Source organism: Bos indicus x Bos taurus, chromosome 19, assembly GCF_003369695.1.
Source record: "Bos indicus x Bos taurus breed Angus x Brahman F1 hybrid chromosome 19, Bos_hybrid_MaternalHap_v2.0, whole genome shotgun sequence".
In the NCBI taxonomy this organism is placed as follows: Eukaryota; Metazoa; Chordata; class Mammalia; order Artiodactyla; family Bovidae; genus Bos; species Bos indicus x Bos taurus.
In genome coordinates, this window is record NC_040094.1 from 58,206,928 (window position 1) to 58,346,827 (window position 139,900).

Here is a 139,900-nt window from a genome sequence, read left to right on the forward strand (position 1 = left end):
AGCTGAGTCTTGATAAGAACAGTAAGTTTTGTTGCATTTTGGCTTGCCCCAGTTAAGATGCTATAATCTCCGGTTCTATGATAGCCTTGAAAAATAACTCTCTGCCTTCCTGTTAAAAACCCAATATCTTGGCAGCCACAGGATGGAGCAGAATGGAGCTGGAGCTCTTTCAAAGTCTCCTACTCAAAGAGTTGTTGCTGTTTGACCTGTCTAGGGGTTCCCTGGAAGACCCCCTCCCCGTTTGCAAAGTTGTCTGTATTCAGCTTGACTCAGAGCTTGCCCAGGGAAAAGGGTCTTTTTAACAAGTCTGTCTTGAAAATAGTTAAAATTGCAGGCAACTGATTAACTCTGCAGCGTCCGGAAGTGGTGGATAACAGGTGGGGCAAACAGTAGGCTAACCGAAAAGCTTCAAAGGCAAAGCCGGAGAGTGAGCGGTTCATAGGGGTTTTGAAAAGCTCTGATGTGCTCCCGGGAAACTAGAAGCTCCCGGGGCTGTGCGCACACCTTTGCTGCTGTTCAGTCACGTCTGACTCTGTGACCCCGTGAACTGCAGCACCCAGGCTTTGTTATTTCCCTCACTATTCACTCCCTTCACTGTTTCCCAGAGGTTGCTTAAACTCATGTCTGTTGAGTCTGGCACTGGCATCACCATGCCATTCAACCATCTCACCCTCTGTCGCCCCCTTCTCCTCCTGCCCTCAATCTTTCCCAGCATCACTGTCTTTTCCAGTGAGTCAGATGCTCACATCAGGTGGCCCAAGTACTGGAAGAACTGGGAGGCCCTCAGCTCTCACCTCTGGCTGACCTGCAGGCTCGGTGGGGCGGCTAAGGCAAAACTGACAACTGCCCGGCTATGTGCTGAAAGTGTGCTCGAACGCGCACAGAGGCTTCCAGGAAAGTCTGCAAAAGTTTTTGGCTGTAGATGGCAACAGGCAGGAAACATTCGTCTCAAGTGCACGTGGAATATTCTCCAGGACAGATCCCATAAAACAAGTCTCAACAGATTTTTAAAGACTGAAATCACAAAAGGTATCTTTTCTTACCATAATAGAATAAAACTAGGAACACCAGTAACTGAAGGAAAAGTGGAAAGTTTACAAATATATAGAAAGCAAACAACATATTTCTAAATAACCCGTGGGTCAAAGGAGAAATCAAAGGGAAATTAGAAAATACAAAATGCACGAATATGGAAACACAACATACGAAAACTTAGTGTAGCTAAAACAGTGCTTAGAGGGAAATTATAACTTTAAACATCTGTATGTTTAAAAATCTCAAATCGATAATCTAACCTTCTACTTTAAGAAATTTAGAAAAAGAAGAACAAGTTAAACCCAAAGTAAGCAGAAGGAAGGAAATAATAACGATTAGGGTGGAAATAAATGAAATGGAGAATAAAAACCAACTTAGAAACATCAATAAAACAAAACATAAAGTTGGTTCTTTGAAAAGAAAACAAACTTTACCAACCCCTATCTAGACTGACCAAGTGAAAAAGACAGAACACTCAAATTACTAAGATCAGGAAAGAAACAGGAAACGTTACTGCCAACCACACAGAAATGAAATGACTATAAGAGAATGAACGATTACATCCCAACAAATGAGATTACCTGGACGAAACACAAAAATTCTAGAAAAACACAAGCTATCAAAACTGATCCAAGAAGAAACAGAAAACACAAGAAGACCTGTAACACATAAAGAGGTTGAATTTTCTCTTTTAAAACCACCAATAAGGAAAATCCTCGGACCAGACGGCTTCACTGGTGAACTCTACCAAATATTTAAGGAAGAATGAATATCAACTCTTCACAAACACTTTCAAAAAAAAAAGAAGAAGAAGAAGAGGAAGAACCACTTCTCCAGTCACTCTGTACGGCTGGTATTACTCACACTCATCACCATATATAAGGGCTTCCCAGGTGGCGCTGGTGGTAAAGAACCCACCTGACAATGCAGGAGACACAAGAGACGCAGGATCTAACCCTGGGTTGGGAAGATCCCCTGGAGAAGGAAATGGCAACCCGCTACAGTATTCTTGCCTGGAGAATCCCATGGACAGAGGAGCCTAAACAGCTGCAGTCCATGAGGTCGGAGGGACAGGACCGAGCAACTTAGCACACGTTACCCACCGTGTCAGGTAGGCTCTCCTGACCGCCTCTCCCGAGATGGAGCTCCCCAGTGATCTCACCAGCCTTTGCCTCTAGTTGCCTTAGCCTGGCTCAGGGAATGCTGTGTGCTTAGTCGCTCAGTCGTGTCTGACTCTTTGTGACCCCATGGACCATAGCCCGCCAGGCTCCTCTGTCCGTGGGCTTCTTCAGGCAAGAACACTGGAGTGGGTGGCCATGCCCTCCTCCAGGGGATCTTCCCCACCCAGGGATCGAACCCACATCTCTCCCATTGCAGGTGGATTCTTTACCTTCCGAGCCACCAGGGAAGCCCTGGTCCAGGGTAGGTGCAGTAAATGTTCCTTGACTTTACTCGACCTGTATATTTTCTTAACCTTTAATTTTGAATGAACTTCAGACTCACTTGAACTTTTACAAATGAAGACACTGATGCTGCTGCTGCTAAGTCGCTTCAGTTGTGTCCAACTCTGTACGACCCCATAGACAGCAGCCCACCAGGCTCCCCCGCCCCTGGGATTCTCCAGGCAAGAACACTGGAGTGGGTTGCCATTTCCTACTCCAATGCATGAAAGTGAAAAGTGAAAGTGTAGTTGCTCAGTTGTTTCCAACTCTTAGTGACCCCATGGACTGCAGCCCACCAGGCTCCTCCATCCATGGGATTTTCCAGGCAAGAGTACTGGAGTGGGGTGCCATCGCCTTCTCCGGAAGACACTGATGAGGCAGCAGCAAAACTTGTCTCACCTTGACGCCTGAAAGCTTCAGGAAGTACCCTCCCACCCCGACTTTGTCCTCCACAGCAAGCCTGGTCTGGCAGGTGGACCCTGGCTGGACCGCAGCGGAGCCTGCCTGCCTCAGAGCCCGGGGGAGATTGGGCTGGAACCTGGTTAAGCACCCGGGTGGCGGTGGGGGAAGTCCTTCCTTACCGATCTGCCCGTTGTAGCAGCCTGCCAGGAGCACGTGGGAATCTTTGGGGTTATACTCCAAGGTGACAAGAGGAGACGACGGCTTTAGGGTGATTTCTGGCCTGTTGGGGTTTTCTGTAAGACAGAACAAAAAATATATATACTACCAGACCTGGAAAGAAAAGGACAGAGTCAAACAATTCAACCCCTTGTCCAGGTCGGGGGCGGTGGGGCAAAGCTAGGAAGCCCCTCTCCAGGCTGCAACCTCTGGTCCTCAGTGACCAGCCTCTAGCCCTAGAGGCTCTTCTACAGATGTTATTTTTTGGGAATCAAGTGTGTGTGTGTGTGTGTGTGTGACTGTCATTCTAATCCATCTCCCAGGTCGGTATAAAATGAGCTTTTGACCCTAAGGCTTTTACAAAACGCTAACTCTCCCATGATTTCTGTGAACCAGTTGCCCTGTCTGTACAGCAGAGAGAATGATGGAGGGACAATAATGTCAGCCCACGGCGGGCAGAAAGAGTTCGCTGAGCGGCTCAAAAGTGGAAAGTGCTCAGCTCCGTGCTCGGCACGCACACCGCTACTAAGAGCTAATGTTCATTTTCACGATGACAGCGACGAGCGACGTCTGAGAGCGTGGAGCCCCCGTCACCTGGCCCCTGCCAGGCTCCGCTGGTGCAGTGAGCCCCTTCGTCCACTGTGGGCCCTGCTCCCGGGTGGACACACTGCCCTACTGGCCAGGAATTAGGGACAAGTGCCCGGACAGGCAGGACAGGGGGGTCCCCTTCCCTCCTCCTGGGTCCCTTCTCAGACTGCTGGGGACTCTCTGATATGCTCTTCAGGGGCCCAGAATTGGGACTCCAGGTCTGGTCTTGAAAGCCCTGATTCAGGATCTGGAAATGAAGGGAGTTCCTGCTTCTGCTGTGGCTTCTCTTGACTGCATCTGAACCCAGGCAGGGAAAGGACAAGACCTTGGCTTCCTCCAGGCTCCTGGGATCCCGGCGCGGGACCAGCCCCCCGACAGGCCCGCTTCTTCCACCTCCCCCCGAGCGTTCGCTGGCCTCTGCCCGGCTCCCTCTCCTTCCCGGGTCCCCAGGCCCCTCTGCGCCTCACCCAGGTCCCAGATGTACGATTCGTTGCTCATGCCCTCGGGTGCCCGTTGAAAGTTCAAGCAAGAATACGCCACTGCCAACTTCCTGTTGCCATCGGGATGCCAGGAGACGTGTGTGGCTGGCCGCTTAATTTCCTGGGGGTCCCTTTAGAGGAGGGTGAGAGGGCAGAAGGCCAGAGTGTCTGGCTCCCCAGACTTCCTATTCATATTTGCTCATTTTTTTTCTTAAAAGAATTCAAACGTCTTTAAATATTCACTAGGAGAAATTTACTTTAAAAACAAAGCCTCCAGGACTCCCTTAATTGGAAAACTGATCTCACAACCACAAAGAAAAACTAATAAAAAAAAGAGAGAATGAAAATAAAATTTTAAATTTCGGTCTGATGTCTTCATTTGCTGAAAGTTCTGAGCCTGAGGCTTGAGCTCTCATTAATATTAAACTATGAGGGAAGATGAAGAATCTGGCTCTTTGGTATTTGCCCAATTGAATCAAAAACTTCTGTTCACACAAAAGGCTGCATGCAGAGGTTTATAGCAGTAGTATTTGCAACTGCCAAAATCTGGAACCAACTAAGATGCCCTTCAGTAGGTAAGTGGATAAATTGTGGTACATTCAACATTGTTATTACTCAGCATTAAAAAGAAATGAAAAGAAATGAGCTATCAAGCCATGAAAAGACATGGTGGAAACTTAACGCACACTGCTGAGAGAAAGAAACCCATCTGAAAAGGCTATATGCTGTGTGGTTCCAACTATACGACATTCTGGAAAAGGCACAACCATGGAGTCATACAAAGCTCAGTTGTTGCCAAGGGTTTAGGGGCAGGGAGGGAGAAATAGGTAAAATACAGGGGATTTTAAAAATATATTTTTGTTACTTGGCTGCACTGGGTCTAAGTTGTGATACAAGGGATCTAGTTCCCTGACCGGGGATTGAACCTGGGCCCCATGCGTTGGGAGTTTGGAGTCCTAGCCACTGGGACCACAGAGGATTTTTTTTTTTTTTTTTAATTGAAATATGTTGATTTACAGTGTTAGTTTCAGATGTGCAGCAAAGGAAATATATATACACATATTTTTTTCAGATTCATTACCATTTAGGTTATTACAAGATATTCAGGGGCTTCCCAGGTGGCTCAGTGATAAAGGATCCAACTGCTAATGCAGGAGACGAAGAAGACACGGGTTCAATCCTGGGTCAGGAAAATTCCCTGGAGTAGGAAATGGCAACTCACTCCAGTATTCTTGCCTGGGAAATCCCATGGGCAGAGGAGCCTGGTGGGCTACAGTCATGGGGTTGCAAAGAGTTGGACACGACTGAGCGCACAAGATAGTGAATATAATTCCCTGTGCTGTATAGCAGGTCCTTGTTATTTATTTATTTACATATAGTTGTGTGTATCTATTAATCCCAGACTTCTGATTTATCCTCCCCCTTTTCCCTTTTGGTAACCATTTTTTTTTCCTATGTCAACACAGGGGACTTTCAGGGCAACGAAACTATTCCGTGTATTGGCATCTATGACACCAAGAGGGAACCCTAATGTGAACTACAGACTCGGGGTGTGCTGGAGGCTGAGCACATCCCCTCAAACCTCCTGTGTTGAAGCCTAATCTCCAGTGTGCTGGTATCCGGAAGTGGGGCCTTTGGGAGGTGATTAGGCTGTGAGGGTGGAGCCCCTCTGAATGGGATCAGTGCCCTTACAAAAGAGGGTCGAGGGAGACCCTCACCCTTTCTGCCTTGTGAGTTCTCAGCAAGAAGGCAGCTGTCTGTGAATTATTAATAAAAATCGGGCAGTGAGAATTTTGAAACACCCAGAGGTCAGGACTTGGTGCTCTCTCTGCTGCAGGCTTGGATTCAATCCCTGATCAGGGAACTAAGATCCCACAAGTTTCGAGAAGCAGTTAAAAAAAAAAAAAAAAGAAAGAAAGTCCTCACGAGACACAGACTCTGACCCTGCTGGCACCCCGCGCTCAGACTTGCATCCCCCAGAGTGATGAGGGATGAGTTTCAGTTGTTCGTAGGCCACCCAAGTGATGGTATTTTGAGACGGCAGCCTGAGTGGACTAAGGACAGGGCGTAACGATGTCAGTGTTGCGCTCTGATGTGACAAACGTCCCACCTACGGGGTGGGGGAGGCAGGAGACGCTGCTGGGGGGAGAGGCCCTGTGGGTGGGGGAGGATGGGCGTGTGGGAATTCTCTGTACTCCCTGACCCGTTTTGCTGGGGACTAAAACTGCTTGAGAGACTGCTTTGGGAAAGATCCAAGGTGTTCTCCTTGCTTGTTCCAAGTAATAATTCTTTCTTTCTTCGGGGAAAAGAAACAACTGCTCAAAAAAAATTAGCTCAATTTGGTGGCTCAGACGGTAAAGCGTCTGCCTACAATGAGGGAGACCTGGGTTCGATCCCTGGGTTGGGAAGATCTCCTGGAGAGGGGAATGGCAACCCACTCCAGTGCTCTTGCCTAGAAAATTCCACGGACAGAGGAGCCTGGTGGGCTACAGTCCACGGGGTCGCAAAGAGTCAGACACAACTGAGCGACTTCACTTTCACTTTCAAAAAATGAAAGGGGAGAGACGATGTGTAAGAGTGAAAAAGGATTAAAGACCTAATGGCCTCACATGCGGACTCAGAGGGGGAAGGTGGGGGGAACTGAGAGAAGAGCATTGACACATACACACCGAGACTAGCATGCGTAAAGGAGCTGGCAAGTGGGAGCCTGCTGCACAGCACGGGGAGCTCGGTGATGGCCTAGAGGGGTGGGACTGGCGGGGGCAGAGAGCTCCAAGAAGCAGGGGATCTGTGCATACCTATGGCTGACTCACTGCACTGTGCAGCAGAAACTAAAGAAAAAGACGTAATGATCCCAAGCTGACACTTTGTCATGGGAGTCATTGGAAGAAATGAACAAAAGAGGGAAATGAAATAAGTTTCTGGTCGTGTGACTCATCCACTTCACTCCTCCGTGGGGGCGCGGCTAGACCAGCAGCAGCACAGGTTGAGTCCCGTCCTTGGCTGGGTCACCCACCCACTGAGAGCCCTGAGCACGTCTCCTCCCTGGGGCCAGGTTCCTCGTCTGTCAAACGTGGAGGTTGGATGTGATGATTTCTAATGCATCAGCCCTCTCGGGTATCCATACGTAAGGTCAGATCCCAGCAGGGCTGGGGCATCAGAGAAGACGGCCTCTGCCCTGCCCTGGTCCCTCTCTTGCATGCCCACTGCTAGAAGTCTGCAGCGCCCACCATGACTCAGACCTGGATCATAAGAGTCCTTGCTGGTCGTGCTCGGACTGGGTCAGACACTTTCCAGGTGGCAAAATGAGTCCTCTAGAGTTGGCATTTGATGCTGGTTAGTGGCTTCCAAAGTCACAGGTTTTCTCTGCATATTCGAGAACACACACCTGCACGTATATACGTACATATACATATATGCACATAGACATGCACATATACATAGGTATATTTGATTTTCTTTTTTGGCGCATAATTGCTTTTCAGCATTGTGTTAGTTTCTGCTGTATGATGAATTGATCGGCTACATGTATACAGACATCCCCTCCCTTTTGGACTTCCCTCCCACCCCTCGAGGCCATCACAGAGCACCGAGCCGAGCTTCCTGTGCTTTATGCGTGATCATGGACACACGTCAATCCCAGTCTCCCGCTTCACCGCCCTCCCCTCCCTGCACCGTGTTCACAAGTCCGCTCTGACATCTGCATCGCTACTTTCCTGCCCTGCAAAGAGGTTCATCTCTACCGTTTTTCTAGATTCCACATACGTGTGTTAATATACGATATTTGTTTCTCTCTTTCTGATTTACTTCACTCTGTATGACAGACTCTAGGACCACCCGCGTCTCTACAGAATGACCCTATTTCCCTCTTTTTAGTGGTTGAGTAATATCCAAGACTCTTGAGAGTCCCTTGGACTGCAAGGAGATCCAACCAGTCCATTCTGAAGGAGATCAGCCCTGGGATTTCTTTGGAAGGAATGATGCTGAAGCTGAAACTCCAATACTTTGGCCACCTCATGTGAAGAGTTGACTCATTGGAAAAGACTCTGATGCTGGGAGGGATTTGGGGCAGGAGGAGAAGGGGACGACAGAGGATGAGATGGCTGGATGGCATCACTGACTCGATGGACGTGAGTCTGAGTGAACTCCGGGAGTTGGTGATGGACAGGGAGGCCTGAGGTGCTGCGATTCATGGGGTCACAGAGAGTCGGACTGAGCGACTGAACTGAACTGAACTGATATATGTACCACATCTTCTTTATCCATTCATCTGTCATTGGACATTTAGTTTGCTTTACCTAGGTGTATTTTAAACAAAAAGTAATGCTTTCTACACACGGTTCTGCATCTTGATTTGGTTTGGTTTCACACAGCAATCTCAGAAACTCTCGCCTAAGGAGCTGCCTCATTCGTTCAGTCAGCGTGTGGACAAAGCAGAATTGCCGGAACCAGACCCTACTGATGGGTTTAGTGTGCTCCCAATCTCTGGCTAGTGCACACTCTGCTGCAGTGAATATCCAGTGATCTCACACACGTCTCTGGGCTAAGCTTCTGTCACACTGCTGTCCTTGGAGGTTATTCCAGGCAGACTCCCAAGTGCTTGGGACAAGGGGCTTTTTTGCTCACAGTGCATTCAGATCACGGATGTCTGGTGCTTTGGCCCTTCCCCACACAGTGTGAATCGACCACACGTGTACTCAGCTTTGCAAATTTGCTTTAGTCTTTCCTGAGACGGACTCTCTCCTCCCTTTCCACCCACCAGGCCTGCCTCCAAGGTAAGGACCACTTATCTACTGGGCATTTGATTGCTCTGTCCCTTATTTAGCTCAGAGCACAGAGGGCATTATCCCCACGGCATGGAGTGATGGGTAAGGGGTCCCCTTGGAAGCACCCATCCACAGGGGTGACAGAGGTTGGCCAGGCACCTGCCTGGCTACAGAGGTACCTGAAAACATTGATGGTTTTAGCTGAAGGGGCCTCGTCCGTCACCTCCACCGCATCCTCGTCGTCAAAATACTCCTGGTAGATGTCGATGGCGTTATTCTGCTTGATACAGTGCTCCATGATCTGCGGGGGACACAGCGGGAGTCCTTAGTGGTAAAGGAGGTCCTTTCAGCCTGACCAGGGCTGAGATGGAGTCTGGGAGGGATGAGAGACATCCCGCAGTCTTTTCCCTTCCTTCCAGGCCACGAATGTTCAATGGGGGCAACATCTACCCCACAAAAGGGTAGAAATTGGTTCATATTGTTTTCAAATTGCTTCTTGGAGGTAAAATAATATCACCTTTTTTTTTTTTTTTTTGTACAAAGCACAGACATACATTTTTTGGTTGTTGCTCAGTTGCTAAGTCGTGTCTGACTCTTTGCAACCCCGTGGACTGCAACACGCCAGGCCTCCCAGACACACATATAGTACACCTTTGGTATTACATTTTCACTGGGGTGGGGGAATGTCTAAAAAGGCTTATTGAGAGACAGCAATGAAAAAAAGGTGAAGAAACACAGTTCCAGCCAAACAGAATTAGTAGCCACTCTGTATATGGCATCCATCTCTTGTTTCCTCCATCCAGAAGGCCCTCCCCCATTATTCCAAATGTCCAACAGGGAAAAACCCAAGCTCAAGGGCCTCCTCCTCCAGGAAGGCTCCCCTGATACCTTCAGCAGGAAACCAACTCTCTCTCCTCATGGGGCAAATAGCAAAGCATTTCTTCTCTTACAGCCTTCCTTTCAGTGTGAGATTGTGTGGTATGTGTGTGCTCAGTGGTGCCCCACTCTTTGAGACCCCACGGACTGTGGCCCACCAGGCTCCCGTGCCCATGGGATTTTTTCAGGCAAGAATACTGAAAGGTGTTGCCATTTCCTACTTCAGGGGAATCTTCCCAACTCAGGGATTAAACCTGTATCTCTTGTGTCTCCTGCACTGGAGGTGGATTCTTTACCTGCTAACCTGCCTGGGGCTGCTGTTGCTACTAAGTCCCTTCAGTCGTGTCTGACTCTGTGCGACCCCATAGACGGCAGCCCACCAGGCTCCGCTGTCCTTGGGGTTCTCCAGGCAAGAACACTGGAGTGGGTTGCCATTTCTTTCTCCAAGGCATGAAAGTGAAAAGTGAAAGTGAAGTCGCTCAGTAAGTGTCCGACACTTTGTGACCCCATAGATTGCAGCCTACCAGGCTCCTCCGTCCATGGGATTTTCCAGGCAAGAGTACTGGAGTGGGGTGCCATTGCCTTCGAGCTGCCTGGGGAGCCCCTGTTAATACTGTGATATCTCTGTTTTTGTCTTTGGCCTCCAGTGGCTCACAAACTCTTTAGGGTGGGATATATGTGAATTTCATTTTTGCAATCTTTACTGCACCTGGCAAAGGCTAGAAGCTCCATCCAAATGTGCTGACTGAATGAATGAATGAATGACCCCTATTGGCAGGTAGCTGCTGGCTAGGGCTCCTTTGCCCGGAGGGTTTCCCACTTTCCCGATTCCTCCTAAAACCTGTTCAGTCCTTGGACTTCCTTGCCTTACCCTTGGGTCTGCTGTGTGGACCTGTCTACCTGCTCCCAGACCGAAGGTTCCACATGGTACCTGGTGCCCTGCCTCAAGGAGCTAGCTGCTGAGCCTGACGTGCAGCTGGGGAAGCAGTTGTGGCTGAGACCCTGACCGAACCGAAGGAAGCCTTACCGAGCCCAGCTGCATGATGGCATTGATGTAGTTCTCATCCTTCTCCACCTTCTTCCGGAAGCGGATCGTCTGCTCCAGCTCCAGGGGGTTCACATCCTTGGGCCAGCCTCCCTCGATGTGGTTAACCCCCCGGGTCTCCATCTCAAAGCGCTCTGTGTTGGCCTAAACAGAGAGTCACAGGTGAGAAGAGCCTGGCCCTGGTGGAAGCGTGTTTCTACAAACCAGAGTCCCGGGCTCCCGGGTCCCTGGGCTCTGCGTGTTCAGGGAGGGCCTCGTGAGGTACCCTTGACCAGAGCCACAACGTCTTCAGGTACCAGCAAGGAACTTTCTGGTCCTCAGGTGGTCACAGGCGGCCATGAACGTGCCAGCCTGTGGAGTTAGTAACAGCCACTTTGCAGTTGATGCCGGTGGCCGGGAGAAATCCAGTTCTGACCTAACCTCAACCCTAAAAACCCAGAGAAGCCCACCCACCCATCTGCTCTGTGAGACCCCAAAGAACAAAATGACTAATCTACCATTTACAGTGAGACGGGAATCAAAGCATAGTACACTTGAGAGATTGGATTTGCTTTGCTCCTTCTCCGTTGTAGCGAGGCATAGATGTAGTTTTGCCCTTTAAACTTACCTCCTGCCTCCTTTGCAGTCCCCTCACCCTGCATCTTTTCAACTGTGATAAAACACACATGTGCTTCCCTGGTGGCTCAGACGGTAAAGAATCTGCCTGCCAATGCAGGAGATGCAGGAGACCCAGGTTCGATCCCTGGATCAGGAAGATCCCCTGGAGAAGGGAATGGCTACCCCACTCCAGTGTTCTTGCCTTGAGAATCCCATGGATGGAGGAGCCTGGAGGGCTACAGTTCCTGGGGTCACAGAGTCAGACACGACTGAGCAACTAACACTTTCACACAATACACATAACATCACATCTACCGTTTTGGGACTTGCCTGGTGGCCCAGTGGCTAAGACTCCGCAGTCCCAACGCAGGCAGGGGGCCTGGGTTCAACCCCGGGTCAGCGAACTAGATCCTGCGTGCCACAACTAAGAGCCGGTGCAGTCAAATTAATACACAAAGATTTTTAAAAATAAAATCTACCATGAAGTGAGGTGAGGTGAAGTCGCTCAGGCATGTCCGACTCTTTGCGACCCCATGGACTGTAGCCTACCAGGCTCCTCTGTCCATGGGATTTTCCAGGCAAGAGTACTGGAGTGGGTTGCCATTTCCTTCTCCAGAAGTTCTTCCCCACCCAAGGGTCGAACCCGGGTCTCCTGCAGTGTAGGCAGACACGTTACCGTCTGAGCCACCAGGGAAAATCTACCATTCTGACCATTAAAAAAATGCTCAAGTTAGTGGCATTAAGAACATTCACAATGTTGTGCAATCCTGAGCACTATCCAGTTCTGGAAATTTCTCAATACCCCAAATGGAGATCCACACTCACTGAGCTCTCACTCTCACTTCCTTTTCCTTTATAAGCCATTTCTCACGAAACCTAGATGTCTCAACAGGGCGGAGTCACTGGCCTTGGAGACCCCAGCGTGGCATGGAATTTATGGCTGTTGTCTTGTTTAGGAAGTTCCTGTGAACAAGACTGCTCTGGCCCCAGTGACAGCAGCTCACCCTGGGAAAGCAGGACAGTCAATGTGTTTGAACTGGAAGTTATTGGAAACACTCATCATGTGTTTTGGCCAAATCAGTGTGATTTTCATGCCACTGATTTAGGAATATGACAACAGGGTCATCCCCTCAGTCTAATCTTCTCTGGGCAGTTGTTGACATAATCAGGAGCTGATCACCTACTTTGGACAGACCAGGAGAAATCTTGGGTTTTGAACAGCAACACGACACTCAGTTCTCTTATCTTAGAGGCACCTGTGACCAGAACGTTCTATGGGACCATTTCTTTTTCACGAGCTGGGCGGGTCCTGTAGGTATGAATCCCTAGCCCCCTCAGATGCCTCTCCCAGCTGTTGTTGTTGTTCAGTCGCTCAGTCGTGTCTGACTCTCTGCGACCCCATGGACTGCAGCATGCCAGGCCTCCCTGTCCCTCACCATCTCCCGGAGTTTTTCCAAGTTCACATTCACTGCATCCGTGATGCTGTCCAGCCATGTCATCCTCTGACGCCCTGTTCTCCTGCCCTCAGTCTTTCCCAGCGTCAGGGACTTTTCCAGTGAGTCGTCTGTTCATATCAGATGACCAAAATACTGGAGCTTCAGCTTCAGCATCAGTCCTTCCAGTGAATATTCAGGGTTGATCTCCCTTAAGATTGACTGGTTTGATCTCCTTGCTGTCCAAGGGATTTTCAGGAGTCTTCTCCAGCACCACAGTTCAAAAGCTGCACCAAATGCCTAAAACAACTCTAGCAAGAGTCTTAGAGGGGAGGCCAGAGAGAGGAGATCTTGATTTGCATTCGCCTGGCCCAGGGAGTGGTTGGTACTGGGGCTTGTCCTGACCCTGGGCACCAAGCTGGGACTGGGGGTGATTCTGCCCTCACACATCCCGCATCCGCACTGGTCCACTGGCTTCCATGGGAATGGAGTCACGCAGTCCCACTTACCAGCCCTGACCCACAACCCTGCCAGACCACACCTCCACTGGCCTGACCCTTGGCTCAGGGACCCACCTCATGTTCCGACATGCTGGTGGAGCACTGGATGCCCGTGTCCACCGGGTTCCGCTCCACAAACTGCTCGGCCAGCTCGGGGTTGGGCGGGATGTCGATGTTCAGCTCTGCCTGGCGGTCGGAGAAGTTGCATTGCTTCCCAAACTCACTGCGTTTCTTCACATATACGTACACAATCTCCATGGTAGCGGCTGCTGCAGGGACGGGGAAGGGTGTGTGCTGAGGGCCTCCAGCTGGCTACCCCAGTCTCCAGGAGCCCCACCACTGCGGGCGGCTCCGTGTTTCCTCTCTGGTTGTAGGGGGAAGGCTCCTAAGCGATTTGTCCAGATGCTGAGCTGCATTTGAAGAGAATAATCTATGGAGTGATGACTACAGGCTAAGCGTTATCTTGCTTGGTTCTTACAGTTGCCCTCTAAAGTGGACAGTGAGATCACCAGTCCACTTTGGAGGAATCTGATATTCACAGGTACCCAGAATGCCTTGCCCAAGACCACAGAGCCAACAAGTGTTGCTGCTGGTCAACCCGACTCCAGAGCTCTAACTCACAAATGATACAGTTTTGCTGAGCTCATATGATTATCCAGAGGCAAGGAAGAAATATCGATGGTGATTATGTTGAATTAAATTCCCTGCAGCACACTGGACCTGACAATGACTTCACTTACTCTGTCAGAAAACATTTGTTAAAACCATGAATAGGGACTTCCTCGGTGGACCAGGGGTTAAGACCTTGCCTTCCAGTGCAGGGGGTGTGGGTTTGATACCTGGTCGGGGAGCTAAGATCCCACAGGCCAAAACCCAAAACATAAGACAAGCAATAGTGTAACACATTCAATAAAGACTTTAAGAATGGTCCACATTAAAAAAAAAAAAAAAAAAAAAACCTGAATAGTCAAGACAGAGTGATATGCTGCCATAAGGACAGACACTTTGATCAATGGAATGGAATTGAGAGCTCAGAAATAAACCTTTATATCTATGGTCAATTGATTTTCAATGAAGGTGCTAAGAACACAATGCGGAGAGGATGATCTTTTAAAAAGATGATGCTGGGGATGCTGTACATTCACAGGCAAAAGCATGACCCCAGGTTCTACCTCGAGCCATACAAAAAGATGACTCAAAATGGATCGCAGCAGGGTGGGCAGGATTCAGTCCCTGATCTGAGATCCCACAGCCAAAACAAACAAACGAAAATACAGTAGTGCTTCTCAACCTTGGCTACACACTTAGAAACACCTGGAGGGCTCTGGAAAAAACCATGATGCTCAGGCTGAACTGCAGACTAATTAAATCATAATCTCTCAGCATGCAGCCAAGGATGAGAACCACCAACTTAAAGTGAGGGCTCTTAATCTCACAACCAACATTTCTCAAATCTGGAATGTCCCTTCAAAACATAGAGATTCCCAGCCCCCTTCCTGTAAACACTGGTCTACATGTCTGAGATGAGGCTTAGACATTAGTACGGTCACTCCAGATGACTATTAGGACCAGATATGCATCTGTCCTTCCTCCCCCAACTCCAGGGCTTTAAGGAACCAGACAGGTGGGTCCAGGCTGCTGTCCCCCGAGATTTAGGGCCAAGAGCTCTGTGGCAGCCTAGAAGCATGTGCCTGGGTGGCCTCAGGCCCTGGAGCAGCTGGGACGGGGGTGAGGGCGATGAGGTTAAGGTTAACTACGAGGCCACTTTGCATCCGCAGGTGTTGTTTGTTGGAGACGGTACCACCGTCCCAACTGCCTACTTCTCAGCCCCAGTACAGCTCATTCTCCATCAGACTTGCAGGGAGCAGTATTTTTCACTCTTTCCTGTGGTTTGGCAACTTTTCTACACCCAGGAAGGGTAGGAGCAATGGCTTGGAGAACAGAGGATGGGGACAGAAGCACGGATGACAGCAGGTTGCCCTAAGGGTTTATTTTTCATGGACAAGAGTGAGCCTCGTGGAAAAGCGTGCACACCCAGTGAGCATCACCCTGGCCGCCAGCACATCGCTGAACTACACAGCAGGGCTGCGCCTGCGTCCCCGCCCCTCCACCTCCCAGCGCTCGCCCCCAAGGACTGCAGACTCTGGTAACTACAGGCTGCTTATCCCTCCCTCTGTTAAGAGACAACTGCCACGAGACGGCCAGCTCCTAGGGGACACAAGGGGTCTTAAGAGCACGAGGTAAGCCTAGGAAGACAAAAATAGCCTCTTTAGCCCAGATCATATTGTTAACAGCTTTGCTTTCCTTCTTGGTGCTTCCCAAGGCCAAGCCAGGAGCGAGAACAGAGGCATTGTTTTCTCTCTGGAGGCAGACAGAGGAGACATTTAAAGGCTGGCTGGGTGATGGGAAGACAGCTCATTCAAGGACCCAGAGCAGGCTCTTTCTCACAAGCTGGTGGAGCATGAAGATGAATGGTGAGGTCAGAGCTGGGGGGTGGTCTCAGAAGGTCTCTCCCCACCCTGGTGAGACAAGTCTCACAGGCTGGGCTGCGCCAAGCAGCGCCTGAGTAAGGCTGTCTGCAAAGGGGGCTTCCAGGGGAGGCAGGAGCCGCCTCGCTGCCCTCTGGGACTTTGGGGGAGGAGATGCCACCCGTGGGAACCTCAGCCCCACAAGCATCTCAAACACAAGACCATGTGGAATTAGAGACATGCTGATCTGAATGCCAAATATGCAACCGCCTCCGACATCCTGGGGCAGTCATATCAGAACCTTCACCAAACATAAAAACAAGACTTGGCTTGTGCAATGATAATGAGGGAAGTGATTCCTGGAAAGAACCTCCTTTGGCTTCAGAGAAAGGGAGAGATGAGGGACTGGTGGGGGTGGCTGAGAAGTTCAGTGTAGGAGCTTCACGGGCAGGCAAGTGGAGGTGGCCACCTTCCGCACCACTGGACTCCCTGGTGTCACAATGGTGACAAGGCCTCTCCTTCTTCTTGTCCCTGGGCAGTCTCCAGTCTTTGTGCTGTGTCTGGCTGGACACAGGACTGTAGGGGGAGGGACTTCCTGCCCTCTTTCTTCTGTCTATGCACCTTCTGGAACTTTGGTCATAAAGGACTCACTCGCCTTCAAAAGTGGCTGATCTCCCTGGGAATTCCTTCCTCTGCTCCACACTGGGGTCAACCTGGGATGAGCTCCAAGAGGTGGAGGATGAAGACAGCCAGACGTGGGAGGAGGTCCCCAGACCCGGAGGGTGATGTGGGCCTGTGTTTCCCTGCTCTGCCAACTATAGCACTGTCCCCTTGAGCCAAGACTATGGTCTTTTTTTTTTTTTGATGTAGTGCTAATAGTCATCGGGCTTCCCTAGAGACTCAGTGGTAAAGAATCCACCTGCCAATGCAAGGGACGTGGGTTTGATCCCTGGGTGAGGACGATCCCCTGGAGAAGGAAAAGGCAACTCCAGTATTCTTGCCTGGAAAATCTCACGGACAGAGGAGTATGGTGGGCTACAGTCCATGGGGTCACAAAAGAGTCAGACACAATTTAGTGACTAAACAACAACAACAGCAGCAATGAATATTCATTAATAATGACAGTCCACGAGAGTAATGGTTCCTAATTAGAAGACTGTGGTCCTCTGTTCACTCCCATCCCCAGTGCCTGGCACAGAGGGGGGCCCCCTCCTCCCTTCGTCACACGCTGAACGTGCGATGTGACCCCAATCCGCCAGGACGCTCGCCTAGAGGTCTCTCCCCTACTCCTCCTCTTCTGATGTGAAAAAGTCCAGCAAGCTAACGATGTAAGACGGAAACACTGGGTCTGAAAGCTGGGAGAAGAATGCACTTGTGTGGTTGAAGAGACATAAACTGTGAACTTGTTGCAGGAAGAAGGAACTAACCCTGCGTGTGACCTTCAGCACGATACCCTCCGGGCATCCGGATGGAGACCCACTCCGGGGCTGAGGAATAGGTGAAATGCTGCAGAGGACCACCCCTGCAGAGGGGCTCAGTAACTCTAACGCCCTTCCCTCCATTCTTACCAGAAAGCTCTCCTCTTCACCGGGCCGGCCGCCCACCACCCCAGCCCCAGGCTGTATTTTCGATACGGGGCGGGGGGGGGGGGGTGGGCGGCGCTGTCAACCCTTAGGTCTCCCATCCCCCCACCAGGAGACTGATCGCATCAGGACCGGACTGGCCGCAAGAGGTGCAGGAGGCAGGGTGTTTGGAACTTGCTGGGTCCTGGGACTCCGGGAACATCGGGGGCAGCGAGGACCGATTGGCGGGGGACCCTAGGAGCACTGGTCCATCATCCGGCAGAGCTGGCCCGGAAGGACGCCCCACGAGGAGCTTCTTGCACTAGAGGTGTTTCTCACCCTCTGGGGCTATCTTTCACTCTCCAGTCTTCTCTTCAGCCGCGGACATCCTCCCCGCGTCCGCCCCTCAACCTCGGTCGGTTCCTGCTGCCGCTAGGGAAGCCCCCGAGTCGAGGATCTGGCTCCAGCGCTTCTCAAACGGCTCCGGAGTTTACTCGTTGCCTAGCAACCCTGGCCGGGCCCAGGACGCGGGGCTGCGCAGCGCGGAAGGAAACCTGGAGCACGTGACCCTCCCATCCCGTTAAGCCACGTCTCCGGTCCCTCCTAAATTAGTCAAGCACCGGTAACGATAAACGTATGTAGGATCTTTGCCAAGGCGCTTATCCAAGTCCACAAATATGCATTTGGCAAGATTCTTAGAAAATGCAAAATGTACTATTCAGCGCTCCTAGGAGTCCTGAGCCCTGGGTGAGGCTCTGTTATTGATTTGCTCATGATCCAGAAGGTCAATTCCACCCCTTTGTTCAGTTTCCTTGTCTGCTAAATGGGAATTAGAACCCCCAGCTTCCTCTCTGTTACCATAGCCCCTGCATATTGAATAGTAAGCTTAAGTCTGAACCACTGGACCAGGAAGGAAACTCCTATAAGGTAGGAGCTGGGTGTTTCCACAGCTTAGCTCTTGGTTGCGGATGAATGAACGAATAAAATGAAATTTCTCCTTAGTTAAGACAATGAGGTGAAATAATGTAAACCAAAAGAACCCGATGTGGGGTTGGAAAACATGGGTTTGAATCCCAGCCAGGTGCTTCAGATGGTAAAGAATCTTCCTACAATGCAGGAGACTTGGGTTCCATCCCTGTGACAGGAAGATCCCCTGGAGAAGGGAATGGCAAACCGCTCCCGTATTCTTGCCTGGAAAATTCCATGGACAGAGGAGTCTGGTGGGCTACGATCCATGGTGTCGCAAAGAGTCGGACACGACTGAGCGACGTTCGCTCACTCATTTGACTGTTTACTAACCGAGTGATGTTGGGCAAGTTGCTTTCCTTCTCTGACTCATGCTTAGTCGCCTGTGTGTGTGTGTTGGTCGCTTGGTCGTGTCCAACTCTTCGTGACCCCACGGACTGTAGCCCGCCAGTCTCCTCTGTCCGTGGAATTCTCCAGGCAAGAATATTGGGGTGGGCTGCCATGCCCTCCTCCGGGGGATCTTCCTGACCCAGGGATGGAACCCAGGGCTTCTGCATTGCAGGCGGATTCTTTACCCTGTGTCACCAGAGAAGCCCCGCTTAGCTGCTTAGTCGTCTCCGACTCTGCGACTCCATGTACTGTAGCCCGCCAGGCTCCTCTGTCCAGGGTTTCTCCAGACTCCATGTACTGTCCAGCTCCTCCCACCAGGCTCCTCTGTCCTTGGGATTCTCCAGGGAAGAATAGTGGAGTGGGTAGCCATTCCCTTCTCCAGGGGATCTTCCCGACCCAGGGATCTTCCTGGCCCAGGGTCTCCTGCACTGCACGTGGATTCTTTACCGTCTGAGCCAACAGACTCAACAATCCCCATTGGCCAAGGGAGGGGGCAGCTGCAGTACTCAGGATAACTGGGAGGCTCAGCTGAGCTGACGTGGCAGTGTGCCCAGGCTGGAGCTGACCACAGAACCTGCACCGGAGGCCAGCTCTGTGCCTCCCACGTCCGGGGATCTAACTTGAGTTCAGAGATGGCTGTTGGAGATCTGGACCTGGGCGGACCATGTGTCATACAAGAAGTGGGATTTGGGGTTGGAATGGAGCCTTGACAAATGGTTATGAGCTGCAGGGGGGAAGGAGAGGGGAGATGATTCCAGATTGAAGGAGAGGCGGTTGTCACGGAAGAAAGGCATTTTGGGGGGGTCCCTGCTGGGGGCCAGTGAGAGACGAGTTTACAGAAGTCAGCTGGGGCTAGTTTGTGGGGATCTGAGAGGCACGGTAGGCTCCTGGCCAGCTTCTGGGGATTCTGTGAAAGGACAGGAGGAAAGCAAACGTCCCTTCCTCGGGGCCCCAGCTTCTCCGTAAATGTTCCACTACGGCCTGGCCCCTCGAGATGGCGTTTTGCCCAACGGCACTGACCAAAGGCAAGCCCATGGTGGCCGCTGCCATCAGCTGCCCCTGGGCTCCCGCCACCGGTTTCTCTGAGCCGAGGAGTCCCTCCGAGTGATGGGAGCTGGGCGCAGGAGCGTCTGAAAGCCCCGCTGAACCGGCTTTGTGTGGTCAGAGGCGACTCAGACACAAAGCATCCAGAATCGGATCGGCTCCACCCTGGAGCACTGGCTGGTTGGGGCTGTGATCACAGATTCACTCCTCACCCCTCCCCCCGCTCTGGGCCGCTGAGGCTCCTTGCACACACAGAGGTGAGGGGGAGTGGGCGGAGAGGAGAAATAGAAAAGTCGAGAGGAAAACTGCAGCCTCCCTTCCCGTATCATTTCGATGACTTATTACAGGCTTCTCACCCACTATCACTCAGAAAGCCTGCTTGCTGCCAGCTGCCAGCGGGCAGCTCCGCTCACTGGAAACACAGGCAGCACCCATGGGTGGGCCCGTCTCGGTCACCCTGGGAAGCCAGCAAGAGCGTATAATTAGAAGTAAGCACAAGGGTCCAGGCTTTAAAAACTGCAGCGTCTTCCAGATCTCCAGTCAATCACAGAACATCTGGCGGCTTTTATTTTCGTTGTTAAATGACCCAGTGACTTTAATCACCATCCAGATTCTTATTTGGGTGTGTTGCGTCCTTATTGTGGCTGGTGGGACCTTCAGTTGCATCGTGTGGGATCTAGTTCCCCGACCAGGGATCGAACACGGGCCCCCTGCATTGGGGGCTTGGACTCTTAGCCACTGGACCACCAGTGAAGTCCTGGCAACTGAAGTTCTCTGCCGAGAGCAGCCCCTGGCCCTGGCCATCCCCAAGGCCAGTCCACAGTGCACTGCAGTGTTGTCCCGCCAACCTCTTTATCCAGTGTTGTATCATGATAAAGTACACATAAAATCTACCACTTTAACTATTTTTAACTGCTCAGTTCAGTGCTGCTAAGAACCTTCATACTGTTATACAACCATCACCACCATCTATCCCAGAGCTCTTTTAATTTTGCAAATCAAAACTCTATTTCCGTTAAACAATAAGGCCCTACTCCCCCCTCCCCAAATTCCTGGCCAGCACAATCCTACTTTCTGTCTCTATGATTGACTACTCCAAGTACCTTGTTGATGAAAGTGAAAGTGGAGAGTGAAAAAGTTGGCTTAAAGCTCAACATTCAGAAAACGAAGGTCATCTGGTCCCATCACTTCATGGGAAATAGATGGGGAAACAGTGGAAACAGTGTCAGACTTTATTTTGGGGGGCTCCAAAATCACTGCAGATGGTGACTGCAGCCATGAAATTAAGACGCTTACTCCTTGGAAGGAAAGTTATGACCAACCTAGATAGCATATTCAAAAGCAGAGACATTACTTTGCCAACAAAGGTTCATCTAGTCAAGGCTATGATTTTTCAAAAAAAAAAAAAAAGGCTATGATTTTTCCAGTAGTCATGTATGGATGTGAGAGTTGGACTGTGAAGAAGGCTGAGCGCTGAAGAATTGATGCTTTTGAACTGTGGTGTTGGAGAAGACTCTTGAGAGTCCCTTGGACTGCAAGGAGATCCAACCAGTCCATCCTAAAGGAGATCAGTCCTGGGTGTTCTTTGGAAAGACTGATGCTGAAGCTGAAACTCCAATACTTTGGCCACTTCATGTGAAGAGTTGACTCACTGGAAAAGACTCTGATGCTGGGAGGAACTGGGGCAGGAGAAGGGGATGACAGAGGGTGAGATGGCTGGATGGCATCACTGACTCAATGGACATGAGTTTGGGTAAACTCCGGGAGTTGGTGATGGACAGGGAGGCCTGGCGTGCTGTGATTCATGGGGTCACAAAGAGTCAGACATGACTGAGCGACTGAACTGAACTGAATACTGTTATCCGAAGCAGCCGTACCATCCCTCATTCCCACAACAGTGCACAACTCCGTCAGTTGCTCCAGAGGAATCAGCGTAAACGACAGCCTCAGGAGGGGTGCCCTCCCAGGCTGGCTCAGGTGTTCGCCAGACACACGAGACACTGCACGGCAGGACTGAAGGGCTTGTGTGTCTCGGGAGCCCGGGCGCAGGCAGGTGACCCATGCGGGTGGAGAGTTTTGGAAGAGGATGCAGCAAGGACCTGCCGCCAAGCTGGGAGAGGCGGTCCGCCCTGTGACCCCGCCACAAGCCTGTGTCACTCACTGCCCAGAGGTGCCCACCTGGGCTGTGAGTTACACACTCCTGGCTCTGACACGTGCACCAACTAAGTCCTTTCTCTGTACACCTCTGGCTTTCTTTTTTAATTTTATTTTTAAACTTTACAATATTGTATTGGTTTTGCCAAATATCGAAATGAATCCGCCACAGGTATACATGTGTTCCCCATCCTGAACCCTCCTCCCTCCTCCCTCCCCATACCATCCTTCTGGGTCGTCCCAGTGCACCAGCCCCAAGCATCCAGTATCATGCATCGAACCTGGACTGGCGACTCGTTCCATATATGATATTATACGTATTTCAATGCCATTCTCCCAAATCATCCCACCCTCTCCCTCTCCCACAGAGTCCAAAAGACTGTTCTATACATAAGTGTTTCTTTTGCCGTCTCGTATACAGGGTTATTGTTACCATCTTTCTAAATTCCATATATATGCGTTAGTATACAAAATGACTTGGGGCAGTTCCTGGCACTTTGGAGGTTACTCAATAAATGCCACTTGTTATCAGTAACCCTAAAAGCAATCACCTCGAAGGGGAGCTTTGGAGACTCAGGCAGAAAGGAGGCCTGACTTTGATCCCGAAGAGCAGCAAGGTGAGGCCCTGTCTCTATTTCGTTTTCTTTTTTGTTTTCTTCCAACAGCCCTGTCTTTAAATCCTCAACACTGAAACCCGCTCTGATCCCCTCCCTGAGTGTAACCCAGCCAGTAGGTGCTATCGGTTCCGGTCATCATCCCCGAAGCCCAGGAAGTCAGACACGGGATGCACTTTAGTACCAGTGGTTTATTTCTTCCCCAGGTGAGGGCGCACCTGTATTAAGCAGAGGTGTGCCTACTCGGCTCCTCCAGGAACCACCCAAGGGATTCTAGTTTAGTTTACATGCATTAAAAACAACTCTAGTGGCCAACGAGGAATGTTAAGAAGCACCACCTTGACGTTGCAGAGTTCCTGTCTGCACGCGACACGGCCTCACGAAGGTGGGGTCATGGTACACGTATGTACAGGGGAATGAGGGAGACAGAGAGTCCCGGGGGCCCGGTGGCCCTGCGGTCGGGGAGGCTTGGCTGGGGCCTGAGAACCACTCTGCTGTTCAGCCTTTTGACCAGAAGCGGTGCCCGGTCCACAGCCACGCTACCCCACGCTCCTGCTTCGGCGTGAGACACTGTGGGCCTCCCGGACCATGCACTCTTTGTCGGCAGGAGGTTGGAAGCACCAAAGTCGCTAACGCTGGATTCTCAGCAGAGAGGTGGTGAGTCATTACTTCCTCCTGGTCCCCAGGCTCCTCCCTCACCCAGCAGGTACCGGTCGGGGGTGGGGACAGGGTGGAGGGAGAGGTAGGGAAGATGCCCGTCTGTACATCAGGACACCGTTTTGCTAAAACCTTTAGGACCTACTTGGAGATAGAAGCAGGGAGAGCTGATGTGGCCAAGCAGCCGGTCTCCGGGACCAGACTGTTCACGTTCAGACTTCCCTCCCAGAGACTTTATTCTCTCAAGATGCGTCCGTCCAGGTGGGATGAACACATATCCCCACCAACCAGCATCTGGGGACAGGGTGTCTCACTGACCTCTGTTTTGGTCGACAAATCAGGTGGGAGGGATCAGCCCCACATCTGCTGTAAAAACTGGCTTGTGGGATGAGTTGTAATTCTTTGGATAATCAAGAATCTTTAGAACACTGGTAAGAAAGAGAGTCGCTTTTTCAAAGTGTCTGTGAATACCTGAGACCGCCCTTCCCGCCATGAGCAATCTCACAGCGGAGATTCTGGAATGGAGGGGAGGCGACAGAGGTTGCAGAGAAGACAGGCCCACCACCGCTACCTGGAAGCCCAGCAGGCTGCAAGGCCCTGGAGCTCCTGGCCTCACAGGCAGAACCTGCCAAGGCCTTCCCTCTGTGGCCGGGAAGAGTCCACTGGGCCCCGGGAGACTGAGTTGGACAGTGTCTGGTCTCATCAGGGATGTCACCTTAAAAAGCATCTCCTGATCAGCCCACCTGCCTTTACCTGTGGGCAAATGGTACCCATCTGAGCAGCCAGGAGGAGAGAGGTGACCCCGAGAATGGTCACCTGGGCTCCCGGCTGTGTCTGCAGGAGGCAGAGTCCCGGCAAGGGGGCCCTAGAGCCTCACCCAGCCCCTCATCACTGCCCTTCCCCACCTGGTGAGCGGGGAGTCAGGGGCGAGCTGAGCCAGGCTCCTAGCTTAGGGACAGCCAAGCACTTGGGGGCGTTTCCGGTGTCGAAAGGGAGTCAGCGGAGGGAGAGGGCTGGTCCAGCTCACGGGGCTTGTCTGCCCAGGAATGTCAGCCAACCCCAGGCTGACTCTCCCTGAATCTCCAGTCACTCCCTGGCGCCAGCTGGAGCCTTCCAATCCTGCAGTTTCTATACATGCCTTTGGTTTCTGTTAAAGAAACACACTTGCATTTGCCTTAGTTAAAAACCAAAACGGAGCCAGGAGGCAGGAACTCCGGAAAGCGTGTTAGCCTGGAAACTCATTCCCGTAGTGCCGCAGGTGCTCATCCGCCACGGACAGGTAGGTGGCCCGCATGCTGGGCGAGTACTGTGGGAGAGAGGGGAGGGGGCAGTCAGGACAAGGTCACGCGTCGCCCATCACACCGGACACCATGCTAGCAGAAGCGCCGGCTCTTCTGGGGTGCTGGGCTGGCCACAGCAGCTGGGCACCGAGTTTCAACGTCAGGGCCTCGTGGGGGTTACTTGAGGACAGTGGGCGTGGCCTGGGCAGGCTTCATGTCTGCTGATGCTTCCAACCCTGGGGCCATCAGGACATCTGCCTCCCTAACGCACCCGTGCGCTAAGGAGCCTGCTGAGCGAGCAGGCTGATGGCACAGGCCCACTGACTCCAAGAGCCAGGTTCAAACCCCAGCCGCGCACCTTACTCATCCTATGACCTTGGAGGAGGTTCTCCAATTGCTCCAGCCTCAGTCTCCCCATCTGCACAATGGACCTAAGAGGACTCATCTCTTACATCAAAAGGATGGATTAATATAAAGCCAGAAGATCCCTAACCCAGGGCTTCTCAAACCTGGCTGTGCATTAGAGACGCTGCAGGGGTGGGGCTTGGGAGGGTTCTAAAAACATCCGGATACCCAGGCCGTAGCCAGCAGTATTTTTTTAAAGAGATAAAATATACATAAAATAAAGCCTTTTGGGACTTCCTTGCGGGTCCAGTGGTTAAGAATCCACCAGCCAATGTAGGGAACAGGGGTTTGATCCCCGGTCTGGGAAGATCCCATATGCCATGGAGCAACTAAGCCTGTGCGCCCTAGGGACGGTGCTCCACAGTAAGAGAAGCCACCGCCATGAGAGGCCCACACACGGCAACGAAGAGTAGGGCCCCTCTCGCTGCAACTAGAGGAATGTCTGCACCCAGCAGTGCAGGCCCAGCGTGGCCATAAGTGAATGAATAAGTAAGTTAAGCTTTTTGAAAGTGCCGCCTCTAATATTTTTATAATAAGTTCTTTCCAGTGCAGCCAAGTCAGAGAAACACAAAGTTTGAGTGTTTGCAGGAGATGTTAGCCAGCTACTGCTCGGAAGTTAAGGATGCGGCTTCTTACGTTATCGCATCTCCCATCAAACGTACAACCTGAGAGTCTGCACGTCTAACAAGCTCCAGGTGCTGCTGGCCTGTGGACTCTGAGGAGCAATGATCCACAGGACCCTGACTGTCCTCTGGCCCCAGGGGTTCAGGTCTGAACCACTCACACCAGAGCCGGACAAAGGCTTCCAGCTGGGCGGGTGGTGGGGGCCCGAGACTCCTTAACCCCTTAAAATTGATTGGGTCTCAACTCTGCCCTCCCAGGGACACCTAGAGAGGCACTTGGAGTTCTTCTTCAGTTGGTAAGTCGTGTCCCACTCTTTTTGACCCCATAGACTGCAGCACGCCAGGATCCCCAGACTTCGCCATCTCCTGAACTTTGCTCAAATTCATCTCCACTGAGTTGGTGATGCTATCTAACCATCTCATCCTCTGCCTCTTCTTCTGTTGCCTTCAGACTTTCCTGGGGGAAGGTTTATTCTGCCCTTGAGCCTGGCAAATAAGGTCAGTTTTCTGATTATCTCTGCTGAAGGCAGAGAGAGTGGCCTGGATCTTTCAAAACAGAAGGCAATCTGAAATTCATCTACAGTTGGCATTCCATGGCCTTGAGTAATTCATGTGTCACAGCATCGGATTTCTCCTAAATATGTTGTACTGAGATTAACATGAAAATCAATCTGAATTCCTGGGGCCACAGCAGCCGGCGGGAAGAAGCAGGAGCCGAGAGGCTTCTTCTGGTTTACAGAGAAGCCAGCTTGGGATTTCAAAGGGGCCAACTGTGGAAGTAGGCCTGGAAGGGCCGTTGTCCCTGCTCGGGGCCCCCAGGAGGCAGAGCAAGGCCCGGGTCGAGCATGGTCTGTAAAGGACAGCGGGGAGGCGCTCTGGGCAGGACAGCAGCAAGGCGGGGCCGGGCAAGGAGAGCCGGAGGGTCGGCTTGAGCAGGGCACTGAGGACACTTGGGGCCGATGGTCCTGCGTGCGGGGGGCTGGCCTGTGCCCAGCAGCGCCCTGGCCTCCACCCGCTAAAGGCGGGGAGCAGCCAACACCCCCCACCAGGTGTGACAACCAAAGATGCCTTTAAGTGTAAAGTAAAGTGTCAGTCGCTCAGTCGTGTCTGAATCTGTGGGACCCCATAGACTGTAACCCGCAAGGCTTCTCTGTCCATGGGATTCTCCAGGCAAGAATACTGGAGTGGGTAGCCATTTCCTTCTCCAGGGGATCTTCCCGACCCAGGGATTGAACAGGGATCGAACCTGTGTCTCTGATGTCTCCTGCCTTGCCAGGCGGGATATTTGCCACCTGAGCCATGGAGGAAGCCCAAAGATGCCTTGAGACATGGCCAAGCGTCCTCTAGGGAAACAAACTCGAGCGCCCTGGGGGAGACCCAGTGCTCCACGGTAAGGCGGAAAGGTCACCTCCTCAGGCCCCGAAGAACAGCTCCTCCCTCTAGGGCCCATCGCACCATACGGCACTTATTACAGCAGCTTTCTGAGTCTCCCCGCTGCGGATTATCCACTTCCTGAAGAGGGCTGGGTCCCCCGCTCTCTTTCCTGGGTCCAGAGCTGTGCTTTTCACTAAGAGCACTCACTGGACACCCTGAGCTGCTTCTCAAAGCCAAGCCTACGTCATGGGTCTCATGTCCTAGGGGCGCCAGGGCTCCAGGTTCACCACCTGAATGGCTTCTTCCAAACTACCAGGATGGGGCGGGTGAAACGCCTCGCCCAGCCCAGTGAAGGGGACGGCTCCTTCCCCGACAGACACCTGGCTCAAGAGCGCAGACATCCAACCTTGCCTCAGACCCCTTTCTTTCTTATCAGTGCCAGGCTGATTTTTGTTTGCTTTTTTTTTTCTTTTGGCTGCACCACGCGACATCAGGATCTCAGCGCAACCTCTGCAGTGGGAGCTCGGAGTCTTAACCCCTGGACCTACAGGGACGTCCCGGCAGTCTGCTTTAATGCTTATCCAATAACAAAACCGTTTTGTTCTTTTCTACCTCTGTGGGAGGGATTCACTGGGTCCCCAGGAGGTTTTCTCTTTAACGGCGCCCTCTTCCCCAGCAGGGTTTGTGCGTTTGCTGGGGAGCCCAGCTTACCGTGGGTGGAGGGGAGCCTCTTCCGATGAGCGGCACGTTCTCGTAGCGTGGGTTCCCGCCGAACAGCGCGGCTTGGTTCCTGTGGGGCCGAGAGGGGCGAGGAGCACTCAGGGCGGGGACACAGGTGTGTGCCCGGACTTCTGCAGGAGGGTCCCGGGGGTTTGGGTTTGCGTAAGGGAGATAGAATTGGACCACAGACAGAGGGGAGGGAGAAGCAGCAGGGAGCGGGTGATGGGGCCAGGGGAGACGCGGCTTCTCAGGCCTTCGAGCTGCCCTGCAGGCTTGAGGCAAAACACTGACACCTGCAGCGGCTCTTCCTCGAGCAGATGCTCTCGGGGTGGGTGGGGGGGGCCCCACTCAGGCGTCCCAGCTGCGGCCAGGGGCTCAGCTGGCTTCAGATGCCTTCCTCCCCCTCCCTGGCCCCCTGGACCCAAACATGCCCCCGCCTGCAGATCCAGCTCCCCCAAGGCCAGGAAAAGCGCCACAGCCCCAGCCCGGCATGTTGCGGGGAGGCCCCGGGAGCCCCGCCGTACATGTACTCCGAGACGGGGGCATTGGAGATGGTCTGGGCTGGGTGCAGGCTGCCCTGGCTGCCCAGGCCGCTGCTGTAGCTACAGAAGCTGCGAAGCTGCCCCCGAGGTGGGTTGTGGGTGGCGATGCGCCGGGCCTGGGGGTTGAAGGGGTCGTCGTCATCAATGTCGTCATAGTCCCTGTCCCTAGGATGACACGCAGGACACGGCCGTGAGGGGCAGGGGAGGGGCGCCAGGCAGTGGGGTCCCGGCCCACTTCCCAATCTTTCCTCCCAGGACTCCCCCTCTGGCTGCAGGTGTCTCCTTGAGGTTCTCTGAAAGTATGGTCTTCAGCTCCGCCTTATACATATTACTCTGCTCCGTTCCCAGCTGCACACCCACCTCCTCCAGGCAGCCTACCCTGCTGACCACCTGCACGCTGATCCTCCCTACCCTGCCTCCTTTTCTGATTACTCTCGAGACACTGAAATGCTATCTTGTCTGTCTCCTCCATGAGACTATAGATGCCCTGGTATCAGTGCTACAATCTGTTCCTTCCGGCATTCTGGGGGCACCCCTCCCAGCAGCAGCATCACCCTGCAAAGTCCTGCAGAGGAACAGGGGACAAGCTAAGGAGGCCAGCCTGTGGCACGATGCCCTCATCATCCTTGGCCCTGCTCTGGCCCCCTCCAACCTCCTTCTGGGGTCCTGCCTGGACTTTCAGGGACGCTGCCTCAGAAATCCAGCCAGCCTGTTGGGGCTGAATGCCCGGTCCCCTTGCTGCCCCTCCCCACCCCAGGTTATCAGTTCTCAGCTCAGCCAGAGAGCAGAGCCTCCCGCCCCCTTCCCCAGGAAGCCCACCTGGTGGCACAGTGCTTCCAAGCCCCTGGCCCCAGGCAGATCATGATGGAAAAGGCCAGGGCGGCCAGGAGGGAGAAGAGGCCGAGGTACAGCAGGCCCTCGAGGCCGTCGTAGCAGATGCCGGCGAGGGCGTCCAGATAGTCCTGGAGGAGGAAGAGGGGCACGTAGCTGCAGGGGGAGAGCGGCACTGCCGGGGGTCCCAGCTGGTCTCTGGAAGCCCCTCTCTCCCAGCCTGGACCTGGGATCACCTCCCCTCCCCCATCCCAGGCACAGTGTACACCCACGAAGGGTCCATGTTCAGGACCCCGACACGACAGGGCGCTTCTTGGTTCTCTCTCGACGCGTTTGCTGACAAACTGTGTGCTGGGCTTGGAACAGGACAGATGATGAGCTTGCGGGTGGGGGAGCCGGAGGGCAGAGGACATTTAATCTGAGGCCAGGACAGCAGGGAAGCAGAGCGAGCCTGTAGCCTCTGAGGCAAAGGGGCCAGGCTCGGCGTGTTCAGGGAGGAGGCAGAGGTCAGCTGAGGACATGCGAGATGGCACCAGCTCTTGCTGGACCTCGCATGGCAGGCGAGGAGGAGCTTGAATGTAACGCAAGGTGATGGGAAGGCACGGGCGGGTTTGGGGACGGAAGGCTGTGATCCAATTCGGTTTTTAAAAGGCTGCTCTGGCTGCCGTATATTAAAGGTAAGGGGGTGGGAGAAAGTGGGGACCGGTTAGGAGGCCACGGCTGTCACCCAGGGGAGCAGGGCGGTGCTTGGACCAAGGCGGGGGCTGCAGGGGGGACAGAAGTGGATGGAGCAGGGTAGATCCGAGGGTACAGTGGTGAGCACTTGCTGAGGGATGGGGTGTGGAGGTAGGGGAGGAAGGGTACTGGGGCCACCCCCTGTTCTCAGCTCTCAAGTCAGGCTGCCAGGGTTGGAAACCCACGGCCTTGACTCGACAGCTCTGGAATCTTCCGTAAGCTATTTTATAAAGATATATACATCTGTCCATCTATATGTCTACCTATCCATCCATCTATATTCACACACAAATTGCTATCTATAACATTTCTCATGAAATATCAGGTATTTCTTAGTTTAACAGTGAGGACTAAATGATACATCAGATATACGGTGTATAGAACAAGGTGGAAGACAGGGACTCAGTAAATTGCAGCCGTGATCATTATCATGACTGTTCGCCCAAAATCCATGTGGGATGTGAGAGCTTGTCAACATACACTGGCTTCCTGCTTTGGAGGAGAGGAGGGGCTCACATGCATCCCTGCATGGATGCCTGATATTGCAGATTCCTAGAGATGACCCTGGCAATGAGAATGGGGTGTCCACTTGCAACGCAGGAACTGGATGGGTTGACCAGATGGCTGGGGGTCTGTGCACTAGGGAACAGCCTTCCTCATGTAGCTCAGGGTGCCCCGAAACAGATCCAACTCTCCGTACCCCCACCCCCTGGTACCTTTCTCTGCGTCTCCCTGTCTCAGCTACTGGAGAGAATCTAGAAGCCAGGCACTCTTCCACCCCATTCCCTGAGTCAGGCAATTACTCTCCCAGCCTCTGCTGGCTTCTCCCTGGGACGATGTGGCCTGCTGGGGTGCCCCCCCACCACCGCCCTCCGCCTGCCCCCCAGGGCCACCCCGCACCTTGTGCAGCCCCCGGCAGTCCAACAAGGCGGTCAGCTGGTGGAGGCCGGACTCGGATGAGTTCAGCAGGAGCTGGATTCCAAGCAGATCTTTCTGAAGCAGGAAGAGGTGGACATGCAGACAGACCGAGAGGCAGAGAGTGAACGTGGGCAGCAGGGAGGGTTGGGGATAAACCCGCAGACGGCAGCTTCGGCAGAGAGGCCTTTAAAGCCACAGCAAGGGGCTAGATGCACAGGGAGGGGACACGCTTTCTTTCCCCGGCCCGGGTCCCCAGGGGAGGGCCGGCTGCCTCACCTCTGCAGTGGGGAAGCGGGGCACGGCGAACTGCAGCAGTCCTGCTACCTGGATCTGCATGGCGGTCAGCGAGCGCTGGAAGACGGTCAGGGCCTGCGCCGGGAGAGACCACAGCCCAGCGTGAGGTTTACTCCCAGGAGCCCCCCGCTGCCTCTTCCCCTGCAGCCCCCCGATCGTCTGCAGCAGCAGTCACATCCCTGATCGGGGACGGCCTTCCTGCTGGCAGGTCTTCCCCTCAGCCCTCAGCCTTCCCTAGAGCCGCCCCATCCACCTGCTTCCTGCTACTCCAAGTGTCCTGCTGGGACAGCCTGGTCGGGGAGCTTGTGAGAAATGTAGAATCTGGGGCCCTCCCCAGACTTAAGCACAACCTCTGCATGGAAACCAGCACCCAGGGTGATGGAGCTGGCCCAGAGGCCCCTGCAGAGGACCCCAGAGAAGCAAAGAACAGCCAGGCACCTCCACCTTACAGGTCAGTGCTACGGCTGACCACGTGGGGGCGCTGGGGGCAGGGTGAGGGCTGGACTGGGGGAGCCGTACCTGCTGGAAGGGGCTGCTTGCGCTCTGACTGCAGTACAGGTAGTATTGGGTCACCTCTGCAAGGAAAAGACACTGGAGTCAGGTAGGAGCTCACACGTGACCCGCGCTCATCCATCCTCCGTGGCCAGGCCCGTCCCCGAGTTCCCGAAGGAGACAGCTTCTAAGACCTGGCCCATTGGTTCGGCTGGTCCTGAAGGACCGTGATGGGGCAGCTCTGGGTGACTACAGGGCTGAAAGGGAAAGAAGGGCACCGCCTGGGGCCTCCCTGGCTCAGACGGCAACGAATCTCTCTGCAACGTGCAAAGTCTCTCCTGCAACGTGGGAGACACCTTGGTCGGGAAGACGCCCCGGAGGAGGGAATGGCTACCCACACCAATATTCCTGCCTGGAGAATCCCATGGACAGAGGAGTCTGGAGGGCTACAGGGTCCCAAAGAATCGGACACGACTGAGCAACTAACGCTTTCACTTTTTTTCAGGGGCACAGTCTGGCTGACTGCGGGCCTGGACTGAGCACCCCAGGCGGCTCTGACAACAGCAGCTGAGATCCTTACCGGGGCGGACCTGGCCCTCTGTGATGTTTAGGATGAAGGTGTCTGGAGCCGCACAGAAGTCGCTGGTGCCCTGAGCCAGGGAGAAACAGAGAGGGTGGAGGAAAGTCACACACTCCAAGGAGTTCAGGCACGGGGACCCCGCGGCTCAGACTCAGCTGGGCAAGAACCATCAATGGCCAGCTTCCCTGGGCTTCCCTGGGTCCTGGCTTTGCCCCTGCCTGGCTCTCTTAACTTTAGAGACAAGGGCTTAGCCTGGGTCTCAGCGTCTTCATCAATCGCACAGGAGAGAGATGCTCTTCACCTAATAAATCAATCCACGCAGCGTACTCAGAAAAGTGACGGCAGACAGACAGCATGCACTCTGCTGTTACCTCTGATTTCTGAATGCCTCTCCTGGGAGGGACCTGGGTGAGGCACGGGGGTGCTACAGGACACATTTTGGAGAGTTATTTGCACCACGGCCTGGTTTGCCTATCTCTATTTTATTCTTTGTCTTGCTGTTACCAAGTCCGCCCCGACTCTGGGGGGTGTCCATCTATGAAGCCTGCCCCAGGATGTCTTCCTAAAGAGTTACAGAGGTGCTAAATCCCTCTCTGAGCTTTTGGGTCCAGGTCTTGTCATGATAAGATGGGAGGTCAAGAAGAGCACAGGGCTGAGAGGGACACGGGCTGCAGGCTCTGCTGTGGCCACACCGGGAGACCCAGACCCTGCCGCCTGGCCCGGCCTGGCTGGGGGACCACCGAGGGCCCCGGGGGCCGAGCCGCGGCAGGTCCGGGCCCTCGAAGAGGCGGCTGCAAGGACGCCACCCTCTGAGCCAGGCCCTCCACAGGTCTGGCCTGGGGGGTGCAGCGGGCACTGGGTAGAGGGGCGCTCCCCCCTTTCAGGTCACCCCGTGACCCTCCCAGAAAGGGAATAAATGTGTAGGAAACCAATGGACTGGTGGGAAAGGTTGAAGGCAAAAGGAGAAGAGGGCGGCAGAGGGTGGGACAGTTGGATAGCATCACCGACTCAATGGACGTGAACTTGGGCAAACTCTGGTAGTTGGTGAGGGACAGGGAGGCCTGGTGTGCTGCAGTCCATGGGGTTGCAGAGTCAGACACGACTGAGCGACTGAACAATAACTGATGGACACTGACCACATGCCTCCCAGGGGTCCACCAACCCATCTCGCCCTCATCAACAAGCCTTCGCAGAAAGTGCCGCTCTTCTGCCCATCCTACAGGAGGAAACGAGGCCTGGGGAACTTCAGGAATGCTCCTGGGGTTCCCTGCCGGGGAAAGGGAATGCTCAGTGGCCAGAGCACCTGGGTGACCCTCCCCTCCAGCCTCTCCCAGAGGCCACTTCTCCCCGCTCCTTCTCCTTGGTGCTGTCTCTCCTCTCTGCCCCTCACTCCTGCCTAACACTCCGGACTGTACAGTGGGGTGGTCGAGCAGGCGGGGCTCAGTTCCCTGGCTCCCATCTGCCTCCTCATCACGTTCTTTTTAAAAAATATTCATTTGACTGTGTGGGGTGTCTCAGTTGTGGCTTGCGGGATCTTTAGTTGGGGCTCGGTAACTCGAAGTTGCGGTGTGTGGGTTCTAGTTCCCTGACCAGGGACGGAACCCAGGTCCCCTGCACCGGGAGCTCAGAGTCTCAGCCACTGGACCACCAGGGAAGCCCCCTGGCACGTTCTTGGGGGGCAGTGCTCCTTCCTGGAGACCCTTTCTGGGGGGACAGGGGAGGGAGAGGGTGAGGCCCCAGTGTTGGCGCTCTGCCCCACAGCTCTCAAAAACAAAAACAAGAGCAGCCCCAGAAAAACAGGCTGCGCGGGCAGGGGCAGTGGCCGCACAAAAGCTCCCCACAACAGCCTCGGAGGGCCTGGCTCCTTCTGCCCCACTTCCTATTAACATGCAGCAGGAGCCGCAGCCCCGTCAAAGGCCCATTCACTGCCTCACCCTTGGCCTCTCTCACACAAGGGCCTGATTAATCGAATTAGGGAGATGGCCTTTCTCTGCAGCTCCCTGGCTGCCCGGGGGGCCCTCGGCTGGGAGCTGCAGTCGCCTCTGGTCGCTGTGAACACAGAAGCCTGGTTAGAGGGAGGAGACCCTGCTGGGAAGGAGCTGGCTCCCGAAGGGGTGCCCATGGTGGCCAGCTGGAGGCGCCCGGGGGAGGGCCCGCTGTGTGCAAGCTTCCCTGTGCCCACTCTTGTCCCCGGAGAAGCGGCTCTCTGCCAGGCAGCTGTGCGTGTGGCCTCGGCCAGCAGCCACCCTCCCTGGACCCTGTTCAGCCCGCCAAGCTCCAGATGACGTCAGGATGCGTTTGACTGTGACCTGGGCCCTCCTGGTGGCTCAGATGGTAAAGAATCCGCCTGCAATGAGGGAGACCTGGATTCAATCCCTGGGTTGGGAAGAGCCCCTGGAGAAGGGAATGGCTACCCACTCCAGTATTCTGGCCTGGAGAATCCCATGGACAGAGGAACCTGGCGGGCTACACAGTTCATGGGGTTGCAAAGAGTCGGACACGACTGAGAGACTTTCACTTGGGCCCTCCTACTCTGCTCTTCCCTGTACCTGGAGGGACCCCAGCCCTGGGGACATAGGCTCCTGCTGCCCAGAGCTCCCTCCGCGGTCCCAAGTGGACACTGTGTGATGTGGGGAGGGGGGACAAAGCAGGAGAGGCCCACCTCCTCCCCCTTCCGGACAAGCTCTGCCCAGAGCTACTCAGACAAGCAGCACCAGGGTCCATGCACTCTGGGGGCATCGTGGAGGCCCACCGGCCAAGGCCAGGGTCACCAGCCGGCCCCCGTCACTGCGCCAAGCATGCGTTTGGGTAGAGGGGTTCCTGTGTGAGCCCTCCCCTCTTTTTTTTTCTCCTGGATCGAAAGGGCAGAATGGATGCAGGTCACAAGTTTGCTCTGTGGCTCTTAAGTGAGCTAAGGGGTTCTCTGAAATCCCCATAAATCTGCCCCTCTGTCACACACACACACACACACACAGACACGCAGCCTGTACCACCCCTGTGTTGATCCACATGGGGCTGTGATGATCTGCCTATGAGCTGAAACTTAAGAGGAAACGTCCCGTTCTTCTGGTTCCTGCATCTCCAGACACGCACGCCCCTGAGAGCCACGTAGCCGAACGTTGAATGAATGAATGAACGAACGCTGTGCACACAGCTCCTCTGGAGTGTTCGGTCCACCAGAGACCAAGCGTACCTGCCTAGCTGGCTTCCCGCCCACACTCCTGACACCTTGCGTGTGTGTCTGTTTTTTGTTGGTTTTTTTTTTCACATTTCAAGGTACCACAAATGGAAACACACCACTGTGAATCGGACGGTCTGTGTGAGTCCAAGCGCAGTGGATGGGAGGCCACCTTCTGCTTTCTGGACGCTGGGGAGGAGGGCCCGGGAGTGTGCGCTGAAGCCCGAGGGTGCTTCCAGAATGGGGTTCAAGCCCTGCCCAGCCCCACCAGCTGGGCTCAGCTCTTCACATCCAGAAGAGGCACCTGGTCCCCCGTGCCCGGCCGCACAGGCTGTGGCAGGTGGGTAAAGGATCAGGCTTCAGGCCTCTTATCTTGCTCTGCCCTCAAACGGCTCATGACCCCGGGGCAAGCCTCTTCCTTTCCCAGGGCCTGTGTCCCCATCAAAAGGGATGGGCCAAGCCCCTTTAGTTCCCAGACTCTCGGATTCTTGGTTAGGGACTGAGACCAGAAGCTGGCCCTGCCCTGGGGACGCTGGGCGGCACACATCGACACACCACCAGACTGAAGACCACCCGGGCGGACCACCGGCACCCTCAAGGCCCCCAACTCACCACGGCCGTGGCAGCGTCAGCAGCCAGCGATGTCCAGCTGAAGAGCAGGGCCAGCACCCCGCAGCAGAGCATCCTAGAGGAGAAGCAGCCGCCAGTGGGGTCCCGGCAGAGGCCGGCAGGTGGGGGTCCCTTGGTGGCTGCCCACCCCCCAGCCTTCGGGGCCCTTCCTCTCGGCTACGACCTTGTTCCCCTGGCCCTCCAGACTCCCTTGGCGGCCCCAAGGGCAGCCCCAGCCTGAGCCCTAACTGCTGGCAGAGGGATATGGACCGATGCCCAGGGCACAGGTCCCCAAGGGAAGAGACAGCAGCAAGGGCGCGAGCTGAGCGGCTCTAACGGCTCAGCTGCGGGACAGTCAGGCCCCGGAGGCAAGCAAGGGCTGGGAGCGGGGAAAGCCCACCCCTGGCTTGGTGTCCAGACGGCAGGATGGTGGCTGCCGCCCCCACCCGGCCCCGGGCCGGGTGCTGAGAAGGGGGGAGGGAGGCGGCATCAGGCTGCCCCTGCTGCCCACACGCCCCCGGCCCCCCAGGCCCTCATCCCTCTGGACGGCGGCACCGTCACTCCCCACGCTTGGCCAGCTCTTCCCCCAGACCCAGAGGCAGGCTACTCACGAGGCCAGGAGGCACCTGGAGCGCTTGGCCAGACCCAGGCAGGCCAGGAGGCAGAGGGCCAGGTCCAAGACGAACAGCAGGAGGTAGGAGAGCCACCTGGGCGGGGCGGGAGGGGCAGTCAGGGAAGAGCTGCCCACCGGGGCCCCTGGCCCGTTGGACTGTTCACAGGACAAACTGCCCGGAGCCGGCGGCTAAGCTGATGAGCCCGGGGGCCAGCCCTGCCCCGGACAGCACGAAGCCAGTGTGCGTGGTGGACAGCCCTTGGGGCTCCGGAGGCTGCATCCCGGCCTGTGCTTGGACAAAGGAGTCACCCTCCCTCCCCCGGCTGAGTGTCTGAACCAGCACTGTCTCCTAGAACTTTCTGCAGTGATGGACACGGACCACCTACATACTGACCACTCTCTGTGGCTGCCTGTGTGTGGCTGAGAACGTGGCCGATACAACCGAGGAAACGAATTTCTCCTTTCATTTACTTTTTCTTCTTTTTTTCAGAATTGAAGTATAGTTGCTATACAATATTACGTAAGTTACAGGTATACTATGTATTTATTTTTTTGAAAGTCGCTCAGTCGCGTCTGACTCTTTGCGATCCCATGGACTATTCAGTCCATGGAGTTCTCCAGGCCAGAATACTGGAGTGGGTAGCTGTTCCCTTCTCCAGGGGATCTTCCCAACCCAGGGATTGAACCCAGGTCTCCCACATTGCAGATGGATTCTTTACCAGCTGAGCCACAAGGGAAGCCCTAAAATACTGGAGTGGGTAGCCTATTCCTTCTCCAGGGTACAACATATGACTCACAATTTTTAAAGCTTATACTCCATCTATAGTTACTATAAAAATATTGGCTATACTCCTCATGTTGTACAATATATATCTTTTATCTTATTTTTTTAATTTAACTTGTACTTTATATGGGAGTGTAGCTGATTTACAATGATGTGACAGTTTCTGGTGTACAGTAAAGTAATTCATATATACACATACATGTACCTAACCTCTCGTTTCCTTTTTTTTGGCTGTGGGCCATGCGGGATCTTCCTCAACCAGGGATTGAACCCGCACTCCCTGCAGCAAACGTGGAGTCCGAACCACTGGACGCCAGGGAAGCTCCTCATAGCCTTTGTTCCAACAGCCACTCGTAACCAGTGGCCACGCCATGGACAGAGCAGGTCTAAACCATCTCTGGGAGGCATGTATTTGGACCCTGGTTCCTGTTGCTTCTAGAAGGCACACACAGAGTCAGCCCAGGCGAGGTCTGACGGATCTATGCCACGGATTGTAGCTATGATGGATCATAGCCACAGATCTAAGAGAGCTAAGAGGCCCGCATCTTTAACGATGGCGCCCCGCAATGAAGAGTAGCTCCCATTCTTCACAAAGAGAGGAAAGTCCAAGCCCAGCAAGGAAGACCCAGTGCAGGCAAAAATTAAATAGATAAAAAGAACCTTGGGGCCATCGAGCGCTGGAATCCCATTCTACAGATTGGAAAACCAAGGTCAGGGGGAAAAGAGGCTGGCCCAGGGATTCCAGACTCTCCGAGTCTTCCCACAAGAGATAGGGCCAGCCACTTGGAGCCCCTCAAAATCCTGGCTTCCCATCTCACAGCTGAAGTTTTCTTGTTGCCCTTCTCTCTCCTACTCGGCACACTGACAGGAAATCGAGGTAGGACCGAGTCAAAGCTCCACGATCATGAAGCTCTAAGATTATGTTTCAGCCTGCTCGGCATCCCCGCCTCCTCGCGTTATAAAAGTTTCCTGGAAACAGCTCTGCAAGGCGGATGCGCTTCCCTAGAGGAGCTGGCTGCTGACATGGGGATGAGTTTCTAAGCAAGAACTCGGCTCTCCCAGGAGCCACACGGGCCCCTGCGGCCACGGCTCCTCCCACATCCGCCGTGGATGCGCTGGCTCTGTTACACCCTTTGGAAACCTCTGGAGAGCAGTCTCTGGGCTTTTAATTGCCTCTAACACGTAGCCGGGACTTGTATAAAAGTATTAAGAAGAATTTGCTCAGCTGAGTGGCTGGGCTCCAGCACCATCCGGAAAGCAAAGGTGGGGAGGCTGGTCCCAAGGAGACCCGGGCCCTGGGGCTGGTGAGCTCATGAAGAATAAAACGAGGCTTTTGTGCCAGGGCGGCTCATTCGAGAGGAGGAAACAAATGGCAGATGAGGGGAAGGGACAGAACGTCAGCAGCGCTCCGGAGCCACAGGTGCCCACCGTGAAGCAGCCCTGAGCGAGGGGAAGAATTTGGGGACGGGGTTCCAGGAGGCCCTCTCTATCACCCTCACTGAGACAGACACTGTACAGCTGTCACCACCTTATCCCAAGGTTTACAAAATCATCTGAAAAAGTAAGCCCTTTTGATGCTTATGTTCTGGCTTATTTTACCAAGGTCATTCTCAAAATGCCCAAATTAAGCCCTTCAGTATACAAGGCTTCCAAGGTATACTTCTTCTCAGTGATAAAGAATCCACCTGCCAATGCAGGAGAGGCAAGAGCCTGTGTGAGTCCCTTCTGGATGACTTTTTTTGGTCTTAATTGTACTTTCTGGTATGAGAGTTTGGTCCAGACTCATCAGGTACAGTCCCTACCCAAACCTGGAGTCAGACATTTTTCCAAGGGAGCCTGGTTCCTTTCAGGGCTGCCCCGGTGATACAGTGGTAAAGAATCTGCCTGCCAAGCAGGGGACCCGGGTTCGATCTCTAGGTCGGGAAGATTCCCTGGAGAAGGAAATGGCACCCCACTCCAGGATTCTTGCCTGGGAAACTCCATGGAGAGAGAAGCCTGGCGGGCTATAGGCCATGGGGTGGCAAAGAGTCGGACACGACGGAGCACACACGCAGTGCAGTGCTCACACGGACCAGGCTAGGTCCATTCAGGGAGAGCGGCAGGGTCGAAACGGACACCACTTTCCACAATAAAAAGGTTTTGGAGGCTCAGGCAGTGACTGTCCCTCGTGTCATGGGACTAATCAGATGCCACTGTTTGGAGTCAGAGGTCACAGCTAGTCCTTAGAGTCAGCAGTTTCCTTTTGGTTACTTGGGACACACGAGCCAAAAAAAACACAAGAGAATAAAAATCTGGGTGACGTCTGGGAGGGCGGGGGCTGGATGGGCAGGCAGGGGAGGGACGCAGAGCACTGTCCAGAGCCAGGGGCCTCCTGAGCTCCCTCTGGTCAAGGCCTGGCCATCTCTTACCCCAGGGAACGGAGAGCCCTGGATGGGGAGGTCCAGAGGCCACCAGGGGCATGTTCTCTGGGTCAGTGTTAGCTCAGCCTGGAATGGGGCTTTCTCAGAAAGCGGAAGTGAATTCAGAGTAAATTGTGCAGCGTTGTGGTGGAGACTGTGACCCCTGCCGGTGGCTTGAAGCAGAGGCAAGAAACTGGGGAGGGCGAGGGCCTCCAAAGGACAGATGTTTGCTCCCAGGGCTCCTGCATCCCCCACGCCCCTGAGCCAGGCGCTCTGCCCTGATGCACAAGGATGTGTACGCCGTGCGTGCACGTCACCCCTCCGCTGGGAGCCCCCTAAATCTGGACTCCGCCGCCTTTCTTGGTTGTTCCCAGAGTGACCTTCCCCAGACCCTCCGTGCGGACGGAGGGCAGCCGATCCCCGCTCAGCTGGCCTGTGTCCACCGCCTTCACCTGGGATGGGGTTCGGGTGATGGGGAGGCAGGGGAGATGTAAACGAAACCCCAAAGGTCTGAGGACGCAGGAGTGAGTCTGCACACCTGATATGGCAAAGGTGGGGTGGGTCCCTGCAGCCCCTGTCACTCCGCTTTTGGGCATCTCTGAGGCTGGGGGCATCTCTGAGCTTGCTAAGCAGTTGCCATCGGGCAAGGCTCTGCACTGCCAAAGGCACTGCCATCTCCCCGACCCCTCGCTCCTCGGGGGCTGGGTCTGCATGTGCAAGGAGCCCTGGCCCCTCAATCCTAGAAGGCGAGGAACCCGTGAACCAGCTGCACTTCACTCAGCCCTGAGGATGCTGGTCCTGGAAGAGCTCCTGCTATGCGCTGGGTGGGTGGCCAGGTGGAGCCTGAGATCTTGGCTCGTCACCGTCCCTCCGGGGGGCTCAGTGCCTGCGTGTACAGGTTGGCTGCACTCCCTGCCTCCACAAGCTCTCGTGTCCTCTGATTTCAGACAGTGGCTTAGTGAGCCCTTCCGGTGGCACTTCCCTGCTGGAGCCCAAGACGCCGACTCTGCTGAAGGGAGCTGGGGTGGCCCTCCCGGGGGCCTTACCTGTAGTACTCCACAGAGCTGGTCTGGTTGGCCAGTTCGGTCAGTTCCTCGGTGACCTCCGTCCACACGGGCACCCCTGCTATCTGGGCGATGATGCTGCCCGCCGTCTGCTGTAAGAACTTCAGCGTCTGGAGGTAATCGCCCCGGGTGGCGAAGATCTCACCCAGGCGGGCGAGGTGCTGCTCCAGGTCCACCTTCATCTTCTGGGTGGTTCCCGACACCTGTGGAGGGGCGGACCTTGAGAGTCTGACCTTGGCGGGGAGGAAGCTGGAGCGGGTACACGGCCTGATTCAAACTGGAGGGGAAGAACTTGGCCTTCAATGAGTGCTCCACAGGCACCGCCAGTCCTGAAGTCATGAGGCTGCGGTCCAGGTGGAGAATGGATGGCAGAGCCTCCCCTACCCACCCAGCCCAAGGGTCCCTCCATCAGGGGCACAGGCCCGATCTAGTCCTAACCAGGACCCGGCCTCCGAGACCCAGTGCCTTCCTAGGAAGACAGACCCAGATGGGGAAAGAAACAAGAGAAGCCATTTTTCTTCCTTGAAGATTCTCTTCCAAGTTTAAACATTTTGGACGATGAATTCTTGTTGAGGGTGAGGAATAAAACGTTTAAACCAAAGAAGCCCTCCGTTGCTACCTGACCTTTGGTTCCCACAATAGGCTTTCTCAGCATCTCACAAGAGAAAGGCTTTGTTGTACAGCGAGCGACAGCTCACAGTGTCCTGAACCCGAGTTCGTAACAATGGGACTTTGAAATGATACAGGCAGATCCGATGCTGCCGGGTAACGCACGTGACAGGAGGAGGAAACCGGTGCCTTCTCTGTGCTCACCACCCGCCTGGGCCCCCACGTCTGCCCTGCGTGGAGTTGAGCAGACCTTGAAGGAAGCATCTCTCTGCTCAGAAGTAGAGAGGAAGGTCAATGGCGGTGACTGTCCTGGGCTTGCAAACAAAGACCACAAGGATTGGAAAGATGCTTCTCAACAGCCCAGATATAGGGTCCTGGCAGGGCCCTGAGACCCAGCCAAAGAATTCCAAGCACCTTCCCCCCAATCCTGCTCTGAGCCTGGGTGTTGGCAAGAGGGGAGGAAGGGCTTGGTGGCTCTGAAACTGTCACGTTTCACCAACAAGCACAACTGGCTGGAAACGGGGAGTGTGTGCTAATCGTCCAGGCAGCCTTCAGCTCCCCAGGTCTGCAAGGAAGAGGAAAATGACTCAGAGCAGGAATTCCCTGGAGGTCCAGTGGTCAGGGCCCTGCACTTTCACTGCTGAGGGCATGGGTTCAACCCCTGATTGGGGAACTAAGATCCTGCAAGCTCTGCGGTGGGGCCAAAAAAACAAACAACAAAACAAAAGGACCCAGAAGAATGTTTAGAAACTTCCCAGGGTGAGAGCTGCACGGAGAGACGATTAGACCTCACTCCTGGCAGCAAACGCTATTTCTGGGCGTTAGAGGGGCTGGACAGCAACTCCAGGGCCTTTCACATCTGTGCTGTGCTGGGAGTTCCTGGTTCCACAAAAGAGAATGGCCGCCTTTGTTGCATTTTGCTTCTTCCAGCGTCAGCAGCTTATTCCCTTTTCTGGCCTGCTCCTGGTCCTTACAAGCTGGTTAACAGCTACGAGATGCCAAAGTGCAGAGATGCCGGGCACACGCGTTAGTAAATCCAGCAGCTGACCCTCAACCGGATCAGCGCTCCTTTTCAGTTCAGTAAGGTCACCGGACAAGCGCTCTGCAGCCACTGATCCAAAGGCAGTCTTCATAAACGTTAATGCCGGCAGCAAAACCCGCTCTGCGTGATGTTTCCATGTTCCTCTATGAAGCCTAACTCACTTTAGACCACAAGGCTGTTAAAAATGCTCTGTAAACTTTTCCTGTAAGATCACTTCTTTCCCCTTCCGTAGCTCTAAAATGTTTCACTTCTCTACTTCTTAAATTCCTCCTTGGAAAAAAAAAAAACCAACGCACACACACACAAGCCAGCAAACATCTGCCAGGCCTTCTTTTCCTCCTGATGTCTTCCCACAGGAAACCAAACAAAACAGAAAAAAATTAAAATTACAGCGCTGACCCACTTACATCTGCCCCTTCCCCATTCTGCTCCCAGTCCTTAGTGGTTCATCCCAGAGCTCCCAGAAGGGAGACAGGGGTGGGGGACACTCAGAGATGGCACAGGCGCTCCCACGGGGAAGAGACACTCTTCAGATCAAGGGGGCTGGCTCAGCTCCCCAAGTTGGGGCGAAATCAGGGGCAAGCTAGCAGGTGGAGGAAGCTGTTACCCTGGAGGATGGAGCAGGCATTCTCCAGCTGCGGACCCTGGACCAGTGGCCTCGCATCATCAGCTGGGAACCAATTCTCAATGCAGATTCTCAGCGGAGAGTCTGGGGAGGGGGGAGGGCCCGCCATCTGTGTCTGTCAAGCCCTCCAGGGGATTCTGATTCAAGCTCAAGTTGGAAAATCTCTGACTGAGAGGAAGCTCCTTTTCAGAGAAGGAGGTGAAGGGGTGGAGCCTAGGCAGGCTGGGGGCAGGGCCCGCATCTCAGAGCCTGGAGGGGAAGGGCTGAGACCAGACCCCTGGGCTCCAGTACTGGGTTCTGAAATGTGCCAGCTCCCCACCCTGGGGCAGCCATAGCACCTCCCTGTGCCCAGTTCCTTCACCCAAACGCATGCCCACAGGCTGGCTGCCAGCTCAAACCCAAGCCAGCTGAGCTCCCAGAGGGGTAGAGTCCTGGGCTGCAGTTTTAAGCTGAGATCCCAGTGGGCTTCCCTGATGGTAATGAAGTGCTATGCAGGATACCCACGAGATGAGGGTTCGATCCCTGGGTCAGGAAGATCCCCTGGAAGAGGGCATGTCAACCCACTCCAGTATTCTTGCCTGAAGAATCCCATGGACAGAGGAACCTGGTGGGCTGCAGTCCACAGGGTCACAAAGAGTCAGACGTGACTGAGTGACTGAGCAGCAACGGGTTAGAGGCGTGCCAGGTGCCCTGGGTGAGGTCCAGATGGGGTCACTGGATCCAGAGAAAGGATCCACCCAAGGCATCCCTAGTGACCCTTTCTGACCCCCCAAATCAGTATGTGCGGCTGACTCAGGACCCTGCTGCCAGCCGTGGCACAGGGCTCCCTCAGGCTGGGAGGGTGCACATCTGGGGCTCCTGCTCCAGGAAGGGGAGCCTGGCAGGGCCCACCTTGCTCTGGCTCAGGTCTGAGTTGCCTGACCTGTCTCTCCTGAGTACCCCACCCCCAGCCCCCATCAAAGCTTCCACTCTTCCAAGGTAATAACAGTAATACATATTATTATAGTAATTATAATAATAGCATCATTAGCATAGCTCCCCCACCAACACTTGGAGAGTTCTTTGCAGATAACCAGGCATTTTCACAGGCATCATCTCATCAGCCATCACTCATTTGATATTTGGCCTTCACCTCTCAGATCTGGGGGCCCGCTAAGATCTGCTATCTCCCCGGAGCCTTGGGACTAGGGGTCCTGGGAGCCCACCCCAAGGGCAAAACGAGCCCTGGAGGCCCAGCACAGGGGGCTGCCTCTCCAGGCAGTGTCCCCGGCCCTGGGGCACTCTCGGCATGGGCGAGGGGCCCAGCTTGGAGGTCCCGGTCCCAGCTCATCTCTGGGCAATAAAGACATGAAGAATTTGAGTTTTCCCATCAGGATGGCTCAGGGACTTTCTTCCTCGGTCCCTGGGGGAGCCACAGGCCATTCTTCCAATGGTCACAGGTCAGACAGTGAAGGGCATGGCTCCGGGGCTTCCCCAGAGATTCTCCTTTGGAGGGTGAGTTCTTCCCCCCGGGGTTCTGGTGCTGGTGGGTGAAGCCTCTTCCACACCGGGGCAGAAGTGAGGGTGGGGGCCCCAGGGAGTGAGCCCCGCCCCAGGCCAGGGCGTGCCTAGGGCCCCCTGTGCTGGTCAGCCTGCGTTCGGCCTGCCAGCTTCTCCACCCCACCGCACTCTTGGCCTGTTACAGCTGCCCCAGCCCAGGGTCCAGACAGCTAGCTCCTGGTCCCCAGGGATGGGTCCCAGCAGACACAAGGAATGGGGCAGGAGAGTGGGGCCCCTGGTCTGGCCTGTGGCCCTTGGCTTCCCAGAAGGACTTTATCTGAGGCCAAAGCCAGGGCAGCCAGCAGCCAGCCACCCCACCCGAGGGCCAGCACAGCTGTCTCTTTAAGGGAGCTTGTCCCGGGAGGGCTGGGGGATTAAGGCCTTAGAGGAGCTTAAGGGAGGGGGGTGTGATGGGGTCGAGTCCCTCCTCCAGAATCCTCTTCCAGCAGCACTGGGATGAAGTCCACACGCTCCAGTCGGGGTCAGATTGTGTGGCTCAGGCCGCCGGACACAGTCGGCCATTGGCTGAGGTCACCCCTCTGCTGGGGACCTGGCCCAGGGTGGATGTAGAGCGGCTGGCGTTTCTGAAAACTGCTCCAGAGTCTGGCTCCTGGGACACGGGGGCTGCTGGGAAATCAGCTGGAGAGACCTGGTGCGTGAACGTGACAAGCACGGGGGCCAAGGGCTGTGTTTTCGGAAGACCCTGCCTCCCCGCCCAGAGGCTCACAAGTGGACCTCTGCCTTGTGCTAAAAATCCCACCTCTCCTCCAGCATGTCCTTCACCCTGAGCCCCCAGCTGCAGTCACGGCGCCTGGAAAGCAGAGCCCGGAGCGCACCGTGCTGGCCTTGAGGGCTCTGCACTTGGTTTTGAAGCGTTTTCCCCTTGACGTCTCCTGGACCCGACCCACGGCGCTCTGTACTCAGCGCTGAGAGTGAACACAGAAAACACCGTGGGGGGCTTCCCTGGGGGCTCAGTGGGAACGGGGCCGCCTGCCGAGGCTGGGGACGCGGTCGCGCAGTCCCTCGATCCCCGGGTCGGGAAGACCCCACATGCTGCAGAGCAAGTAAGCCGGAGCGTCACAATCACTGAGCTGGCCCTCCAGGGCCCGGGAGCTGTAGCTACTGAACGAAGCCCGTGGGCCCTGGAGTCCATGCTCTGCAACCAGCGAAGACACCGCAAGAGAGAAACCCACTCACAACAGCTGGAGGAAAGCCCGTGCAGCAACAAAGACCCAGCGCAGCCAAAAATAAATAAGCAGATAAAAACCACTGTGTGTGTGTCGGGGGGCCGGGGCTGATCTACATTCAAGAACCTCTTGGGCACAGGTCTCCTAAAGGTGGGTAGGATTCGATCCCGCGCCCCCAGGCCCCATCCGCCTTTCTCCTTGGTTCCTCACCCCCACCCCTGCCTGGGGAGCAGAAATGGCCTGTTTGCTCCTGGCGGGACCAAGTGGCAGCCCCAAGGGGCGTCCAACCCCCTTGGAGCCGAGCTGGCCAGATCTGACCGGGGCGTCTGTGGGGACCAGGCTGACCTCGCGGGCCGCGCCTGGCTGCCAGGACCTTACCAGCACATCGATCCCGGAGAAGGTGTGGTTGGCGTTGTCCAGGGCATAGAGCAGCTGGTACACCCCGTCGTTGGCCTCGCTGTTTCCATAGAAACCCACGCCCACCGCAGCGCTGTGGGCGAGACCCCAAAGTTAGAGGCGACCCCGGAGGAGACGGTTTTTTCCAGGACACCATTTTTTAGTGCCATTTTAACTGCGCAGTGAACGTGAAGGGAAAGTATATGGAAGTCCCCGTGGTCCGGCCCCTCACTCACACAGACTCCCTGACGTCCACAGCCCCCACCAGAACGGAACGACTGTGACAACGGATGAGCCTATGAGGACAAGCCACTGTCACCAAGTCCGCAGTTCGCATTTGGGTCACTCCTGGTGCCGTAGAGTCTCATGTGTTTGAACAGAAGTATAAGGACACGTGTTTGCCATTATAGCATCACACGGGGTGGTTCCACGGCCCTCAAAATCCTCTGTGCTCTACCTTCTAATCCTCCCCTACCCCCAAACCCTGGCAACCATTCACGTGTTCACCGTTTCCATAAGTTCTGCCTTTTCCAAAACGTCATATGCTTGGAATCATACAGTATGCAGCCTTTTCATACGCATTTAAGGTTCCTCCATGGACTTTCGTGGCTTGATAGCTCATTTTTCTTTGAGAGCTGAATAATAACCCATTGTTTGAATGAAAACAGTTTAGCCGTTCACCTCCCGAAGGGCATCTTGGTTGCTTTTACTGGTGTTGTTCAGTCGCCAAGTCATGTCCGACTCTCTGCAACCCCATGGACTGCAGCACGCCAGGCTTCCCCGTCCTTCACTATCTCCCACAGTTTGCTCAGATTCATATCCACTGAGTTGGTGATGCCGTCCAACCATCTCATCCTCTGCTGCCCTCTTCTCCTCCTGCCCTCAGTTTTTCCCAGCATCACTAGGTCTTGGCAATTATGATGCAAGAGGCTCTAAGCATCCATTAGAGCGGGTGTTTGACTTCAGCTGAGGGACTCTTTCCTGGGGGTAGGGGAGAAGGGGTGGTTTAAACTTCTGGCAAGTGTGCTGGCCAGGCGATGACGGGAAGGCTCTGGGCCAGTGGGCCCTGGCCTGACCGACTAGTCTTACAGCACGTTTTGTTTAGCCCAAGGGAAAACACTCCCGTTCTCTATCCTGGGGCTCCCAAGGGTGGAAGATTTTGCTGGCTGGGCCCCAGGGATTCTGATGCTGGCAGTAAGTCAGGGAGGGGCTCAGGAATCCATATCTTTCAGGCTCCCCAGGGGACTCTGACACACATGGGCTATGGGACCACTGAAGTCTCGTGAAATCACACCTGCCTCTCCGAAATCCTCTTAGCGTTGGGGACTCCCCTCCGTTCTCTATCCTTTCCCCGCCCCCCACCCCCTCCAACGCTGCCCATCCTACTGAAAAGTTCTGGCTTCTAGAAAGTCCTACTCCTTGCTGTGATGTCGGGCCTCTCTTTCTGGTGGCGCACAGGCATAGCTGCCCTGCAGCAGGTGGGATCTCCCTGGATCAGGGATGGAACCCATGTCCCCCGCGTCGGTAGGAGGATTCTTTACTACTGGAACACCAGGGATCCAGAAAGTCCCTTCTTAAAACCACACACCCACTGATTCCTGGCTGTCCTCGGGGTCAGCCTGGAACAAGCCTCCAATTCTGCAAGATGACCTGCTGGACATCTGAATGGGGCTCTGTATCACCCTCCTCATCACTCTTCCAGTCAAGCGTGTCCTCCAGACCCTGGTCGACATCTGGTTCAACTCATCTGGTCGGTTGGTGCTCTGAGTGGCGCTCCCAAGCCCAGGCGGTCCCTCCAGCTCCGAGCTTGGGGCTAATGCCCCAGGGGCCTGCCTCCCTGCCACTGACCCTGTGGTCCACAAACACCCCTGGATTTCTCCCCAAGGACCGCTGCGAAGCCCAGGTGCTCCTCCTTCCTCTAGTGCTGTACTGACTTTTATTTTGTTTTAACCAAAAGCAGAACTCTAAATCCATCTCCGTGAAATTTCATCTGGTTGGTTTTGGTCCAACATTCCAGCCTGAGCAAATCATCTCGAATCTTGCTTCTGTCACTGATTGTATTTTATCTGACTCACACCACTGGGGGTCCTCCGAAGCGTCATCGAACAGCCTCCTTGAGTTTTCATCCGCAACACTGGTTTCGGGGGTGGGGGTGAAGCTACATGTGTTTACACTTATCCTTTTTCTTTGAAAGAGACAGGACCTGCGAAGGAACCCCCTGGGAGGCTGTTATGGAATCCTCCTTCCAGGGAGCCCTTGGCTGCTAATTCAGTGTCTCAGGAAATGGTCCACGGCCCGCAGGGCACAATCACCTGGAGGGGAAGGGGGGCGGTCCACGCTGCACCCATTGTTATCAGTGTGGTCTGCAATGTGCACTTTGAAACACGGTTCCCATCTGCTTCGTGGGTCTGACACACGCATGCACCCGCGCTATACTTTGGTGAACCAGCGCGTAAATCGATACTCTTTGCATTCACCCAGAACTGTTCACCCAGCTTTGAACCCCCTTAATGGCACTAGCCCGGCGTCAGAGCTCAAGACCGCTCCCTCCTCATCCCCCCAGCCTCACTCTGGACCCTTCCTCGTCCTGCTCTCGTTGACTCGCTTCCCTGCCTTTCTCCCTCAACTCACTCCGACCTGGCTCTGATCTCCAGAGACTGGAACTGTTGACTTCCACTGCACTCACCCCAGATCCCTCCGCCCTGCAGCCCCACACTGCGGGCAGGACAGATGGTGACCGTGATCTAACGGAGAGAAGACAGCCCTGGGGGGCTGTGAGCTGCCGGGGACGAGCCCCCAGGCATCCTCACAGCCCAGGCTCACTGGACCCCGTCTGTCTCCCCCGTCCGGAGACAGTGGGTCAAATCCAGCAGGACCATCCCCCAGAGTGCTTCAGGTGGGCCTGAGGCTATGGGGAAAATCTCTGTAGATACAAAAACAAGGAAAAACGACTCCTGGGACTTCCCTGGTGGTCCAGTAGCTAGGACTCCGTGCTCCCAGTGCAGGAGGCCCAGGTTCGATCCCTGGTCAGGGAACTAGACCCCACATGCCTCAGCTAAAACCTAGTGGAGCCAAATAAATAAATGAAAATTTTTTAAAAAAAAAAGAAAGAAAACACGAAAAATACAACTCATGAGAAAACAAGGCCCATGTGTGTGGGGTCACTTCTTGAGCAGTAGCTTGACTCTGACACAAAGTTAGAGATTCTCACTATTGGAGCAGAGAAGACCTGGCTGAGGGTGCTAAGAGCTATTGATCTTGTAGAAGGTGGAATTGATCTGGGCTGGAGTCAGACTCTGATTGCAGATCCAGGGCGGCAGCTGGGAGGGGATGGGATGCAGAGAGCGGAGTTGCCACTGGTCAACTGCCCAGGGAGCTCCCTGCTGGGCTGGAGAGGCTCACACCAGGGGTGGTGGCCTGGGATGCTAGGGAGCTTCCCATAACCACCCGGGATATCTGATTCCCACCGCTTGGCGAGGAAGCGGACAGCATGCACCCCAGAGACAGGCTCTCCCACCCAGGTTCCCGGAGCTCAGGCACGACCACATGGGCAGACAGCTGATGAGCCACCTGGGATCTGTTATGATGGGGTGGGGCTGGAGGTGGAAGGTGAGGAAGGGGTGTCCTGGTCAAGGGGCTGAGGGGCGAGACCCAGATGGTCAGGGCCACTTTTCGTCCGCTGTGTCCACCTCCCACCTCCGTGCCCCCGCCCGGCCCAGAGCAGACGGACACTCACCAGCAGATGAGCGCAGCCACCACGGCCGTCCAGGTGACGCAGCAGGAGCTGGGGCGCTTGGTCTGCACCGCGTCGTCCTGCCGGCAGCAACACACGCAGACCAGGTAGGCCGCGAGGAGGACGAGGTTCAGGCCCAAGCCGACGGCAGCCACCAGCCCCAGGAACAGCAGCGACTGAGGAGGGAGAGGCCGGGCATCAGCGCTGGGTCCCGGGGGGTGCGGGGAAGGGCCCCGAGCTCAGCGGGGCTGCGGAAACCGCGACTGAGCTGTACATCCGACGCCCTCCTCCCAGGACTGACGCTCCCACTCTGTATAAAGCGCCCTGCCCTCGGGCACCAGGAGTTGGGGGGAGATGGAGCTCAGGTGTGGGAGGGGGCAGAGGACCCCAGACAAGAGGAGGCAGGAGGCGTGGCTCGAGGCTGGCCCCCCATCTGGGGCATGCATACCTGGATAAAGGTAAGGACCAGACCCTGCCTAATGGATGCTCTGAGTCACTCAAGAGACAAGAAGGAATTGTCCCCAGACCCTGAGGTCTGGGGGCGATGCTTGGTATGACCGAGGGAGACCAGGAGAAAGACATCCACACACCGAAGCATCCGAGGCCTCCCGAGGAGGCAGGGGCTTGGGCGGGGTGTCTCAGAAGCTGAGCGGGGGCCTGGGGCAGACGTCCTGGCGTATGCCCCCTCTGAGCCTCGCTTTAGGAGTTGGGGTCCCTTCCCAACCAGAGGCTAACTCCATGCGGGGGGAGTGGGAGATGTCAGGAAATGTGCCTGCGGAGGTCCCTTCTACCGCACCCCGAAAGGGACAGCGACCCCCAGACGCCAAGGGTGGCAGCCAAGCCCAGAATCCTGAACAGGAGAAGACGCTGTCTCAGGCCCACCGAACACCTCAGGGTCCTACAAAGGGGGCTGCTGTCGGCCAGGAGGCCCGGAGCCCCCTACTCCTTGCCCTCCAGTCTCCTGACTCAGCCAGATGGACACCAGATGGCCCCAGGGCTGGACCTGGCTCTAAGTCAGGTTCCTGAGCCGACGGCCTCGTCCTGCTGCACACGTGCCCCCGCGTCACTCCCAGCTGGGAATCTCCAGCGCTCCAGTCTGGGCTGTCGCGGTGAGGAGATGGGCAGATTGGGGGAGACACTGGGATCCTTCCGGTCTGAGGAGGAGACAGGTCTCAGGCTGGAGCGTGCGCACACCTGGAGGCTGAGGCCTGCATTCTGAGGTCATCTTGGCAGGAAGGGGCGGAGCCTCAAAAGGGAGAAGGGGCACCTGCTCTGCTGGTCACCTGGACCGACAGGCTCCCGAGCATCGCAGACAAATGGCCAAAGTGATGGGGACAGCCCAGAAGTGGACAGGGGAGACAGCCCACTTGGATGTGGGACAGGTGGCTGTGACAAAGCGTGGCTCTCACCTCCACCTGGCGTAAATGCATCACAGACACTGCCAGGAACCTGCCCTGCCACCCTCCCGACTCAGCGGCGTGGAGGGCGAGCCCTCCTCCTCCAGGCAGTTGGGAAGGCCCAGTGGACCTGAATACATGTGTCCCCCTGCAGAAGTCCTCCTGGGGTGGCAGGGGCAGGGGCCCCTGAGCCTGGACCATTAGGCTTGTCCCATGCACAGAGCCGGGAGGCTGGCCTCGGGAGACTGTGGGAAGGACCGCCCCTGCCGGGCCCCTGGTGGCTCAGACTGTAAAGAACCCGCCTGCAGTGCAGAGACCGGGGCTCGATCTCAGGGTCAGGAAGATCCCCCAGAGGAGGAAATGTCTACACACTCCAGTATTCTTGCCTGGAGAATTCCATGGACAGAAAAGCCTGGCGGACTACAGTCCACAGGGTCGCAGAAGAACTGGATGCAACTGGCAACTGACACTGCTGGACCCCAGCACAAGCCCCCAGGCAAGCCGCTTGCTCACTGGAGGCCCTGTGGCCCCGGGCCATGGGGAAGAAGGTCAAGGACAGATATGGGTTTCAGCTCAGTTCAGTCGCTCAGTCGTGTCCAACTTTTTGTGACCCCATGAACTGCAGCATGCCAGGCCTCCCTGTCCATCACCAACTCTTGGAGTTTGCTCAAACTCATGTCCATTGAGTCGCTGATGCCATCCCACCATCTCATCCTCTGCTGTCCCCTCCTACCTTCAATCTTTCCCAGCATCAGGGTCTATTCAATGAGTCAGTTCTTCACATCAGTGGCCAAAGGACTGGAGTTTCAGCTTCAGCATCAGCCCTTCCAATGAATATTTAGGACTGATCTCCTTTAGGATGGACTGATTGGATCTCCTTGCTGTCCAAGGGACTCTCAGGAGTCTTTTCCAACACCACAGTTCAAAAGCATCGGTTCTTCGGTGCTCAGCTTTCTTTATAGTCCAACTGTCACATTCATGCATGACCACTGGAAAAACTATAGCTTTGACTAGATGGACCTTTGTTGGCGAAGTAACGTCTCTGCTTTTTAATATGCTCTCTAGCTTGGTCATAGCTTTTCTTCAAAGGAGCAAGCGTCTTTTAATTTCATGGCTACAGTCACCATCTGCAGTGATTTTGGAGCCCAAGAAAATACAGAGGTTCAGAGCCTTGCTGTTCAAAGTGGAGTTCACCAACACTGCAGCACTGACCTCTTCTGAGATGCAGAATGCACCATCTCCAGCTCCACCCTGGCCCCAGTGAATCAGAAGTGCGCCAAGAGATGACTGGCGGGGCTGTATCCCGTTCAAGGCTGGGAAGCACCGAGTAGTGTCCACAGACTTTCTCGAACTGCTTACGACAGCGGACCCTTTCCTTCAGACTCACTTAGCAGAGCACCGATATACAGAGCGTCCCCTGAATGAGGGGTGGATGTAAATGCCACGCTTTGTCCTGGCCACCCCCTTGCAGGCCCGGGGTCCCTCTGCTAGAGCCCAGGATCCCCGTCACAAGTTCCAGACTGCTATGCAGTGTGCAAACCCCTCGAGCCGGCAACCCTTCTCCTTCCCCTGGCAGAAAGGAGGGCCTGTGTCCCCGCCGCCCCCCCACAGCTGTTCACTGCAGCCTAACACTGCAGTAAGAGTCAAGCATCGGAAGCAACCCAAATGCTGACCAACAAGAGATCTGACACCTAACAGGTGCTAGAGCCACAAAATGGAATACTGTGCAGCCGTGAAAAGGAAGTGGCAGCGACAGCCAGTGATCGGGTGGACGTGACAGACGCGACACAGAAGAAACGAGGGACACGGAACAGCAGGGGCTGTTCGGGTTAACTGACGTAAGACGCGAAGTCGGAGAGGCTCATCTGCAGGGACAGGGGCCCGAGACGCAGCTGCCTCTGGGAGGGAATCAAGGGAGACGGAGCTTCCCGGGGGGTCAGGGATATACGTGGCCTGGGGTGGTGTCTCATACCACACTCACACACGTGCACATACAGGTACTGAAGTGTACACTTACTAAGACAACACACTTCTCTATAAGTTATTCCTAAAGAAAACAAACAAAAAACAAATAAAAAAACAAAAAAAAAACAAAACGGATAAACCTTTTGCATAAATCAGAGACCCGCAAACAGTCAGACCTCCTCCCAGCTTCCCTAGACAATCTCACCCTCGATCTCCCCACAAACAGGAAAACCCACGGACTCTACCACGGGCCCCCATCCGGCACAGCAGGACCTCCGGGAAGTAATCACGACTTGGGGCGGTGCCACCTGAGTGTCTCCAAACCACAGCCTGTCCCTATCCCTGGGTTTGCTTCCCCATTTCACCCCTCACAACACACTGGGGCCCCCTGACCTCTTGCAAGCTCCGTACTGTGGGCAGGGCCCTGGGATTCTCAGGCCAAGGGGCCTCTCCAAGCTGGGCGTCTGGCCTCAATTCTTTTACTCCTGCTTTGGCCCAGCCCGGGGAGGCCATGCCTGGGAAATCCAAACTTGGAGGCCCTTTTGTTAGCAGCTCTCTTCCAGAACTTTCTTCCGGCACTGGGAGCACAAGGGCAGGCGCAGAGGAGCTAGCATCAGGGTTTGGGCTGTTTAGCAACTCAGTCATGTCCGACTCTTTGCGACCGTATGGACTGTGGCCCACCAGGCTCCCCTGTCCCTGGGATTTCCCAGGCAAGAATACTGGAGTGGGGTGCCGTTTCCTTCTCCAGGGGATCTTCCCGTCCCGGGGATCAAAGCCGAGTCTCCTGCATTGGCAGGCAGGTTCTTTATTGCTGAGCCACCTGGGAAGCCCAGGGTTAGAGTTAAGGTTGGAGGCAGGAGGGGCTGAAGGAGGGAGGGAAGAGAAGCCTGCAGAACCTTCTCCCCCCATCACCTGCCACCCTTTAACAGACAACAGTTCTGCTCCTAACAGACTCTGCAGGTCTCTGTTACACACCTCCGGGTGTTACAGGGAGGATGTCCTGTCTGCAGGAAGCCAGGAAGTCGACTCACACGCCCTCCTGCGCTGAGGGAGCCAAGAAAGGACAGGTTCCCAGCCCCTGTGGCCACCACCTCCCTGAGCTGCCCAACAGCCAGCCCACGGCCCCCGCATCAGGGCTCAGGCCTCGCCCTATCATCCAAGCAACCACTCCTTCTGGTTTGTCACTTTGTAACGAGAAACCAGAGCACGAACCCAGGACCCCAGCTGGGGGCAGCAGTGACCGACGGGCCTTCTGGGAAGGCCGAGGTGGCAGCTGAGCCCCCAGGGGCTTCTGCACTTGGGCGGGGGAGGGAGGGGGCAACATCCCGAGCACCCCTCACCTCGAGACCCCAGGAGATGAAGAGTGTGCCAGCCCAGGGGTGAGGCCAGAGGGCGGGGAGCTGCAGGGCGAGGCCCTGACTGGAAAGGGTTAAGCTCCCCCACCTCCTGGGCTGGTGGGGGCAGCGTGAGTGTCTGCTGACCATGACTCAAGGTTCACGCTGGATGAATGGGGCTTCCACATCCTTTGGCTCCTCTCAAATACTGTGGGGGGGGTGGGGCGGAGAGGGCTCAGGAGGTCTTTCCTCCTGAGAAAGGCCCCCAAGTTGGGGAAGCCCCACAGCTCTGGATCCAACCCTCCCCTGGGAGTGTGTGAGACTCTGCGGAGCCTATGAACAGGACTGCCCAGAGTTAACACGTGGAGATACGTGTAAAAAGTGAAGAATGTCTCCTCTGCTTCCTCACGTAAGTCCCTGGACAATGGCCAGCCAGCGGAAGCGGGAGAGCAGAGGTGGGAGAGGGAGCAGGCAGGGGGTCCTGCTGGGCGGCAGGGGCGCAGTGAGCCTCGCAAAGGCGCCGGGTCCTCAGTGTCTGCTCTCCCATCTCTCTGGGATGGATGGTGAAGGGGCCGCTGAAGGGGGAAACCGGGGTGGCTGGTTTGGGGAGACACAGCTGGGGGCAGTGTCAGGGCCCTTTCCCCAACTCTGCCCATGCGACACCTGGCCGGCGGGGGCCTCCTCTATGCCAAGCGGGGCTTGTGGCAACTTACGAAGCACCCGGCACCGGCCACAGGCTTTATACCCACTAAACGACTATGAGGTCCTTTGACTAGCTCTTTGACGCCGGGATCTGCTCCATCCCCACGCCGTCTCACCCGGTGAGGAGGGTCTCGGCAGCTTCCCCACCTGGAGCTGGAGGCCCAGCCGGGCGGGGGTGCCCCTTCGGCCTGGGGCTTGCCACCTCCCCAGGAGCCTGGTGGATGGGGCCCAGGCGATCTGGGTGAGGATTCAGGCTCTGGTCCACTGGCAGGGAGGGGTAGAAAGATCAACCCACCAGCGGGCTTCCATGGCAGCTCCCAAGACCCCAAAAAGTGAGTGGGGTCGGGGGGACCTGCTTCCTCAAGGAAGTTCTGGGGCTGACTTTGCTCAGGATGTCCGGGTCGTCACCAGGCGATCTGCTCGTCCAGATCCTCAGCACAGCCGGCCTCCTCCCCCGAGCTGTCCTTCATCTTGACTGCCTGCTCCCAGCTCCACTTACTCCTTGGTGTGTACACACGTGTGTGGGTGCCCACACGTGAGTACACACACACGCTGTACCACAAGCCGGTACTCTTCACTTGGCCCTCCGGGGCATGAGCGGCAGCCCCCTTTGCACGTGTCTTTCAGGCCTTCCTGATCGTGACAGCAGAGGATCCTTGTCTGCATCCTCCACGCGTCACTGTACTTGGACACGCTGTTGAACATCAAGGCCAGTCCGTAATGATTTGCGTCACTGGGTCCACCACGTGCGAGGGAACCCTCTAGGTACTAACCATGTTTCAAAGGACAGCTTATTTACTACTTGCAGAAGAGGGAAGGGAGGCTCTGGGAAGTACAGACACCTGCGTGGTCACACAGTAAGGGGCAAAACTGTGGATTCCAACGCACAGCCCCCTCCCAGCTACGCAGCTGCTGAGCCCCGGAGGCCTTGGCGGCACGGTTAGAACGTGACCCCACGTCTGGCACAGGGATCAGGAGTCTGCTGAGCGCTGAGTGATCGACAGCAGGAGGTGCCCAATCGATGGTGCTAAATGACGTGGGCAGTGACTGCTGCTCAGGAGGAAGGGGACTTCCAGAAGAGACTTGTGGTCAGACACCAGGGGAACTTACCAGAACGGGAGCCGGCGGAAATAAACACCCAGAGCCAGACTTCCCGTCCAGTCCTGTCCAGCCCCACCGCTCTCGGATCCCAGGCAGGGCCCTCTGGCTGCCCGAGCAGGGCGAGGAAGGTGGGGGTGAGGCCGGGGGAAGGGGATGCCCCTTGGAGTGCCAGGGTCTGACACGGGGAGGAGAGGGACAGGGACTGTGAGTCGGTCCCTTTGGCTTGGGTGTCGCCTCTCCAGGGGACCAAGCGGGGTGGGGCAGGCTCAGGCCCACCAGGACAGCCAGACAGCAGCTGTCTGTCCCGTCCAGCCCCCTCCCCACACCTGAAGGTCGTCTCCACCCAGGCAGAAGCTTACTTTTCCTCCAGGGGAAAGGAGAAAGCTATGGTGGGAGACCCCAGGGCAGGATCTGGGGCGCGGGGTTTGGGACAAGCAGATGTGGGGTCAAACACACACACACACATAAAGACACACACACAGACACACACATACAGACACACACAATCTGCAAGCAACACAGCTGTCTCTGAAATCATATCCGCCTCTTTTCATGCATTCACTGGGAGCGGAAGATTCCCTGGAGTTCTCCCCAGGCGACCACATTCTCAGGGAGCCAGGGGCCTTCCCCAGGCAGGGTTCAGGGAGGGGGTGGGAGGGGGGCGCGCAGACCAGGAAGGGTGCAAGCTGGGGAAGCCAAACTGGCCGACTGCTCCCCGTCCAGCAGCAGGAAGGGGGGCCGGGTTCACTCCCGCTTCTGGAAGGGCAGCCACCATCGGCCTGGGGCCCAGGGTGACAGGACGCTAGAGGTTATTATTAGACTCCCCCGTCAGCGGTGCCCTGCACACCCCACTGGACCAGGATCCCCGGGACCCTGCAGGAGAAAGTCCTGGTGGGGGAGAGGCGAACAGTAGACTGCCAGCTTGACCTCCGCGGCCCGGCTCCGCCCAGACCCGCCCCACACGCGTACATTGTGGAGAAACTGCCCGCCGGGGGTCAAAGTCCCCAGATTGGCGCACAGGTCTAAACAAACGGGCCCCATCTTGGGTTTCCCAGCCGCGGATTCTCTGACCCGACAGAAAACTGACTCAGCCTGGCCTCGGGGGCTGAACTGGGCTGGGCCAGACCTGACCAGGCTGGGAGATTCTGCACTCGGTCTGGGCGGGGAAGCCTAGGGGAGCACCCCCTTCCCCCTAGGGGTGCAGAAACCGGGGAGGGAAGAGCCAGCAGAGCGGGACGAGGGCAGAGTTGCGGGGATGGGGTAAGAGGCTGGCCAAGCCGCCCAGACCCCAGAAATCCAGGGCTCAGAAGGTGTGTCTGTACAGAGGAGGGGTTGGGGGTGCTGGGGAGGGGGCACTTTCTTTCCCCCGCTTATCCACATGAGGCTGCGGGTCCACGCCCCTCTCCTCTGGGTCTGTCGCCTTCCAAGAGGGGCCCCGGCGGAGGGGCTGGAAGGGGCTGGGGAGGAGGGCTGCCGCGGGGACGAACCCGCAGACTCCAGTTAGTTTCTGCCCAAACTTCCCCCAGGTCGCACAGACCCGGAAAGCGAGAGCGCGTCTGGTTACCCGCAGGAGGAGAGAAACCCCGGGGAGCGCCCCGCCGTCCCGCCCCCGCCCCCCGCAGCTGGCGCGCGAGAATCACCGGGTTCAGGTACCAATGCACCCCCAGCCCCGACCCCTGAGCGGCGCTGCCCTCTCCCTGGGCGCTCAGCCCCAACCCCCGCCCCGCAGGAAGCGCCCTTCCCCCCGTGCCGTTGACCGGCTTAACTCCCATCTTTCCAGTTGTCCAGGCCCGTGAAGTTCCCAGACGGGAGGGCTGTGGGCCAAGGACCCGCGGGGGAAAGGGCGACGCGGGAAGAGGCTGCGGAGAGAGTGTGGGGTGGGTGGGGTGTGGGGTCTGGAGGCGCGCGGAGCGAGGCGCGCTGGGAGGCGGGAAAGGGCGGTGCGGGGACTTGGGGCGCCGGGTCGCGGACTCACCTCCTGGTAACTCTCATCGCGGGGCCTGAAGGTGCTGTCCACCGGCTGCAAGCGCAGGCCGAGGTGCGGGACGCTGTGCAGCCACACCACCCACCAGGGCGCGATGTACTCCACGCGCGCCGCCGGCATGGCTCAGCCCGAGTGCGCCCGCCTGCCGGTCGGTTCGGGACGCGCGCCCGCCCCGCCCGGCCCCGCCCAGCCGAGGATAAGGCCCCGCCCCCCCGAGCGCGGGCCCACCCCACCCCTTCCAGGGCGGCCCCTTGCCCCGGGCTCACCCTGGGGCCACCAGGGGTCACGCCCCAGAACCCGAAGCATCTCTTTGATCTGGAATTTGTCCTGGCCCAAGTGTGGGAGAAAGAGGTGGAAGAAACGAAAACAGCCCCCAGAAGGCTTCTGAATCTGTCTCTTAACAACAGTCTCTGGGTCCCCGCTTGCTCCTTGAAAGAAAAGCTATGACCAAGCTAGACAGCATATTAAAAAGCAGAGACATTACTTTGCCAACAAAGGTCTGTCTAGTTAAAGCTACGGTTTTTCCAGGAGTCATGTATGGATGTGAGAGTTGGGACTATAAAGAAAGCTGAGCGCTGAAGAATTGATGCTTTTGAACTGTGATGTTGGAGAAGACTCTTGAGAGTCCCTTGGACTGCAAGGAGATTCAACCAGTCCATCCTAAAGATCAGTCCTGAATATTCATTGGAAGGGCTGATGCTGAAGCTGAAACTTCAATACTTTGGCCACCTGATGGGAAGAACTGACTCATTGGAAAAGACCCTGATGCTGGGAAAGATTGAAGGCAGAAGGAGAAGGGGATGACTGAGGATGAGATGGTTGGATGGCATCACCGACTCTATGGACATGAGTTTGAGCAAGCTCTGGCAGTTGGTGATGGACAGGGTTTCACATGCTGCAGTCCATGGGGTCGCAAAGAGTCGGACACGACTGAGCAACTGGACTGAACTGGGTCCCTAGGGTTTTGGTCACATCATCAAATCAAGTATATAGACTGTCTGAATGCACCGGCAGTCATGGCGTGAGAAAGGCGAGGCTGACCGTTACTGGCGCTTTTAGAGGGTAGAGGTGGCGCTAGTGGTAAACCTGTCTGCCAATGCAGGAGGCACACAGAAGTAGGTTCGATCCCTGGGTCGGGAGGATCCCCTGGAGAAGGAAATGGTACCCACTCCAGTATTCTTGCCTGGAAAATCCCATGGACAGAGGAGCCTGGCGGGCTACAGTCCATGGGGTCCCAAAGAGTTGGACACGACTGAAGTGACTTAGCATGAACTGACAGATTGCGGACTGGACTGAAGGGACCCAGTCCCTGGGTCACTAGTTCTAAATTCACTCTCATCCGGGATTGAGCGTCCACTCTGTAAACATGGTCTTGCCCTGGGAGCGCCCAGGTCATCTGCCCAAATGATTAACGGGTCCCAGCTGAAAGAAGGAGCTAGTTGGAGGGCCCTGACCTCCCGGGGGAGAGAACCTGGAGCCTGGGGGAGGGGAGGGAGCCTGGGAGCGCCAGGATGGGCTAGACCTCCCAGGGAGACACAAATTAACCAAGGGCCTACTAGGTGCCAGACGTTGTTCTGTCGGAGAACAAAAGCTGATGGAAAGTCTGGCTGGGCGGGGATTGTGGTTTAGCAGCAGGTGGTAGCGGTGCCCACAGAAGGACAGGCGCTAGCTCAGCGGTGCTCTGGAGGAAGGCAGAGCAGGGTCAGAGCATCAGGATGCCGGGGTGGGGCTGGGGGTGGGTGGGGGTGTGCAGTCCCAGGTCCAACAGAGCCTCGCAGGCAGAAATGGGCTGCGGTCCCAGGACCCAAACAGCGTTCTGTGATTGCAGGATGCACGGGGCCAGAAGGAGAGGGTAAGTCTTGGGACAGGGTCCAAGGCTGTCTGAGGTCAGTGAAGTAGGGGAGTGAAGGGGGGGTCCTGAGATCAGGCTTGAGTTGCTGGCAGTCTGATCAGTGGTAGTGTGGGGTGGGGGTGAGGTGTTTGAGGTGGGGAGACCTCTAGGTTTCTGGCTTGGGGAACCAGTGGATGAAGGTGAAACTCCATGGGTGACCCGCACTGACTGCTAGGGGAGTACAGTACACACCCCTTCCCTTATTAGAGATCCAGGACTGGGAGACGGAGCCCTGTTTAGTAGTTGAGACTTCTCTCTCCTCCAGGTCACAGTCCTGGCCAAGGTTCCCAGAACTGCAGCCATCCATCTTCGACGCTGGGGAGCACCGTTCCCGTCATTGGGATTTCCTTTCATTAATTCAACAAACTTTGAGCACCTTCTCTGCTCTAGGGGATACACTGATGAGCAAAACACACATTCCTGCCTGCATGGGGTCTGGTTTAAACGTGAGGGGAGGCAGCCTTTATGCCACACAGTGATTAATTACAAACCCCACCCCACCCCCAAGTGCCCTCCAGAGCCCAGCATTGGTTTGTAAAATGGGACTAAATCTGGGGTGCGAGGACATTTCCTGAAAAATGACAGGAGGTGAGAGCTGAAGGATGTGAAGGAGTTAACTCAGGGCATCCTGGGAAGAAGGCTGGACTCTGAGCACGGGGACAGTACATGGTGAGATCAGGGCCCAAGGACCGCAGGGCACAGAGGGATCAATCAGTGAGTCCAAACTCAACCAGGGGAGTGACAAAGAGATGCTGGAAAACTCCCATGGCTGCTGCCAAGGACTGGGGTGCAAGAGGGAACTGGGGTCGGGGGGCTGAGAATCTTTTCTCTGGACTGCAGTGGTGGTTCCATAGCGGTACAAAACACAGAACTGGATACCAAGAAGGGTGAATTTCACTGTAAATTGCATCTCAGCTAGCCTTGCTTTATAGTTTTTTTTAAAAAAGAGAGAGAAAGAAGCTGGCAAGGTGGGCCAGTACGGCCCCATGGACCCTGGCAAGGGATCTGGTCTTGAACCAGCCATGCTGGCCGCTGAGGAAGGCGGACACCTGGAGCGATTTTGGAGGGCCCTTGGCACTCAGCAGCGTGACCTCACAGGCCGGGACCTCCGGGATAGGCACTGCCTGGTGCCACAGACACGGTCCCCCCCTCCCCGGGCTGCAGCTGCTGCTCCTGGCCTCCCTGACCCGGAAGTTAGGAGGATTTGCTGTTCCTGTAGAAGATTAGAGTCGCAACTGTGAACTCCAAGTGCCGTAGGGGAGAGGGGTGGGGGAGGGGTCTGCCTCCCTGTGAGTGGCAGGGAGTGAGCCCACCTGTCCTGAGCGGGGGCTGGGCCCAGAGCGGGGGCGGGCGGCGGAAGGGGGGCCTGCACCCCACCCTTGGTGCTGACAGCAGAAGCTGGCCCTCAGGCCATCACCACAGCCTCGGGGTGCATCCTGAACACAAACCTGCTTGGCCAGTCTGCACCCAGCAGACCAGGGGCCTCCAGAGAAGCGGCACTGCAGAAAGCGTGAGCCCACCCGGGGACTCGTTCCTGGGTTGACCAGCCCTCCTGCCCACCCCACTCCCCATTTACCTAGTGTGGCCAGAACCAGCTCACCCAAGCTGTGGGCTGACCTCAGCAGGGCAGTGGTGGGCCCTGGGCACCCGAGGGCTCCAGCACACAGCGATGCCTCAAGCCAACTCACACAGAATCTCGGGACTCAGCCCTGGCCACCTCGGAGTGAATTTTTACAGAGGACCCCAAGTGGCTGGGAGGCAGAGGCCAGGGCTGAGACCCACAGCGTGAAAGGATGCCTTCTCTAGACAAATGCCGGCGGGGCTTGTATCCTAGGAGCTGGGGCTGGTCTCTGCACAATGCGCGGGGACAAAGGGAGCCCAAGCGGTAAACCCGCCCTCTTCCTGGGAAGCTGGGATGGTGAAAGGGCTGGCAAGACCGGGAGCCGCTGAAGGCGCCCCATCTGGGTTTGGTCACAACCAGAGCCCCGGAGGGCACTTCTCCCAGAAGAACACAAAACACACGCTTCACTACCTCACATGCTGCAGAATTCCCAGGAGAGAAACCGCCCGGCATCTCAGGCACTTGGCCCCTTAGATGTTATCAACGTAAACCCGGTCCAGATCGTCTCTGGCCTCCTGCCCTCACTTGCCGGACTCTGGCGCCACCTTGTGGCCTGCCCGGAACACCGCGCCAAGAAAGGCCCTCAGTTTTATTTTAGCTCAGGACTCTAAAACCGCTGGAGAAGGGTCTCTTGCCATAAACTGACGGGAACTGGGGCAGAGTGCTGGGGAAAGCAGGCTGGCAACCACCACTCGGCAGCCCGAGACGGCGCCTGTGGCGGCAATACCTCCTTGCCAACGGCTGAGGCATCCACAGGACCCATGAGGGCACCTGCAGAATCTTATCAGGCTCAGTGTTTTCTCTGCTTAAAACGTGTGCCTGAAGCATGTGGCCCTCCTCCTCTGGGGGCAGAGGATGAGGGTCCTCTCACTGAGGCAGGAGGGGGTGTGGAGGTGAACTGCCCTGCCAACTGGCAGACACCCACCAACCACAGGGGACCCACAGCCCCTGCTGAAGGCGATCCTGCCTGAGTCCCTTCTGTGCTTGACTGTTCCCCTGGCGACTCTGACACCAAGATGTGCAGACAGATGCGTACGGAGCCCTCCCAGGGACTGGGAACCGTGCAGGTGAGGTGAGGCAGTGACAGAACTCAAAAATAAACCTCTGAAACGTAATCAAAGTTTGACAAGGATGGGACCATCAGCAGGCTACGGTCCATGTGGTCGCAGAGCTGGACACAACTGACGCAACTTGCCACGCATGGAAAAAGCACGTGAAAAATCAGGACCAGCAAGCCAGCCGGGAGTGGAGCCAGGCCTGGCCGGGACCTCAGCTGCCACACGACCTGGACCTTCACACGCCGGAGCCAGCAGGCATGTTCCACCCTCACAGCCACCGCTCCACTGCCTGGGGTCCGGGGTCCGATTTCCGGCTCCTCCCTTTAAGCATCTTCTGGACTTCACATCGGTCTCTTGGCTCCCAGGGCTTCTGTCGCTGGGCTGACACCCGCTCACCTCCATTCTCAGCTCCTTCTTGGAAACTCTCACCTAAACAGTCCTTCCAGCTGCGCTCATCTGGTGACCAGCTGGCACCACTCCTGAGCTCTACTTAGTAAACACACAGGAATGACTTTTCTTTTCTGTGCCTGAGAACCCAGGTCTGGAGGGAAAAAAAAAAATTCCACACACCCACCTGTGCATGTGGTTAGTGGGCGTCTGCCAGTTGGCAGGGCAGTTCGCCTCCACACCCCCTCCTGCCTCAGTGACAGGACCCCATCCTTTCCCCCCAGAGGAGGGGGGCCACGTGCTTCAAGCACACATTTTAAGCAGAAAACAGAATCTGATACTATTCCACAGGTGCCCGGCACAGGTCCTGTGGGACGCCTCAGCCTCCAGCCCTTGGCACAGAGGCATCCCCGCCACAGCCCGCTCTCGGGCTGCCGAGTGGCGGTCCCCAGCCTGCCTTCCCAGCACTCTGCCTCGGTTCCCATCAGTCTAAGGGAAGGGCCCCTCCTCCAGTGGTGCCACATTTCAACATGGCAGAAACAAAAGCCGCCCACATCCCGAGGATTCTGAGGAAAAGCTGGCTTCATTTACTGCCACTTCTGAGAAGGCCGATCAACTCCTTTGAATTATCATTTTTATCACCGGGGAGCTTATTTTACTTTAGTGACTTTTAAATCTCAGGACTGGAGACTGGCTTTATTTCCATCAGTATCTGACTTCTTTAACTGCCTATTTCTCCTTACTTTCAAAATTAAGACTTAAAAAAACAGATGGCTTAACTGACCCCTAGGAGGGATCACAGCCCAAGATTGGGGAGGTAACGAGGCAGCAGCCACGACCCCTGCGCTATTCCCGCCAGAAGCCATCAGCAAGTTAGCACCCACCCACCCCTGTTCTCAAAGACAAAGGCCATTTTGAGAATTTAAAAAATTTTAATACAGTTCAAAGCAGCATGCGTGGTTCATTTCAGCTCCTTCACCGCCAAACCTAGAGGCAAAGACACAGAAACGTGAGCCAATCAAACGACTCGTCCGAGTCACTGCTGCCTGTCTGGATCTGGCACTTGGGCTAAAGAGGGCTCACAGAGCTCAGAAATTAAGCCCACCAGGAAGGTCTGCGTCAAACATTAAGTCAGTGTTTGATAATAAAAACGCAGGTAACTCTCACCCAGGCAGCGGCGCTGGTGACCTGTACTGTGAGGACGTGGCCCGTGGAACCCTGGCTGGGCTCTGAGCGCCCAGCTGCTCTGCTGAGCCTTCCACCACCAGGATGGCCCCTCTGCTTAATCCACCCGCATCGTCTGCTGTATTCAGTAAGTTTCTCAATCAGTGAGAAGGGGGGCCATCAATCCCAGCACCTCCCTACCCTGCAGGGCCATGGTGAGGATGAAATGAGTGGCCCAGGGAGTGAGCGCCAGCTGGCACAATGCTGTATTAGAAAGGCATGGCTCCCTCTGGGTCTGACTTCTGAGAACCGCCTACGTGACACCACCGGCAGGAGCAGACAGTTAGACAAAGCACAGAAGGGACTCTCCTAATTCTGGAGAGAAGTCGGGAAACATGCCCGCTGACACGGCACCCCCCCCCCCCACCCCGCGGGCCGTCCACACCCTCCTCCGTGGCTTCCAGCTACTCACCGGGGGGCAGGGACTGCTTCAGCTTCTCTGCCTTCTCTTTGTCTGTGATGACCAAGGTGTAAAGGTATCTGCTGCATCGAACTTTAAACTTCACATTATCCTTATTTTTCTTGATCTTGACGGCTACCAGAGACCAGAGCAGTAGTAAGACTGTGTCACAGGAGAGACATCGCACAGTCCACCTGCTGTCTGCTGCTTCTGCACAAAGCAGCACCTGTGACCGCTGTGCTCCCCTCCCTCGCGGTCCCTCTGATCAAGCAGAAAATAAGATCCCCCACCCCCCTCTGACCTCACTGTCAGAAATCTACATTTCCCTTGTATCAATACTCTAGAACCTGAGTTAAGGTCTGTATTTGTAACACAAGTAGCATCTGGCACAGTGATACACTCCAGACCATCCAGTATCCACCTTATATGGCTTTAAAATTCTCTATCAGGACCACAGCTTGGACAATAAAGAGCCCCAAGTGTGCCCCAAGCTCAACAGCGTGCAGTTTGAAATTTAGCCAACAATCTGATTATGTACAAGCGTCAATGCGTTTCTATGAGGCCAGGAGCTACTCTGCAGGCGGGAAGACAGCCCCTTCCAGGTGACTCATGTCTGGCACCCATCAAACTGCTCGTTCTGACTCCCATGGCGCAGGCTGACCTAGCCACATGACACGCAACTCCATCTCTGCCAGTAACTGCTGAAGGGGTCGGGCATGTCACAGGAAGCAAAACTGTGCCCGAGCCTGCCCAAGGCACCGGCTGCCTCGGCTCACACTCTAATATATTAATCAGAACTGTGGATGTTTATTCAAACCAACCTATTCTGCTATCTTAACATTCCTCTCAAAGCTGAATATACTGCTGTCCCTAGCAGCTGCCGTACACCTATAAACTGAACTCTCACAAGGTCAGACTAAGGAACTCTTAAAAAATGTTTACTCAACAACATATGATTCAGTAATTGTATTTACAGGAATATACTCAAAAGAACTGAAAGCAACAACAAGAGAGATTTTACATCAAAACTCACAGCAACATTATTCACAAGAGCCAAAGGCAGAAACCACCCAAATGTCCACGTTACGCTAAATGAACTAAGGTGGTCATGAAAGGACAAGTATTTCACGATCTCACTTATGTGAGGTACTGACAGTGGTCAGGGCAGAAGAGACAGCAGTAGAGACACAAGGACGGTGGTTGCCAGGGGCTGCAGGGAGAGTCACAGGCCAGCACTGGCCCAAGGCCTGTGAGGAGCCAGGCTGCCCGGGAGGAGGTGGGCGATGGGTGGAATCCATCTCCCCAAGCCCGTGGAAAAACCGGTCCCTGGTGTAAAATGGCTGGGGGCTCTTGGTTAATGGGTTACAGGGTTTTAGTTTTGCAAGATGAGAATTTCTCACAAAGCATGGCTGCCCTACAATGTGAATACAAACCCAGTACGTGCACTGCACACCCCCAAATGGTGAACTCTGCGTTGTTTATGTTACAATTACAGCCAGGAAGACAATTTAAGTTTATCCAAAAAAGACTTCCTGGGCACCTTATAATATCCAGGGGAACCTGACCCCTCCTTTCACAGGTCACATTTTAACAGCAACGCAAAGCAGTCTGATGGATCTGGTGTCATCTCTTCACTGTGCTAAAATTCTCTACCAGGTCATCTGATCTGATCTGATCCTGACACCAATCCTGTGAGACAGGAATGACCACCCCCTCTTCTACAGAGGAAATGGTGGGGTCAGAGTTACCCACTTGGAGAGCTGGCCTCTGAACCCAGTAAGTGACCGCAAATTCCCTGGTCTGGACTAAAGCTGACCTGATAAAGTTTCTCTTTGCACGTGACTGGAAATAAAAAAATACAAGCACGTGGTCACCTGCAGCTCCCACGGTACCTGTCACAGGTAACGGGGACACGACTACAATTCTCGCCCCCCACAAATCCCCAAAAGGCTCTGCAGTGAGCCAGCGCTGCACCCCACCACTGAGACAGGGCATCAGAGACCTCAGGGCCGTAGCCCACCTGAATCCATCAGGCCAAGAGCACTCTGCTTGCACAAGTTACCCAGCTCCCTTTAGGACGCATCTGGGAGGGGAGGGAAACTGCAAGCAGCAGCCCAAAAGAGACGTGTTAAAGCTGCACCACACCCCAGTCCAAACCCAGTGCTGACCACCAGCTCCCCAAACCCCCTCCGAAGAGACGAGAGAACTCCCTCTCACAGTCAGGGTAAAGAGAGAACACGCGGGCAGCTGGGGCTGGCACGTGTCGATCAAAGCCTTGCCGCTTTGTGTGTCTCCTATCAGTGACCCTTCCCCTTCGCTTATAAACCTGGACACCAATACACGGAGAAGAAAAATGATGTAGTTCATTGTGACAGAGCTTGTCCTCGGCCCAGAACCCAACACCCGCACTGACTCCGAGTTTGTGAAACCTGAGTTTCCCGACGTCCCCCCAGCAGGAACCTCCACTGTCCCCCGGAGTTTGCGCAAACTCCTGTCTACTAGGTCGGTGATGCTATCTAACCCTCTCATCCTCTGCCGTCCCCTCCTTTTACCTTCAGTCTTTCCCAGAACCCGGGTCTTTTCCAACGAGTCAGCTCTTCATATCCGTTCATAGTACCCAACACACACCAGGAAACAAAAAACCCCTGGGGACCCTCCTCAAGGAAGGAAGAGAACACACCCCGGACCAAGCGCCTTGTCTTATGGGAGACAGGCTGAGACCCCCGAACCCCGACAGCAGACGAGGGCAGAAGCGGCCGCCCGGCGCCCGCCAGCCATTCCGGGGGCTTCCGGGAGCCCGCGATCGCCGCCTCCCGTCCAGGGCGCCCACTTACACTTGGCGTCCTTGCGGCGGGCTGTGAGCAGAAAGTCCTTGATTTCCTCAATTTTGCGAGGCTGCAACAGAGAGCGAAGGCAATCAGCCGCTGAGACGCATCTGCTGGGGTGCCCAACCCCGGCAGCCCCTTTGAGGCCCCTGAAGACCCTCGCCGAGACCGTCCTGCCTGCGCCCCCCGGGGAGAGCCCCAAGTGGGGGTCGTACTCACCATAGCGACGAGGCGCGGGGCGCGCGGCCGGAACCTGCAGGGAAGACAAGCGTTGGCGGCGTCAACGGGGGCGCGGGCACTGGCGGCGGCCCTGCCTCCCCGCCCCGTGCCCCCGAAATGCCGGCCCCATCGCACCCCACCCTCCCCCCGCAACACCTTCAACCCAGGACTGGGGTCCTCAGATAACACCCGGCGAGGATGACCACAGATTACTACCCCATTCCCCGCGTACGGCACTAGAGACTCACGTCAAAGGGCGAGAAGCGAAGAGAGCGGAAAAGGAAAAGACTTCCGCTTCCGGGCAATTAAACCGTGCCCCAGAGGAAGCTGGATACGGTGTCTGCAGAGGGTCAAGAAACCACACAGGCGTTTGCCCTTCATATGACTGCTTCTCTGCCCTCTTCTGGCCTAGATTAACAGTGCAGCTTCCTGAACGCAGCGGGCCGCCTCCCTGCCCCGACTCTTGACTGACTATTCCTCCGCCCAAATCCCTCCTTGCCTTTGTTAGGTTTTATTTCAGACCCAGTTTGAAGACCTGTGTTAGGACTTATTATCAACTGCTTTCATTAGGCCTCTGTGTTAAATGGCAACCCACTCCAGTGTTCTTACCTGGAGAATCCCAGGGACGGGGGAGCCTGGTGGGCTGCCGTCTATGGGGTCGCACAGAGTCAGACACTACTGAAGCGACTTAGCAGCAGCAGCAGCACTTGGGCATCTAGGCAGAGATGTTTTTCATTTAAATGAAGGGTTGTTGTTCTCCTGTCATGTCCGACTTTTTGCAACCTCATGAGCATGCACACCAGGCTCCGCTGTCCTCGACTATCTCCCGGCTGCTGCTGCTGCTGCTAAGTCGCTTCAGTTGTGTCCGACTCTGTGCGACGCCATAGACGGCAGCCCACCAGGCTCCCCCGTCCCTGGGATTCTCCAGGCAAGAACACTGGAGTGGGTTGCCATTTCCTTCTCCAATGCAGGAAAGTGAAAGTGAAGTCGCTCAGTCGTGTCCGATTCTTAGCGACCCCATGGACTGCAGCCTACCAGGCTCCTCCGTCCATGGAGTTTTCCAGGCAAGAGTATTGGAGTGGGGTGCCATTGCCTTCTCCAGAGTTTGGGCAAATTCATGTCTATTAAGTCGGTGATGCTATCTATCTAACCATCTCATCCTCTGCTGCCTCTTCCTTTTGCCTTCAATCTGTCGCAGCATCAGGATCTTTTCCAATGACTCAGCTCTTCACATCAGGTGGCCAAAGTATTGGAGCTTCAGCTTCAGCATCACCTTCCAATGAATATTCAGGTTGAAGGGACTCTCCTATGTATATTTTAGAAACTCTTTCTAGGAAAGTGAAAGTGAAGTCACTCAGTTGTGTCTGACTCTTTGTGACCCCATGGACTGTAGCCTGCCAGGCTCCTTCTGTCCATGGAATTTCCCAGGCAAGAATACTGGAGTGGATTGCCATTTCCTTCTCCAGGAGATCTTCCTGACCTAGGAATTGAACTCACAGCTCCTGCATTGGTAGGCTGGTTCCTTACCACTGAACTGCCTGGGAAGTCCATTTAAGAACTGGTACCATTGGGAATTCCCTGGTGGTCCAGTGGTTAAGACTGCACTTCCACTGCAGGGGATGTGGGTTAGACCCCCCTGGTCAAGGAACTACGATCCCACTTGCTGGTGGAGCAGCAATAAATGAATAATTGGAACTACAAAAGCAAGTTAAAACCTGGAATAGCTGACCTCTGTGGAATACTCCTTGGGCAGCCCCTGCCTTAAGCACTTCACCCACAGGGCCTCTGTGACCCTCGGGTGTGCTGGTGAGGGGTGGCCTGGTCATTTACCCCAGTCTTACCCAGGGGAGAATGAAGGCTTGTCAGTTGCTGGGAGAGGTGACATCAAGACTCGAACACACACTCCCCAACTCCTGACCGCTTCCTCCGGAGGCGGTGTGTGCACCTGCAAAACACTGGCAGCTCTGGGAAGGCAGCATTCTCTCTGCCCCTTTGCTCCCTCACAGCCTCCATCCCATCCTTGGCAGTTTATTTTCTCGGCACAAATTTACCCTCAGCTCTTAGAGAACTGGCAGGCTCCGGGAAGCCTGAGGTTATCGATTTTATTTTTATCCTCCACTTTAATTTTATTTTTAACCTCCTTACAAATGTCTACATTTTATTATATTTGTTTCTCCCCTCCCATTTAATAACTGCACATCAGAATGTAATTGCCCTGTGGGCCTTATTACAGAGCAACCCACCTGAAGAGAAGGAGTCCTTTACCATGAACCTCACTTTGAACTCACCTCCCTCCCTCCTCGCTTTCCTCCCATTAGACGAGCCCAGGTTGAGCATCTTCCTAGAGATGCTGGAGATACAAGGAAAGATAAACCTGCAGTTCTTGCCCCTGGGAGATCGCGAGATCCTCTAATTGTGCTGGAGAGCCTTTTAAAAGAAGCCAGACTGTATTTCTGTGACTACAGATGCATCTGGGTGTTAACCACGCGAAAGGCTAATTGGTAGGGGCTTAATTTGAGATTATCTGAAGGTCAGGATGCCTCAGGTCTGAACTGAGAAGGTGAAACTGTTAGTTGCTCAGTGTCGTGTCCGCCTCTGTTCGACCCCATGGACTGTAGCGCCCCAGGCTCCTCTGTTCATGGGATTCTCCAGCAAGAATACTGGAGTGGGTTGCCATTTCCTCCTCCAGGGGACCTTCCTGACCCAGGGATCCAACCCAGGTATCCCTCATTGCAGGCAGATTCTTTTCTGTCTGAGCCACCAGGGACCCGAGAAAGACACTCTCAGATCCACCAGGCTGACCTGACAGCCCCCTCCGTCTCGCACTGCTGCCTTTCTGGGCTTTTCTCCCCTACTACTCGGGCAGAAGCACCGGCCTTTTCAGCCCAGCCAGCGGGTTTCCCATGCGCACTTCCCGAGTCCAGGCGTCTGCCTGGGTCCTCCCCTCTGACACTAAGTCCTGCTCATCCTCAGCGCTCAGCTCTCCCCCTCCTCGGGCGGGACCCTGCATCTCTGCCTCCTGTCACCCGTCACTCGTGTGGTACTTACTCCCACGCGCCTCTGCATAGACTGTGCGGCAGTGTTAAACTTTTCATACATCTGCACCAATTTTCAAAAATTTTTAATAAAGGCAAGAATGAGGTTCTGTGTGCTGCTGATAACTCTCCAAAGGCAGTGCTCATAAAGCTACCGAGTCACTCAGAGCTGCCATGGATGATCCTTAAGACGGACGCAGCATCCATCTAGATCACTCACTATATGAAGGGTGGGTGGATTGATGGGGGTGGTTGGATGAATGAATGATGGGATGTCGAGAGGGATGGAGAGCTAGGGAAGGGGAAAAGGGAGGACAGAAGGGAGCATCAATGTGGACAAAGCAAAGCCCAGCACATAGTAGGTCCATGGAATATTTGTTGGATGAATGCCCAGTGCTGCTCCCCTCCACAGGACCTGCAGGACAGGCACGGGGGCAGGGAGAGGGGCTGAACCCCGCTACCCCACCCTCACACTTTTTAAATAATATATATCGCAGTGAAACTGCGCAATTCAGATTGGGACTTGAGCCCATGGTCTTTTTAAAATTAAATGTAACTAATTCTATTTTTGGCTGCACTGGGTCTTCGTTGCTGCTTGGGCTTTTCTCTAGCTGCAGTGAGCAGGGCTGTCCTCTAGCTGCGGTGCTCAGGCTGCTCACTGGGCGGCTTCTCTGCTGTGGAGCACAAGGTCTAGAGTGTGGGCTCAGTAGTTCTGGCCCTTGGACTTAGTTGCCCCGTGGCACGTGGGATCTTCCCGGACCCGTGTCCCCTGCACTGGCAGGCAGGTTCCTAACCACTGGACCACCAGGGAAGTCCCTGACCTCCCTGTTGGCAGCAACCTCAGAGACAGATGTTCAGCCTCTCGAATTGCCTAAGAAAAGACCATAAATGTCCAGTAACACACAGACACCTGTATTCAAGGACCAAAGTCTTTTTCCAGCTTCCCAAGGGGTACAAATAGTGACATCAGCTGCCACTGCTGAAAGTGGAAGCTGGGAACCCGGAGGGAAGGCTCCCTCGTTCACGAGAGGGTGAGCCCCACGGGAACCAGTGGGAACGAGAGCCAAAGCCCCGGTCTTGGGAGACGGCCTGTGTCGCTGGGTGGAGCCCGGGATGCTGCATTCGACAGACACCTGCCTGGTGATGCCAATACTCTGAACTCTGCGAGGGGCCCAGGGAGGACCTCGGAGGAGATGAAGGCCCCTGGATTGAAGAGCCTGGCCCAGGTTGCTGTTACTGAGTCACTCTGGCCATGAAGCGTGGAGGATGGGTTGGAACGACCAAGACGGTGGCCGTGAGAATGAGGAGGGCTACTGTCAGTGTCCAAGGGCCAGGGAGGAGGGTCTCAGCCAGGGGGGTGGCCGTTTGGTCCGAAGGCTGGAGGTGGATGGAGGGCGCGTCCAGAGCTGCAGGAAGTCTTCACTTCTCCCCTTGCCGCCACACGCCACCCCCGCCCCAATCATCCTGCCAGCCTCAGGGCTCCTCGACCCTGCCCCAGCGGGCCAGACACACAGCTTCCACCCCTAGCGGGGTCTGGCCACCCCTGAGGGCTGCCCAATTTAGATGCCTGTGCAGCTTCCAGGGCACATCGGAAGGAGATCTGGACTGGCCAAGAAATCAGCACAGACCTCACGGTGGGCAGAGGCCCTTATGACACATGGTGCGATCTGAAGGCCTGAAATACCTTCCCAGGCCTCCACGTTTTCTCTCCTTCAATTCATTCCGTTCATTCAAATTGCGTTTAATGGGGCTTCCCTGGTAGCTCAGTGATAAAGAAATCTGCCTGTCAATGCAGAAGCCGTAGGAGGCATGGGTTCAATTCCTGGGTTGGGAAGATCCCCCGGAGAAGGGAATGACAACCCACTCCGGTATTCTTGCCTGGGAAATCCCATGGACAGAGGAGCCTGGGGGGACTACAGTCCATGGGATCTCAAAGAGTTGGACACGACTGAGCAACTGAGCACGCATGCGCGAACTCTTCTTCCGCGCCAGGCTCTGGAATAACCAGGCTGTTGGGGTTTGGTGTTTCATTCAACCTGAGTCCCGAACAGCAAGGGCTGTGCCCGCAGGCATGACGGTCCTCCTGGGGGTGCCCGTGGGGTAGTTCATGGTTTCTGTTAGAGCCGGGAGACAGGAGGAGGTGGGGGGGGGGCGCTCCCCAAAAGGCCGTTCCCACTCGGTGCTGCTCTGCAAGGCTGGGCTTGTCCACGGCAGACATCATGCTGCAAAAACCCGTGCCTGCTTCCAGTCTCGTCTCCTTCGCTTGTTCTAAAGCAAGGAGGGGGGGGGGGGGCGGGGGGAGGGGTCGGAATCACTACCTCCCTCTCCTCTCTCACGGGGCTGCTGTGAAGCCCCAGTGGCTCAGTGAGAATCAGAACCATCTTGCTTGCCTCCCTCCATCGGAAAATCGCCGCCCAGCCCTGGGTGTAGTTCCCACCAGTGGCCGCACGAGGGTGCTGAGGCCGTGACTGGAAATGGAAAGGGAGGGAACCGGGCGTTTTCTGCCTCGAATCCTAAAACCTCCGGCTGAGAGCACTTACATAAATTAGAGGTAATATTTGTATGGTATTTCATACCTGACGGGGTGCTCTCATATCTACCATCTCATATAATTTCCAAGAGGCCCCCAAGAGGACCATGCCGTCTGCTGCCGGCAGGGCTGGCCTTTAAACCATCCTGGCTGGGGTTTGTTTATTAAACCTGAAAGGTTTTCAGCCCCGGGGGGAGAGCGTAGGGTGCCTCTGGCTGAATTTGGTTGCTTGGGGAAAGGACGCGGAGGGAGGGAAAGAGGCAGGGTGTGGGCACGGGGCTGGTGCGTTTATGGGGGGTGGGGGCAGCTGTGGACCAGAGATGGCTAAAGGAATGCAGGGTTCTCCCCTCCTCCACCCTCAAAGAGTCCAGGGTAACCTCCGGTCCTCCCGCCCCCAACCCCCTCACCCCCGCCCCGGGATGTAGGTTTAATATTCTCCCCGCTGCTGTGCTAAAAGTCATAAGGCATGGGCCGGTCAGACTGGCACCGGGTTTCTCAAACTCAGACTGCCGACTTTCGGACCAGATCGTTCTGGTTTTGCTGGGGGTGGGGTGGGGGTGGGGAGCAGTTCTGAACAGGTAGCCTGCTCGGTTCTCCCTGGCCTCTACCTGCCAGATGCCGCACCCTCACCACTGTGACAGACAAGAGCATCTCCAGACACTGTCCCGCGTCCCTGGGGAGCAAGAAACATAGCTGCACGTTGAGAGCCCCTGGACCAGAAGGACAAAACCGAGAGGACGTTCTTTATTATAGTGATGTCTGTCCTGCACCTGTGGCCAGGTACCCCTGTGCTCAGGCCGCTGTCTTTGCACCCAGTGGCCACTGCCACTGTAGGTACCCGGCCCTTGCCCTGGGATGCTCGAAGGTCCAGCATCTTCTTCTACTGCTTCTTTGTGGGTCTCTGGCCAGCTGGCAAGGATGGGTGTGGGCATGTAGTCACTCACAAGAGCACGCGCAGGCCCATCGGCCAGAAGCCCTGACCCTTAGGAATGGCGCTCTCTTCTTCGGCAGCTGGAGGGCCATTTCCAGTGGGAGTCCTCGTGTGGGGACGGGGTCTGGTGAGGGAATGGGGGAGGCAGGAGGCAGAAAAGGCAGAAAAGGAGCTTGTTGTTAAGGGGCCTTTAAGGGAGCAGACGCCCACCTGCCCAGACAGCTCATTGACTGACTAAATGGATTCAACCCATTTTTAGAGAGCTCCTTCTGTCAGCTCCTTCAGGCGGGTGGTGAAGACACAGAAATAAGATCCAGTCTGCCTCTCTGTCTGCATCTCTAGAAACTCACAGACTAGCAGGAGAGGCACAGATAAGGCAGTCAGTGCTTCTCGTTCACGGTGGGACCAGATGGGGACTGTGGGAGTCTGATCCAGGCTGGGGACAGGCTGGGCTCAGGGAAACCCTCCCGGAGGAAGTTACGATGGTGCCCATTCACAGCTGAGAGAACCCACCCAACACGCTCAGCAGCCTGCCAGCAAGAGCAAACTCTCACTGCTAATATGTTCCGGTGGGGGGTGGGGGTGGGGGAGACAAGAACAGCAATGAGCAATAATAGCAAAAGAAACAATGAGACTGGGTGGCCTCAATCCAGGAGGTCTTCCTGGACGAAGTGCTGTGATAGTATGTGGGCTGCCGTCTATGAGGTTGCACAGAGTCAGACACGACTGAAGCGACTTAGCAGTCCCTGGAGACGGAAGTCTTGGATTGAAATCCTATGTTTGACTGAGAGACCTTGAACCAGTCTCCTGGCATCTCTGAGCCTCAGTCTCTGTTGAGGAGGGATATGAATCCTTCCAAGACTTCCCAGTCCCTGTGCTGAGTGGGTGGAGTCCACACAACTGTCGGCAGAGGAAACCACACCAGCATGTGCTTAGCCCAGCGGCTGGCTCTGGGCCTGTGAGCTGAGTGTGAGTCAAGAGTTGCCAATGGGGCTTCCTGGGTGGCTCAGTGGTAGAGAATCCGCCTGCCAATGCAGAAGACACGGGTTCGATCCCTGGTCTGGGAAGATCCCACGTGCCATGGAGCTACCAAGCCCGTATGCCACAACTACTGAGCCTGTGCCCCGGAGCCCAGGAGCCACAACTACTGAAGCCAGCGTGCCCTAGACCCCATGCTCTGCAAGCAGAGAAGCCACCACAGTGAGAAACCTACGCACCGCAACTCAAGGGTAGCCCCGCTCACCACAACGAGAGGAAAGACCCCGCAGCAAGGAAGATCCAGCACAGCCAACAAATCAGAGTTGTCAGTGGATTTGGAGCCCCACAACCCGGAGAAGAGGAGGTGGGCTGGGGCGGCCCCGGACCTGGGTGAGGCAGGACCCCTGGGGAAACCCGCTTGGTGCCCAGAGGGGACCCAGCCAGTTTGACAGATGCCACCTCCTCAATTCCCCTGCCTCCACCCTCCACTTTACACTGTGAACGGCTTCCACGGTGTCCAACCTGCTACCGTAAAAAGGATAGATTAGACAGCGTCCACCAGCAGTGAGGAAAATAATATCAGGGCAGAGGAGAATCCATCTTGAGCGTAAGGGACGAGCGCCCCTCATATACATCAGCGGGTGCCAGGGGTGAGGGGCACATGAGACAGAGGAAGAAAAAAGGGCACAGTCCCTTCAGAGTAAGGGACGGGGCCCCGGCCGATCGGCTTGTATATATCTTGCATTATGCAGCGGGAGAGAGAAAATCAATAGAGCTGTCAGCGGTGTAATGCATTCAGCATTGCAGACAGTCCCATCTCAGGATGCTCCAGACAGATGCTTCAAATTAAAAAAAGGGGGGAGGGGGAGAAGGACTGCAGGGGTGGGAGACAAACGCCCTGACAGACCAGAGGGAAAGAGGGGGCATGACTGAGGTGCTGCGAAAATTAAAGTCCATAAATCACCAGGCTGGGAGAGCATCCTGGGTGTGACTGACTGGAGACCCTTATCATCAGGGGTGGCAGGGCCTTGGCCCCCTCTGCAAGGTGGGCTTCGTGGTGGGGGAGAGGGGTGAGCACGGGGCCCTCTAGTATTAGCGGTGTTAGTGACAGGGCGGTGGAGGCTGGGCTAGACTGGGGTGTGGGGGTAGGGGAAGCCAGATGCAGTGAATGATAACCTTTGAGCCTCGGGGGGTTGTGGGGGTCCTTTGGGTTGGTGGGGGATCTCCATGGACCTGCCTGCTGGATGCCTGCTTTCCCCTCAACCTCAGAGTCTCTGACCTCCTACCCCTCCTCCCAGGAGCCCCAAGGGCTGCCTGCATCACCCCCTCCTTGGAGGTGACCCCTGTAGGAGCCTGGGCGGTCTGTGTATCCTTCCCAGAACTAGCTGTCTCAGGCGTAGAACTCAGGAGCCCTCTGGATGCTTCCAGACCCTGACCGGAAGCAACACAGCAATGACTGGTTGCCCATCCCTCCTCCCCCCGTCCTGCCTTCTCTCCACATCTCCCTCTTCTCCTCCCTCCCATCTACCCCCAGAGCACCCCACTAGCCGAACCCCACAAGGTCATGGTCACCCACGGGACCGGAGCAGGGTGGAGTTCCGACCTGGAGGGACCAGACGGCCTGTCTTCACGGTGCCGGGAGTCCGTGGGCGGCAGGCCTCCGGGGGCCCAGTGATCCAGTGTGGCCGCCTCCCCGTCCGGCTCTTCCGTGGCCCCGAGGCAGAGGAGTCCCTGGGGCTCAGCCTGCTCCCGTCTGTCCTGCCCATCATCCCAGCGTCCCCCGCACTCTCTGGTCCCCGGAAGCCCCGACACGTCTGCAGGCTCAGGTTGGCATCCACAGGCGCAGACGCACCCTGGCCGGTGAGCCTCCCGCGTGCGGGTGAGCCGCGCGCCTGCATAGCCGCCCACCCGAGAAACAGGCAGGCCCGAGGCTGCTTCACCGGGTACCATCGCCCAGGACACGTTCTGCCAATTAAACTGGTGACCGCGTTTCCAGAAGCAATTGCGGAGAGCTGCACTGCCTCCCAAGGTGAGGCGATTAAGGAGAGCGCTCGAGGCCGCCCTGCGGCTGGAAGCGGGGCCCGAGGGGTCAGGGGACCGCGGGGACGCGAGGCTGCGCAGCTCCCGGCGCCGGAGTGCGTGCGCCAGCGGAGAGGGTCCCGCGCAGGAAGCCGGAGTTGGGAGGAAGGAGAGGAAGCTGGAAGCGGCCGGGGGGCCTGCACCCCACGCTTCAGAGCCAGAACTGGGTCTCTGTGCCCCTGTCCTTCCTGTCTCCTCTGGTGTGTGCCAGTTTAGAAACAAGATTTGTGCGAATCTAGACTCCATCCCCGGAGAAGGCGATGGCACCCCACTCCAGTACTCTTGCCTAGAAAATCCCATGGACGGAGGAGCCTGGTTGGCTGCAGTCCATGGGGTCACGAAGAGTCAGAGGACTGAGCGACTTCACTTTCACTTTTCACTTTCATGCATTGGAGAAGGAAATGGCAACCCACTCCAGTGTTCTTGCCTGGAGAATCCCAGGGACGGGGGAGCCTGGTGGGCTGCCGTCTCTGGGGTCACACAGAGTCGGACACGACTGAAGCGACTTAGCAGCAGCAACAGCGGCAGCAGACTCCATCCCAGGGGTCAGGGAGGCGCACTGCCTGCTTGGGAGCGAGGAGGAGCAAACTGACCCAGGTCTCTGCGGTGAGAAACCTTTCCCGGGGTCTCCTCGGCTTCCTTGCAAAGGCTGGGGAGCCGCCAGAGGCCTCCCACGTGGCGAAAATCACAGCACCTTTGGAGCAGGAAGGATGGAGTCAGAAGTGGCCCCAACCAGCCTCCTTCCTGGCTGAGGCCTGGGGAAGGGCGGCCCTGGCTGCTCACCACGTTCTCCAGTTCTCCAGCTCCAAGACACGACCCTGCCTGCCCTGCCTTCCTTCCACCTCTACCTGCTCTCTGGATCGCCTATAAGGTAACACGGGCTGTTCCCTTTGCTCTGCTCTCATCCTCCCCGTGGGCTTCCCAGGTGGCTCCAGTGGTAAAGAATCCACCTGCCAATGCCGGAGACTCAGGAGATGCAGGTTCGATCCCTGGGTCGGGGAAGATCCCCTGGAGAAGGTTACCCACTCCAGTATCTTGCCTGGAGAATCCCATGGAGAGAGGAGCCTCGTGGGCTACCGTCCATGGGGTGGGGCTGCAGAGTCAGACATGACTGAGCACGGCACATCCCTCCCCGAGAAGTAGCCTGTGGTCTCTGGAAAGTTAACCTCCCAGACGGGGGGTGATAGGAAGTGGGGGGAAGGCCGAAGGGCAGTTGGGTCCTCCCAACTCTGCCTCCTTCTTTCCTGTTCATAGTTTCCCCCTCAGCCCTTGCAGGGCAGACTGCTCTCCTGTTGGTGGAGGAAGGCAGATGTAACCGGCTTGTGAAGGACAGCAGGTGAGGTCTTTGGGGAGACCTGGGGGCAGGGCGGGAGTAGGGGGGAGTGGCTGCCCTTGGGTGTCCATGCAGACTTACCCCTCTGGGAGCAGGGCCCTGGTGGGGTTGGAAGAGGCGCTGTGTGCGGCTGACTGGAGTCACATCAGACCTGGAGAGGAAGCCTAATGGGAGAGCAGTGGGGGACCCTGTTCTGTGGGTTCAGGGTAGAACAGGACAGAAGCTCCAGGGGCTCCCCGGTGGCTCAGTGGTAAAGAATCCGCCTGCAATGCAGGAGACAGGGTTTGATCCCTGGGCTGGGAAGATCCCCTGGAGGAGGGCATGGCAACCCACTCCAGTATTCTTGCCTGGAGAATCCCATGGACAGAGGAGCCTGGCGGGCTACAGTCCGGGGCGTTGCAAAGAGTCAGACACAACTGAGCGACTAACACACACACGGTGTCGGGTGCCACACCAGCTGCTGTGGGACCACCATGTCCCACCATCCTCACCACAGCCATGCATTAGGCAAGATCACAGTCCTTGTGTTGCAAGCGAGGTCCTTGAAGCACAGAGATGTTAAGCCACTTGCTCAAGGTCACACAGCCAGAAACTGAAGGAAAAGGACGCCTCGTTACTTGAGCTTGGAGCATTTCCCCATTGAATTCCTCAAAGCCCTTTGCCTCCCTCTCCAGGGACCAAGTGGGTCACAGGTTGCTGAGAGAAGGATTCAAATTGAGGTGATTGCTTGAATTTACAAATATGTATTGGGCCCCTGCTCTGTGCTGGGACTGGGGGGTCTCGAGATGAATCAACACATTTCCTGTCCTCATGGCCTTGGCCGCTAGTCTGTGAGGTGGGCCAGTTTCTCGGCTCTGAGTTGGCCCCAGGGCTCCCAGCTAAAGAGACAGCAGCCATGTGACTCCCTCTTCCCCATGACAATGTGACCCTGCCCCAAGGCCTCGGATGATTGGGCCAAGCTGGGACAATCCTGGGTTTGGAGCCAGAGCTTAGAGCCTCTGGTTTGTTTTGTGGCTGATTGTCTGGGGTTTCATCCAAACCGGGGGCCCGGGGAGCCTCTTCGGGAGAAGCCAAGGTAGGTGCATGAACACTGGAGTCAGGGACAGGAGCTTCGGAGAAAGAGGAGCTGGTGGACACCTTCCTCGCGGCTGTGACAGCAGCTAAACGTTCTCTTCCAGGTCCTGTGAAGCTCACCCCTCCCCTGCACACAGATTTCTACCTTTTCTTGAAGCTGCTTTGAATTGGTTTGCATTTTGGGAACCAGATGACCCCTAGGATAGAAGACAAGGTGAGAAATCCAGGTTGGGTGGAGGATCCCTGTGCTGGAGGGGCCTGGAGGAAAGGGGTTGGGAATCTTCCTGGGGCCTCAGCAAATGACTGGGGTCTCACCCCAGGCAGAGAGGAGAGACAGAAGGGGCGTCCCAGGGAGTAGGGGGCAGCCTGGCAGAGGGAACAGTCCACACCGAGATGGGCAGATGTGCCAGTGGCCGACATGCTCTGGAGCCTTCCTACAGGGGTGTGCTGGCAAGTGATTAAAATCTGGCTTTCTGACCTAAATTACGAAATCAGTCATTCATTTGTAGCATGTGCTGATTCCCACGGTGTCAGTCCTCCTGCCGTGGTCAATTTCAGGCTGTTGACGTGATGTCAGTTTTTGAATGTGGAGAGAGTGGTTCCCATGAACTGGTCAGAGCCGGTTCTAGGAGACCACCCATCAGGTCAGCAGGTCATCACCTAAACGCAGGGGCCACATGGAGAGGACAGGAGAGGAGGAGCAAGATGGGGTTGGGAGGGTTTTTTGAACTTTATTTTACCTCTTTGTATTTTTTGGCTGTGCTGGGTCTTCGTTGCTGTGCCTGGGTTTCTCTAGTTGCGGTATGTGGGCTTCTCACTGCGGTGGCTTCTCCTGGGGCAGAGCACGGACTCCAGGGCCCACAGGCTTCAGTAGTTGTGGTACATGGACTTAGCTGCCCTGCAGCTTGTGGGATCTTCCCAGACCAGGTATAGAACCTGTGTCCCCTTCATTGGCAGGCGGATTCATAACCACCAGGGAGGTCCCTGGGAGGGGTTTCGAATGTGTGTTCGGGAGGCTGAGCTTCAGTCTCAACTGGCAGAAGCCCAGGCTTGATTGGGTGCTTTGGGTGGGCGGGTGAGTCAGCAGCTCTAGGCTCTTTGTGGTCTGCTGAGGCCTGGCCTCCCCTTAGGCTGGTCCTTTGAATAACCCCAGGGGGGTCTGTTCAAGCCTGGTACTGGATCTGGGGAGGGGTGCATAGAATGTGAGGTGCACTTTCCCAGCAGAGGGGGAGAAGGCGAGTTCTGACTCCCCCAGCCAGCTGTGCCGCGGGCCCATCCCTCATCTTAATGAGTCTATCCAAATCTCGTTTGCTAATGAGGATTTTAATGGTCACAGGCTGACAAGCGAGACTGAGAGGGGAGACGGGAAGGTCGTTACAGAAATGAAGTGTGGAGCTAAGTGGCACGCCACTGCCATCCACCTTCCCACCAGAGTGGCTGAGCCATGGGAAGCAGGGACAGGCTTGCCTCACTTTGGGGGCTCCTGGCTGGGCCTGGGGTCAGCACCACGGACAGGGCACAGCTTCGTTCTGCCTTCCCTTGGTCTGGCATGCCAGCTGCTTCTGCTCCCTGATAAAGTTTGTTTTTCCTAAGCTTCAGATGGGGTGTCATCCCCCTTTGGAAATCTTGAGTGCAGACCCAGATGCTGTCTGCAGGGCAATCTTTGCACAATCTCGTAGCACCTATGACAGGTGTTAAAATGCTTCATTTCCTTGGCTGTTTTCCCTACTCATTTGTAAACCACCTTGAATGCAGGGTGTGTGTTTCCGTCTCCATATTCCTGAGTCCTGACCATGTGCCCAGTACTCAGGGAGAGAATTTGTTGGGGAATGAATGAATGAACTGGTGAATAAATGCGTAGATGGACAATGTGTTCAATGAAAGAATCAATGGGTATAGAATCCTGGCTAGGCTATTGAAAGGGTGGGTAAAGATTCAGATACAAAAAGAAACATCCCATGCTTGAGACTGCACAAGAGGGACAGGAAAGTTACAACAGAGATTTCCAGAAATCTTCTTATCCATCCCTTCACCATTCTTCCTTGATACAGAGCTAGTCAGATAAAAACAACACATTTCAGCATTCTATACAGTTATCTGTGGCCATGTGACTAATTTATAGCCAACAGGGTGTAAGGAGAAATAGTGTAAGGGGAGGGGCATGCCCTTCTCCTTCCCTCCCTCCTTCCTATTGGCTGGACTGTGGGGCTGATGGCCGGAGCTGCAGCAGCCGTCTCAGACTGTGAAGCCAGCCAGTTTGGAGCAAAATGATAGACTGAGTCTTCTGATGACTCAGCAGAACAGAGCTTCTGGTCTAGTCCTGGGTTGCTAACATCTAGATTGCAGTGGGAGACAGAAACGAATCTCTAACATTTTATCCTGTTATTTTAGGCTTCAGTGCCTCAGTTCAGTTCAGTTCAGTCACTCAGTCGTGTCCGACTGTTTGCAACCCCATGAATCGCAGCACGCCAGGCCTCCCTGTCCATCACCAACTCCCAGAGTTCACTCAAACTCATGTCCATCGAGTCAGTGATGCCATCCAGCCATCTCATCCTCTGTTGTCCCCTTCTCCTCCTGCCCCCAATCCCTCCCAGCATCAGAGTCTTTTCCAATGAGTCAACTCTTTGCATGAGGTGGCCAAAGTACTGGAGTTTCAGCTTCAGCATCAGTCCTTCCAAAGAACACCCAGGACTGATCTCCTTCAGAATGGACTGGTTGGATCTCCTTGCAGTCCAAGGGACTCTCAAGAGTCTTCTCCAACACCACAGTTCAAAAGCATCAATTCTTCGGCACTCAGCCTTCTTCACAGTCCAACTCTCACATCCATACATGACCACTGGAAAACCATAGCTTTGACTAGATGAACTTTTGTTGGCAAAGTAATGTCTCTTCTTTTGAATATGCTATCTAGGTTGGTAACTTTCCTTCCAAGGAGTAAGCGTCTTTTAATTTCATGGCTGCAATCACCATCTGCAGTGATTTTGGAGCCTAAAAAAATAAAGTCTGACATTGCTTCCATTGTTTACCCATCTATTTGCCATGAAGTGATGGGACCAGATGCCATAATCTTAGTTTTCTGAATGTTGAGCTTTAAGCCAACCTTTTCACTCTCCTCTTTCACTTTCGTCAAGAGGCTTTTTAGATCCTCTTCACTTTCTGCCATAAGGGTGGTGTCATCTGCATATCTGAGGTTATTGATGTTTCTCCTGGCAATCTTGATACCAGCTTGTGCTTCTTCCAGCCCAGTGTTTCTCATGATGTACTCTGTGTATAAGTTAAATAAGCAGGGTGACAATATACAGGCTTGACGTACTCCTTTTCCTATTTGGAACCAGTCTGTTGTTCCATGTCCGGTTCTAACTGTTGCTTCCTGACCTGCATATAGGTTTCTCAAGAGGCAGGTCAGGTGGTCTGGTATTCCCATCTCTTTCAGAATTTTCCACAGTTTATTGTGATCCACACAGTCAAAGGCTTTGGCATAGTCAATAAAGCAGAAATAGATGTTTTTCTGGAACTCTCTAGCTTTTTTGATGATCCAGCAGATGTTGGCAACTTGATCTCTGGTTCCTCTGCCTTTTCTAAAACCAGCTTGAGCATCTGGAAGTTCACAGTTCACATATTGCTGAAGCCTGGCTTGGAGAATTTTGAGCATTATTTTACTAGCATGTGAGATGAGTGCAATTGTGCAGTAGTTTGAGCATTCTTTGGCATTGCCTTTCTTTGGGATTGGAATGAAAACTGACCTTTTCCAGTGCTGTGGCCACTGCTGAGTTTTCCAAATTTGCTGGCATATTGAGTGCAGCACTTTCACAGCATCATCTTCCAGGATTTGAAAGAGCTCAACTGGAATTCCATCACCTCCACTAGCTTTGTTCATAGTAATGCTTTCTAAGGCCCACTTGACTTCACATTCCAGGATGTCTGGCTCTAGGTGAGTGGTCACAACATCATGATTATCTGGGTCGTGAAGATCTTTTTTGAATAGTTCTTCTGTGTATTCTTGCCACCTCTTCTTAATATCTTCTGCTTCTGTTAGGTCCATACCATTTCTGTCCTTTATCGAGCCCATCTTTGCATGAAATGTTCTCTTGGTATCTCTAATTTTCTTGAAGAGATCTCTAGTCCTTCCTATTCTGTTGTTTTCCTCTATTTCTTTGCATTGATTACTGAGGAAGGCTTTCTTATCTCTCCTTGCTGTTCTTTGGAACTCTGCTTATATCTTTCAGATGCTTATATCTTTCCTTTTCTCCTTTGCTTTTTGCTTCTCTTCTTTTCACAGCTATTTGTAAGGCCTCCTCAGACAGCCATTTTGCTTTTTGGCATTTCTTTTCCATGGGGATGGTCTTGATCCCTGTCTCCTGTACAATGTCATGAAGCTCTGTCCATAGTTCGTCAGGCACTCTGTCTATCAGATCTAGTCCCTTAAATCTATTTCTTACTTCCGCTGTATAATCATAAGGGATTTGATTTAGGTCATACCTGAATGGTCTAGTGGTTTTCCCTACTTTCTTCAATTTAAGTCTGAATTTGGCAATAAGGAGTTCATGATCTGAGCCACAGTCAGCTCCTGGTCTTGTTTTTGCTGACTGTATAGAGCTTCTCCATCTTTGGTTGCAAAGAATATAATCAATCTGATTTCAGTGTTGACCCTCTGCTGATGTCCATGTGTAGAGTCTTCTCTTGTGTTGTTGGAAGAGAGTGTTTGCTATGACCAGTGTATTCTCTTGGCAAAACTCTATTAGCCTTTGCCCTGCTTCATTCCGTACTCCAAGGCCAAATTTGCCTGTTACTCCAGGTGTTTCTTGACTTCCTACTTTTTTTTCCTACTTAGCTGAAACTAATCCTAAGTCATATATGCGCCACCATGAAAGACAGACTCAAGCATAAGGGTCAAGGGCAGATCAGTACGGTGAAATTATGGACGCTGGTCCTGAGCAGGGTTGTCGAGACTCACCCAGGGTGACGTCTAAGCTGGGCGCTGAAGGAGGAAGGGGGCACGTGAGGAGCAGAAATGTGGGGAAATTGTTAGAATGCTGACTGGGCTCCCAAATCCCAGGTACCTGTCCCCATCCAGCCTGGAGGAGCTCCCTGCATCTCTTCCTGTGCTCAGCATCCTGGGAAGAAGGAAGGTAGCTAGTCAGGGCTCCCAGGTCAGGGCAGCCAGGAATCCTGGCAGGGGCTTGGGACACCGAGAAGACCAGAGACCAGGAGACAAGCACCGGCATCAGATTGTGTCAGATCTTTGATTGCTTTCTCCATTTCCTCTCCCAAGTGGGGAGGCTCTCAATCATGGCTGGCTGCTGGGTCCACCAGGCTGTGCCACCCTCCCATGGCCTGATTCTATGCCTTTGGGGGAGGAGAGCTTGGCGAGGCACTCCAACGGGAGATGTGAGGGGCAGGATTCTCAGATGACCTCCAGTGACCCACACCCTTCAAAATTCCCCTCCCTTGAGTGCAGTTGGGGCCTCTAACTTGCTTCTCACCCAGAGAATATGGCAAAGGCAAAGGATTTTTGCAGGTGTCATTAAGGTCCCTAAACAGTTAACGTTGAGTTCATCACAATGGAGATTATCCTGGTGGGCCTGATCTAATCAGGGAGAGGGACCAGAAATCAGAGGCCCCCCCTTTCCTGCTGGACTTTAAAGAAGCAAGCTGCTAGGAATTCTATTGCTGTCAGGAAAAATGGATCCTACCAAGCATCATGTGTGTTTGTCAGGGGACTCCAAGCCTCAGAGGAGACCCCAGTCCCAGCCACACTTCTAGTGCAGCCTGGTGAGACCCCGGCAGAGGCCTCAGCTAGACTGTGATCAGACTCCCGACCCACAGAAGCTTTAGTGTCATAAATGTGTCTTGTTTGAAGCCACTACATTTGGAGTAATTTGTTATGCGGCCATAAAGATTTCACGCAGAGAGGCCAGCGTGTCTGGACTAACCCTGCTTTGGTCCTGCCTCCTGGCCCACCTCTCTCAAGCTGGGATGTTAGGCTATGTGGGATCTCTGCTTATGGCGACGTGATGATGAGAGAGAAAATTAAAATCCAAGATGGAGCGATTGGAAAACTGTAATCTTGGCGCACAGTAGTGCTTAGATTTCCCATTATTGATCCCCTCAGTGGATATTCTCCAATCTCGTAATTACAGGAGGACATTTTCAATTTGGGCTGAATTGCCTCCCCTCCCCCCACGCCGCTCCTTGATTTCTCTGAACTCACAGTAAGGCCAGGTGGGTTGCAGGCAGCTGTGGAGTCTAAACAAACAGTGCTAATCACTTTAATTGAAATCCTATCCCTGCCATAGGAAGGCTCCAGCAAGTGGTGTCTTCCTCTTATCTCCGTGGGGCAGGGGGTGAATTCTGCCCCTGGTTTGAGGCCACTCAGGGCCATCTGCTTCCTGTGGCTGACCTCCTGTGAATTCCTGAGTTCCTGTTTAATCCTGGGTGAGGCTGACAGGTGCTGGGGTCTCCTGAGCTAAACTTTATCCCCCTGTCTCTGGTACGATTTAAGCATCTCTGCCAGGATCCCTGGGCCAGCACACTGAATCCTCCATTCTCTGCTTTGTTGGCCACCGGGCAGTTCACCTTATCAGCGGGCTAACCCACTGGTTCTCCCCTCCCCCAGGGATACTGGGCAGTGACTGGAGATATCTTGGGGGTTACAACCTGGGAGGAGAGTGAGTAGGGACCGGGGATGCTGTTCGACCCCCTCCAGTGCACAGGATGGACTCCGGGTGATCTGGCCCCAAATGTCAGCAAATAGTGTGAAGGCTGGGAAAGGAAAAATAAACATGCAGTCAGCATTGCTAAGAGAGCTCTCGGAAATGGATTGGGGAGGCCGTGCAGGAAGTGTGACTTATGCATGTCTCAGCCTGGCTGGAGTCTGACCTTTTGACCTGATGAAGTCACCCAGCCCATCTACCAGAAATGCAAGATGCCTGTTGGACCCTTACCCTAAAATAACTTGTGGTGGTCTATCTACTCATCAGACCCCTGTCCAGAGCCCCTCTCACCACTGGCCAGGAGCATGTAAAGGAGAGATTGTCCCACAGAAGAAATTACCACTGCAGACACCAGGGAGACGTATACTGCTCACAAAAAAACATTTTCCCCTAAAGCCCATCAAACCTGGCATTTAACCAGGACTCACAAACCCTAGCAAGCCCATTAAACCTGGCATTTAACCAGGAATCACAAATCTCAGTCCCAGAGCGACCCTGCTGCTCCATAGCCTAGGAACACGGGGAGCCACCGGCTTTACAGGTTTTGCTTCTCATGGTTCCTTTCTCTAGTTTTTATCAGGGAAAGGGAAAGATTACTCCCTGGCTGCCTTCCTGGCTCCCGCCAGCCCCTGAGAAGCCACGAAGCTTTGGCTCATGGAGTGTTTGCCAGGTTGGGCACTGGGGGTACAGAGAGTAACTCAGTTCGGGTAGAGAGTCTGCAGGACTCTTAAAGGACATGGTCTGATCCTGTCCCCATCTGAAGTGAGGGGCCTCCAGGGGGCCCCTCTTCACTAGCATTGTGCTGTCCATGGTCCTGAAAACTTGGCCAAGGCTGTTGGAACCTGGTGGGGCCAACATCCCAAACAGCCATGTAGATGAGACTTGAGGAGGGTCACCTGCCCAGGAGGTGGCTCTGCTCAGCTGGGTGACGCCTTCTCCCCTTAAAGAAAGTGGCCGCAATGTGCCTTCCCAGGAGGGTGACAGGCTGAGGGCCAGCAGAGGAGCAGCTGGCCCTCAGGGAGGGGGCCCATTGCTCAGACCTCTCTAGTGCTCACCATCTTCTTGTCTCCGTTTTCTCATGTCCCTTCTGTAGAACCTCCGAGGTCCTTTGTTTGAGGGACCACACATCCTCATTGTCCAGGTGGGTGCCTCGTGTCCTGGCATGATAATTAAAGGCTCTTCTTTTCATGCTAAGAGATGTTCTGGCTTAGGACATGGGAGGGGGCCGTGAGGACCCCTGGGGACAGTGTGGCCACGAGACAAGGGTAGTCTGTGGCTGGTGCCAGTTTGAGAACAGCACCTTACTTGTCCACCAGCAAGTAAGTGCAGACCTCGAGAGGATGCGTGTAGAAACTTTCATAGCAGTTGACAAAGACATTTTATGGCTGATGATTTAATAGTAATAGAAATTAGATTTCTTTTGGTGAGTTATTTAAATTTCATTTTTCTAATAATTCCTTTTTATATTACTTTTACAGAGTGTTAATGGTGCAGCCATTTGGGAAAAGAGGTTGGCAGTTTCTAAAAAAGTTAAACATTGGGACTTCCCAAGTGGTCCAGTGGTTAAGGCTCTGCGCCTCCCCTGTAGGAGGCATGGGTTCGATCCCCGGTCAAGGAACTAAGATCTTGCATGTTGTGTGGCTTGGCCAAAAAATTAACAAAAAATTAAACATATGGCCCCTATGTTTAAAGCTACCCTATATGATCCAGCAATTCAGGGTATATATACATACATGGCTTCCCGTATGAAATGGACATGAACATGGTCAGACTTCAGGAGATGGTGAGGGGCAAGGAGGCCTGGCGTGCTGCAGTCCATGGGGTCACAGAGTCAGACACGACTGGGCGGCTGAACAACAACAACAAAATATGCCTTCCCAGGTGGCACAGTGGTGAAGAACTTGCCTGCCGATGCAGGGGAGTCAGGTTGTATCCCTGGGTCCAGAAGATCCCCTGGAGGAGGGCATGGCAACCCACTCCAGTATTCTTGCCTGGAGAATCCCATGGACAGAGGAGCTTGGCGGGCCGTGGTCCATAGGGTCACAGAGAATCGGACACGACTGAAGTGACTAAGCACACACACACACACACACGTGTGTCCCTGGCGGCTCTGGGTCTTGGTTTCTGCACTCGGGATCTCTGATCTTCACTGTGGCGTGCGGGATCTTTAGTTGCAACACTTGAACTCTTGGTTGCATCACATGGGATCTAGTTCCCTGACCAGGGATGGAACCTGGGCCCCCGGCACTGGGAGTGTGGAGTCTTGGCCACTGGCCCACCAGAGAAGTCCCTCAGAGCTCTCTTGTAGGTATTGTTATTGTCTTGAAGTTACTATTGAACAAAAGGAGCCTTTGAGAGAAGCTAGGTGGCTTGTCCACGGCCTCATTGCTACTTTGTGGAGGAGCTTTGAATGCAGATCTGCTTGTCTTCACCCTGCACCCCCTGTGCCCTCCAGGTGCCTGGATGGAGTGGATGGAGCAGCAGATGGAGAGGGATGAACCTGTGGAGGCAAAGAGGGAGGCGGGAGGAGACACCGAACGTAGCAGGGCCCCCTCGCTGGTGTGATTTTCCCTATCACAGCACTGCTTGGGTAGATCAGCAGTTGGAAAGCTGGCCCTGGTGCTGTGGAACCCAGTGCCCAGCTGAGAGAGAGGCAGGGGAATGGACAAGATGAGTCTAACATAGTGTGGCTGACATGAGGAAGGTCTGGGAGCATCACAGAATCTGGGCTTTCTGGCAGTCTCATGCTTGCGATCTGACTGCCAGACGTGTGTTGGGTGGACCTGACATTCTGGTCCAACCATGGGGGAGCAGGAAAGATGGAGGAGACCCAGGTCTTCTTGGGTTTCAGGGAAACAAAAGAGCATACAGGGGCCGTATACAGAAAACACTGCCAACAAGAGCAAGCTGAGACCTCCATGGATGTGAGATCTTGAGGCTCCCTGGGGGAAGCTTCTAGAAGATAGCACTTTGGGGTGGAGTCTGGCAGAGAAGGGAAGGATGTCGGCTGATGGAGGGGGTGGAATCTGGGGGGCGGGGGGCATTCCAGGACACCTCCACCATCACCGTCATTTAACTTTCATTTTGTAACTCCAGGCATCACTCACTCAGAATGCGGATCATAAAAATTACAATTGATGTTTCAATTAGTTATAATTTACAGAGCGATTATATTTAATTTCTATTTTATTGTATTTTAATGGCTTCAAATTTCTTGTTGATGAGATTCAGCCCCTGGTCTGAAGTCACCAGGCTAGAAGTTGGGGAAGGGGGCTCGCGTTCTTAAAGGGGTGGGTGGGCCAGCGATCGCTTCAGGGCTTCTCGCTGGCCCAGTAGTCTCACACCAGCCTTTGCTGTCACGGGTGGGGAGTGGGGTGGGAGGCAGAATAAAACCTGCGGGGTGGTTAGGGGGTGGATGGGGGGAGGGAGGCTTGGGGGCCTTTGCCCTGCAGGCATCTGTTGAAATGATGGGAGAAGCTGAAATGATGGAAGAAAAGCATTAGCATCTTTTTAACTAAGAATCTGGGGGAATGCAGCCTAGACAGCAGGCAGGGCGGGGAAAGAGCTGAGCGGGGCTGCGGGGGAAGCACTGAGCTGTGCCCCTCCCCCAGGGCGCGGAACCCGGGGGTGCCAGGGGAGGGGGCGCAGGGGCCCGGAGCCTGCAGCGTAGAGGAGAGAAGCTGGGAGAGCGGAAGTTGTGCTTGGCATGTTCGCATCCCGGGCAGTGCCAGCTCGGGCAGCACGTGGTCACCGCAGGCGCTTTATAAATATCAGATCCGCCGCCTTGGTTTGCTTGGCCCTGAACTCCGGACCGGAACTCCTCGGGACCCGATCCTTCTAAAGCTCGCTGTTATTTGGAAAAAGTTCCCGGCACCGGCCTCTCCCTTTCTCCTGTCCTGGAGGGTTGGGGGTGGGGGTGGGGTGGGGGCGGCGATGGGGAGCTTGGGCGCAGAAGGGGGCTTTCCAGAGACTGAGGGCTCCCAGCCCTGGCTCAGTTCCCGAGACACCGAACCCTCTAACTTGGGTTAGAGCGGGGAGAGCGGCGGCCGCTCCTGTGCGGGGCTCGGTAATTGGACGTGGCCCGGGGGTGCAAGGCCTTTCTGCCACTCGGTGACTGTACACAATGCCGCCGCCTTTGAAGAGGCTTCAAAGCGTTTGCCGGGGAGGCCCCCGAATCATCTGAGAAGCAGACTGGACTCTGCCAGGGCTGAGAACAAGGACGGGGACAGCTCCGCGGAGCTTCCCTCCTCCCAGCTTCCCAGGTGGGGGCCAGGAGTCCGCACATCAAAGTCCCAGGAACAGGGGACCTGGCGCAGATCACAGGGCCTCAAGCAAACCACTCCTGCTGATGGTTTTGAATTTCTATCCAGCAGGACGCTGGGAGGGCTGGGAGGAGGTTCTAGAGGCTTGAGAACTGAGGCTGGGATTGCCTGAGCAACGGTCACTTCAGCTCCTGCAGCTGGGGGCTGCTGGAGAAGGTGGAGGGAGGGTCTGACCCAGCACACCCCTCCCCCATGCCTTGGAGGGCGGTCCTGCCCTGCGGCCCACAGGGAGGGTGAGCAGATTGCCAACTAGCCTTTGAAGGTCCCGGAAATCTTAGCAGGGAAAGAAAGATGTTTCAAGGAATGGACATTTCAGGCCGGAGAAGAAAAAGCCCGAGGGTGACTGCGTTTTCTAACTTCCAGACAATTAACCAAGGAGGAGGGTGAACAGGCCTTGTAGGGGTTTTACATCCTCTTGACCCTGTCAGAATTTGAGGCGGAAACCCTGACAGCCGTGTCTCCAAGGCTTTGCATGTACCCAGAATCATCCAATTTCTTGATAATTCCAGTGTTCTCGGCAATAACTACTGAAGCTCCAGGTTTTCCTAATCAGATTGTTTTTTAAAAAAGAGGTAGATCGTGTATCAGTTGTACTGAAGGATCCTCCCCTTATTCAGAAATCCTGTAAACCAGGAGGCCCCAAACTTCTTGGCACCAAGGACTGGTTTCATTCCAATCCCAAAGAAAGGCAATGCCAAAGAATGCTCAAACTACTGCACAATTGCACTCATCTCACACGTTAATAAAGTAATGCTCAAAATTCTCCAAGCCAGGCTTCAACAGTACATGAACCTTGAACTTCCAGATGTTGAAGCTGGTTTTAGAAAAGGCAGAAGAACCAGAGATCAAATTGCCAACATCCATTGGATCATCAAAAAAGCAAGAGAGTTCCAGAAAAACATTTATTTCTGCTTTATTGACTATGACAAAGCCTTTGACTGTGTGGATCACAATAAACTGTGGAAAATTCTGAAAGAGATGGGAATACCAGACCACCTGACCTGCCTCTTGAGAAATCTGTATGCAGGTCAGGAGGCAACAGTTAGAACTGGACATGGAATAACAGACTGGTTCCAAATCGGGAAAGGAGTACATCAAGGCTGTATATTGTCACCCTGCTTATTTAACTTATATACAGAGTACATCATGCGAAACGGTGGGCTGTATGAAGCACGAGCTGGAATCAAGATTGTCAGGAGAAATATCAATAACTTCAGATATGCAGATGACACGACCCTTACGGCAGAAAACGAAGAAGAACTAAATCTCTTGATGAAAGTGAAAGAGGACAGTAAAGTTGGCTTAGAACTCAACATTCAGAAAACTAAGATTATGGCATCTGATCCCATCACTTCATGGCAAATAGATGGGGAAACAATAGAAACAGTGACAGACTTTTATTTTCTTGGGCTCCAAAATCACTGCAGATGGTGACTGCAGCCATGAAACTAAAAGCTGCTTGCTCCTTGGAAGAAAAGTTATGACCAACCTAGACAGCATATTAAAAAGCAGAGACATTACTTTGCCAGCAAATGTCCATCTAGTTAAGGCTATGGTTTTTCCAGTGGTCATGTATGGATGTGAGAGTTGGACTATAATGAAAGCTGAGGGCCGAAGAACTGGTGGTTTTGAACTGTGGTGTTGGAGAAGACTCTTGAGAGTCCTTTGGACTGCAAGGAGATCCAACCACTCCGTCCTAAAGGAAATCAGTCCTGAATATTCATTGGAAGGACTGATGCTGAAGCTGAAAGTCTAATACTTTGGCCACCTGATGCAAAGAACTGACTCATTTGAAAAGACCCCGATGCTGGGAAAGATTGAAAGTGGGAGGAGAAGGGGACAATAGAGGATGAGGTGGTTGGATGGCATCACTGACTCAATGGATATGAGTTTGAGCAAACTCTGGGAGTTGGTGATGGACGGGGGAGGCCTGGTGTGCTGCGGTCCATGGGATTGCAAAGAGTCGGACACAACTGAACGACTGAACTGAACTAACTGATTGGTTTCACTGAAGACAACTTTTCCACAGACCAGGAATGGGGCGGCGGATGTTTTAGGATGATTCAAGTGCATTACTTTTATTGTGCAGTTTATTTCTATTATTTTTTAAAAGGTATTTTTTATGTGGACCATCTTTAAAGTCTTATGCATTCCAATATTGCTTCTGTTTTGTGTTCTGGTTTTTTTTGCCACGAGGCAGGCAGGATCTAGCTCTCCCACCAGGAACTGAACCTTCACCTGCATTGGAAGGCAGAGTCCCAACCACTGGCCACCAGGGAAGTCCTTGGTGTTATTTAGTCACTAGGTCATGTCCGACTCTTTGTGACCCCATGGACTACAGCACGCTAGGCTTCCCTGTCCTTCACTGTCTCCCAGAGTTTGCTCAAACTCATGTCCACTGAGTCAGTGATGCCATCCAACCATCTCATCCTCTGTTGCCTATGGCCCTCAATCTTTCCCAGCATCAGGATCTTTTCCGATGAATAGGCCCTTTGAATCAGATCAGCCAAAGTATTGGAGCTTCAACTTCAGCACCAGTCCTTCCAATGAAGTCCCTATTTCTGTTATTAGCACATCAGCTCCACTTTGGATCATCAGGCATTAGATGCCGAAAATTGGGGACCCCTGCTTTAAGCAACCGGAACGGGCAGGCTCGCTCCGCATCTTGGGTCTGTTCACACGTCCAGGCGGGGTGGTGATGGGGGCATCACACCAGAACACCTCTAGGAGCCTCTGCGTGTTCTCACCCTGGACACACACCTGAGGATGGGGTCGCATGACCCGTGGCTCCCGAAGCAGAACCATAATCAGTGGCTGTGGGTTTGGGAAGTGATCTGCGCTCTGCTCCACCCCCCACCCAGTGGCTGGCGATGAGCATCTCTTGGCGTCTCTTCCTGTATTATTTCCTGCATGCTCAGTCACTTCAGTCATATTCGACTCTTTGCAACCCCGTGGACTGTAGCCCGCCAGGCTCCTCTGTCCATGGGATTCTCCAGGCAGGAATACTGGAGTGGGTTGCCATGCCCTCCTCCAGGGGCTGTTCCCGACTCAGGGATTGAACCTGTGTTTCTTACCTCTCCTGCATTGGCAGGTGGGTTCTTTACCGCCAGTGCCACCTGGGAAGCCCATATTATTTCCTAGAGCTGCACTAACAAATGACCACAAATTGGGCAGCTTAGAACAACAGAAATAGCTTCTCCTGCAGATCTAGAGACCAGAGGCTGGGCTCCTGCTGAAAGCTCTGGGGGAGAATCTTTCATTACCTCTTCCGGCTTCTGGGGGCTCTGGTGTTCCTTGGCTTGTGGCCGCATGACTCCAGTCTTTGCCTCTGTCTTTCCCTGGCCTCATCCCTCTGTGTCCGTGGGGGTCCTTTTCTGTCTCATACAGGACAGTCTTGTGGGATTCAGGGCCCACCCTAATCCAGTACCATCTCAAGTCCTCACCTTCACTACATCTGCAAAGATTCTATTTCCAAACGAGGTCACATTCTGAGGTTCTGGGTGGAACCAAAGGTTTTGGGAGACACTGTTCAATAAACTACACCCCTACAGCTCCTCCCGCTTCCTTTCCCTGGTAACACACCCTCCTCTGTTTGGGAAACTCTCCTGTCACCCCCTCCTGAACTCACGTCTGCCTGGCTCCAGAGGCAGACCTGAACCCCCGAGGAAATCACTCCTGTCTCCCGGGCTCTGGGAATGGATCCAGGGAACAAGAGGATCTGAGCTGTCAGTCATCCCAGAGATTCAGATGTTCCTCAGCATCAGCAGGAGAGGGAGAGGGAGCCCCTGAGCTAGGAACGCACGTGTGTGGAAGGGCCTTGGCCATCTCCACCCCACTGCGTGGAGCAAAGCAAGCTTAGCTGCAGAAGGACAGAGCAAGGCCCTCCCCATCCCATCTCTGCTCAAGTGAGTCTGAGCTGCGTTTCTGCCACCTGCCACGAAGCCCTAACACAACACGTATTAAAGGATGAATAACCATTAGCAGAGGTATTGAGGAGGGCTGTGTGAGCAACCATCAGCGATGCTGTTAGGAGGGAGCTCCGTTTTGGGCGGCTTCCCACATGACTCAGTGGTAAAGAAACTGCCGGCCAATGCAGGAGAGTCTGGTTCAACCCCTGGGTCAGGAAGATCCCCCAGAGGAGGAAATGGCAACCCACTCCAGTATTCTTGCCTGGGAAATCCCGTGAACAGAGGAGCCTGGTGGGCTACAGTCCATGGGGTCGCAGAGTCTTAGCAACTTAGCGACTAAACAACAACAACTGCTTTGGGCAGGGGCTTGGACTGGATGAATGGTTTTGATAACCATGTATTAGGCACCTCCTGTGTGCTAGGCACTGCAGGCACAGAGGTGAAGGACAGTGGCGAAGTTGTCTTGCATTGACAAAGAGCAGGGGGGCTGCCTCAATGAGATGCTGGGGGTGAGGGGACAGCGAGGCTCCAGTAGCTGCCGGGTGGTCCATGGGAGCGCCCCCTGCAGTCCTGGGGGCTCCCTGTGCTTGGTGCACTGCAGGAATTTAGGAAGCGTTTGTTGAATAACTGAGTTTGGATTATTTGATGGTTCACCTGCTTGTCTGTGTGATTCATGCTGTGTACATCCTCTCCTTCGTTTGCACACCTGCCCTCCAGCCCATGCGTGCACGCGCGCGCACACACACACACACACACACAGTCAGCTGCCAGGTATGACGCCAGGCACCTCGGAGAGCTGAGTAAGCATCTGTGGTCCACATGATGGAGTGGCTGGCAGGTGAATGATTGGCAGAAAGCTGCCTCTATCCATCTTGCTGTCGGGGCCCTCACCGATGTGGCAGTGGGGGGTCGGGGTGTGTGACTGGCCCCTGGAATCTGGCTAGTACCCAGCTCCTCTGACTCGCTGAGTGGATAATCCACGGCGTGTTTTATCCAAGGTCTCTCTCCCCTTGCCACCCAGGATGCTTCCGGGTCGTCTCTAGCAAGAACCAGGCACCCTGTGGTCATTTCAGCGCTGGTTCTTGAAGCTCAGGCTGTCTTGGCGACCTTGGGAGCACGTTGAGGGGAGAGGGAGGGAAGTTGCAGAGGGAAACGTGGGATGGACAGGGTGGTCTTTCTGTTTCTAGATACTTCTACCATCTCTCTCCTTGGAGGGTGAGTCTGTGCTGCAGGTTCCTTCTATGACCACTAGATGTCAGTGTTTCTTAATGGATGGAAACTGGGGTCTTGAGCTGGGGTGATGGAGCCAAGATTAAGGTGCCTGGATTGTTCCTGTTTTAGAGACGGGGAGGAAGACTCCAGGGAACAGAGCCAAGGCTTAGGCAGGGATTCCCCTGGGTGAGACGTAGTGAACTGGTCGAAAGACCCCCGGAGTCCTGACTCCCAGTTCCCTGGTGTCCCCAGGACAAGAGCTGCAGACAGGTGAGAGTGAAGGTGTGGGGTTGGGGAGGGGGGCAGGTACGGGAGGATGAACCCGGGGACACGTGAGGGCGGCCTGACTGTGAGCGGGGGTGAGAGAGAGGACTTGGAGCGCCGCAGCTGGGAAAGGCCCGCTCACCGTTCCTGGCGTTCCTCCTCTCATCCGGTTTCCCATCCTCCTTTCTGATTTTGGTCTGCTGTCCGAGAAGTTGGCGGACGAGGGCCAGGCCGAGAGGCTACACTTCTCAAAGGAGACCCTTCTGACACTGAACTGAAGCGCAGGCTGCGTGACAGCCCTCTTTGGAGTTCATCCTTCCACACCCCCTGCTTCCTGTCCTGCAGCCCTGGTGTAGCGCTGGGAGCCCAGGATGCCCTCCATCTGTGTGCCCAAGGAGGGGCGGGGTGGGGCGGGGAGAGGTTTGCAGAGACTGAGCAATGGAGGGGGCTGGAGCCTTGTACTCGGGAGACCTGGAGATCCCAGAGTATAAAGCAGGGTTGGATTCTGAGCCCCACTTAGGGTGGCGGTAGTTAAACAACCTCTGCCGCCCCAAGTGGAAGAAGGAGTTGGAGTTAGGGTGACTGGGGCATTTTGGGGCAGACCAAGATGGGTACTGCTGTGGTTTAACCAGAGATAAGGAAGGTTATCTGCTGCCTCCAGTATGTTTCCTATGAACTCAAGTTCTATCATTAGAGACTGATTTATTTAGGTCAAGCCCTGACTCCCCCTAGGAGCTTCCCATGGTTTCTTGCTTGTAATAGACCATTCAGTAAATATTTGTCAACTGAGCCTCCATTAAAATGGAAATATCCCCGAGGAGGGATCAACCGGTTGCTCCTTTGCTAACACTTCACTGTGAATCAGTTTATCAGCTAACTAGCGCTCTCACCAGGCTTCTCGGGGCAGAGGCCCAGAGCAGATGTGTTCTGAGGGCCTGCCTGGGGGGACAGGGCCATCTGGAGCTCAGTCCTGAGTCCGGCTGTGAAGAGGCTAAGAGCAAGGGCCAGGGGCTCAAGGTCAGTGCAAGGACACTGGGGATGCCTGTGGCCCACAGATGTGATCATGCCCCTCCTCTGACAGCTCTTTAATGCTCTCCTCAGGAAAATGTCCCAACTCATCACCAGGGATACGTATACAGACCCTCCTGACTGGACCCCCTCTCACCCTTCCAGCCGCAAGTCTTGACATTCTATTTTTTAAGAACCTGTATTTATTTATTTAAAATTGACGTATAGTTGATTTGCCATGTTGTGTTAATTTCAGGTGTACAGCACAGTGATCACAAACACACACACACACACACAGATCTATTCTTTATCAGATTCTTTCCCACTGTAGTTTATTACAAGGTACTGAAGACAGTTCCCTGTGCTATACAGTGGGGCCTTGTGGGTTATCTATTTTTAGATATAATTGTGTGTATATGTTAATCCCAAACTCCTAATTTATCCCTTCCTACCCCCTTTTCCATAAGGAAAAGCCATAAGTTTGTCTTCTATACATGTGAATCTGTTTCTATTTTGTAAAGGTCAGTTGTATAACTTTTTTTAGATTTCACATATAAATGATATTTGTCTTTCTGTGGTCTCGTCATTCTAGGAACTTCAGCCAAACTCTTCCATGAAGGTAACACGAGGCCCGTGTTGCGTCCTCCCTTTGAACGTGCCTTTTGTTCTCTACGCCTGATTCACTATCCCACACTCTATCTGGTTAATCCCAGGTCACTATTTACATTCAGCTTGGATGTCACTTCCTCCAGGGAGTCCTCCGTAACCCATCTGAGGTTGAGGTGGTTTTCCTTTCAGATGATCTTCTGTTGCTGCATTCTCACAACAGTTATAGCACTGAATTTAACAGATTAATCTGAAGTAGTACCTATTCAGAATTTTAAAAAATTCTGGTTGTGGAGGAGGCTTATAATCAAAAGTTCCAGTTGTCGGCCCCTACCAGTCAAGGTCTGATCAGGAAAATCGAAACCTCCTTAGTTATTTTAACAGAGATTTAATATAGAGAATTAACTCAACATGAATTGTAAGACTGAAAAGATAAAAAGAAAACATGGATATAGTAGCTGCAGAAAGAAGCTGTCGGCCCTACAGCTTGCGGAACACAGGCGGGAGGCTGGGCTTATCTGACCCCAGAAGCTTGAAGAAGGCGTAGCACGGAGCTGGGCTCAGACTTCTGCGCAGGGGCACTGGCTGACTGGTACTGATGTGTTTGAAGGGCCCTTTGATGAGGCTCATGGCATAAAAAACTAGATACTGGCGTGAACTGCTCCTGCTGGGGTGGAGATCTGTTGACAGAGGGATTCAGACAAGAAGAGCGAGAAGATAGGCAGAGTGCATCCCTTCTCCCCGCTCCCGCCCTCTGGCTGCTCTCTGGTTCTTTTCTTGGCAGAAACCAACAGGGAGTCAGCTGGCAGAGCAGGTGCAAAGTCCCAGCCCGAGTCCCATCCCAACGCCGAGTCTAGAAGGATGAACTTGGAGTTGAGAGACAATAGCCTAATGACCTATGCAGTCCATCCCTTTGGCTACATAGCATCCACAGCCTTCCACACACACGTGAACTCCATTGAATGATGACAACACGAGATTTATGCCTTTTCCTTGCCAGGTGCAGCTATCTTTTTACAAAGACCCTCAACTTGTCCTCAAAAACGTGCTCAGTTGCTCAGTTGTGTCCAACTCTTTGTGACCCCATGGACTGTAGCCCACCAGGCTCCTCTGTCCTTGGGATTTTTCAGGCAAAAATGCTGGACTGGTTTGCCATTTCCTACTCCAGGGGATCGTCCCGACCCAAGGATGGAACTTGCATCTCCTGTGTCTCCAGCATTGGCAGGCAGATTCTTTACCACTGAACCACCTGGGAAGCCTGCTCTCGAAAACAGGAGATACAAAACCCTAACAGCCATTATATCCACCTTTGGGTGACAGTCATGGTATCATTTCTGAGTGAGGTTGATTACCCTTCAAATATGGTCAAAATGCTATCTGAATATTCTATAACTTAAAGACCAAATAAGACACAAATAAGCCTATGGAACAGAAACAGAATCAGGGACATAGAGATTGGTAATTGCCAAGGGGGAGGGAAATGAGAGAAGGCTGGATTGGGAACTTGGGATTTTCGGATACAAAAATCGTGTATAGCGTGGGTAAACATCAAGGTCCTACTGAATAGCACGGGGAACTATATTCACTATCCTGTGATGAGCCATAATGGAAAAGAATATGAAAAAGAATGAATATGTATGTATGACTGAGTCACTTTGCTGTATAGCAGTAATTAACACAACTTTGTAATTCAACTCTACTTCAAGAAAAAATAATTAAAAAAAAGGCCAAACAAAAAGTGAATCACCATCTTTCTTAGAAAATCAAAAAGAGGAAGGAGAGGGAAAAGAAATTAGTTAATATTCACAAATACATAACAGGTCGATAGGTAACAATCAAGGAAGAAGAGATTCATGGTTTCTACAGTTCTTGTCTCTGTGAGGCCGTAGTTGATATTTGTAACCTGTTTCCCACCGCCCGTTCCGTATTCACGGTACTTCTCTTAGACATGGGAGTACTAGGTAGATGCTTTACCAGCTGAGCCACCAGGGAAGCCCAAGACTACTGGAGTGGGTAGCCTATCCAGTAGTCACCCGGAGAATTTCCTGGGTTCCCGGTCCTCCTCATGTAGCAGAAACCTCCGTTCTCCCTGGTGATTGGAAGAGCGACTCTCTGGGGACGTCCCTGAAGGTCCAGCAGTTAAGACCCTGCGCTTCCGCTGCAGGGGCCACGGGTTCAATCCCTGGTTGGAAAAGAAAAAGAGAGAGAGAAACTTCTTGTTTTGTTTATTTAAAAGAGAATGATCGTGTGTCAGTCTCAACTTCTAATTCATAGGAATCTTTATTCTGTTCTCATGGGAGCATTTCTTTCTTGGATCCAAGGACCTTGAAATCTGTAGAGTCTGAAGTTGAGGGGACAGGAAGTAAAAGTGCCATGACAGTTGTGAGCTCTGATGGTGAGGGAGGGCCTTCCCCTGTGGTCCAGTGGTTGAGACTCTGCACTCCCAATGCTTGTGGCCCAGGTTTCATCCCTGGTCAGGGAACTCTCCTGGTGGCTCAGCTGGTGAAGGATCTGCCTGCAATGCAGGAGACCCTGGTTCGATTCCTGGGTCGGGAAGATCCCCTGGAGAAGGGATAGGCTACCCACTCCAGTATTTCTGGGCTTCCCTGGTGGCTCAGCTGGTAAAGAATCTGCCTGCCATGTGGAAGACCTGGGTTTGATCCCTGGGTTGGGAAGATTCCCTGGAGAAGGGAGCAGCTATCCACTCCAGTATTCTGGCCTGGAGAATTCCAGGGACTGAATAGTCCACGGGGTCCCAAAGAGTCAGACACGACTGAGGGACTTTCACTTTCGCTTCAGGGAACTAGATTCTTCATGCCCAGCAGGACACGCTGTTCGGTCTTGTGGCACTCGAGGTCTTTAGCTGGGTTGTGTGAACTCTCAGTTGCCATGTGTGGGGTCTAGTTTCCTGACCAGGGGTTGAACCTGGAACCCCTGTGTTAAGCTTGGACTCTCAGCCACTGGACCGCCAGGGGCGTCCCTTTCAGAGTTACTGTCAATCGGGCATGCCCTGTTCACTTCTGGTTGGTGCCAGTGTATCACGCAGAACCGTCTGTAAGCAGATCCGATTTCTTTTCTTTTCAGTCAACTGATCGTAAAGAACTTCCTAGGAATCCGCATGTGTAGTTTAATCTTTCAAAGGCAACCACTATTTTTTTTGTTGTCTTGATCGATCTCTAATACGGTAATATTTCTCCTTTTTTGTTTTTGTTAATTTCAAACCTGTACTGATTCCCTACTGTGAAAGATGTAGTAGTTTTCTCTTCCCACCCATTTCTTTTTATTTTTGGTAATTATATTTATTTCTCACACTAGTTACCTTCACAATTTTAAAGTACACACTTAAAATACCCAGTTCTTATTCTCTTAACATGAGATGGTAATTCTTGAGTGCTTACTCTGTGGGATGAGAATTTTATTTATTTATTTTATTTTTTACTTTTTAGTCACGTGTAGCATGTGGGATCTTAGTTCCCGGACCAGGGATCGAACCTGCGTCCCCTGCACTGGAACCTCGGAGTCTTGACCACTGGACTCCAGGGAAGTCCCAAGGGGAGGATATTATTTCCTATCCTTCCTATCTCCTTTCCTCCCCACTCCTTTTAACGTCCCAACTTCTGCCAGCTTTATCTTTACTTTTATGTTGTCAAAATTGATGACATTTACATTCTGTTCTTTAACCACATCTGTCACCCTGGTTTTATCTACAGATTCGTCTTCAAAGTTGGAATCTAATCAACAGCCTTTGTGTGTTGGTGATGAAGTAAATATTGTTTTCCCCAGTGAACTAGGAAATACAGAGGGGTTGTGTTTTCTTTTCTCTCCCTCTTATATCACAACCAATGTGCACAAACGTAAAGGAAACGCACAATGAAATCAAATAGACCGGGGACTTCCCTGCGGGTCCGGTGGCTCAGACTCCAAGCTCTCAGTGCAAGCGGACTGGCTTTGAACTGGTCAGGGAACTAGAGCCACGACTAAGAAGACCGTATGCCGCAACGAAGGTCCCGAGAGCCACAGCTAAGCCCCAGCGCAGCCAAGATAAATAAGTAACAAATGAAGTAAACGCAAGAAATCAAATAGGGTATCTTTTTGTATTCTCCATCAATTCTTTGAAATCATGCTTAGATTGAGGTCATGATTGTTTGGTATTAACACAATTTAGTTTTTGGAGTATTTAAGTGTACACTTTAAGTTCTTTTGGGGAGAAAAGTTACCTTCCTCATCATTTCATAAATATCTTTTGGTTTCTTATTAAGTCTCTCAATTGCTTAGACAACATTGAGCTCTTCTTAAAGATTTTGTGGGTGACGTCCACCACCAGAATCTGGGGGTTTCCTTTACTGGGAGTTTTGCTTTTTCTCTCTTCCTCAGTATCCTGTTCACTGTGTTAGAGGACTTCCTCTAGTCATTTCTTTAGAAAAAGAGGTAAAGTTTCTGAATTTTCGGATGCCCCAGGTGCTATTTTTCCTCCGTAGGTAGTTTGGCTGGGCGTAGAGTTGGTTAAATTTTGGTGAGCATTAGACTATAAACAAGTAAACAAATTTTAAAAGTACTGATTATAATAAGTTCTTTGCAGAAAAACAAGTAAGTGATGGGTATGGAGCAACTGAAGAGCTTCTTTAGATAGAGCAGTGGGTGGATTGTCCTAGAGAAGGTGACTTTTCAGCTATGAGTTGGGAGACAGGAGGAGCAGTCACTTGAATCAAGTTTGGAGGGTATGGTGCGGGGCAGGGTGGGAGGGGAGTGGTCCAGGCACAGGAAACCGTTGGTGCAAAGGCCCCCAGTCTGTTCTTTCTGGAAACTACCAAACCTCCCTCCTTGTGTTCTAGGAGAGTTGATTTCCCTCTGGGTTTTCAACTAGTCTGTGAGTGTTTCTGTTACTTGCGGCCAAGAGTCCTCGGTCATGTGAGTTTTGTATTGTTATTCCATTTTCCTAAATGAGGGGTCTGAGTTTTAGAGATGCCGAGTAACTTGCCTGTGGTCACTTGGAGGGGAGGTTAGAGAGAAGCCAGGCGTGTTGGCTGCAAAGCTGTCTCTCCCTGTTGCTTCTCCCTGAATCCTTGTCCCCACACCCAGAGACAGGGATTCCTTCTTTGTCGGACTCTTGCAATTTGGCTTCATGATGCAATCATGGCCAACATGCATCTCAGAACTCTCCCTACAGCCCCAGTTTCAAATGTTGCCCCGTCACCCCGCCAGTGCACTTGAGTTTCTCAGACCTTTGCCCTGAAGGAGCTCAGAAATTCCAGTCGCTATCGCTCCACCACCTCGCATTTTTGCTCCTTTCTTCACTGTCTCGTTAACTAAGGGGAAAGCTGGGGAGGCAGACTGAGAGGTGAGAGGTTCGTGGGAGCAAAGAGAAAAGAAGGTGGCGGGGAGGAGCCAAGTTAAGAAAGAAAGAAGGAAGGGGACTTTCCTGGTGACACAGTGGTTAGGGGTCTGCCTGCCAATGGAGGGGACACGGGTTCGATCCCTGGTCTGGGAAGATTCCATGTGCCGTGTGCTCCACAGCTACTGAGCCTGCGCCCTGGAGCCCGGGGGCCACAGCAAGAGAAGCCGTGGCCATCTCGATGAGAAACCCGTGTGCTGCAACAAAGACCCAGTGCAGCCAAAAATAAATTAATACATTTATTAAAAAATAAAACGACAAAAAGAAACACAATGGATTCTGACTCAGAAAAAATGATGCCTTTAAAAAAGGAAGGAGGAAAGAAGACAAGAAGGGAATGATGCAGAGACTCGACTGAACGAACGCAGGCCACGTCTTCCCTTTGATCTCAACCCAAAGGCCAGTCTGGTCACGTGAATTTGCCCGACTCCTCGCTTGGACAGGGTCCTGCCTTCCTTGGGCTGAAGTCCGAGCTCCGGGGCCTTGCCCAGAAGGTCCTGCCTCTCCCGCCACTTCTCCCCCTTCTTTAAGACTCCAGTCCTATCCTTCAGTCCTTCTGGGAGTCTTCAGAGGCACTGAGGCCCGCCCGTCCCTTGGGTCTCTGTTCCTGCTGCCTGGATATTCTTCCCTCTTCTTTCACCCCCCTCACAGCAGGTCCCAAGACCAGGGCCTGCAAGCAGATTATTAACTTGGGGAAGTTACCTACCCTTGGGAGCAGGAACAACAGAGCAGTCAAACAGGGAAGTAGGGGAACCAACAGGAGCGCGTGGTCACAGCTGCAGGACGCTGGTACGCCGTGTCACGGGCAGCAGGGCGTGTGTCTCAGACCTGTCCACCCACTGGGCACCAGGGAAGTCCCTGTGCCATCCTCTCGATTAAACCCTCCTCATGCTGTTCCTCAGCCACTGCTGCCTCTTTCCTGCCTGGATATGAGGATCCACAGGTCAGAGGCAGGAGACTGCAGATCAGCTCTCCGCTTTTCTAAAGGTTCTGGAAATCCTGTAGTGTTCCTACCTCTGTGTGTGTGTGTGTGTGTGTGTGTGTGTGTGTGTGTGTCTGGGAAGCCCTCTCCCTGGACAGCCCACATCAGTGTGGACAGCCCCTGTTAACATATTCTATAATCTCACACTGGTGCTGGGGTCCCTCACCCAGGTTTGTGAGCAGGTGGGGGCCGTTTTAGGGAAAACTCAGCCCTCATCCCCTTAAAGTGGGCTGAGTGTCTGTGGACATAGCTGCCTGAGCCCCTGAGCCACACCCCAGTGTGGATGGAGGGGCCCCCAGAACCTGGCTCCCGGTGTTGTGATCCTTGGAAAGATTCCACACGCAGAGATGGAAGGCACCCCTCATGGTTTTCTGGGTCCTCATCGTCCAGATAGAGATGCGACCTCCATCTGTGGATCAAAAGCTGCGGACCAGAATCAATTTGTCAGCAAACACAGGCCTGGAGGGTCCATGAGGACTGAGGGGTTCAGGGTAAGAGGAGAAACCGTTTGAGTGGGTGATATAAACCTAGAAAAGAGCTTCCCTGGTGGCTCTGATGAAGAATCCACCTGCCAAGCAGGAGACATGGGTTTGATCCCTGGGTTGGGAAGACCCCCTGGAGGAGGGCATGGCAACCCACTCCAGTATTCTTGCCAAGAATGTCCATGGAATTCCCATGGACAGAGGAGCATGGCAGGCTACAGTCCGTGGGGTTGCAGAGTCGGGCACGACTGAGCACGCACACACGTGAACCTAGAAAACCCTTTGATTTGGAGGCGCCTGGTTTCTCCTGCTTATGTGGGCTGAGTGCCACGGCTGTGATTTCCTGTCACGGGGGCAGGAATCCACTTCGCTGTGCATAGCATCAAGGGCAGTTATGTTATTATTTGTTAAGATTTACTTTTAGTGTGGACCATTTTTAAAGTCTTTATTGAATTTGTTGCAATATTGCTTCTGTTTTCTGTTTTGCATTTGTGGCCCTGAGGGGATCTTAGCTCCCCTACCAGGGATCAAACCTGCACCCCCGCTGTTGGAAGGCAAAGTCTTAGCCCCTGGACGGCCAGGGAAGTCCCAAGGGTGGTTATAGACGTCAGCCACGAGGTGTAATAAAGATGAAACTGGACCATGTTCAGAGGGAAGTGACCATGATGAAGGGAATGAAAATCACGTCTGCGGAGGAATCAGGCTCATGTGAGGGAAGAACCCAAAGGGGCTAGTTAGCTCTAGACACTTGGAAGGTTATCTATCACGTGGAGGAAAGGAGATACATTTCCTGTGTCTCTAACTGGAAACCTCGGCCCATCATAGACAGGAATATTTCAGCTCAAGAGTCAAGAGTAAGCTTCCTGTGTACAGTGGACTGGGTTATTGCTCTCACTTGAAAAAACAAAAGTTTTTTTTTAAATTTATTTGGCTGCATTAGATCCGAGTTGCAGTGTGCAGGACACTTGGTGCGTCATGCGGGACCTTTAGTTGCAGTGCCCAGACTCTCCAGTTGTGGCACACCAGCTTAGTTGCTCCGCAGCAGCTGGCATCTTAGTTCCCTGCCCAGGGATCGAACTGGTGTCCTCTGCATTGCAAGGCAGATTCTTTCCACTGGACCACCCGGGAAGACCACCGGACCTGGTGGTCTTAGCACTGAACGCCTGGACATCCCCGCTTTCCGTTCTTCGTGCCCTCCTTTTGTTGAGTGATCTCACGGAGTGCATTTTCCCGCCCTATTGCTGCTGCTCTTGGCCGTCCGACTTGCTTTGGCCAATGGAACTTTGGCAGACATGATCTAAACGGAGGCCTCCTGTATGCTTGTTTGGTTTGGTTGGCCCTCCTGAGCGCCCTTGATCTGCTCTTAGAAGAATGCTCAGGGTTGATTCTGGCCCGAAGAGAATGTATAGACATAATCATAATAAGACATAATATATACACATACATATACATATATAAACATGTATATGAATGTATATACATGGTCAGTGTATAGACATATGTATAGACACAATAGAACCCAACTGGAGCCAAGTTTAGCCAATCCTTAGCCTGGAGCAGAACAATCCAAAAATAAAAGCCTGTTATTTTTGAGCCACTGAGTTTTGGGGGTGGTTTGTTACACAGCATTATTGCTCTAATAGCTAACTCGTACATCATCACTGAAGGCAATCAGCTTAGGCTTAAGACTATTTGGTTGGACATTATAAAGGAGATTCCAGCATTAAGCAGGTGTTAGGGCTAGGATATCTCTAAGGTGTCTTCGAGCCTTTAGATTTTGTAGTTTTATGTTCCAAAGGGGGTGTGGTTAACTCTGCTTATTTGAGGCTGAAGCCCTAGGGAATAGAATCAATACAGGAACAAAAATTTAAACTTGACACAGGCCAGTGCTGCACCTCCCACCTCGACCAGACACTTCGTGTACCAGTCAGGGTCCAGTCAGGAGCGCAGTTCAGTTCAGTTGCTCAGTCGTGTCTGACTCTTTGCGACCCCATGGACTGCAGCACGCCAGGCCTCCCTGTCCATCACCAACTCCCGGAGCCTGCTCAAACTCATGTCCATCGAGTCGGTGATGCCCTCCAACCATCTCATCCTGTCGTTCCCTTCTCCTGCCTTCAATCTTTCCCAGCATCAGGGTCTTTTCCAATGAGTCAGTTCTTCGAATCAGGTGGCCAAAATATTGGAGTTTCAGCTTCAGCATCAGTCCTTCCAATGAATATTCAGGACTGATTTCCTTTAGGATGGACTGATTGGATCGCCTTGCAGTCCAAAGGACTCTCAAGAGTCTTCTCCAACATCACAGTTCAAAAGCATCAATTCTTCGGCGCTCAACTTTCTTTATAGTCCAACTCTCACATCCATACATGACTACTGGAAAAACCATAGCTTTGACTAAAGCACAGAAAGCTGTGACTGTTGGTGGGATGGAGGGCCCTGGGGGAGAGGCGGGGTTAACCCAGGGCCGGGATGACTTGGTGAAAGTTGCAGCCATGGAGGGCTGCCCGGTGGGAACTGGAGCCTCAGAGAAGATGTAGCTGCCTCCTCAACTTCCTTGAAACTCTGCCCAAGGCCCGGAGAGGGAGAGACCCATCCTAGCTCCACGCTTCTTCTGGCCCTCCAGTCTCCTCCCAATGTGTCTCTCATTGGCTGAACCCGGCTGACCCAGGTTCTGGTGTCTTCTGGGGTTAGATGTCCTGTGATACAGAGAAGGTCAAGGGAAGGACGAGAGATGTTCTGAGGCTGCAGACCAGCACTGCCTATTCGTGTATGCCTTTGGCCAATATGCCTGTCTTGGTAAACTGCCTTCTCAGCCACCCAGCTACTCAGCCAGAAACCTGGGAGACATCTTTTCCACCCCCAAGTCTGCTTCATCAGTGATTCCCAGGAGCTCTACCCCCAGATTACATTTGCACAAATATCCCTCTTGTCACGTGGCCTTTCCTTTGTCACCACAGGGTCACTGCAGCAGCGCCTAACTGGTCCCCCTGACAAATGCTTGTCCTTTCTCTGTCCGTTCCCCACGCGGCAGCCACAGAGAGATTTTGCAAATATAAATCAGATCGTGTCATTCCTTTGGTAAAAACCCATCCAAGGTCTTCAGATCCAAGCTCCTTTGCCCGACATGGTCTATTCTCTGCTAGCTTTCAAGCCCATTTTTGCCCTTTTCTTTTTTTTTCTCACTGAGTTCCAGGTACTTACTGGCCTCTCCACACTCCTGAGAGCCAGGCAGACTCTTTCTCACCCCAGGGCCTTTGCACCTGCTGCTCCCCCAGTTTTTAGTCATAACCAGCTCCTTCGCATCCTTGGGTCTCAGCTGACCTTTTGCCTCTTCAGAGCTGCCTTCGTGGACCTCCCTCAAGTGTCCTCCCGGGGCTGCCCACGGCCTCGTCACTTCTCACTCTTGCATCATGCTGCCATTCCTCCAGTCATATGTTGCTTTGCTTGTTGGCTGTCTCCCCGACTTGAATATAATCGTTATGAAGACAGGGCCTTGGCTGGCTTGCCCAGTGCCGGGTACCCTGCTCCTCTCTCCACAACTAGTATATGGGGGACACTCAATAAATGTTTAGTAAAAGATCAATGGAAAAGACAGAGGGAGGTGCATTGACAGAGGAATGGATAAAGAAGATATGGGGCATATATACAATGGAATATTACTCAGCCATTAATAGAGAATGAAATAATGCCATGTACAGCAACATGAGTGCAACTAGAGGTTATCATACCGAGTGAAGTAAGTCAGAGAAGGAGAATGCATAAAGGTGTGGCACCCTTTATACGCAGACTCCGAAAGGAAATGATACAAGGACTTCCCTCGTGGCCCAGTGGCCAAGATTTTGTGTTCCCAATTCAGGGGGCCTGGGTTCGATCCCTGGTCAGGGAACTAGATCCCACGTGCCATAACTAAAATCTGGTTCTACCAAATAAATAAATTGAAAGAAAGAAATGATACCAATGAATTTATTATAAAACAGAAACAGGCTTACAGATTTAGAGAAAGAATTTATGGTTGCCAGTGGGGAAGAATGGGAGGAAATGATAGCTAGGGAGTTTTGGCTGGACATGTGCACACTGCTATATTTAAAACATAACCAACAAGGACCCACTGTCCAGCACAGGGAACTCTACTCCATGTTATGTGGCAGCCTGGATGGGAGGGGAGTTGGGGGAGAATAGATACATGTGTATGTATGGCTGAGTCCCAACACTGTTAATCAGATATACTCCAATATAAAATAAAAACTCAAAAAATAAAGTGCTTAGCAGAGTGTCTGGAAAGAAAAAGACCACGGGGCTGAGAAGGTGGCCCAATGACACTCTGGAGGAAAAATAAAATAAAGAATCGATACGTCTGCGGACTGCCAAGGGTCAGTGGCCTGCTCTTTGTGCAGAACGACTGGGAAGAGGTTGCCGTGAGCGTCTGCGAAGGCTGCTCCCAGCGTCACACCGCCCAGCAAGGCTTGAGGCAGGGGAGTGGAAAGGTGCTAAATGAAGCCCAGATTTCATTGTCTCCGGTCTTCTGATTACCAGGTATTTAGACTGCAGTTGCACAGTCAGCGGTGATGAGCTGTAATTGCAGACGTTCTCCATGGTTATTTTTGCCCCTGGAAAATAAAGTGATACCTGTAATTTTCCCCAAGTTGTGCTCCAGCCTCCCCTCCTGAAGCCCGGGGCTCAGCAGCCTTCATTACCCCTAACCGCGGGGTTCCCTTTCCGCTCCTTGGCGAGTAGGTGGGTGGGCTGGGAGTTCAAAGCTCTGTGTCCTGGTTTAGAATTTGCCATTGACTTGCTGGCGGATTCTGACCCTCAGGGTGCACATCTGGAAAATGGAGGCTGTGCTGGGGGCTTGAGGAGGTAAGGGGGGCAGGGATGGAATCCCAGTGGAGCACAAGGTCCTCAAAAGAGGAGCTTTTAGGAACCAACAGCTGAGCAAACAAAATGGACAATCCAGAAGGCTCGGGAATCAGCATTAGCCACCAGGAGCTACTGACTGCTGTGCTAAGTCGCTTCAGTCGTGTCTGACTCTGTGTGACCCTATGGACTGTAGCCCTTCAGGCTCCTCTGTCCATGGGATTCTCCAGGCAAGAATACTGGAGTGGGCTGCCATGCCCTCCTCCAGGGATCTTCCCGACCCAGGGATCAAACTCGAGTCTTTTGTGTCTCCTGCACTGGCAGGGCGGTTCTTTACCACTAGCGCCATCTCATTCTGTGATGACCTCCGATCCTTGGGGCAGGGCTTCCCCATCAACCCAGCCCACAGCCACAATGTTTAATTTTTTTCTTTTGGCCGTGTTAGGTCTTTGCTGTGGTGCACGGGCTTTCTTTGGTTGTGGTGCGCCGGCTTAGCTGCCCTGCAGCATGTGGGATCTTATTTCCCCAACCAGGGATCGAACCTCCGTCCCCTGCATTGGGAGGCAGATTCTCAACCCCTGGACCACCAGGGAAGTCCCCACCGCCACAGTGTTGCCCTCGCCCTTGTCCCTCCCCTGAGCTCCCCATTTGCTAAAGCGCTTGCTCTGGCTCTAGGAATCCCCTGGCTCCACCGCCCAGTGGGTGACGGGGTGGGAGGAGGGGGCCTCCTGTCACTGTGCTTTCTGCAGGAACGCTGCTGCACTGACCGTGTTGTGGGGCCGCCCCTTGACTCCCTCCCTGAGCTTCCCCGTGGGCTGAGCTGGGACCGGCGGGCCATGCACAGTACTGCTTCAATAAGAAGATGCACCCCCAGCGCTCCAGCTCCAAACGGCAGACTGTAAACATTTCTTTTTATTTTTTTAAAACGTTGGAGTGTAATTGCTTTGCAATGTTGTGTTAGTTTCTGCTGTACAACAATGTGAATCAGCCGTGTGTACACACACAGCCCCTCCCTCTTGAGCCTCCCTCCTCTCCCCACCGTCCCACTCCTCCAGGTCATCGCAGGGCACCGAGCTGGGCTCCCTGTGCTGTACAACAGCTTCCCGCTAGCTATCTGGTACAAACAGCAGACTTTTTCAAAGCACTTCTGGAGCCCAGCCTAATTCCAGGCTGAGGGCAGACAGGCTGTACGGGTTTTTAGGGTCAGGAGGACAGCCAGAGGCAAGGGGGGGACTTTGGCACTGCCTGTCTCCTCCCTGCCACCCCTGCGGCTGAGCTCTCTGCTCCAGCCCGCTCTGAGGCTGACCATGGTCTCCCGATGGCTCTCCTGCTCTGTCCCTCTGCAGGCCCACTGGCTGCTGGACTGGTAACCCAGGGAAACGATATAAAAAGCCTCAGACTCGTACCACCGTCTCTTTCTTTCTTTACTTGGGCTTGGATGCAGAAGACAAACTCCCCACCTGGGCATAAGTGATGAGTCATTCCTCAAAGGTCGGCAGGAAGATTTATCTACTGAGCAGCCAGTCTAGTCCCTGACCCACATCGCCTCCCCCACCTCTGATCCGGGCCTGAGACAGTTCCCTGCAGGCTTCCACCCTGTTTTATGTGGTGGTGCCCCAAGCAAGGGCATGAAGCTTCCTGCTTCTCCACGGCTGCTCCTCTCTGCCACGTGATTACCACCAGAGCTCTGCAGGCGCCGGGTTCCGGCTGCCAACTGCAGGGAGGATGCTGGGGTGGTGGTCAGGCTTGGGCTCCCCATCCTGCCAGGGTGCCATCCCAGGAAGCAGTTCTCCACAATTCTCAGAAGTTCTGGGGGAAAGGGGCCCCCAGGTTTGTTTCTGGCCAAAAATCTTGGCTTTCTCCACCCAGCCAGCCAGTGCCTGCTCAGCTGTGTCCGACTCTTGTGACCCCACGGACTGTAGCCCCCGCGCCCCCGCCCCGCCCGGCTCCTCTGCCCGTGGACTTTTCCAGGCATGAATACTGGTGTGGGTTGCCATTTCCTCTTCCAGGGGATCTTCCCGACTCAGGGATCGAACACAGAAGCCAAATAAAAAATACGGAGACAGAGTTTGGAAGAAATGGAAAGGTGGCTTTAATTCTCAGCCAGTGGAGAGCGGAACACGGTAGGCTCACGACTCAAGAACTGAGCCCCCGCCCCACGAGGAGTCTAGGGCTTACATAAGATGAGGGCTCACAGTCAGGAGGCTTTGTGAGGAGCAAAGGTGTCAGGCTCTTGGCTTCTTCCCCTTGCATTGCTTCAAAGACAGTTACAGGCCAGCGTCAGCAACCCAGTAGTTGAGTTGGGCAGTTCCGTGGCCCCGCGGCCTGCTTTCTGATCTGTCCCTACAAGGGGAAGGGTGTTGTAAGGATAAACACCAGAGGGGGGCTGTGTTTAGCATAGAGTCAAAGGAAAAGAGGTGCGAAGCACAGCTCTTGCAGAGTTAGGGGGCAGAAAAGCAAACTTCATTACAGACCTGCAGAGTCTGGGGCAGTTAAAGTTAAAAAAAACTAGGAATGTTCAGGCCTGCCCACTGCTCTCTTTATCTTTTTGTTCGCTGGAAAGGGAAAGAAAAAAACCTCATTCCTCTTTTTTCCTTTTCATGGCAACAGGTTTGCAGTGGCCTTCTCGAGAGTCGGCTTCTGCTCCCTGGCTCTCCTTCCCCTTTTTCATTCCTGCTCCCTCAGGGTCACCTATCAAATAAAACCCCCACACACATGTCTTCCTCTCCGGCTCTGCTTTCGGAAGACTCCAGGCTTAGACACCCATGTTTCAGAGGAGCCTCTCAAGAGGAACATGAAAATAAGGTTTTGAGGTCCCGGGTCAGGTCGCAGTCCTGGCTGGGATACTCCCAGGGGGCAACGGGGCAAGTGGGAGATGAAAGGCCTGCAGGGCGACCTAACCTGCCCTTTCTACTTGGGTTGGGAGGAGGCAGAGAGGATGTGACCTGGGCCCCTGGACCTGGGCTCAAGCGTGACAGAGGGTGGCCTGTGCCCTGGTAACCTGAGGCTGGACAAGGCAAGGCTTTGGAGGAGGGCAGGGCTCTGGCTTGGACAAGCGTGGGGATGCGTGAAGTCCTTTCCACCTGACTTTGTTGTTGGAGCTCTGTATCATTTTCTCTGGCTCCAGTGAGAACCCCATTACAGCCCGAAAGCCCAGATAGGAATCAATTCCCACAGCACAGGGCGGGTGGCGTGAGAGCTGGATTGGGGTGGGGGTGGGAGTGTATGGTGCTGAGAACAATGGCTTCATTAGGAGGCCCTAATGAAAAGGAGATCTTCCAAGGCTAATGTTAATTAAGAAGTGCAAAGATATCAGGGATGATGAGAAAACCACAGGAGGAGGACCTGGGCCTCAGTCAGCCGAACGATGGAGCCAGGGCTGGCTTGTCTGCAGGATCACCCCAGAACCGCAGAGATCCCGAGAGGGCCTCTGAGTTCAGGGGGGGCACAGTCACCCTCAGGGGGTGGGACAAAGCCCAGCTCTTTCCTTTGAGGCCAAAATTCGTGCCTTCATCCAAGAAGCATGTATTGAGCATCTAATATCTGAAAGCACTCTAATCATTGGGATACATCAATGAGCAGAACAGACAGCTGTCACTGTCCCGGTGGGGTTACATTCTAGTGGGGACCTGAACTCAGTGAGGATCCGAATAACCTAGTGAGTCGTGTGGCATGTCAGAAGGTCGTAACTGCTATTAAGATAAAGAAAGAGTGGAAACTTAAGAGGGACAGGATGGTTGGGTGGGATGAGGGGTAAGTAGCTTGCAGATTAAATAAGATCATCAGGGGGAGGACCCACTGGAAGATGAGAAATGAGCAAAGATTTGGTAGAGATGAGTCATAACTTGCTGTGAAGGTCTGGGGCGGGCCTGTCCTTTTTCCATTTTTCTCCTGGCAAATGATACCTTACCCAGGCCCCGGGAAAGGAACTCAGGTCCCGATTCTTCTCCTGCAATGAGATGACTGGTCTCCTGACCAGGATGTCACAGCATCCATCTTGGCTGGAGACCTCCAAGCAGACACGGTCGTTTAAGGGGTCCCAGGCTGGGCTCTTGGGGACTCTCAGAAGACACCCCTTTCCCTCAGCACACCTGGCTTTGCCTTCATCCCCAGGCGTGGTGCTCCTTCCTGCTGTCTCTCTCCAATGAGGATATTTTCATAATGGGGTGATTCAAGCAAACACATTAAAAAAAGCCGCAGTGCACTAGAGAAGCTGCCGAATCCTTTCGTGCAATATCTCTGTTCACTGCATTAATGATCCTCTCCAGATTACCCATTTCCTAACAAACCATTAACACAGAAAGGTGGTGGGGAGGTGAAGAAGGAAGGAGGAGGCGCAGGGTTGCGGATGGGGACAGCCACTGCAGAGCTCAAGGTAACTGCAGGCAGGGCTCTGCACTCTCCCCTGCTTCCCAAGGTGGCATGGAGGCAGGGGCTGGGGGGCAGGCCTCCCTGGAAAAGGCGAGGAGGGGGTTCACCGGCCCTTCCATCATGGGGAGAATGTGCAGGCTCTGAATCTGGCCAACAGCTTGGAGGCTTTCTTCCTCTCTGCTAGGGTGACTTGGATTCTGGGGCCAGTCTCCTAAAGGGAATAAACTCATACTGAGAATCAGCTCAGTGCTTCCCATGCATGAAGTCAGGTTTTACAATTTGCTCAATATCATGTGGGTTGTGAGGAGTGGGGCTGGGATTTGAACCCAAGTCTCTCTAAATATGGGTTCCCCAGGTGGCCCAGTGGGAAAGAATCAGTCTACAATGCAGGTGCTGCGGGTTGGATCCCTGGGTTGAGCGGATCCCCTGGAGAAGGAAATGGCAACCCACTCTAGTATTCTTGCCTGGAAAATTGTATGGACAGCAGAGCCTGGCGGGCTACAGTTCATGGGTTCACAAAGGGTCGGACATGACATAGCGACTAAAAAACAACAGGCAACAACTCTCTAAATGTGCAAAGCTCCCCGTTCATCAGAGCTTCCTGCCGCTGCTGACCGTTGCTTTTGCTGCATCCCAGCCTTCTGAAAAATTGCTGGTGGCTTCCCCTGGTACCCGCGCCAGACAAGGGTCAGATCAGTGGCGTGAGAGCCACCCATCACAAGTGGACAGCTTCCTGCTTCCTGCTCTACACCCCGTTCTCCTTGCGCCAAGAATCCCCCTCCCTCCCTCAGGACTCCCTGGCAGCATGTGGCCCCGTGAAGTACTCCGTACAGACAGGGGTCCTCAGCCCAACAGGCACTGACATTTGGAGCACTGCCCTCTACCCTCCTGCCTTATTTCCGCTTCGGGTCTCACTAAGGCCATTCTTACAAGCCAGAGAATGCAGCGGCCTTCTTCCCATAGGAAAGCACAAGATCTATGGGATTTAATAAGATCATCCAAGCCTTGGCACGGTGGCAGATTTCTGGTGACACCACGTTCTTTGGGGAGGTAAATTTCCTTTCTCTTTAATCCACTGTTTCTAAAGCAGGTGACCCACTCTGTGTTATTACAAGCAGGTTATTATTACCATAAATCCTTCTGCTTCTACTTCTTCCATTTACATTAAATATAGTCTCCGTTATGGTGCCTAAATTAGCTTTCATAGGAGGAAATTCCTGTATAATTTAAAGAGAATAGAGAACCTGAGTCAGGCTGGGGGAGGGGAGGGCAAAAAAGGGAATGAAGTGAAGGCTTCTCATCCCAAATAAGGAAAAGGCTCCCTCCTCCTTAACTCAGAGCCCCGCGGAGTGTGGGCATCACTCGGTCCTTTCGTCCATCCATTTGTGTATCTGGCACACGTTGGCAGCACATCTGAAGTGCCAGGCCACAGGGATCAAAACAATGGCAATGCTGTATGATTTCAACCATGTGACATTCTGGAAAAGGCAAAACAACGGAGACAGGAAAAAGAGCACTGATTGCCAGGGGTCTGGGAGAGAGAAGGAAGGATGAATGGGTGAAGCATAGAGGATTTTTGCAGTGAAGCTGTTCCGTGTTATGCAGTCATGAGAGATGCATGTCATTACGCATTCGTCGCAAAGAGTGAGCCCTAGTGTAAACTATGGGTGTCACTCGATAATAATGTATCGATATTGGTTCATCACTTGAAACAAACGTGCAACGCTAACGCAAAACAGAAACAATAAGGGAGACTGTGGGGGAGGATAGAAGGAGTATCTGAAACGCTCTGTACTTTTCGATCAATTTTTCTGCAAACCTGAAACTGCGGTCCAGTGGCTACGATCCTGCGCTTCCACTGCAGGGGGGCACAGATTCTATTCCTGCTCTGGAAACTAAGGTCCCAGAAGTCAAGCAGCCCACCAGGCTCCTCTGTCCAGGGGATTTCCCAAGCGAGGATACTGGAGTGGGTTGCCATTTCCTCCTCCAGGGGATCTTCCTGACCTGGGGATCGCACCTGCATCTCCCGTGTCCCCTGTGTTGGCAAGCAGATTCTTTACTGCTGAGAGACCTGGGAAGCCTGAATATCCAAGAGGGTGACGTGATAGTTTGGCTTTCCAAAATTGACTTGACTGCAGGTCCCCTCGGAGAAGGCAATGGCACCCCACTCCAGTACTCTTGCCTGGAAAATCCCATGGACGGAGGAGCCTGGTAGGCTGCAGTCCATGGGGTCACTAAGAGTTGGACACGACTGAATGACTTCACTTTCAGTTTTCACTTTCACGCATTGGAGAAGGAAATGGCAACCCACTCCAGTGTTCTTGCCTGGAGAATCCCAGGGACGGGGGAGCCTGGTGGGCTGCTGTCTCTGGGGTCGCACAGAGTCGGACATGACTGAAGCGACTTAGCAGCAGCAGCAGCAGCAGGTCCCCTGGGCTCTACGAACCCTCTGACCTCTCCCTGACCTTCCCTGACCTCCCCTGACCTCCCCGACCTCCTCATTGCCTTTACTTTTTGCAGAGCATTTCTGGAAACTGGAGTGTAGGAAGCACACTTGGGGAGATGCTGCCTGGGGTGGTTGTAGGAGGAGGCGTACTTCATCTCTTCCGGCTTCAGTTTCCTCAACTATATAAAGAGAGTTGGGTTTAATCACATCAGGACTCTGCTTCTGCTCTAACCTCTTAAGCCTGAGACTGGGTGAGGTGTTCCCCCCACACCCCACCTTGCCATCCCTCCCCCATCCCAATCACTCCACAGCCAATAAGGGGCGACTGGGAGAAAACTCCAAGCCAGATTAATCAAGGTATAGGGAAGTTATAGATAGGCTAATGCTTTATGTTAATGACTGATGAGAGTGGGTAATTGGAGATGGCAGGAGGGTGCCGAGTGGGGAAGGAATTTCGGTCCTTAGAGAAAATACTGCATTCAAAGAGCTTAAGAATGATTAATGGAGGTTCTGGAATTACAAAGAGCAACCGGTAGAAACTGTTTGGAACAGGACTTGCTCAGGGGGAATAACCTTGAGGAGAGCGTGGGTCCGGGTCAGGGACATTTTGTGGACGGGACCCAAGGAAGGGGTGGGAGCTTGAGAGCTGGTGAGGGGAGATGCTGTCCAGAACAGGAGTGGGCTTTGGCCCAGAGGAAGGTGACCCCAGGGTGTTCTGGCTCTGTGCCTGGACAGGGCTGGAACCAGAGGGACTGGTGTGTGCCCAGTCGCTCAGTCGTGTCTGACACTTTGCGACTCCATGGACTGTAGCCCTCCAGGCTCTTCTGTCCATGGCATTTTCCAGGCAAGAATACTGGAATGGGTTGCCATTTCCTCCTCCAGGGGACCTTCCTAACCCAAGGGTCAAATCTGAGTCTCCTGCATCTCCTGCAATGAGAGGTGGATTCTTTACCACTGAGCCACCAAAGCTGGGGGGCTGGACCTGGGTGCACCTGTCCCCGCCTCCCTTGTGTATGATGGTTGCCCCAGGCCTGCAGCCTGCTGTAGACCTCAAAGCCTGATTCAGCAGCTGGGCACCCAGCTGTCCTAGACGAGACCCAGAGAGAAGACACGTCACCCACAGAGAGCTGCTGCTGAAAGGGCTCCGTTTTCAGACCCCTGACTCCCATGGGCATCGTTCAGGGGAAGCGGCTTAGGTTGAAAAGAAAATGGTGGTGAAGCCCTCTGTTTCCTCAAAGGAGGGAAGGCCGGGGTGTCCCATACATCCCCCTCTAACAGGAGGATCTGGGGGAGAGCTGCATCCAGACGCATCTTTGGGATGGGACTGCTTTCCTGTAGGAGACCAGAGCCCCGGTCACAGAGCCAAATGCTCAGATCACTGGCCTTGCCTCTTCCTGCCGAGACCAACATGGTTGAGATGCTGGGCACCGCCACTCGGCATTTATAATCCTGTCAGCCAGCAGATGACAGATGGAGGAGCCACGTCCACCCAGGGAGGTCCTGCCTTGAACAGATGCTGCCGATGGAGGCTGCCTTCCCCGCCTCTCCATCTCCTTCAGCGCCAGCCCCTGGGGCACCCATCACCTTCTCCACCCTCCTTGCTCTGGTCAGTGTCCTCGCTGCAGACAGCCTGGCTGGAACAGGTGAGCAGGTGCCACCTCCAACCTCCTGGGTCCCGGACTGATGGATGCTGGACTGCGTACCTCCTGTCCTCCCCCCACGTCACCCCACCCTCACTTTCAGAGCGCAGTGAAAAGTTGCGGGTTCCACGGGTCTCACGGAGCCTGGAGTTCTGAGGTCAAGTGTGCATGGAGAAGGAAAGAGGTCGAGGCCATGGGGGTGGCTGGGTTCTCAGGATACCCACATTCGTTCCAGGGAGCTCATTCTGACCTGCTCTGGTCCCAGAGAAGCCGATCCCTTATCCTTTTTGCTGGTGGACAGAGCTTTCCTTTAGAGAAACTCACACCCCTTAGGCTGGTTTCTTCCAAGCCAAGAAGCCTTTAAGGTCATCTTGCCCAGGGCTTCCCTGATGGCTCAGTGGTGAAGAATCTGCCTGCTGATGCAGGAGACACAGGTTCGATCCTTGGTCCAGGAAGATCCCACATGCTGTGGAGCAATTAAGCCCCCGGGCCATGGCTATTGAGCCTGTGCCCTAGAGCCCGGGAACCGCCACGACTGAGCCCGTTTGCCACAACTACCGAAGCCCGTGCACCCTGGAGACTGTGCTCCAGCAAGAGGAGCCATGGCAGTGAGAAGCCCGAGCTCCGCAACAGATAGCAGTCTGCGCTCTCCGAAACTAGAGAAAGCCCGCACAGCAAAGAAGGCCGAGCACAGCCCGAGATACATACATATGTAAATAAAAATTTGAGAAAAGGTCACCTCGTGCAGTTGTTTTGAGACTTCAAAAATTAATGTGTACGGACTTCCCCGGCGGTCCAGTGGTTAGGAGTCTGAGCTTCCATTCCAGGGGGCGTGGGTTTGATCTCTGGTTGGGGAACGAAGATCCCGCATGTCATGGGGCATGCCCCCCCAAAATAAATAATAAATAAAAATAAATTTTAAAAAATCGCAGAGTCTTCCACTCAAATGAAAACCCAACCCAGTAGCTGAAATAGAGGACACTAGAGCCTCCGGCTTGCTCATCCTTCCCTCTGCCTGCTCCTTCCCAAGCAGCCTGGAGGAGTCGTAATGAACTCCTGGGTGTCCTCAGAGGCCAGTTTAAAAACCAGCGATGCAGGAAGCGGGGAAAGGGGAGTTACTGTTTCCCAGGTATAGAGCTTCAGTTTTGCAAGTTAAGAGTTCTGGAGATGGATGACGATGGTGGCTGCATGACAATGTGAGTATGCTTCATACTGCTGAACCGCATGCTTAAAAGTGGTTAGGGTGGTAAATTTTATCCTGCGTGCATTTGGCCAAAGTCAAAACAAAAACGAAACCCCAATTCAGGAATGCAGATGGGAAAACTCAGGCTGACACTGCCAGGTTTATGAGCTGCTCAGTAGCCAGGCTGACCTCCTCTCTTTGGACCGTGGCCTTATTCCGGGGCTCCTTTCACTCCACTCTGCTCGGTGCAGGGCTCCTTGGATGGGCTGAAGCCCCAGAAGCAGCTCGTATAACACCAGGAGGTGGGGAGGAGAGCCCGGAGTGAGCAAGAGGGCATCGGGAGCCCAGAGATGGGAGGTGAGACCAAGGGGACTTTGAAGTTCTTTGTCTCAAGGGCCCAGGAAGCCTCACTCATTTTCGGTGGGTTGCTACATTTTCACCAGATGAGTTTTTTAATTGCGTGATTTACTTATCTCGTCTCGGATCTGCTGATGTACTCTGCAGCCTTTTAATTGCTTGAAAAGTTGAGCAGTTTTTCATGTTTTAAGGAGTGCTGAATTGTATAATTAAAACACTAACAGTGTAAATCAACAGTGCAGAAGAAAGACAGTGGAGAATTAAGCAAGCGTGTTGGCATAATAATAAAATCAAACCGGCATGAAGGGGGCCCATTACCAGGAAGATGCTGAATGCTAAATGGTACCCAGGCCTGGGAGTAGGGTGGGGCTCACAGGACCCTGCCCTGCTCCTTCTCTTTCTGGGGAAACATGGGAGTTGAAAAAAAGAGATGGCTGGATTTGAAAGTCCCTGAGGCCTTGGACTGAAGGTGGGAGGTGGCTTTGTGTGCACCTCCTGTGGGGGCTGGGGGTTGGGGCTCTGGGATGGGGGAGGGAAAGAGTGAGTGGGGAAGAGGGAAGAGGGCGTGTGCATGACTTCAGGATCTCCCCTTCTTCGGGGGGTTTGCAGTTTGCTTTCGGTGAGGACAGTGGGCAGGAGGAGCTAGAAACCTTCCTTCCCTCCCTTGCTCCCTTCTCTCCAAAGTTCACGCCCAGTGTGATTCTTTCAGACAACACGGAACATTTAGCAGGAAACAGGAAAGCCCACTCTTGGCTTCTCCTCTTCTTCCTCTGCCTGCAGGCAGGCGAAGTAGGAGGTGGGAGTGAAGGATGGAGATGAAGGCTCAGGCATCCATCCTAGCAGGGCTTGTTTGGATCTGGCTTGGAAACGCTCCAGCTCAAAATCGGTCAGTGTTTCCTGAAGGGTGGAAGGTGGAACACTAGCCCAGGGAGATGCTCTGTGAAAAAAATTTAAAAAAAGCTTTTTGGCCAGTAAGCTTGGAAAACTCTGAGCTAAACAAAAGTTGCTGAGCTAAAGAGGGTGCTGAGCCCCTCTTAGGCACTTGTCATTTTGACCACAGGGCTTCCCCGAACCCTGAACGTGCTGACGCACCTGTCTCCTTGCACCCCAGCAGGGTAAACTTTGAGGACCTGGAAGAGCATTCTTTCAAGTCCAATGGCTTCCTGGCCCATGGCAAGTGGGTTCCAGGAATGACACTTTGAGAAATATTCAAAGTGTTAGTCGCCAAGTCGTGTCTGACTCTTTGCAATCCCATGGATTACAGCCTGCCAGGCTTCTCTGTCCATGAAATTCTCCAGACAAGAATACTGGAGTGGGCACCCATTCCCTTCTCCAGGGGATCTTCTTGACCCAGCGATCAAACCCTGGTCTCCTGCATTGCAGGCAGATTCTTTACCGTCTGAGCCACCAGGGAAGCCCTGGAGAAAAGTTGGGTTCAGGTGAAAAGGGCACTTTACTTGGGTCCTGGAGCTGTGGTCACATCCCAGACCCATCACTGACTGACCAGCTGTGTGGCCTAGAGTACATCTCATCACCTCTCTGGGCCTCAGACTCCCCACTTGTCAAATGAGACAGACGATGCCGAGCTCTCAGGAGCTGGTAAGGAGAAGTCGGATGACGCTGTGGAAGCACATAGCCTGGGGACGATGGTGGGCGTTCTCTCGTGGTGATGCCCAGGCCCGTGGGGTGTGTCCACTCCCCATTTTTACACCACCAGATACAAAGGCTGTTCATGAGCCAAGTGGGTCCTGGGGGGACCCCAGGGGCTAGGAGTGTGGAGGAGAGGTGGAGTCAGGCTCTAGAAAATGAAATCAAAGAAAACTAGGAAGACAGCTGGGCTGTGCTGGGATTGGCCGGAAATGAGATGAATGCACGGTTGTGAGAAGGGCAGCTGTCTGTGAAAATACATTCACTGGCAGGACGGGTTAGGGTGAGGTGGGGAGAGCATCACAAAATTTAAAAGTGTGCCCCAGACTTTGTAACCAAGATAAATAATATTTCAATGCAATTTTCTGTTTTTTTGGAAAGAGCTAAGTGAATGAAAAAAAATCATGATGAACAAAATACCAAAATTTAAATAAAGACAGAATCTGACCTTCATCTCACTGGCCTGCACCCTAATCCCAGCCCTGAGGGCTGAACTCTTTCTGTCTCCCGAATGGCCCCCGAGGGGCTGGATCTGGGGACCAACTCTGGGCCGAGCAGGGTCAGGGCCTACCCCCACCCCTGCCTTCAGGGACCCTCACACCTCAGCAAGTGCTTCACGGACAGACGTGGACTCGGGGGTCAGGCTGGGCCTTTCCTGGGGGTCACTCTGGGCTCCCCCATGGTGGGTGCGGGCTGGGGTGATGAGCTTCCTCACTGCCTTGGGCCTGGCATTCCATGAGGTCACCAGGGAACGGGCGCCTCTGTCCCCACTCCGGCTCTGCGCGGGCCCTAGGCTGGCCAGCTCATATCCTCCCTTCTTTCCTGGCGCCTGTTCTCAGCTCATCTCCAGGAAGCCCCTCATGGCTCCCCCTAAACAGGACGCGACCTCACTCTCCTTTAGGCTCTGGGGGCGCTTAGCCCCTCTTGAGCACTTGTCAGGTACTCATCGGTCTCCCCGTCTCTAGCTTGACATCCCCAAAGGCAGACACCACATCAGCATCGTCCACTTCCCCAGGCCCCTGTCCTGTGTGTCCCTGACACGAGTGGGCATTCAAACAGAACCAACCAGGAGGACGGACCCTCCTCCATGCTGGACACGCTCCTGCCCACGTCACTGGGCAGCCTGGGGGTGCTGGCATGCCCATAACTGGAGATATTCAGGTAAAGAATCCACCTGCAATGCAGCAGACCTGGGTTCTAACCCTGGGTTGGGAAGATCCCCTGGAGAAGGGAATGGCAACCCACTCCAGTATTCCAGCCTGGAGAATTCCAGGGATTGCATAGTCCATGGCGTTGCAAAGAGTTGGACACAACTGAGTGACTTTCACTTTCACATCCCTCGTGCTGGGCGGGCTCTGATAGGCATGGGAGCCCCTGGCAGCTCTGCCATGGAGATGACAACCACAGAGAGTCTACTTTGTAGACATTGTCCTTTTTAGTCTCCACAACAGCCTTGCACGTTGATGTCAATATGCCCATTTTACAGGTGAGTAAACTGAGGCTTGGGCTTTCCAGGTAGCTCAGTGGTAAAGAATCCACCTGCTAATGCAGGAGACACAGGAGTCCTGGGTTCCCCTGAAGGGGGAAATGGCAACCCACTCCAGTATTCTTGCCTGGAGCGTCCCATGAACAGAGGAGCCTGGTGGGCTACAGTCCACAGGGTCTCAAGAGTCAGACATGACTGAGTATGCATGCATGCGGGCAACTGAGGCTTAGAGCAGTACACTTAGGACGTTTGCAAAGGTAGTCAACAGCAGGGGCGGGACTGGACTCCAGGTCGGCCTGATTCCAAGCTCACGTGCTTACCCTCTGAGCTCTTGTTGCCTCAGGATAAGTGGAGATGGGGACCACCTCACACTTGGGTGGGCACTTTTCCAGGCTGGTAGACCTCGAGTGGGGCTTCCCTGATAGCCCAGCTGGTAAAGAATCCATCTGCAATGCAAGGGACCCCGGTTAAATTCCTGGGTCGGGAAGATCCACTGGAGAAGGGAGAGGCTACCCACTCCAATATTCTTGGTCTTCCCTGGTGGCTCAGGAGGTAAAGAATCTGCCTGCAATGCAGGAAACCTGGGTTCGATTCCTGGGTTGGGAAGATCCTCTGGAGGAGGGCATAGCAACCCACTCCAGTATTCTTGCCTGGAGAATCCCATGGATAGAGGAGCCTGGCGGGCTACAGTCCTTGGGCTGCAAAGAGTAGGACACGACTGAGCAACTAAGCACAACACACACACACTCACACACACACACACACACACAGACCCCAGCGAGAGGTTTCAGAAGCTCTGATGACTGCTACACCTCTCTTTCCTCTTGGGGACACCCTTGTCTCCCCACTCCCCACCCCCAAGCCCTGGGTGGGCTCTGAGAGTTGTTCTCATTAGTGAAACCACCTCAGGGCCCATCCCAGCCTCAGCCCACTTGTATTGTAAGTCTCAGAGGCTGCAGGCTTGTTTGATATTTACAGCACTCTGTTCCTCACCTTTATGATGGATGGTTCGCGTGTTGGGATCAATATGGCCCTCGCAAGATCTACATACTCATATTATTAATAAACAATAAGTCACCCCGGTAGCCCTGCCCTGCTGGGTCTTCAGGGTGTTGTGTGCGGACAGCTAACCTTGTTATCTGTCTTGTGCAGCGGTCCTGATGGCTGCTATTGATTGCTTGGTCAGATGTGGACACAGAGCAGAGCGTGGAGCACATGGGACAGAGCCTGGAACTCACACCGTGCTCTCTGTGCTCCTGCTCTGCCTCCCGGCTGCTGGGCTGGCTCTTTACTCTTCGGGCTGGAGGAGGACCCTTCCCCTGTGGGGTCCTCTGCAGACAGCGATCACCAGGCTGGTGGTGACTTTCTTCCAGTCGTCTTTCTATCCACCTTGACCTCTCCATGCCCAGTGCCCTCACCACCCAGGACCTCATCAGAGGCCGCCTGGGTCCCGATCAGCCTCCTGACCTGCCCCTCAGTCATCCCCACCCCTCTGACCCCTGCCTCTGCTCTGAGACTTTGCTTCCTCTCTTCCTGGAATCATAGCTCTGCTCCAAAATCTCTCATTCCTTCATTCTTTTTTTCTTCCCCCCTTTTAAAAGAAATTTACTTGGCTGAGCCGGGTCTTAGTTGCCGCACGCAGGATCTTTCAGTTGTGGCAGGAAGGGTCCAGTTCCCTGACCAGGGATCGAACCCATGCCCCCTGCTTTGGGAGCATGGAGTCTTAGCCACTGGACCTCCAGGGGAGTCCCTCTCATTCTTTTCACATACCAACTCCTCTGTCTGGCTCCCAGACCCTTTTCCAAGGGAGAGATTTTGACCACCCCAGCCTCTGCCAATTTGTCCCTCCAAGAAGGTCATCTGGGTGACCCCCAGTCCACACTGTCTTGCCCCGTGACTGGCTTGGACTCTTTGTGGTGGGTTGTCCTATTTCCCTCCAGGTAAATATCTGTTTTGTCTATGACGTCATCCCTGTGGGTATTTACCTGGATAGCAGTTATTTATTTCGCTCTCTGAATCCTCCATTCCTCTAGAAAAGATTTAAAGCAGACAAAAAAAAAAAAAATTGCATAAAATACAAACGTGTTAGTTGCTCAGTCCTGTCTGACTCTTTGCGACCCTATGGAATGTAACCTGCCAGGCTTCTCTGTCCGTGGGATTCTTCAGGCAAGAAAAGTGGAGTGGGTAGCCATATCTTTCTCCAGGGATAAAATGTAAAAAGACCAATGTAAATTAAAGGTTTGGATGGAAAAAGAAAGGATGCAGAATGGTATAGAAGTAAGCTTACAGAGGCATGTCCTGAGGGAGTATACGCTGAGGTGGGTTTGGTTCTAAGTTTTCCAATAAACAGAGCGAAAGGCAAATGCATGTTCGTGGTGTCCAGAAGATGAAAAGCACTCACAGCTGTAACTGAACTGGAGGAGAAAACATCAAACAGATTCTTAGCCGAGAAAACACTGCAAATAGCCTGCTTCAGCATCAGTCGATTCCAGTGAGTCTCACCTGGGGTCAATTTTGTCCCCAGGGGGAAGGTTGGCAATGTTTGGAGACATTAAGAGTGTCATAACCGGGGGAGGGGGCCCTCCCAGGAGGCGCTAGTGGTAAAGAATCCACCTGCCAGTACAGGAGGTGCAAGAGACTCGGGTTTGATCCCGGGGAAAGGAAGATCCCCTGGAGGAGGGCATGGCAACCCACCCCAATATTCTTGCCTGGAGAATCCCAAGGACAGAGGAGCCTGGCGGGCTACAGTCCATGGGGTCGCAAAGAGTCAGACACGACTGAAGTGACTTGGCAAGCAAGCTGGGGTGGGGAAGGGTTTGCTGCAGGTATCTAGACAGTAGGAGCCGGGGGGCTGCCCTGCATCCTGCAATGTGCAGGACAGGCCCCAAACCAGCTAGCAGCGTGACCTGCAGGGTTAATACTCCCCAACTGGGAAACACCGGTCCAACCCTTTCTTCAGCCTGGAGACACAGCCCTGATTTAAAAGCAAGTCATTTTGGTCCATGTGTAACTAGGCCCCTTGGAAAAGATTCAAAAACACCCTGGCCTGAGACTGAGTCCCCTTCTCTGGGGGAAATAAATGCCTTTGGATTCCTCGAATCTGAGAAGGGAAAGCTAGATCATCGAGGCCAGTGCATCCATCGATCATCACGCTTATGCGGCCCCTGGCAGGCATCCAGTCCTTGGCCAGAATCTGCAGAGAATTCAGAAGTAGCTCAGCTCGTGTGCCCTGCCTGTAATGGGCTTCCAGCCCACCAGCAGAGACCTCCCTCCAGGGCGGCCTGGATCTTTTGTGGAATCTCGAACCTGCCCTGGAGGAATCAGGAACTCAGGGTAGAGGAGGCGACCAAGACTCTGACAGACCGGGGAAGTCTTTGCAGAGGGAGTGTATTTCCTATACTCTTTCGTGGCCTCAAGATTTAGGCTTCCTCTCTACCCAGGAATGTCTTTCTCTCTCTTCTCTGCAGAGGCCCGGTGTTCTGGGGGGTAGACTCGTAGCAGACGTGAGTCCCTTTCCTTCAGTGCAATGTGGTGGCGAGCTCTCCCCACGCATGGATGAATGGGAAGGTCCTTCACTGAGGCTGGCACGAGTTTACCAGGTCACAAGTTCTCCTTCTTTTTCTTTCTTAAAACACGGCCCTGAGATCTTTGCTGCTTCTCCCATCAGAAGGTGGGGTGCATGTCCCCCCGCCTTGTGACTGGGCTCTGTGTCTCCCTGGCACATAGAATATGGTAGAACGATGCTCCCCCAGTTTCTGGACTCAGGTCTTGAGAAACAGACAGCTCCAAGTGAAAACTACGATGAGGTTATCACTTCACCCCGGTTGGAAGGGCCACCGTCAAAATGATGAGCGAGTACGAACAGTAACTGCTCCTATATTGTTGGTGGGAAATGCAAATTGGTACAGCCACTGTGGAAGACAGTATGGAGGTTCCTTGAAAAGCTAAAAACAGAACTACCATCTATATGATCCAGCAGCCCCACTCCTGGACATATATCTGGAGAAAACCATAATTTGAAAAGACACATGCACCCCAGTGCTCACTGCAGCACCGTTTACAGTAGCCAAGACAGGGAAGCAACCTAAATGTCCTTCAGGAGAGAAATGGATAAATGTATTGCCTATATGCAATGGCAGATTACTCAGCCGTAAAAAAGAATGAAATACTGCTGTTTACAGCCACATGGGTGGGCTTGGAGGTTATCACATTAAGTGAAGTGAGTCAGACAAAAACAAATATCATATAATATTACTTATATTATATGTGATATATATATGATTATGTATGATATTATATATCATATATAATATAATATATATATTATATATGATTATATGTGGAATAATCATTCACATGAACTTATTTACAAAACAGAAACAGGTTCACAGACTTCAAAAACAAACATGGTTACCAAAGGGGGAAGGGGAGGAGGGATAAATAAGGACTTTGGGATTAGCAGAGCCACACTACTACACGTAAAATAGATGATCCTCAAGGACCTGCTGTAGAGTACAGAGAACTCCACTCGAGATGCTATAATATCCTATATGGGAAAAGGATCTGCAAAGTAATGGATATATGTGTATATATTGAAAAAGCAAGAGAGTTCCAGAAAAACATCTATTTCTGCTTTATTGACTATGCCAAAGCCTTTGACTGTGTGGATCACAATAAACTGTGGAAAATTCTTCAAGAGATGGGAATACCAGACAGCCTGACCTGCCTCTTGAGAAACCTATATGCAGGTCAGGAAGCAACAGTTAGAACTGGACATGGAACAACAGACTGGTTCCAAATAGGAAAAGGAGTACGTCAAGCCTGTATATTATCACCCTGCTTATTTAACTTATATGCAGAGTACATCATGAGAAACGGTGGGCTGGAAGAAGCACAAGCTGGTATCAAGATTGCCAGGAGAAACATCAATAACCTCAGATATACAGATGACACCACCCTTATGGCAGAAAGTGAAGAGGAACTAAAAAGCCTCTTGATGAAAGTGAAAGAGGAGAGTGAAAAAGTTGGCTTAAAGCTCAACATTCAGAAAACTAAGATCATGGCATCAGGTCCCATCATTTCATGGGAAATAGATGGGGAAACAGTGGAAACAGTGTCAGACTTAATCTTTTTGGGCTCCAAAATCACTGCAGATGGTGACTGCAGCCATGAAATTAAAAGATGCTCACTTCTTGGAAGGAAAGTTATGACCAACCTAGTTAGCATATTCAAAAGCAGAGATATTACTTTGCCAACAAAGGTCCGTCTAGTCAAGGCTATGGTTTTTCCAGTGGTCATGTATGAATGTGAGAGTTGGACTGTGAAGAAAGCTGAGCGCCGAAGAATTGATGCTTTTGAACTGTGGTGTTGGAGAAGACTCTTGAGAGTCCTTTGGACTGCAAGGAGATCCAACCAGTCCATCCTAAAGGAGATCAGTCTTGGGTGTTCATTGGAAGGACTGATGCTGAAGCTGAAACTCCAGTACTTTGGCCACCTCACACAAGGAGTTGACTCATTGGAAAAGACCCTGATTCTGGGAGGGATTGGGGGCAGGAGGAGAAGGGGACAACAGAGGATGAGGTGGCTGGATGGCATCACTGAGTCGATGGACGTGAGTTTGGGTAAACTCTGGGAGTTGGTGATGGACAGGGAGGCCTGGTGTGCTTCGATTCATGGGGTCGCAAAGAGTCGGACACGACTGAGCGACTGAACTGAACTGAACTGAGAACTGAATCACCTTGTTGTACACCTGAAACTAATACCACATTGTAAATCGACTGTGGTGGTGTTGTTCAGTCGCTAAGTTGTGTCCGACCCTTTGTGACCATATGGACTGCAGCATGCCAGGCTTCCCTGTCCTTCACCATTTCCAGAGTTTGCTCAAACTCATGTCCGTTGAGTTGGTGATGCCATCCAACCGTCTCATCCTCTGTTGCCCCTTCCTCAAAAAGGATTAAAAAAAAAAGAATGAAATGGGCAGCTCCAACTTCCTGTGCCTCGGGACAGTCCCTCGGGACAGTCCGTCTCAGACTCCAGCTGCTGTGTTGTGAGGGTGTGATCAGCCACACGGAGTGGCTGGTGTGATGTTATGGCCCACAGTCTAGGCTGCAGCCCAGGATGCAGACAGTAGCTAATACTCTAAATGTGTGAGATTTCAGACAATTCCAGCCCCTTGCTGCTGAGTCAGCCCTGTCTTTGAGCCACATGGAGCAGAAATGAGCTGTCTTCCCAAGCCCCGCCCCAACTGCCGAATGAATGATTGCTGTTGTTTCAAGCCTCTGCGTTTAGGGTGGCTCATTACAAAGCAATAGATAACGGAAACAGCATCCTTCCTATTTCCTGTATCTAGCCATTCAACAAGCGTTTTTCAGCACCTGTCATGAGTCAGCCACAACTCCGGATGCTATGGATACAGCACAGAAGAAAATGAACAAGAATTCTCACCCTCGTGGGGCTTATGTTCCAATGAGGGAGACAGACAAGCAAGAAAAATAGAATCAACTGTATGGCATGGTGGTGGAGAAAAACAGAGAAGGCTTTGAAATCGGGCTGGGGGTACGGTTTTATACATAGGGGTAGGGGGGAAGGCCTCGCTGAGCAGGTGGCGTTGTTTAAAGCCTTGAAGGACATGGGGGAGCTGGCCCGGCGAAAGAGCTTTCTAGGCAGAGGAAGTGCAAAGGCCCCGGAGAGGGGGAAGGAATATCCAGGGTGGGTGGTGGAGTAAGTGGCAGGATATGAGGTCCGGGTGGTAATGGGCTGGGTGGTATAGGACACTAACCCTCATGGGTGGTTTTAATTAATTAATTAATAATTTATTATTGAATAATTTTAATCAATTACTTTTAATTAATCTATTTTATTGATATATTTATTTTTAATTGAAAGGTAATTGCTTTACAATATTGTGTTGCCGTCTGCCATACACCGACATGAATCAGTCACAGGTATACATACATCCCAGAGAAGGCAATGACACCCCACTCCAGTACTCTTGCCTGGAAAATCCCATGGATGGAGGAGCCTGGTAGGCTGCAGTCCATGGGGTGCTAAGAGTCGGACCCAACTGAGCGACTTCACTTTCAGTTTTCACTTTCATGCATTGGAGAAGGAAATGGCACCCCACTCCAATGTTCTTGCCTGGAGGATCCCAGGGACGGAGGAGCCTGGTGGGCTGCCGTGTATGGGGTTGCGCAGAGTCGGACACAACTGAAGCGACTTAGCAGCAGCAGCACCCACACGTCCCCTCCCTCGTGAGCCTCCTTCCCACCTCCCACCCCATCCCACTCCTCTAGGTTGTCCCAGAGCCCCACTTTGAGTTCTCTGAGTCATACAGCAAATTCTCTCATGGGAGGTTTTTTTTTTTTTTTTCTGGCTGCACTGGGTCTTAGTTGCAGCTCTTTGGATTTTTAGTTGCGGCATGCAAACTCTCAGTTACGACACGTGGGATCTAGTTCCCTGACCAGGGATTGAACCCAGAGCCTCCGCACTGGGAGCGTAGAGTCTTGACCAACAGACCACCAAGGGAGTCCAGTAGAGGCAGTTTTGAGCAGAGGCGTAACACATTTTAACAGGATCACCATAAGTCTGGGAGTTCAAACATGGATTTGGGGAGCCTACTTAGGAGGCCATTGCAACAATTAAGGTGAATCAGCTCATGCCTTATCGGGGGCCTGGGGTGGATCATTCCAAATTCTGCATTTTACATTATTTCTTAGAGTTTTCCTGGGAGATGAAGCCCAGTTGCCTTCTTCAGTAGCTGGTTAGCAACAGTCCTTCGTGGCTGCCTTCCCCTCCCTGGATCACGTCTCCGTTCCCCGGCCTGGGGTCCCTGGTACTTTGCAAACCCTCTTGAGGCCTGCTGCTCGGGGGAACAGACCAGCTCTCAAGAAGCAGAATTTGGGGAGATGGAGAGGTAAAGTGTTCCCTAGCCCAGAAAACGGCCCGAGGTAGGACTCCACAGTGCACAGAGGTGACCCCCGGGAGCTGAGACTCTAGAGACTCTAGAACTTGACCCACCAGCAAAGGAGACAAGGGGCCTTCAAAAGCTGGTCCAGGGCTTCCCAGGTGGCTCAGTGGTAAAGAATCCACCTGCTGATGCAGAAGACTCAGGTTTGATTCCTGGGTTGGGAAGATCCCTCGAGGAGGGTGTGGCAACCCACTTCAGTATTCTTGCCTGGAGAATCCGTGGACTGAGGACCCTGGGGCTGCGAAAGAGTTGGACACAACTTAGCAACAAAGCAGCCGCCACCAGCTGGTCCGGTTTTGGAGCGCTGCTGAGCCACACTTTTTTGGTGGCCTCCGATGCGGGCTCCACGGCTTTGACTTCGGCAAGGTCTCTTTCATTCTTGGAAGGGGACAGGGTCCTGGGTGATGCTGGCTGTTCCAGCAGGGCACTCAGCCTGCAGCTGGTTCCGCCGGGAGGCGCAGAAAGCTCTCTGCTCACAGGGATGCTTTTCCCAGGCAGGTTGACACTTTGCTAACGGGTTGTCGGGTGTGAACGCAGTCTTGCCTAGAGCTGAGAGCATCTGCTCCCTTTGGGGCGGCTTTCCCTGAGGCTGGCTGGACAGGGCAAGACAGCAACGGCCTCCAAGTGCTGGCTGGTTCCTGGGTCCTGGAGCCCAGGTCCCCTGATTTCCACCCAGAGCCTCTTCAGCTCTGAGCCTTCATTTCTTCCGCTTTGACCCCGGTCTCTCTCATCTCCCTGTGTCTGCTCACTGCGTCCTGAGGGCTGCAGCCTCTGCCTGGCCAGGCCTGGGGAGCCCAGAGCCTCTTGGGGACCGGCCTGCTTGATGTCTCCCTCCCATCCCCGCCCTGTCTCCCCACTGAAGGCAGATTTCAGAGGCAGCACTGGGATTTGCTGTAAATGAGTGACTCCTGCTTGCAACCAGATTTATTCAACAACTGGTAATTCTGAGCGCCTGCTGTGTGCCAGGCAGGGAGATTCCACAGGGAACCTACAGTCGAGAGAGGAAGTAAGAGCATCTAGAATGAGCCCCAGGATAGGGGTGCCTCTCGTGGAAGCGGAATAACTCTTCCAAGGGCCTCCTCTGGGTTACGTGGCCCCTAACATCCAACTGTCCCACAATGCTGTGCGTGCATGCTGTGCTCGGTCGCAAGTCGTGTCTGACTCTTTGCGACCCTATGGATTGTAGCCCGCCAGGCTTCTCTGTCCATGGGATTTTCCAGGCAAGGATACTGTAGTCGGTTGCCATTTCCTTCTCCAGGGGATCCTCCCGACCCAGGAATTGAACCTGTGTCTCCTGCATTGGTAGGCAGATTCTTTACCACTGAGCTACCTGGGAAGCCCCTGAAAGATGCTCAGGGATGCTCAAAGATGCTGAAAGATACTCAGTCTCTGGATCCACTCTCCATCTTTCTCCATCTGCTCTGAGCCCGGGAGACATCTGCATGGATTGCATCGGCTCACTTGACTCAGGCCGCTGGACAGGTGTTGTGGAAGGCCAGGGCTGCAAGGGGGAGAGAGAGTAGAGGGGTGGCCCCCCGCCCCTCCTGGTCGCAGGTGGGTCCTCTCTCCAAGACTCCACCGCTGTCCACAGGTCGTCTCCCCCAGCGGGGTGACAGGCTGCACACACCTGTGTGTGTGTGCAGCTGCAGGACTGTCCCTGCCCTTGTGGTTTCTATAACCTTGTCCCCATCTGGGCAAAACGTCCCTTCCGTCTTCACGGACAGATGCTCTGTGCAGTCTCCGTGGGCTGAGAAAGGCCCCACCCTTGGTTGAACGTTCCACTGTCATCACCTTGAAATTCTTCATTCTTTTTGAACAACGGGCTCTCACTTTCCTCTCACGCCTTGTCCGCAAATGGACGCTTCTGGCCTCTCCATTCCGCTCTCCCGGTCAGCCAGGTCCACTCTACATCAAGCAAACAGAGTGGGAAGGGAGTTCAATAACTCGCCTGAGGCCACATGGCTACTAAGTGGCCAAACTGTGATTTGAACCCAGGACCTCTGCCTCCAAAGCCCACGCTCTTTCCAGCTCCAGGAGCCCAGAAGACTTGCCTGCCGTGGAAATCTGTGGTATTTTGCATATACACTGATTGTTCCTCCTTTGATGGGAAAGTCAGGAGGCTTCCCAGGGTCTCTATCTCTCTGCTCATAATTCGGGCTGTTTTTCTGATTGTCGTGGCCCAGCCGGGTTCAAAGCCGCCCAGCTGAGCTGAATCTCTAATGAAGCTGCCCTGACCTCCCGGTGATGTGGAGACCAGCTGCTCCGTTCTCTGAGCTGGGTGCACTCCCAGCCCCTGCCCACCCTCTTCTCCTCCCAGCACAGAGACCCTCACTCCCGGGCTGAGGCCGGGAGCTCCGGCCCTGACATGACAGATGAGCAGCGGAAACTTGGAAGGGGCTGAATGCTCTCGCCGGCTGCCTCTAATTTTATTTCGAAGGGATGAAGGAGAAATGGGAGCGCTAGTAGACAGAAGACATTTCCCCTGATGGAGACGAGCAGCGAGTCAAGATAAATGGAGGCTTCTTTCGGGTCCTCGTCAGACCACCAAACTCTGTTTTCTTGGCAGGTGAATCCCTGCCTGGGGGACCTGGGGCAAGTTGCAGAGGCAGGACCCTCAGTTCTGCTGCTAATCAGATACCCCTCGGATGCTGGGGTCTGGAAGGGAGAATTTCACGTTCTGTCTTTGGTTCCGGCCATTTCAGCCAGCCTCGGTGCCTTTGGAGCCCACCTGGACCCTGGAGGTAAAGAGAAGGGACATTGAGTCTGGAATCCGACAAGGCAAGTTTATTTGTTCATCCATTTCTTGCAGCTCTGATGCTGAGTCTAATAAGACGGGTCCTGCTTGAAAACTTGAACACGGATTCTACCACCTCCCAGCTGGGTGAACTTGAGCCAGTCCCCAGCCTCTCAGAGCTTCTCGGGGTAGCAGGGAAAGTCAATCCAGTCCTCAGCATAGATGTGAGCCTCAGAGTTTGTACGATAAAGTGCCTCGCCCCAGATCTGGCTCCAAATATAAAAGACTCCAAATGTATAAGAACTGCAATAGTTCTTTGGGCCAGGGACATGGCTCAGGGAGGGGAAAGGTGTCCCAAGTTTGCAGTCGGTTTATAAATATGCAGAGACTGGGGGTGGGGGAGGGGGGAAGCCAGAGATGCCTGGTGCCTGTCTCTCAGCCGCCTCCTCGTCTTCCAGCTGCCCGTTTGCAGCTCCAGGGGGGACCTGCTCTCCTTCCTCCCCCCGTTATTTAAAGTCAGAGGGGTGTATAAATCAACCAAAATAATTCGCGAGAATCATTAGGCAGCATCTTTTACCGGCAGCATTAAATTAAAAACAGTGCAAAACTGCGGCTTTTTAAAACACATCAGCTCGGCTTCCTCCCTCCTGCCTGCTGTAATCGAAGGCTGCTGGGATCTAATGAAATGAAATTAGCATCTCCAGTCCCCCTCTGGCAAGTAGGGTACGTGAAAATGTGGTGTCTTTACAATGGGGAGCTGAAGGCAGAAGACAGAAGCACAAGGCGGGGTCCCCCCTCTCCCAGCCCCTCTTTCTGCGCTGCCCACCTGCCTGCGCTTCCTTCCAGAGTCCCTGCATGGCTGGGGACGCAGTGGACCGGTTGTTGTTGAGTTGCTTCGATTGTGTCCAACTCTTGTGATCCCTTGGACTGTAGCCCACCAGGCTCCTCTGTCCATGGGATTCTCCAGGCAGGAATACTGGAGTGGGTTGCCATGTCCTTCTCCAGGGGATCTTCCCAACGCATTGGTAGGTGGATTCTTTACCACTGAGTCACCAGGGAAGCCAGAGGGGCCTGCAAGGAGCAAAGTGTTCTGTTTGTTCATTTTCGTTTTCAGGATCAGCTTGGAGGTATTCCCTTGGGCTAGCCCCATCAAGGGTCTCATGACAAAGGCACAGCAAGACTGTCTCCATCCTAACCCATCACTCACTGCACCACCCTGCCACCTGGGTGTCACATCCCTGAAGGCTCAGTGAGCTGGGCATGCAACCCAGAAACTCGGAGGGGACAGTGTCCTCTTTCCCTAAAGGCTGGATAGGTGCCTCCACCCCTCGGTATCACTTGGCTGCTTCAGGGTCTCTTTTGGGGGCTTCTTGGCCAGGGTGCTGTAGCATCTGGGTGGGGAGACTGTTCTGGGCACCGCGGGATGCTTGGCTCCCGCCCACTCAGTGCAAGAAGGGAAAACGCTGGGCTTCCCTGGGTGGCTCAGTGGTAAAGAATTCTCCTGCCAACGCAGGAGACCCTGGTTTTATTCCTGGTCCAGAAAGATCCCACGTGCCGTGGAGCGACTAAGTCTGTGCCCCACAACTACTGAGCCTGTGCTCTAGAGCCCGGGAGCCACGACTACTGAGCTCAAGAGCTGCAGCTACAGAAGCCCGAGCTCTAGAGGCTGTGCTCTGCAAGAGAAGCCACCGCGATGAGAAGCCCGAGCACCACAATAGAGGAAAGCCTGCGGGCAGCAAGGAAGACCCAGCACAGCCAAAATAAATAATGCATAAAATTATATTTAAAAAAGAAGGGAAAATGCCTCCTGGGTTTCAAGCGCCCTGCGAGAGGGGTAGGGGTGCTGCCGCCCTGATTGAGGACCACTGACGCCCTCTCTCCTCCCAGCTACTCTGTCCTTAATTCCGACTTTTCTAAAACAAAAGCTGATCATTTCAGCCTTCTCCTTAGAAACATTCACTGACTCCCAGAGTCGTAATTCTGTCTTATGGTCACTGCACAGAGGGTGTGTATGCACTGGTGGGGTTGGGAGTGGATAGATGGGAGCGGGTGTCGGGGTCCATGGTGCGTTGGAAAAGAATTTCCAGACACAGAGTATTTCAGAATAGAGTTTATTAGAGTAGGAGACGCTGTTAGAACAGTGGGCCATCTCAAGGGAGAGTCAATGCCTTTCGTGGGCTAGTACACAATTTTTATAGGCTCAAGACAAAGAAAATTCCTGCTGGAAGTTTGGCATTGGTTAAGGTGCTATAGGGTGGATATTTTACCTAGCATGGAGTAGGGAGATGGCTGGTTTATGTTGGGGGGCTCATGGCAACAGTTGCTATGGGGCTTGGTCAGTTCTGGAGATTTTTGTCCTGTGACCTCAGTACAGGGCTCCACACCGTGACCTTGGCATAGGGCTCCACTGGGTGATGGACGAGGTACCCCTCCTTCATAGGGGTTACCCATCTGTGACCTACAGTCTGCCTCCACTGAGCCACAGACTGTCAGACTCCTGGCTTCACCAGTGTGGTGTCCCTGCCCACCTGTGATTGCCAGAAAATAAAGTACTGACTCCTTAGCCGGGCACCTCTACTAGCAGAGTTGCAGCTCCTGCCCCAGCCCTTGACTCTGCTCTCCCAGGCCGAGCCCCTTGGGGCTGCCCTGCTCTCCTATTTGTGGATTGAGCTCTAGGGAACCATCCTGCATCAGTAGGGGGGCCGGGACATTCTGCCATCACCCAGCATGACCCCATATCCAGAGGAAGAGCTGAGATTCATAGGGAGGTTAAGCTGAGGCAGAGAAGGGGGTGGCTCGTCCCACCCTTGGGGCCTACACTCTGAAAGTTTCTTAAAGTTACTATTTCACCCTGCAGCTCATTGTCAGCATCACCACCATCCACCTGTGCTCTGAGTCCCCGTTCTCTGACCAGGGAAGGAGGAGCACCCTGGTAGGTGCAGACAGAGAAGGAGGGGTGTTACCGCCAGGTCAAGCCTCCTGCCATGGGGAGGGAGTAAACCAGTCCATGGCCTTTCAGCAGGACGGTTACAAGGCAAGCCAAACTTGGAGGGGGGGGGGTGCTTTGATCGGCCTTCCATATTATGTCCTGACTGTCAAAGTCCTTCCCCAGTTCGCTGGCTCTTGGCTCAGACCCCTTCCCAAGCATCTCACCGTTGCCGAATGCCCCCCCGCCTCCCCCACCCCCTCCATCCCAGACCTGCCTGGAGGCCCGGATGGCAGCCGCCTGCTCAGAATGCTTGATGGCCGTGTTGTGAGCCGGAAGGGCTGTTTGGGAAAGTGTACTCAGTCAAAGCTGTGTTTATAGACACAAGGGCCAGCGTCTTTTATTATGCATAATTGCACGCTCCTTAAGGTACAGGCATTACGAGCCATTTTTCCTTCCCCGGGTGAAGTGGCAGTGGGGGCGGGTATGTGTTTGGGTGGATGGGGGGTTGCCCTCCTTTCCTGGGCTCGGCGAGCTCTGAGCCCAGAGCTCCGTGGGTCCAGCTGATGGATGGTGTGATGACCACTCTAACCGAGAAAGCTAATTCTTCCGAGGGGAAATGGGGAAATGAGACACAGCAGTGCCCACGTGGAAGCACTGCAGATCAGAATGCTGAGTCCCACATCTCTCCTCTTTGTCTTGGAGCCACAGCCTCAGATCTGCACGTCTATGCTCCTCCTGGAATGAAAATGGTCCATTCTTCTTGAAAAGCATTTTCAGGATCTTCTCTCTAAACTTCACAAACTTGACTCTAAAGCTTGACATAGTCATTTACTATACGCCTATCATTAGAGTTTAGATGACTTAAAATTTTTTTTTAATTAAAATTTTTTTTTAGCCATGCTGCAGGCATGTGGGATCTAGTTCCCTGACTAGGGATTGTGCCCCCTGCATTGGAAGAATAGCATCTTAACCACTGGATCACCAGAGAAGCCCCCAGGTGACGTTTTTGATGATAATGATGATAGTAATATTATTATTATTACTATTAATGAAAGCTTTTGTTTGTATAGTACAACGGTGATGAAGAGAAGGCCTGCAGGGTCGAACGACCTGGTTCAAATCCAGACTTCACCATGTATTTGAAGAGCTACCTGGTGGCTCAGACAGGAAAGAATCCGCCTGTAATGCAGGGGACCTGGGTTTGGTCCCTGGGTTGGGAAGATCCCCTGGAGAACAGAATGGCTACCCACTTCAGTATTCTTGCCTGGAAAATATGCTGATGCTAGGAAAGATTGAAGGCAGGAGGAGAAGGGGATGGCAGAGGATGAGATGGTTGGATGGCATCACTGACTCAATGGACATGAGTTTGAGCAAACTCCGGGAGATGGTGAAGGACAGGGAAGCCGGGTGTGTTGCGGTCCATGGGGTCACCAAGAGCTGGACACAACAGCAACCATATATTTATTCGCTGTGTGACTTTGGGTTTGCCAGTTAACCTCTCTGAGCCACAGTCTTCTCATTGGCAAAACGGGAACATTAGTTCCTATATCATGCAAGGCACCTGATCCTGTGCCTGGCTCACAGGAAATGCTTTGGAAATGATAATTTGGCTGTAACTTTGACGCCCTACACTCACCCACACACAGGAAACACTCGCCCAATGGTTCAGTGAGTAGTAGTTTATTATTTTAAAATGTTTTTATTTCCACCATCCCATGTGATTCTCTAAACAACCCGTGGCCTGGGCAGGCCTGTTACCATCTCCAATTTCAGGAATAAGAAAACCAAGTCTCCATGGATATTTGTATACATACAGCTGAGTCCCTTCACTTTCCACCTGAAACTACACAACATTGTTAACCGGCTATACCCCAATGCAAAAGAAAAAGTTTAACGTTTGAAAAAAAAATAAAATTGAGTCTCAGGAAATTCAGGTGTCTTGTCTGAGCTTGACGAGCAAGCTGGCCACAGAGCCCAAACCTTATGCCTGATTTAACAGGCCATTTGTCACTTTAATGTCAATGCTAGTTGTTTGATCCTTTGAGAATGTTCCCCAACATTTTCTAAAAAATAATCTTACGTATTTTTGGCTGTGCTGGGTCTTCACTGCTGCACAGACTTTCTCTAGTTGCAGGGGCTACTGTCTGCTGTGGAGCGTGGGCTTCTCACTGTGCTGGCGTCCCCTATTGCAGAGCACAGTCTCTAGGGCGAGTGGGCTTCACTAGCTGTGGCTCCTGGACTCTAGAGCACAGGCTCAGTAGTTGTGGTGCGTGGGCTTAGTTGCTCCGAGGAATGCGGCATGTGGGATATCTCCAGATCTGACATTGAACTCGTGTCTCCTGCATTGGCAGGTGAATTCTTTACCACTGAGCCACCAGGAAAGCCCTGTCCTCCAGCTTTTAAACAGAGAACATGCTAGAGCTCTGTGGTGTTATGAAAATCTGCCCTCTTCTCCCTTCCTCAAAGCCTGCTTCCATCAGGAAGCCCTCCTGGGATGAAGCTGTCAACCCACTCTTGACAGCCCCTCTTCTGGGGGCCTCCTGCTGCAGTCAGGAGGACTTGGGGAGACTGAGGAAACACACTGAGCCCGCCAGATTGATGCTGAGATGGAATTCCCCCTGGAAGAAGTAGAGGGACCCTGTCTTGGGGCCGGTCACGTGCCCACGTGCCTCCTTGGAACTCCGATTAGAAGCATGGCCAGTGTCCGGGTTGACTGAAAGAAACTGCAGAATGTAAGGGACTTTGTGTGTGTGTCTGTCCTCAGTCACTCAACTGTGTCTGACTCTTTGCAACCATGGACTGTAGCCCGCCAGGCTCCTCTGTCCGTGGAATTTCCAGGGCAAGAATACTGGAGTGGGTTGTCATTTCCTCCTCCAGTGGATCCTCCCAACCTAGGAATCAAACCCACGTCTCTCATGCCTCCTACATTGGCAGGTGGATTTTTTTTTTAACCACTGCACCATCTGGGAAACCTATAAGGGGCTTCAGAGAGCCTCTGTTTGAACCACCTTATTTTAGAGGTTAGGAAAATAAATTTCAGAGAGGCCGCGGTCTCGTCCAAGGTCTTTAAGCCTCTCTCTGCAGAGCCGGGCGGTAAAGAGCTCAGTGAACGGGAGACCACTCGCCCCCACCCCCACCTCCCAGGTCCGGGGTCAGAACTGCCAAGACACAGACGGAAACCGGTTCTGAAACAACTTGGATTTTGCTGCCTGAGGTCAAATGAAGAACTCGTCAAAGGATAATGGCTTCGTAACTCAGGCGCTAAAGTAATGGAAGTGAGAGGCAAGATCACCTCCTGCCTCTAAATCTCTGGGGGGCCACTGGCAGGGAGAAGGGGGGAGAGGGACAGAATGGGGCCCTTGTTGCCCCTGAAACAAATCCAGAGAGACGTGCTGGGAGCTAATCACATCTGCCGGCGGGGAGGAGTGCCCTTCCGATGGCAAATCTCTCCATTACCAAGGACGGTTCCTTTACCGTCAGTTTGGGGGCTCACCCAGGCCACGGGTGAGGTGCTTGGCATCTCCCCG

General features: G+C 53.7%; 3 protein-coding genes and 2 long non-coding RNA genes across 13 annotated transcripts in view; 2 read left to right on the forward strand and 3 right to left on the reverse strand.

Moving 5' to 3' along the window:
* The window catches only part of DNAI2 (dynein axonemal intermediate chain 2), a 30,671-nt gene extending 12,261 nt beyond the window's left edge, over positions 1-18,410 (reverse strand). Inside the window, exons 1-6 of one of the 2 annotated variants that reach the window (XM_027518880.1) lie at positions 17,749-18,410; positions 13,455-13,645; positions 10,832-10,993; positions 9,108-9,229; positions 4,151-4,293; positions 3,059-3,172 (exon numbers count right to left, since the gene is read on the reverse strand). In XM_027518880.1, coding sequence (XP_027374681.1) covers positions 3,059-3,172; positions 4,151-4,293; positions 9,108-9,229; positions 10,832-10,993; positions 13,455-13,637 — 724 coding nt within the window. In that variant the 5' untranslated portion in view covers positions 13,638-13,645; positions 17,749-18,410. Of the gene's footprint in view, positions 1-3,058; positions 3,173-4,150; positions 4,294-9,107; positions 9,230-10,831; positions 10,994-13,454; positions 13,649-17,748 lie in introns of both variants that reach the window. The other variant, XM_027518879.1, reaches the window with a different exon arrangement.
* A 4,338-nt stretch (positions 18,411-22,748) lies between these two features.
* TTYH2 (tweety family member 2) lies at positions 22,749-58,447 on the reverse strand. 2 transcript variants are annotated; one of them, XM_027518881.1, is made up of 14 exons: positions 58,281-58,447; positions 49,810-49,982; positions 46,056-46,167; positions 40,658-40,878; positions 36,427-36,522; positions 35,819-35,891; positions 32,029-32,098; positions 31,476-31,531; positions 30,939-31,031; positions 30,645-30,737; positions 28,998-29,140; positions 28,161-28,343; positions 27,628-27,706; positions 22,749-24,540 (listed from the first exon to the last, which is right to left on the reverse strand). In XM_027518881.1, exons 1-14 carry the CDS (start codon positions 58,407-58,409, stop codon positions 24,460-24,462), a joined length of 1,602 nt encoding a protein of 533 aa, XP_027374682.1. In that variant the 5' UTR covers positions 58,410-58,447; the 3' UTR covers positions 22,749-24,459. The 2 variants fall into 2 exon arrangements, with proteins under 2 accessions (XP_027374682.1, XP_027374683.1); XM_027518882.1 differs by lacking the exons at positions 35,819-35,891; positions 36,427-36,522; positions 40,658-40,878; ... (1 more) ...; positions 49,810-49,982; positions 58,281-58,447 and adding an exon at positions 33,195-33,497.
* Positions 54,367-61,098, forward strand: LOC113878071. 3 transcript variants are annotated; one of them, XR_003506896.1, is made up of 4 exons: positions 54,367-54,911; positions 55,832-56,433; positions 57,832-57,954; positions 60,446-61,098. It is a non-coding gene; the product is annotated as an uncharacterized LOC113878071 (long non-coding RNA). The 3 variants fall into 3 exon arrangements; XR_003506897.1 differs by having other exon boundaries at positions 55,832-55,969; XR_003506895.1 differs by lacking the exons at positions 54,367-54,911; positions 55,832-56,433 and adding an exon at positions 57,007-57,615.
* Positions 61,099-64,158: 3,060 nt separating this feature from the next.
* Positions 64,159-77,771, reverse strand: RPL38 (ribosomal protein L38). Of its 5 annotated transcripts, none has more exons than XM_027518899.1 (5): positions 68,163-68,237; positions 67,915-67,948; positions 67,705-67,765; positions 64,883-65,005; positions 64,159-64,233 (listed from the first exon to the last, which is right to left on the reverse strand). In XM_027518899.1, exons 2-5 carry the CDS (start codon positions 67,915-67,917, stop codon positions 64,208-64,210), a joined length of 213 nt encoding a protein of 70 aa, XP_027374700.1. In that variant the 5' UTR covers positions 67,918-67,948; positions 68,163-68,237; the 3' UTR covers positions 64,159-64,207. The 5 variants fall into 5 exon arrangements, with proteins under 5 accessions (XP_027374700.1, XP_027374702.1, XP_027374701.1 ...); XM_027518901.1 differs by having other exon boundaries at positions 68,147-68,191; XM_027518900.1 differs by having other exon boundaries at positions 68,071-68,165.
* A 99-nt stretch (positions 77,772-77,870) lies between these two features.
* Positions 77,871-110,557, forward strand: LOC113878072. Its single transcript, XR_003506898.1, has 6 exons — positions 77,871-78,338; positions 78,605-78,606; positions 78,722-78,803; positions 79,979-80,088; positions 109,155-109,293; positions 110,364-110,557. It is a non-coding gene; the product is annotated as an uncharacterized LOC113878072 (long non-coding RNA).
* The last annotated feature ends 29,343 nt before the right edge of the window (positions 110,558-139,900 follow it).

Excerpts from the sequence above, each read along its gene's own strand:
- TTYH2 (XM_027518881.1), bottom strand. The coding sequence starts at position 58,409 with ATGCCGGCGGCGCGCGTGGAGTACATCGCGCCCTGGTGGGTGGTGTGG. Across the intron at positions 49,983-58,280 it reads GCGATGAGAGTTACCAGGAG|TCGCTGCTGTTCCTGGGGCT; the intron begins GTGAGTCCGCGA and ends CTCCCTCCTCAG. Across the intron at positions 31,532-32,028 it reads AGAGGGCCAGGTCCGCCCCG|AGGTGACCCAATACTACCTG; the intron begins GTAAGGATCTCA and ends TTTTCCTTGCAG.
- RPL38 (XM_027518897.1), bottom strand. The coding sequence starts at position 77,767 with ATGGGATTTTCTAGGCAAGAGTACTGGAGTGGGGTGCCATCGCCTTCT. Across the intron at positions 68,255-76,991 it reads AGGCCGTCTGGTCCCTCCAG|ACACCGTATCCAGCTTCCTC; the intron begins GTCGGAACTCCA and ends GACCCTCTGCAG.